Here is a 121,896-nt window from a genome sequence, read left to right on the forward strand (position 1 = left end):
ATAGCAAAAAAATCGCAGATGAAATTGCCTATGGTTATGGGTACACAACAAAATAATGCAATACAATTTACCACTGGCTTTGGATGCACAACATGTTTGCAAGTAAGAGCTACCAATAGGTTGTGGATGCACATCATAATTTTAGTTAAGGGAAAAACATTGTCAATGGTTGTGGATGTATAGCAAGTTTGCAAATAAATTGTCAAATTTCCTCTGTGCATATCGTCCCACCCAATGCAATGCAATATGACATACTTATAACAGATCAATATGGTAGGATTTTTTTTTTTTGAAACTAAATTCAGATTGAGCTTTATTAACTAAATTTAAGAATACATAACATGACCCAGACTAAAGGAAAAACAAATGCAAAAGGCCCTGAAGTAAAACTTTGACTCGGAAAAACAAAATAAAACAAATGCTAGAGTCCAAACCTTATAGCAAGAAATTAAAAAAGGCCCGAAACTGAAGCATCGGCCCTAAAAATCCAAAAACAGAGTAATAATAATCAGAAGACTCTAGATCCTACTTAATGACACCGAGATTTTGCCTAATCAGAAAAATGATATGTTCTCGTCTTGTCAAATCATCTGCCATTTCTACTATGGGACGTTTTCGGATTCCAATGAAGGCCGTTTCACCAAACCCATTGATTTCCACATTTTAGCCTCTCTATTCTTTCTCCTCCACTTCATCTACAATCTAGTTCTCTCGTCTTTTCTTTTTCCTTCAAATTCTCAGCATACTCAGCGACTCTTCCTACCAGGTAAATCTCGTCTTTCTTCTTTATTGTCTCTGTTGCTAATGTATGTGCCAGGCTATTAGCTGCTCTTGGAATGTACTCAAACCAATATTTTTTAGATTTATCCAGTAGCTGATGAATATCTTGGATATATGCTCTGACCATTGATTTATCATGACTTTTTATCTTACACTTCTTTATAATTGATAATGCATCGCCTTCAATGATGATATTTGACCATTGCATATCTATACCAATTTGAGTTGCTGTCGGGCAAGCAATTGCTTCAGTAGCAAAAGCTGATGCGACTTGGTGATGGATCTCTGTGAATGATAAGAGAACGCTTCCTTCACTATCCCTAGCCACAATCCCCACAGTCGATTGACACAGATTCCCATCATATGCTGCGTCAAAGTTAATCTTCACAAACTGACCAGGTGGGTGTTTCCACTTTCTGACTACTGTTAAAATCTTTGGTACTTTTTCTTCAATCCCATTAAGTTCAGAAATGTATCTCTTGATAAAATTTGCAATCTCTTTCCAAGATCTGTTGGCCTTCTCATGAACTCTCCTGTTCCTTTCTCCCCAGATTGCCCAAAGAGCGCAACAAAAGATCCAGCACTGAAAGGGGGTATTCTGTTCAAAAACCCAGGTGAGCCACTGTATAAATTCCATATTAGATACTTCTAATAACTCTGAGAATGATAACTCTTTCCATACTGATATTGCAACAGGACACTCGCAGAATAGATGATTCGTGGTTTCTATTGCTATTCCACACCTAGAACATATTATGTTGTTTAAAAGCCTTCTGTGCTGCAAGTTAACCCATGTTGGTAGATAATTCCATGATATTCTCCAAACTATAATTTTTAACTTAGAAGGTAGATTAAGGAGCCAAAGATTTCTGTAAAATTTTCTATACCCGTTTTGTAAAGCATAAGCTCTAGGATCAATTTCAATGCCCTACAATAGTTTATAGGCACTCCGCACCATGAATTATCCCGAGGGCTCCCCCTTCCAGGCCAGAAAATCATCGTGAGGCTTTTTTGCTAACAAAATGCGAAGAATCTTCTCAACTACCTCCACTGGAAAGGTAGAATCTACCAATTCTTTTTTTCATTTTCTGTTGCTATCATCAATTAGTTATGCAACTTTAAAGTCACGTAAATTATTAATATTAAGTGTTTCCACTTTTTGTATTAATAAGAAGTGGACAATGATCAGACATCGAATGAGTTAAGTGATGAATGTTGCCGGTTGGAAAAAGATTCCTCCATTTATCATTAGCAACTCCCCTATCCAGTCTTTCTCTGATATTTGTTTTTGGAAAATTTCTCCTTTCCCATGTAAACCAAACCCATGTATATCCTAAATCTTCTAATTGACATTCTTCTAGGGTCTCTCGAAATGCCTTCATCTGTCTTTCATCTCTTGGTAACCCTCCACTTTTCTCAAAAGAATACATAATTTCATTAAAATCCCCGCTTACAAACCATGGATGCCTCTGATCTTGTCTCAATTTCCGTAGCAGATTCCAATAAGCATTCTTATTATTGACATAAGGGGAGCGATAGTATCCTGTAAATCTCCACTCTTCATTACCATTCTCCTCCATAACCATTGCATCAATGTGATTCTTGGAGAAACTTCTTAAAGTAACTGTGATCTCTCCTTTCCATGCTAAACATAAACCACCTCAAGAACCTTCTACGTCAACATCAATCTCATTCTGAAAACCACAACTTCTTCTAACCTTTTCCATACATTGCTTATTTATTTTTGTCTCTATTAAGAAGACTATCTGGGGATTATGCTGCTTTAAAAAGTACCGCAGCCTTCTAACTGTCCGTAGACTCTCCAATCCACGAACGTTCCAACTAATGCTTTTCATTGCATTCGATCAGCTTGCCTCTTGGCAGCAGCCGATCCCATAAGTAGTTCAACATCACTCTACTCCATAGCATTAATCATCGCTTCTGATAACATTTCTTCATATACCTTTTCTCCATCTTTTTTTAGCCTTTTAGTTCTGTCTTCATATGCAGCTTCTACATTACAAATCTCAAATTCGTCTTTAGAAGCTTTCTTCTTCCTAGTACAGCTTTCATCCTTTCACTGAGTCGTCATTTGTACTGGAGCAATTCTTTTCCAACTTGCCTTCTTAGCTAAATTTAAATTATTAACCTATCTGCTCTTGGTTTCAACCATCTGTTCATCTTATGTGACTGCAGATACTTCCTCCTATTTCTAAATCATCTTCTCTTCACCACTCAATTGTAGTCTCCCGTTCATCATCCCCTTCAAACTATTCACTTCTCCTGTTATTTTATCTATGATCATCTCCACCTCAGAACCACATGTATAAGAGCATTGATCCCTAACCTTTTTTGAAAAATCATTAAATTTAATACTTTCCTTCCTGATTAAGTTAAATTCTGGTTTTAGTGCCATCATGTATGGTGGATCCTCTCTAATTTTAATTTTTTTCTACAGGATTCAACTCATTACAATCTGAAAGGCAATGCCCCACCCTTCCACATCCAAAGCAAAACATTGGTAATTTCTCATACTTAAAAGAAATCCACCATTTATTCCTATTATCCATTAAGACAAAAATACCTCGTCGAAGGGGTTTCTGCACATTAAGGTTTATTTTAAGGCGACACCATTCTCCACTAATTTCAGATCTAAGCACCCCTCCAAAAGTGACACCTATGGCCTGTAATAGATCTTTTTTATCAAATTCTGGTAAACATAGACCTATCTTTAACCAAAATGGTGATGAGTTAAGCCGAATCTGGGATCTTTCCACCGATTGAATTAACCTGTCAAATAAAATTAGACTTTTCTGGAATAGCCATGGTCTTCCCTCCATAATCAACTCCAAAACTTCTTCTAACTCAAACACGATCAAAAATAAATTTTGCCTTGCCATTTGAATCTCAAACTTCTTTTTTGGTTTTCCATATCCTCTTCATCTGTGCCCTAAAACTTTTCGGGTTGTAAAGCTTCTCTGTCCAAATTGTACAAATCAGAGTTGGTTTCTCACTCGGAACCACATTCGATCGTTTGACAGATAGTTGAATAAGTTCTTCTGTTAGGAGGGACATCTCATCCCTCTTCTCTCTACCGTCACCACCATTTTCCCCAATCCCAAGCTGCAGCAGTTACTGCCTTCTCTAGGACTCTTGGCAAATCAATACACTAGCAAAAGACATGCGTGTCATGTGTTCGGATTACAGATATCATGTGGCATGCAGAACAAACATTCACTAGTATAGATGCAATAGGCATATATTATTCACATGACATGCATATACAATAATAATTTGGTCAATCAGAACATGCAACCCAATACTCATATCATCAGAGATTGAATTGCAAGAAGTAATGCTCTAAAACAGTTCGAAAACTACCCAGGGACTAAATTGAACAAATTCTGGGTAAAACTATAAAATCTGAAAAATAGGGGTCGCACGGTCGTGTAGTCAGGCTGTTTGGGATGCTATAGACCGTGTGGAGGGTTTACACGATTGTGTGGTCAGGCCGTGTAACAGGCTGTGGCCTTGTGGAAATAGCAAAATTAAGCTACATGGGAGACGTGCCCGTGTATCAGCTCGTGTGGGAGGATATTCTCTATGTGAGATTCAAACTAGCTTAGGGTTTCAAAGGCACATAGACATGTGAGGGGCCGTGTGGTCCACACGTCTGCATGGCAAATCGTGTGGCCCTAATCCTAGGTATGGTTTGCCCCGATTCGATTGTAAAACACACCCCTTTCATCGGGAGCCCGAACGTCATTCCTCGCAATCAAATCTGGTTCGATTCACCTAAAGCAGATCCTTCAATCAATAATTTCACACAGGTTAATGTTTGATTTCCAAGATCCGTCAAGATTTTCGAAAGATTTGATTTTTAACCGTGAAAGATCGTTTAATCGATCACAACATTATCCTTAGATAGAATTTCTATAAGGATTCGAGATCAAACATCGAGATCAATTCATACTTACAGATTCTTGGAAAAGATTAAGGGTGTTACGAACGAAAATTACGAACCCGGTAGAAAATGTTTTCAAATGGAAATTAATTTTGATTTGGGAAAACAAAAATAATTCTCAATAATTAAATGAAAATTTGATGAAAAGAAAAGGGGAAGAAAAGAAAATGAATAAGATAAAGAGTGTTGTGGGAAAATTCTAATTGAATTGGAAAAGAAAACAAAATCCTTGGTGATTAGGAAAAGAATAACTAAATAGCTGGGGTTTTCAAATCTTTAGGGGCTACATGGTAATTTCCCCTACTACCAAAAATAAAATGAAAGGGACTTGGGAATAGGATGTCTTGAACTTGATTATGCAAGGGGAAGAAACAATTGTTTAACCATTAGACCTAAGGCCTATTTCTTGTTAAATTTTTACTCCTAATAATATATATATTCTAATGTGGTTTTTATCTTAGTTTGCTAAAATTAAAAAGGATAAAAATGGGAGAGGAATGGCTTGAACCTAGGATCTTTAAAGAGTGTACTATCTACTAATATATAAGACTAGATCATTTCTTAGTTAATTATTTCAATTAACCCCTTATATTTTGGGGCATGACATGGATTCATAATGACTAATTAATTTAATTCCATTTTGAACTTCAATCATTTAATTATAATTAATTAAATAATAATTTAAAAATCTTAAATTAATTCTCTAGTCATTTCTATACTTAGCGAGAAAACACATTCATTTGTGAATGCGACCAATTTCTCTAACTTTATCATTTCTAATCAATTCTATTTATTTTGATTCAAACACACAATTTATTTTTGATTTCAACGAGCTCGCAAAAGGATCGATTGGACATATGTAATTAGGGCTCAAATGATTTATAATTAAGTTAAGGCTTTTTGCCTATTACTTATAAACTCATTTACTTACAAATTCATTCCACAATATTATCGTGACTGGGTTCTCCCTAATTACATACTATTACGAAAGCTACTTAAAATGTACTCATTCAATGACCTTGTCATAAGTGTGTTACCCTCATAGGATATCCTTAATCTCTTAGGGATAAATTCGTTCTCCCAATATGATCCTATTTTATCTCATGGTAATCATTATATTTTTCTCTATGAAAAGTCAATTACTATAAAAAAGAAATTTAGTCACTTTTCACAAAGACAAACGACCAATGGCTACATTTACTTTTCATCTATCATGCAATGTCGATGAGAAGATATCATTTACCCATTAGTTGGAAAATGAATTTCACTATTGTGAATGATGTTACATATTGCAGAAGTGTATACTCAACGCTTTAGTTTTCGGCTCCTTATCTATTTGAACTCAAACATTTACTTACACCAATGTACAAGTCATAAATACATAGTTTATCATCCATGCAAAATTAAGGTATGTCACACTATGAACATCACAAGTGAATAAATCCATAAATAGATGTATTCTACTTGGGTCCTATATGATGTACTGTCAGTCCAGTCAGTCATATCTATGTCTCTATCTTCTAGGAGTCATCTACTCCAATGCTAAAGACAAAACATCTCCCCAATTGGACTTGATAGACGACATACTAGTTTTTCAATCGGTTTTCTCATTTCCAATTAGACTAAGGACATGTTTAGGTTCTTCTACGAATACAAGTTATATTTCCATATTACAAGCCGACCATGTAATACCACTTAATATTAGTTAAACGTTATATAACCAATGAACCAATATTTGCTTTCATTTTGCTCTGCGTGCAAAAACATTGAGGACAATATAAAAAGAGTATTAATGTAATTAAGGGTAGTATTACTGAACCAATTAGTTGAAAAAATACAAGTATACAAAATGAATATATTGCACTTAAAGCACCAGATCCAATAGTCTCTCACTTGACCTAGTGAAGTAGATGAGTTATATTTTGCATTCTCATGCTCTTTACATGTTTATCAAAACTCCTAGCTATTAGAGTTTTGGTAAACGGGTCTGCAAGGTTGCTCTCTGATGCGACTTTGACTATATCTATTATTTCGCCTGCTACTCCCTCCCTTATGATGTGATACTTTCTATTCATTTGCTTCATCCTTTTTTGGTTTTTGGTTTCTTTGGTATTAACTACAATCACACTGTTATCACAATAGAATGTGATAGTTTTTTTTCCCATACAAGAAACGAATTCAAGATTCATAAGAAAATTTCAACGCCATATTACTTCTTTTGTTGCTTTGCTTGACACTTCTCCACACTATGGACCCATCGCCTAGGGCAAAGGCATAACCCAAGTTCGATTTCCTTAAATCTCAACACATTTGGAAGTCAGAATCAGTATAGCTGATAGGAGTAAAATCTCCTCCGAAATACGTATACTTAATTGCTTGCAAGTGTCTTGGATCGAGCTTCACCTGATACCAACTCACCAACCCTATTGTGAAATAGATATCTAGACATGTACATTATTCGAAAAATAGCAGTTCAAAAATGGTTTTCTTGCACAGCGAAAAAATAAAAATTTTGAAAACTAAGTCAGTTTGTGATATTTAAAGCAATATAATTTTTCCCGAAATAGCACTTGTGCTTTGAATGTGATGGATCCTAGATGTTCCCAACTTTTAGCCGAATAGTCTTCTCCGCTATTCTCGTACTATGAACTACCTCGAGTGTGGGCTCAAACAATTCTGAATCAAATACAGAATCAAAACTAATTTTCTTACTTTTGGTAGGAAAATAAATCTCTCTCATATAGAAACCGATAGAATTTTTATTCCTGAAAATGATACGGGTGTGTGCAGAACACGATCGTAAAGTTTGTACAAGTCGAGGATTTGACCTAGGGCTTTAGACATTTGGAAAGAAACTTTAATTTTGACACAACCTAAAACACAATCGAATCCAAGTTAGATAAAAAAATTAAAATAAATAACTAAGATAAATAAAATAGAACAATAAATCAAAGATTAAAACAATCAAGAAGAAAATAAAAAAGATAAAAAGAAAAGATAGAACGTGGTGTGTAGAAGTCTTAAAAAGCCTTGGAAACAAGAAGAATCCACAACCTTTTCAAGCAGCTCTAATTTCCCCTCCAAAAAATAAAACTTGGCAAGAAAAATTTTGAAGATGATCCCCACAATCTGAAAATATTGTTCAACTCTTCTAAAATAAAACTCAAGAAAATTTATTGAAAAGAAAAACTCAAAGAGAATTTATTAACTCAAAGAGAAGTTAAATAATAATCAAATTTTCTTTGTGTAACATGTAAAGGTCTTTATATAGGCTAGCTAAATAAATCTAAACAAAACTCTTAAATATACTAGAACTCTAATTAACCTAAACAATACGTAGTTTTAAACTAAACTTTCATGTTGACATAAAACTCCTAAATAACTTAGAATAATTAATAATTATCAAAATTCAAAATAATAAATAATAAAATAATAAGAGTTGATAAATAGAATATTGGGCTCGTATATAAAAATTAAGCCTAAAACACAAACCCAATATGATTTAAACTCGAATTAAAAGCCCGAAACTCGTACTTTCTGTCATAATCCCGTCCAATAATTCTGCTCGCGCATTCATCACTAAAACAGTCACAACTTGAGCTCCCAAATTCAAAATCAAGTGATTCAAAGTGTGTTTCAAAGCTAAGAGATAGATTTTCGAATGTCATGAAGACATCTTAACCAAGAAAGTTTTGGATCCCATCCAAAAAATCGTCAAAATTTTGTTGATTCTCCAAACTTAAAAACTGGAAACTTTGGTGAATGGAATTTAATAAATTTCACCCATTTCGTGCATGTATCATTCCTCGTTTCCTCAAAAAGATTCATCTTCACATATTGTCTCTGATCGAATCTTGGCTTAATTTGCTTGGCATTTGATCTTATTGTTGGGCCTTAAGGTAGCATAAGCCCATCACATCCATGGTTTGAAATTGAGCCTTGAGACTCGCATCAAAAAAAATAGAATTTATACTTAGAAATAAATTCTGACTTATTTTCAAACATAATAACAATATCTCAAAGTCGTATATCTAGCCCTACCAGAGTCATCTATTTATAGGGAGAGATAGAGAAATCCTAGTTGAATTAGTAGAACACAAATAATATTTATTTAATAGAAAAGTCAATCATCTAGTTGAACTAGGAGAGAGGGTCGACTAACCCTAATTAATAATACTAGGATTTCCACCCCTCATACATAATATGAAGGGTTTTGGGCTTCTCCTATATCGGGTCCAATTATATATGCTTCATAGACTTTTAACCCTACATTTTATAATTTAATCTAACCCAATACATGTTTTTTTCAACATAAATATTAATTATTAATTTAAATAAATTAAATTTTTAATTAAATAATTTTCTCAACCCAATTTTAATTTCATTAAACTCATGGAAACTTGATTTAATTCTATTTTCAATATTCAATTATTTAATTAAATAATAATTTGAAAAACTTAAATTAATTTTCAAATCATTTCCATACTCAATGAGAAACGACATTCATTTTCAAATGTAACACATTTATCTTACTTTATCATTTCTATCAATTTCTATTTATTTGATTCAACATGCAATTTATTTTTGGTTTCAACGAGCTAGTAGAGGGACCGATTGGACATATGTATTTAGGGCTCAAATGATTTATAATTAAGTTCTAACTTTCAACCTATTAATTATAAAACTCATTTAGTCACAAAGTCATTTCACTATAATATCGTGACTGAGCTCTCCCACATTAGATATCATTACAAAATCTACTCAATCAACGCTCGTCCAATGACCTTGCCATAAGTGTGTTATCCTCATCAGATATCCTTAATTTCTTTGGGATAAATTTTCTCTCTTAATATGATCTTATTTTATCTCATGGTAATCATTAAATTTTCCTTCATGAAATGTCTGAAATAACCAAGCACTCATGCTTAAGCTCGGGTGAACACTCTTCTATGAAAATGATCAACTATGGGCACGAACACTCAAAATCGAGTATATTTTGAGTTCAAACAACTCCCTTTGTACTAGGAGTGTCTCTCCCACTTAGAGTGGCCTTAGACAGATAAATCTCTTATTTTAGAAAGGCCTAAGATGGGTTGTTAGGGATGGAAAATCGGTTTGATTTTGGACCGAAAATTGATTAGAGCTTGAAGCATCTAGGTAATTTGTCATGATACCGTTATTACTAGGTGAAGATGAAAAAACTTTCTAACAAGTTAGGGAAGAGTGTGATGGGATGAAACTTTATCCATGAAGCTTCCCAGGAGCAAACTTAATTTTTTCTTAAGTATCGCCATCTTGACTCATGCTTGAGACCGTAATGGTATATGATTGGTCAGCTCAAAGAATGGTATGTTCACCCTCTCTAGCACCTCTTATTTTAGAAAGGCCTAAGATGGGTTGTTGGGGCTTGATTGCTAGCACATATCATTCTTAGCACAATTTCCAAATTCCACTTCTTTTTCTGGCGATAACCCCGTTAATTCTGCTAGAAATACATCTGCAAATTCTCACACAGTTGAGACTTGCTTAATTTTTGTTCATGTTACTATTGTTTCCAGTATATAAGCTAAGTATGCTTCACATCCTTATCTAACCAACTTTTGAGTTGTTAAAGCTGTGATAATATTAGTAACATAATCTACTCACTCGGTTTCAACATTAAATAGTTCATCAATTTGACACCTCAACACAATCCGCTTCCATCTACAGTTGACAATGGCATCATGTACGGTCAACCAATCCATACTAAGGATGACATCAAACTCTTCAAACGGTAGTAACATCAAGTCCACAAGGAACTCATGACCCCGCATTCTCAATGGACACTTCCTACATATCTTATTAACTACTATGCACTAACCTAAAGGGTTTGATACTCCAACATTAAACTCAGTCAACTCTACTAGCATATATTTCCCAGTTACTAGTGCAGTGCATATATATGAATGTGTTTATCCAAGATTGGTTAAAGCATAAATAGTAATATCAAAAAGGGAAAAACCAACAGCAATCACATCAAGAGCAGTAGGTTCTTCTTTAGCCCGGATCGCATATACTCTGACCGGTGCTCAACCCTTACACTTCGCAACCACCACGTGTATGGTGCTATAGCTAATTTCTGCATTATTTCCAGATCCCTAATTTTTACCTCTCTACGGGCTGATTAATGGTTTAGCAGTGTACTCTGAGCTAATTTTCATCTTATATGGACAATCCTTCAGATAATGCTTTGCTAATCCTCACAGAAAACAGGATCCGCTCTTCAATCGACATTCACCAAAATGGTTTTTATCACAATACTCACATACTAGTTCATTCAAATTGCGGACACTACCCACACTGGCGATTGCTGTGGCCTGAGGTCTCAGATTAGAATGTCGTGATTGATCTCTCCCCGTATATCCAAAAGGAGGCATGAACCTATTTGGAACCTCTCTGGACCTTTTAGGTGGAGGAATGGGAAAATATCTAGATATACTCTGCTTTCCTGAATCCCAATATTTCATTTCAACTCGCTTCTTTGTGTTACATATATCTTCCATTTTTTATGCTCTATCCGCTAGAGTAAAAAATTCCTTAATTTCAAGAGCTCCAACCAATATTTGAATTTTTTCATTCAAACCCCACTCAAAGTGAGTGCACATTTCAGTTTCTGTGCAACTATTTCTCAACCCTATTTATTAAGTCTGACTCTCTCTCATACTCTACCACTGACATGTTTCTTTGTTTTAACTCAAGAAACTCTCTCTTCTTCTTTTCCAAATATCGCGAGCTAATATATCTCTTTCCAAATTTAGTTTGGCAAATTTCTCAATCTACTATTTCTTATAGAACCACTGTGATCAACATAGTCCACCATAGTTACATTTCTTCTTTTAATAAGGACATAACACACCTCAAATAGTCCCCTAACAAACATATCAACTCATTAAGACCCCGCTGTGTATTTTCTAGCCAATATTCAACTTTAATTGGACCGTCATCTCTTTTCCCTTGGAATTCCTCAGCCCCACATTTCCAGATTTTATCGATTAGGGGTCTATGAGCATTTATCGAGTTAAAATTTTGAGGACACGAAGGTGTTGGTGAAGGCACAGTAAAGGGTGATGTTCTGGAGCCACAGGGTGACTTCGCAGGAACTCTAAATAAATTCATTCATCATCTGGAAGAAAGAATCACGCGCCTCACTTCCAAGCCCTTAAGCTGCAGGCGCACTAAGAGCAACTCTTTGCTTAGCAGCTGGAACATTACTAACTACTTCATCGAGAGCAGCATGATTAAACTCAGCTGACATCTTTTATCTAAATGAAAACCAAAATCAGATCGGATCAAAAGATATCACACTATCACCGATTACCCTACACTTCGATAGGTCCCGCAAAACTTATAATGCAGAACATAACAGAACCTGAGTCCATTTTATTTAAACACATCAAGAGAGATTCCAAAGTAACCACCATAAAAAACTAACATACCTGTTTGCAAAATAACCAACTGCATATATACATGCCACTTAGACGAACCAAATCAAAATAAAAAGTCTACCACAATTCCTGGACGGATAGTGTGAACTTCTTATTGATCCAATTAACAAGTTTTGAATGCTCAAAATCTACAAGATAAAAACAACCTAGGTATAAGTATTAAGAATACTTGTAAGTTCATACAAGTTCAATAATTAACTTACCTCACATAATAATTATGTGATATTTTAATATGTGAACATAGTTTACCTATAAACCAACACAATTTTTCAACAAAGTAAGCATATGTACTTTATCAACATACAGTATATCTAGTACGCAACATGATATAGTAACACTTTTATACTCGATTCATTCCCATTCATTTTCAACATAATAAGTGCAGACACTATCAATCATACAGAATATCCAGTACGCCACATGGTATGGTAGCACTTGCATACCTTTTCCTCTCACTGGTGCGGACCCAAAATTTAACAATCAAAATCTTTCATTACCTCTTATTCCACAATTCGTCAATTTCACATCTCGCATGTTTTATGATACCCAAGGGAACATCGTAAAAAAAACTCAAAACACATGTACGCTTCACGTCAGAGGCTCGTCCGAGCTAGTCATGTACAGAGGTGTCATGTTACCCGTCCAAGCTAAAACTTTATCAACACAATAAAAGCCTGGCTAGGGCTATATATACATGTAATGTTACCAGTTCAGGCTAAACATTTAAAATGACATCAAATTACCAGTTCATGCAAAATATGTGTCACGTGTACCTTCGAGTCTACAACAAATGTTAGATCCCAGAATCATTAGGAAATAACATGTAACCATGCGTATAAGTCATTTACTAAGTTCATTGGGACACTTTCATTTGATAAACTCATTTACATTCCTTTGTATCATAATTCAATATATCCCTTCTATACTCAACAAACTAAATCTGACTTCCCAAATTTTTATTATACAATTAAAGAACAAAAGAAAGAAAAGTTAAACAATGTGTATATTGTATGAACTTACCTAGCAGAATGATAACACACCACGGTAGAGTCTACTCAACAACTTTCCTTTTCCCACAATCTTCTCTCGTTGGATTCAAATATTGATCTATAACATAATTTAATGTAATTTTATCAACCAATATCAATTATCAACTTATGAAGCATATAATTCAATTCAATTCAATTTAATCACTCGAAATTCCCTTAAAAACCTAACACATTATACAATCGAGCCTTTTTTCTATAACAAAGTTTATAGAAATCTTAAATTGGTTTCGAAATGTCTATACTTAACCCTAATATTCGAAAATGACAAATTTTCATTTTACCAAGTGATTATTTTCCATAACCTCTCTTGTAATATAATCATTTAATACCATAAATTCAAGCATTCAACAATGGAAATCTCATGAAACCTTTAACAGTTTTAGAAACGAACACCACTATTAGCTAGATTGAAGCACAATAATCTCAAAAACACAAAATTCATGAAAAACGGTATCGAATTAGCTTGCCAATCAAGAGCAAAAACTTGGCCGAACTTTCCTAGCTCAACAAAGAAGAAAGACGGTGATGGAGATTATGAAAGAAAGAAAATGACCTCCTTCTTTCCATCCATTATGTTACGGTATATATATCTAATCTAATTATTAATTAAAATTAACCTTCTTGTAGATAATACCAACACTTATCCGGCCACTACATAAAAAATGGCCAAATTGTCATTTTAGGCCTTAATCGATTAATGCATTATAATTAGTAAATAGAAATCCATAATAGTCAACTTTTACCACCTTTACGATTCCATCCCTATACTATGATAAATTCTCTAATCAATCAATTTTTCAAAACTAAAATTTCATATCACACTATATTAAACCAATTATTATTAATATTAATATTAATATTTATGGACTCGACCATCAGAGAATAGGGTTTCGAAACCACCATTTCTAGTACCACTGAAAACGAGCTGTTACTTTGAGGTTTTTGAACCTATAGACCAAAGACCTAAAAATGTAAACTCTGTGGGGTACAAATGAGTATTTGTATGAAAACTAAATGAGAAAAATGAAGTTGTTAGATATAAAGTATGACTTGTGGCACAAGGATTTTCACAAAGGCCCGGTATTGATTATAAAGTGACATATTCTCCTGTGGTGGATGTAATCATGTTTAAATATATTATAAGTATGACAATACATGAAAAACTTGATATGTGTCTAATAGATGTTGTTACAACCTATTTATATGGTTCTCTAGATAGTGAAATGTAACACCCCATACCCGACCCGATTATTAGGTTTGAGCTACAAGATGGCACATTCATTGTCAGAGTAACAATAGAAAATTTATATAATCACTAACATGATCATTTCATCATCATATTATAATATATAATTTGGTTTAAGGTTTATTTAAGCTTATGAAAGAAGACCATTGGAGGACTAAACTACAAGGGGTGCGATGTCGCGACCTCCAAAATAGAATGTTGGCTTCACAACTTGAGGAATAAAATGCAAAATTTACAAACTTCACTGAGCCGGCGTTGAGACATCAAATGGGAGAAGTCATGATGATGTAAGTTGGTGTCGCGACTTTGTAGGCAAAATTCAACAATTTCAATCCTCTTTAGTTTCAACCCGCCATTTATCAAAAATATGTATCATCCCAAGACTTAAAATGAAATCAACATTATATATACATGTTCAATTTCATGATTCAACCCAAATAGACCTTATTTGTGCATGAACTATTACATTATCATTCATTCATTACTCAACTATACAAACAATGGACCATTTGCAACATAATAAACATTTCAATCCTAGGTACATGTCATTAAATCAAAATGTAAGGAGCTATACAAACTTTTTTGAGTTGAAAGCTGCTTTAGATGTTGAATTCACCTCTTAGGGCCTCAAGATTCACCTATACATGCATATAGAATAAAAACATCGTACATTGTGCGATAAAGCTCATTGGTACTTCCATAATTCAAGTTAATAAAACACAACATTAACCAATTGCATACTATCATTTCAATATTAACCTTTAGCTATTTCACATAAATTTCTACCAAATACTTCCATTAACATGAAAACTAAACATACAACCATTTTGCACAACATTTCAATTGACATTAACATTCCAACTTGATATATTATAACACTCAACATTAGGAAACTAATACTTCCATTTTATAGCATAACAAATTGAAGCATAACCTAGTTAATAAATTTATGTAATTGTTTTATATCAGACTTTCTAATACTTACATAATCATTTTTCATTTATTTCACATCCTCCTTATTCATTTCCTACAATCATCTGTAATCATAAACTTATACATAGTTATTCATCATCTTGAATGCTCAATTTCATTATACCATTTCAGTCACTTTCGAGCTTGGTGGCTTGTTCATATTCAAATCGACCCCTAAGGCTTGATTCTAACCGGTTCATATAATCTTTTATATATTTTCTCTATCGTGAATTACATATTTGCACACATATAGTTCCATATCGTCAAATCATTTTATATGCTATTATAAATTCACAAGTTCATACCAATTCAATTCAAATCATAAATTATAATAACTTACCAAAATTTGATTTATTTCACTTTTCGATTTAAAGATTTTATTTCAATGTTTCGCTCAATAGTACCCTATTAAAACAGACTCGGATACACGAGTGAATTACACCACACCAATATAGCTCGAATGACATTAAACTATACCACACCAAGGCACCTAAGTGCAAAGCCCATAAGCATCAATGTTTGAACATTTTCAATTACATCCCTCCACCACACCAAAGTCTTCATAGAGACAAAGAATAGTCGATGATCCGCAATATATGCTGGATCCCAAAATTATCTATCATAATCTTCATATCATCAACTATCTTATACACAAGTGTGTGTATGACCCTATTGTCATGCAAGGCATCAACCATTCATATTTACATATTCTTACCTTGTAATCATTCATACTTTCATAGTCATGCCCTGTAATCATTCATATTTTCATATTCACACCTTGTAATCATTCATACTTTTATATACATACCCTGTAATCATTCATATTTTATATTCACACCATGCATTATCACATATCAATCATCAATTTCATTTCAATTCAATTCAATTCAATTCAACTCATATGCAATTTCACATTCAATTTCATAATCTCATTTCAATTCATCATAAAAACACAAATATCTCATATCATATAGCATGTTTCAATCCTTTCTCATACTACACATCATGTCCCTACTAATTCATATTACTTTCCATTCTATTCAATTCAATCCATTATCTCGATAGTCACCATCAATCATAGCAAATCAATTCATATGACCATCATTAACTCACCTCAATACTCTATCATGCAATATGACATGAATATGCAAATAAATAGATTTATTTCAAATCATAAAAGCACAAACCGAAATCTTGTGTCACTTAGGGGTGAGCATTCGATCGAATCGAATCGAATCGAATCAAAAATTTTCGAGTTAATCGAGTTTTCGAATCTCATTTTATCATCCTAACTTTATTTGAAGTTTTCTCGAATCGAGTCGAGTGAGATAGAATTCGAATCGAATCGAATCGAATATATTTGTTCGAGTTAAATTTTAAAAAATAATTTTGGGTCCTTGTAACCATTGTCACCCATCGTAATAAAATTTGTCCACCTTAATCAAATTTTTTATTAACTTTCATCACTTCATAATTTATTTATTAATTTTTTATATCTTGGTTAGCTTCTTTGCTTGCTTAGTTGTTTCAATTATCTTGATTCTTGTCACTATGTATTTTAGAATTAAAAATATATTAAATGTAAAAATATGATTTTTAATAAAAGTTATTTTAAAAATAAAATGTGAAATTGATACCAATATAAAATTTTAACACGAATATTTTATGGCATAATTAATAATTCAATTTTAATATAAATATTCAATATGACTAAACAATTTAATAATATAAATAATATAAAATGTGAAATTTAATTTAATAATATAAATAGTAGATATAAATAAAATTATTACTATTTATGTTTAGTGATTTTTTGGATAATTTTGATTTTTATTTGAGAGTAAAGAGTGAGAAGTAAAAAGTTTAGGGAAAAATAAAAAGTTTTGGGAATAAAAGTTTGAGGAAAGTAAATAGGGGAGTAAAATTTTGGAGGAAAATATTTAAAAAAATTGGAGGGGGGAGGGTTTGGGATAGATGAGAGGTGAGATGGGAAGGGAATAAAAGTTTTAGGGGAAAAGTGGGAGGGAGTAAAAATTTTGGGAGAAAATAAAAGGTTTTGAGGGGTTTTGGGAGTAAAATTTTGAGAAAAAAATAAATGGGAGAGTAAAATTTTGGTGGGAAATGGATTTTAGGTAGATTGGGGGTTGGGAGCGGAGGGGAGTAAAAGTTTTGGGGGGAAAGTGGGAAGGAGTAAAAGTTTTGGGGGGAAAAGTAAAAAGATTTGGGAGTTTGGGGTAAAAATGTAAAATATTATAGTTTGATATTCAAATTATTCGAATTATTCGAGTTATTCGAATTCGAAAACTCAACTCGATTCGAACTCGAAATTCAAAAAAAAATTCGAGTTGATTCGAATAACTCGATTAACTCGAATAACTCGATTCGTTTAACTCGAAATTCGAATTTTTTTCGATTTTTTCGAGTCGAATCGAGTTTTGCTCACCCTAGTGTCACTAGTCGACGACTCTCACTTTTCCTTTCCCTCTCGACAACTCGGCGTCGTCTTTAGCTACAATCAATAATTAATAAAGGAAAACTATCATAATTCATCCAATTCACATTCAAACATAAGATCAAGTATATTTTACATTTTATTAAATTTAATCCCTAAACTCAGGATAAGCATATCTTTCGATATTTAGCATCGGATCAAAATCTAATTTCACAGTCATTTGTGACTCTATACTTTCTAATCCTAGCATGATTTTATGATAGGTTTTCACTTTATTCAATTTGGTCCCTAATGTTACAAAGTTAACAACCAAGTTTATTAAACTTTATAATTTAGTCCTTATCATAATCTAAGCTTAATTTCTATTAAATTCAAGTCTAATTCATCAATTTCTCAACAATGACAACTTGTTAAAAATTCAATAATTGAACAAATTGATATATGGCTAACTAAATCAAACTTTTATGATAATAAAACTATAAAAATTACATGAAAAGGCTTAAAATTTCTATTAATGGCATTTTCTCTTCTCTTTTCTCTTAAACAGTGGAAAAAATAATGAAAATCATCTTTCTTTCCACTATAATACTATATATTATAATTAACCTTTAGTTAATCTTAATTAATAAATTAATTAAGGTTTTATTATATTATTTTAATTATTAATTCAAACTAAGTGGACATAATCATTATCATCCACTAACATATAAAAACAACGGTTTATTAACCATTTAGGCCCTTTGAATAATTACTATATGGCTCCCCAAGCCTTTTCTTAATTAAAACTTAATACCAATTGGATTTTTACAATTTAGCCATTAAGATTTAATTAACTATTTTTCAACTATATTACTTAATGTTAAACTAAGCCTTATTGGGTAATATGTTTTGATATAACAAATTAAAGTGTTTTTGAATAAAAGTAAAGTTGAGCAATTTCATAAAATCAAGTTGAAATGGTTTCAATTGAGTTAAACATTTTTAAATATGTTTTAACTATTTGCTAACTAGTTAGAATTGCTCCAGGATAAAAAAAATATCGATACTTTTTTGTCTAAGTATCGATAATTTACAAGATATCGGTACCCCTTTGATAATCGATACCAAATTGACATTCTACCACTTTCAAACCCTAGTAGGTATTCATCCAATATCGATACTTTTCTTAAGGTATCGATGTATTTCCTAAGATATCGATATTCCTGCTCCAACAGTCACTGAAATCAACATTAATTACAAAAAATATTGATACCCTTTTCGTAGGTATCGATACTCGTTTTTGCAGGTGAAGTTAATGACATGGTATTTCATCCTCAACGGCTACATTCACTTCTACAACAACCACAACGGTTGGAAATCAATTAGAAGGTATAAATATCATCTTCCAAAGGTTTAGCAAGAATAAAAGCAATGTAAAAAGCTTAAACATCAATCAAAACAACCTAGAGCTTAATTCTATCATACCTTTTCTTGTAAACACTTGTGAGCTTTCATTATATTCATTTAGCTCAAGTGTTCTTCTTTGTATTTGTGCTTTATTGGCAAACATCCTAATCTTGTAAGGATTATTTCTTTGCTTGCTTATTTGTGTCTCTTTGAAAGAGGGTTAATCCTTAAAGTTTGGGTAGAAACCTTAAGGGAGTTGTATCTTAAGATTTTGGAATATAAATCTTAAAAGAGATTGTAAGGTTAAACCTTGGCCTCAAAAGTTGCCAAATTAGTGAATTTGGGTAAATCCTTAGTTGCGATAAGCTAAGGTAGTGGAGTAGGCAATTGGGGTTGAATCATTATAAATCATTGTATTCTTTGTTGCATATTTTTAATTTCTTCCACCACAATTTCTCAAAGGCCAATTCAACCTCCCTATCGACGATCTCGAGTTGATCCTTCCAATCTAACACTAAACCAAACTTTAATATATTTTTATATCAACTCCATAAATATTCCTATTTTATATTTATTCACTCAGATTACGATAATAGGGTTTCAAAACCGTATTTCTTGACTCCAATAAATACTAGGTCGTTACATAAAATTTATATGAAAAGCTCTGGCAGATTAGTATTCCCGAAAGATACAAAGTTTCACATGAATATTACTCAATCAGATTAATAAAATCCTTATACAGATTAAAACAACCTGGACAAATGTGGTACAATCGTCTAAGTAAATATTTACTGAAAGAATGTTATAAAAATTATTCAATTTGCCTATGTGTTTTTATAAAAATATTTGGATCAAAATTTGTGATAATTGATAGTTTTGCTGATGATTTAAATATTATTGGAACTCTTGCATAGCTTCAAAATGCAGCAAATTATTTAAAGAAATAATTTGAAATGAAAGATCTTGGAAAAAAAAAAGCTTTATCTTGGCCTACAAATCGAGCATTAAATGATGAAATCCATGTCCTTTAGTAATCTTATACAAAAAATATCTTTAAAAAATTTTGCATGGATAAGGCTCATCCATTAAGTACCCCAATAGCTGTAAAATCATTGGACATGAATAAAGACCCCTTTTGTCCTTGTGATGATGATGAAGAGCTACTTGATCTTGAAGTACCATATCTTAATGTCATTGGAGCATTATTGTATCTGGCAAACAACACACAACTTGATATAACATTTGCAGTAAGTTTGTTAGGAAGATTTAGTTATTATCCAATGCATAGATATTGAAATGGAATTAAGCATTTATTTAGATATCTTAAAGGAACAATTGATTTTGGATCATTTTATTCAAATCATTTAAAGCTTCAATTAGTTGGTTATGCTATTGTTGGGTTCTTATCATATCCTCATAAAGGATGGTCTCAAAAAATTTATTTATTTACTGGTGGAGGTACAAAGATATCATGTCGTTTGACAAAACAAAAATTAGTTGCCACCTTTTCAAATCATGGAAAAATAATTGCAATGAATGAGACTAGTCGTGAATGTGTTTGACTAAGACTAATGACTCAACATATCATGAAGATATGTATTTTTCCTCTACAAGAAAAGGTGTCAACTATCTTATACGAAGCTAATGCAATATGAATAGTTGAATTAAAAAGGGGGATACATCAAAGGACAGAACAAAACATATTTCATCAAAATTATTCTTCACTCATGATCTTGAGAAGAATTTTTAATTTAACAGATTTATTTACCAAGCCATTACAAACTACAACATTTGAAAGTTTGGTATACAAAATTGGAATATGTCGACTTAAAGATGTCAAGTGACATTGATATCAGGGGGAGTCCAGGACATGTTGTACTCTTTTCCTTTAACCAAGGTTTTGTCCCATTGGGTCTTCCTAGTAATGGGGCAACTTACAATAGGAAATTGTGCACTCTTTTTCCTTAGTTAGGTTTTTATCCCACGGGGTTTTTTCTAATAAAGGTTTTAATGAGACACATTTTTCTCTAATTGACATTCAAAGAGGAGTGTTACAAATATATAAATGTCGTTGTCCATATTCTAACCCCTTCATTTATGAGATAAAACCCCCTCATTCATTATGAAAGTAAATATGCAAGTTGGTTAATGTATATGTTAATGAAGCACTTAAGTAAGCTTCATTTATTTGTATTGCATTGAATGATAAGGACTTACAAATAGAACCCTTGTGTGAGTGAAAATGAAATATAAGAAAATTCTTTGTTGATATTTTATCTGTTGTTTACTTTTTAGTGTTCTTTTATTTGATAATTTTATAACACTATCTAGTATGTTTGTTTATTTTATCAAATAGTAAGGTGTTTATTAATTGGGCACGTAATTTTGTTAATAATACAAATATTACATGTCAAGCAAAGAGACTCGCCATTTGTCACAATTTAATGTTCAGTGATTGTTTAATTTAATTCTTATGATAAAATTAAGCAAGTTATAAAAAAAGGTTCAAGGAAATGAACTTGTATAATGTAAAATTTTATAATAATGACAATTTAATAAAATTGAATTTTAGGTAATATTACACTCTATAAATTAAATACATGAATTTTACATTACTATTAAATGAATCAAATAAAATAATCTTACATTCTTTTAATCTTATTACGAAATGTAATCAAATACTCAACAAACTAAACACATCCTAAAACTAAATTATTAGTATAGAAGTAGTTATTATGCAATAATAATAAAAGTTATATTATTTAATTATTAATTAACATGATAATATATTAACTTGAAATTAATTAACTTACAAATATCTTTCAAAAGTTTTATCCAAAAATTAACCTCATATAAATAGATATTATTAATATAATTCAAATAAACAATCTAGAATTTTTAAAATTATACATTTTAATTAAATAATATAAATTTTATTTTATTTTAAATATGATAATGCTAAGAATACATTTTAGTTAAATAAATATAAATTTTATTTTATTTTAAATATGATCATGCTAAGAATAACACCGTAGTATAAATAACTTATTTTCTCAACGTAAAAGTAGATATAATTAATATTTTGATAGTATCTATAAAAGAAAATAAATATATTTTGTAATTAATATTTTATTGATAAATATTAAATAATCAATTTAATTCAATAAAATTCCAAGCTCGGGAAATAATTTGGCTGAGATCTATTTGAGAAATTAAAATGAAGAAAATTGATCAATTATAAATTAGTATTTATGTTAGTTATGTTTTTATTTTTAAAATTATAAAACCAATGAATATGATATAAAACTAAAATAATTATAAATTGTTTTATTAAAATATATTTATTATTAATCTTGAATATAAAAATAATCTATATATTTGTTTATATATACAATCTACCTCCTAATGCAGAAACTTTCATAATACCTTTATCGCAACTTCTTCAATTCATAAGTTTTCTCTCTTTATCTCTCTTTTTGCGTGGAGATTCTTGAGAATAATTTTAATGAAAACATAGCATTACATCGTTTAATGTAAAAGCTCCACTTTACAATGGTATAATCTTTTTCTTTTCATCGTCTTTTATTTGAAAACCGTAAACATGTGTATCCACATACAATGCACGTGAGGAAGAATACTAGTTTTTCCAAAATTTATGGCATTAATTTTTACATATTTCATCAATACATTAAAAGATGTAACATCTATAATATTAATGATATCTAAATAGATAGAAAGATATCATATGTATATATATATGTAAAGAAATTAAAATATAGTATAAATGTATGATTGGATAAAAGAGTTAATTTACTAATTGTATTCTTTAATGAATTTATATTAATAGAATTATACTCGTATTCTCATACATATACAAAAATGTTTTGTCCCATTACTTTTGTTAATATTTTTGTCCAAATACAACATTTAAAAAAAAGAAAAGAAATATGCCGGTTGAGTTTTAGTTCAATTGGTATCGGCATTGTTGTCAGTGTAGGAGGATGTGGGTTCTAGTGCTCTAAAGCGCATTATCCTCCTATTTAAGGGTTGGAGAGGAGCCATGGGTAATTCTAAGTATTGTATAAAATAAAATAAAAAAAAGAAACCTAATCAAATTTTGACACATGATAAATCATTATTTTAAAGAACAAATCAAAAAATTGAAATTAGTAAAAATGGTAGGAAAAAAAAAGTAATAGCTAAAAAGCTTGAAGTATTCAAATATAGTTGTTCCTAGGATTTTTTAGGTTTTGTGATAGACTATTCCTTTAAAGTATCAATGAAAATCCCCAAGAAAAGATCCAACAATAAAACCAAAGTGACAAGGGATGGGGAGGGAATACTTTTGCTTCATCGATCAGTCTTCAATGGAAACCAAGTGGGGGTAGCTTTAGTGAAAGCTCTTTATCAAGAGATTATTATGTGTCAACCCTTTCTACAAAAAGGCAAATAAGATTGATGTGTTTATTTACGGTTACAAGCTTTGGGCATGTGGATTTCAAAACAAAAATCGGGGCTTCACCCTCTAGGAAAAGATGGACACAACAAACTGTGGACAAGATGAAACCTAACCTAGCTTGAGAAGATGAAAACTAAAAAGAGAAGAGCTTTAAGGAATGGGTTTGTAAACCCTAGCCTTTTGGAGAAGAACTTTTTATAATGGGTAACTTGTTTTTTTAATATATTAAATATATAAATTTTAAGTTAAAATTTATTTACTTTTTGTTACTATTTTATTAATTCGCATTTAATTCTGTTAATTTTACAAAATACTTTTATTTTCTAATTCCAAGTGTACAGTACACGTGTTGATGATACATGCACGGATGTTGTGAAATTTATTAAATTTCATTCACTGAAGCTGTCAATTTTGAAGTTTGAAAAATTAATTGACTTGCAACAAGATTTTAGATGGGATTCAGGCATTTTTGGGTTGGCATGTCTTAGAGTGTTCGAAGATTTATCTCTTAGCTTTGAAACTAAAGTTAATTAGAATTTCAGTATACTTGATAGTCTTATTTGAATATTCTTAGTTAAACTATGTAAAGGCCTATTCATTGTACAGAATTCATCAATTCATTCATCAACTTCTCTCTCTGAGTTAATAAAAGTCTTTTTGAGTTTTTCTTTTTAAGAATTTCTCTTGAGTTTTCTTTTAGAAGAGTTTTAATAATCTTTTCAGATTGTGGGGATCATCTCTAAGCTTTTTCTCGCCAAGTTTCCTTTTTTGGAGGGAAAATTAGAGTCGTTTGAAGGAGATTGTGGATTCATCTGGGTTCTAAGGCTCCTTAAGACTTCTATATGTCACTTTTCATCTTTTCCATCTATCTTGTTTCATTTCTTTGTTGTTCTATTATGTTCTTGCTTAGTTGTTTCTAATATTTAATTTGGATTCCTTGTTCTTTTTCTATCTTTTATTACTTATTTTAATTATTGTGTCTTTTAATTCTTAGATCTGATTTGGTTTTATTTTCGTTTCAGGTTGTGTCAAACTCTAAATTCTCCTTCATCCGTTTAGAGCCTTAGGCCAAATTTGTGACTTTGAAAAACTTATTGTAACACCCCATACCTGACCCAGTCACTAGGTCTAGACTATAGGATGCTTTCAATATTATTATCCACAATAATAACAGAGTGAAGACAAAAACACAAGTGATACCGCTGCTAAGTAAATTCAAGATTTAAATGAATCTATGTCGTAAATAAAACTTTAAATGAATGTACAACAATTTCACCAAATAAATCTTACTTATTTAAAATGATCACTTAATATTTTGACTTCCTAGTTTCATTTACAACAAAGACCCTGAGATCCTGCCTCTGGGTCGCCTTGCTATATGCAAGTTACTACTAAGAAATAAACTTGCCGCTGCATGGCGAACTCTAACCTGGTCCCTTCTTAAACTCTCAGAATCCCCTACCTACCTGCAATACATACTAACACAACTAAGTTCTAATGAACTTAATGAGTTTTCAAATCTTACTATCACTAGGGGTGTGCAAAATTCGGGTAAAACCGAAAAAATTCGGCTAACCGACTGAATTTGGTTAATCGGTTGGTTAACCGAATTTTTTCAATCGAGGGTCGGTTAATTATTTTTTGATTTTTTGGTTAACGATTAATTCGGTTCAAAATCGGTCGGTTAACCGAAAAAATTAATAAATAAATTTATAATATATAAATAGGCCCACTATTCACCCAAACCCAATCCAAACCCAAGTATTCAACCCAACCTAATTACCCAACCCAATCATAAAAATTACAAATAATTTAATAAATAAAATTCTAAAACTAAAACTAAAACTAAAACTAAAGTCTAAAAGTCTAAAAATAATTTAATTATATAGTGATTCAATTCGGTTAATTCGGGTAATTTGGTTAATTCAGGTAATTCGGTTAATTCGGGTAATTAGGTTAAGTCGGTTAATTTTTAACCAAAAATAAAAAACATAAAATTTTCGGTTAATTCGGTTAACCGACCGAATTAATCGAAAAAATTTCGATTCGGTTAATTTTTTTGAAAAAAATTCGGTTTGATTAACGGTTAAAAATTTTGAAAGGTCGGTTAATTCGGTTAATGTTATTTCGGGTCGGTTAACCGAATGAACACCCCTAACTATCACAACGCTAAACGGATGCACCTCTTGGTTGGGGCTTCACGATTGCCTTGCCCGTATTAGGGCAGTACACCAGTCTCTTTGTCATTGTGGTTACATTATATATACTGATCTACTCAGGTTTGGCACATTTTCCCTTGGTGATACCATCGCTTATTCATTCATGCAAACTGAAGAATAATCCTAAACAATTCCCATAGCACGTCTCGCATCAATGACCACAGATATTCACATAAGACCATTCTTGGCGATTAGTCCCTGTTGCGGACTATTATTAACGGTTTAATATAGAACTTATATTCATATCAATCAAGTAGATAGTTCAAATGGTACATCTCATCCCTCCTCTGTTCCACAATTAGAGGATCATTCTTGGCGGTTATCTCTTTGAAACATATAACTTGTAGGTGGATTCTTAACAGCAAATCTCCTTTCAGCGGAATCATGTATATGAGATAGTCTTGGCGGACTATTACATCTTTTTATACGGTCTCGCATAAACAGATAGCTCACACATAGTAATAGATTTCAAAAAAATGCACCCATACTTGGCGGTATTATAAAGTCATATATGAATCCTCAAACAAGCCCGCAAGCTCTCACAGAGTGAGTTTCCATATCCATTAAGAATGCAAGCTGTAAGATAAGTAGGCAGATCATCATAACTTGTATCCGTCTTAATTTATCTACTAGCACGAGCAAAAGGGACCTCTCATAGTAATAGATCACCTTATTGTGGTCTCAAACAACCAGACGTAGTGTGGTTTCATATTTACAAGGTAGTTCTAGTGAACTTTCCTCACAACGATAGTCCTGGCAAACTTTACTCGTATGAGATAGTCCTTGTGGACTTTCCACATTTAAGATTGTCCTGATAGACTTCTATATTTACGGTGCTCTCATACGTCCCCCAAGGGGATCTCAAACGTCCCATGAAGGGATCTTATACGTCCCACACAAGGGGCTCTCATATACAGGTGCAGATAAAGTCTCCGTATCATTTAATCTCTTTTTCTGTTTCAATCCAATTGAACCTCCTTTAAAGCCACATAAATATAATACATATGCAATCATATGTATGACCATCCGAACCTCGTCAAAGCCATATACATATAATGCATACAAATACAAACATTCTGCCAACATATATCGTCAATCACCCAACATATAATACATGAATCATACCACTATGCAACATAATCATATTTACTACCAGTTATTCATATCAATTCAAAACGCAATAATGTATCACGCCAAGCCTTTCATTTACTTGACATAAATAACTCACAACCATACAATTGCATCCCGTTACGCAACATATACCACGCCAATATTTCATCTATTCACAATGATCAGACTCATAACCAGCAGTATTTGCATGTCAACATTACATGCACACCCAAGACACTAACACTTCGCCACAAGTTGATTCAACATGGTAAAGCACTAGTTCATCATATTTAGTATATGAATGACACAAAATACATCCATTTGAAATCTGAGTCCAATAATTCACCTGGGAGTTGTCTCCAAATCCATCTTCTGAGCCTTTTTCCCTTACTACATGAGCCTCCTTAATCAATACAACAACCATTTCAAGATCCGATTGAAACCATTCATCATCATAAAAAAAAATCTTATTCTTTTGCATGTAAAGACCATTTAAATGATCATTTGTCTCTTCACCCAAAATAGAACAGAATTTATAGTCAACTGAAATCATTAACTTTCTTCTTTTTCTTAAATCCTCTAATGCAGAGGGATTAGAAAACTTACCAACAAGCAAGATTTCCAATTTCTAAAACTTAAACCTCAGTCTCTCCCCTTTATGCATAAGCGCTCCTTAATCTTTCTCTCTTCCAAAGCAAATTAGAGGAAAGAAGAAGAACAGAAAAATGAAGAACCATCCCGAAAAAAAAACACCTCTGCTATATATATAATCCTTTTGCATGTCCTTCATCAACACCAATTCAACAGCCACCTAGAATAATACTAATCATTATGTCCCCCACTAAGAACTATCTAGTTCTTAAGAAACCAGACTAAATTTGAAATTCAACTTTTTCTCAACTAGCCCACCAAAAATGCTTTTTTACAAAATGGACTTGCTAGAAAAGAAAAATTTTCAATTAAGTCCAAATTAGAAAAAAGAAACAATGAAACAAGAACAAAACATAATAACAAAGAAATGAAACAAAATAGATGGAAAATGTGGAAAGTGGCGTGTATAAGTCCTAAAGAGCCTTGGAAACTAGATGAATCCACAACCCTTTTCAAACGGCTCTAATTTCCCTTTCAAGAAAGAAAAATTGGAAAAAAAATCTTGAATATGATTTAACTCGAATTAAAATTTTGAAACTCGTAATTTTCGTAATAATCTCGTCCTAAAATTCTACTTGCGTAGACTTCACTAAAATAGTCAAAACTTGAGCTCCGGTACTCAAAGTCGAGTGATTCAAAGTTTATTTCAAAGCTAAGAGATAACTCTTCGAACGCTCTAAAGACATCTTAACCCAAAAATGCCTAGATCTCATTCAAAAAGTTGTCACAAGTCGGTTGATTTTCCAAACTTGAAAATTGACAGCTTCAGTAAATAAAATTTAATAAATTTCATTCTATATGTGCATGTATCGGTCAAATTCGGATTGGCTCCTTTTAAAAAGAAAAAAGGCGTCATTCAATTAGACCAAATAGTTAACAATTTTAAAGTTAGGTACCTATATGTGACAATGTATGAGAAAACATATATAATTTGGGGCTAAAACACGAATAAAGCCTTTATTAAATATTTGTATAATCTCGAGAATAAATTAAACTTTGGTTTAAAGGTTCACTAGCCAATGCAAGAATAAATTAGGAATTAACTCTTTTTAAGAATTTATTAGAGAACGAATTGGCTAAGAATTGGATTTTGTGTAGATTAAGATAGTTAGGAATGTATATTATATTATGATAGAGGTTTAATTTAGTTAAGATAATTAAGATTTTAAATTGATAGGTTAGATAATAATTTAGATTTTAATTAAGATAATTAGGAGTTTAAATAAATTAGGATAATTAGATTTTTAATTTAGATAAGATAATTAGGAACTTCATTAATAGATTAGATAATAATTTAGATTTTAGTTAAGATAATTAGAAGTTTAAATTAAATTAGGATAATTAAAGTTCTAATCTATTTAAGATCATTATTAATTTAAATTAATAGGTTAGATAATAATTTTAGATTTTAGTTAAGATCATTAGAATTTTAAATTATATTAGGAAAATTAGAGTTTTAATTTATTTAAAATAATTAATAATTTAAATTAATAGGTTAGATAATAATTTAGATTTTAATTAAAATAATTAAGAGTTTAGGGTTCCTAGATCGCGAGTTGATTATTAGTTGAGTTGCTTAAACCGGGTCATATGTTTCTCAGATCAAACTTGACCCACCTGGGTTTCTTCTAGACCCTACCAATTTTACGTCAAATAATTTTAATTTAAATTTGTCTCCAACTTAAAATATATTTTAAATTTTAAATTTATTACATACATTTTAAATTTATTTATCTTGTGTATTAAAAAAAAAAGTTAACCCGGCACATTCCTAATAAACAAAGTCGATTTTTATTTTATTTTGTGTATGCTAAGTTGGATATGCATTCATTTTCGTATTTTAAATTTATTTATTTTGGATATGAGACCTTATAATATATATGATTTTAGTATAAAATATAAAATAATTATAATTATTTTATTAATAATTCTTATTATTAGTGTTATAGTTATTATCACTTAATTAAACTTTGAATTTATATAAAATTACATATTTTTTGGATTAATTATTACTTAATTAATAAAAATTTATATATCAATTAAAACTAAGCTTTAGCCCTAGATGTACTAGCAAAACATTTTCATTCGAATAGCATATCAAAAAAAAATTTTTAAATATCACCTTTTAGTATTGTATTATAGTTTTTGTTTTTATCACTAAAATATATGAATTTTTATTTAATATTAGATCTATTTTGTTTTGTTTTTATTTTTGATATTTGATACTTTTATTACTATTCAATTTTAATATGCTCACTTGCTCCATTGTGATTTTCTTTATCACGGTGTTTCAAAATATTATGTCTAATAAGTTGAAGTATCAAAATTTTGAAGTATTTGTTTTTTCTTTTGTAAGATGTTACTGGTTTGGTTATTAATGTCAAATATATTTTTTGAAATTTATTTAATCATTTAATATTTTACTATTGGTTGCTTCTTTTTCCTTTTTTGCTCTCCATTTTTAATATTTTGTTTTATTTTTAAATTATTTTTAAAATTAATCAACACTTATTATAAATTAAAGGCATAATATTAAATTTAACTCTCAATGTTTACATCTTTTATCAAATTGACCATTATTTTTTTAGTTAAATTTGACCTCGACCTTTCAAAAAGAGACATTGTTTTTTAACGAAAATGCTAACTATAAAATTAATTTTTAATGGTATTAGCATGATAATTCACATATATGCTACGCCAACAAATAATTTAAATTTTGTAAAAAAATAAAAATGGAGTACATGTGAATTGTTATGCAGTGTCATGTTTAAAATTTTAATGTTTTAGTTAGTATTTTCGTTAAAAAATAATAATTCTACTCTTCCTAAAGGTTAATGGTCAAATTCGATTCTTTTTAAAGGTTAATAATCAAATTCGACTTTCTAAAATTGGATGTGTTTAATTAAGTAGATTGATGCTAGCAATTATTTTAAAAACAATTTGCTGTAAATGTAATAATAACAAGGAATGGAATACAATTTGTTTATTCCACAAGCCTCAAGTCAAATTCATGAACATCCTCCAACATTATTTTTAGTTTTCTAAATGTAACAAAAAAAAGAAAAAAGAAGCAGGCTATAATAAAAATCTTAATTCAGTTAGTATAAATATTATTGTTAATGTAGGAAGAAGAAATATAATCAGAATTTATAATAAAATTAATTTTAAAAAACCTTCTATTTGAAGTAAGATATATGATAAAATGAAGTTTTTATTTGTAAGTAGGTGGATTAAATTTGAACATTGTTAGCCCAAAAGTTGAATTGGTCAAGCCCAAACTATCTTTGTTTTCTAAAAGAAGAAAGGAATAAACTAATAAGGAATATACTAGCAAGAAATTCCAAAGAGGCAAATCAAGCAAGCAGGAGCTTTTACAGAAGCAAGGCAACCCCGTCCCCTTCCCTGAAAAAAGGTGGAAATTTCATCTGCAGCTGATGATTGTAGATGGTTCTTCGCCACTACCTTTAAAGAGGAGGAGATTCACTAATATTGATTCCATGGAATCTGCATCAGCTAAAGTCGGTCCTTGATTTAATTTTTGTTCTTGCTGTTCTATATGTTGTTTTGAAGAATTGAGTTGATTCTGGTTTTTAATTTGATTATCGATTCCTATGATGGGTCTGCATCCTCTTGTTTATGCAACTGGGTTTGTTTCTCTTTCTTTATTTTTAGATAATGAAAGAAAGATTTACGTCGGTGAATCATTATATATCTAGTTGAGCTCAAATTTTTTAACATGGAAGATAACTGAACTTAGCTTAACTTTGATGGAATTAAGCTTCATCTTGGTTTCCTTTTGCTATCTTTATCAAGAATAGTGGTTCATTCATGCAAGTTGGTCAGTAGCTTCTCTTTTGGTTTTTAGGTGAAATTGCTGTTAAAAAGTTTATACGAAGGTAAATTCCGGGGGTAGTTCTTTCCCCTCTTTGTTTACTTCTTTTAGTAGCTTTTTTGTAGTAATCGTCTATAAGGAATGTCATGCATATGAAGTTGTTGAATCCCGGTTGGATTTGGACATAACCGTCTCGAAGGAACGCCGACAGCTTTTTACATTAGTCATATGGTTGTCATAACTGTCAAGACAGATTTTGCTTTCCTTTATGTAATTATATTTGATGGAACTATACATTAGGACCTCTAATTCAAGACTCGTTAACTCGCATGATATGTTGTATGCAGGCTGCTGTTACGCAATTTATTTATGCTTTTTTTAATTATTTCATTTCAATGATTATAGGCTAAGCTTGCTGCTGCAAAAGAGAAATTTGGACGAGAAATTCATGTCTTTGAAACTGAAGGACCATCGCCAATACAAAATGAAGTGCCCAGCACTGGTGCGAGCAACCCGGCAAAACATATTTTCAGACTTTTAACTTTCCTATTGACTAGAAGTGACTGTTCATTTCGTAAACTGATAAAATGCACTTATTTATTTTTTGGCAGAGGAGTCGGATGACTTCTACGAGTTCACAGCGGAAGATTATCATCAAGTAATGGCAACTAAAAAGGAAGGTATTTTGCCAATGAACACAACTCATTTATCAATTTTATCCTCTAGCTTCATTTAGATATTTTTACCAGTTGATTTTGGGATTCATTTACGTTAAAATGATTCTGGCATGCTATGGCACACTTTTTTGTTAGATATATATTTACACTATTTTAAGTGGATAAAATTTTGAAACAGATAACTACTTGAAGACACGAAAAACTCGGGAAGCAGAGGAGGCAGCCCGCAGATCAAGAGTAACAAAGGTACTTGCTAATTGCTACTTGCCACTCTTTTTGTGGATCTTTTAGTTGTCTTGCCTTTGATAAGTTTCGATCTTCATGTGCAGGCTGTGATAAGGGTCCGCTTTCCTGATAACCACACATTAGAGGTCACATTTCATTCATCAGAAACAATTCAGTGCTTGTATGACCTTATCATGAAAGTGATTTCTCGACCAGATCTACCGTTCTATTTATGTAAGCTTATTTAAGTTGTAAAATACTAACTGTGATGTTGGTTGTGAAGCCAATGCATTGAATGCCTATCGTCCAATCATGTTTCAGATACTACTCCTCCCAAGAAGCAAATAAAGGACATGACACAAGATATTTTCTCTGCTGGTTTCATTCCGGGTGCAATTGTGTATTTTTCATATGATCTCCCAAAAGGTTAGTTATCTGACTTTTTCGTATGATCCCCCTCTTAGTTCCATAGGTTGGAAGTTATCTGATTCCTCAAAATATGATTCACTCCGGTTAATGACACTTTGAAATGTTTAGGTGACGATGCCACAGCTGCCGATTCAGCAGCCTTCCTTCTAGACGAAGTCATGTCTTTGAAAGGTTTGGAGGTCATAGCTAATGCTGAGCAGGCAGAGGCAGTTCAATCTGCCCCAGAACCTGGTGTTGGTGTCAGTACAGTACCCTTCCCTATTGCCCAAACCAGCAAGCCGAGCGAGAAAAAACCTGGGAGGCCAAAGTGGTTTAAAATGTGAATCAAGTTTATTATTACAATTTCATATATCTCCATAGTGATACTGATTCTTGGCCACACTGAGTCGATCAAAATGCCAGATGACTATATAAGAAAAGGAGAAAGTTGTTAAATGGTGTTGAGCAGGTGATTCTTTTAAAGTCAAGGGTGTTAAAATTTGCAAAAGAACATCAAATGTGAATACTTGTTACAACTTCATTCATAATCTGATCCCTTCCCTCTGTTTCATTCTTATTCCTTCCAACTTCCAAGTGTTGGTAAGTTTCTTGAACCACAGGATGCTGCTTCATCATTTTGCTTTTGGAGTCTCAGTTGGCCTTGGAGTGAAATTTTGAATGTTCAAGAGTTGGTTTTGTTTGATAGCAATTATTTTCTCAAAACGCATGCATTATCCCCTTCTTTTTTATGCTCATAAACCAACAATAAAATATTTTTATTCATATTCAATGATTTTAATAGATATGTTCATGGGTTGGATTATTTTCCCAGGCCAAAAGGTCTGCTCGAAATTTGAGAGAGTTTGGACAAAAATGTTAGGCCTGAAAAATGGGTTTGAAAAAGAATTAGGCCCGTTTAAAATATAAGTTGGGCTCGAGCTTGAACACTTAAGGCTCAAGCTCGACTCGGCTTGACTAGTTTTAAGTTTATAATATTTTATATTATGTTATTTTTATATATTATGTAATTTAGAACATATTAAAAAAAAACTTATACTAAATATATAATACTACTTAAATGTAAATATTAAAATAATGTTAAAGATGATTATATAAAGAATGTATAAAATTATTAAATATTAAAATAATATAATATAAATTTTTAAAAAATAATATGGACAGACTTAAAATGAGTTTGGGTTTGTCTTTTGTAAATATGGACGGGTTTGGACAAACCTTTAAGTCTAGATTTTTGGTCGGGTCAAGCTTAGACAAGTATAAAGTATGTTAATATCATGTTTAGACCTGTCTCAACTCGATTTATGAACACTACTAAATTTTAGTGGCTTTAATTACCTTGATTTAATATTTTTAGAAGAGTTTGATTAAATTGAATTATATGGGTTTTTTCTAAATAATAAAAAAGCACTCATTGAAAAGTCAAAAATAAATGGTAAGTATAGAATTGCAAGATTTTTTATTCTAAATCTAAAGTTATAAGATTCTTTTAAGTTTTTTCATACACTTTAAACTGAAAAAAAAAATAATGTTTTGAAATCTTAATTGGACTCACCTAATCAGAACCGTTCATTGCTCTTTTTCATCACGTCCGCTGATATTATTTGGATCTTGAAACACCTGATTTCATTTTTATTTTATTCAAGCGACGGTTAGAAAGTGCGAGAACCGTTTTTTACGGTCCTCTCCTTCGTATATTATTGTATTTGCAATGTACACCCTTTGACTCTTCCATTTTAATGTTTAAGCTTATCCTTATTGGATTTCAAGCTCTTCCTATTTTAGTTTTTGTTTTTAATTGCCATTTGAAAATTATACACAATTTCAATTTTTTTTTATTCTTGCATTTTAAATATGAGTTTGGTTAACTGAAGTTCCATAAAACGAAAAGGGAGCAAACTATTTTCATAATTCAAAATGTAATAGCCTCTCAATTATTTTTTATTTTATTTTTTTGAAAATGGCTTCCATTGAAAAAGAGAAAAAAAATCACAGGGGCGAGGCCTAAGTTCAAAGATAAAAGCAACAGAATACAACAGGACCCCAAAGCAACCCGAAAAACACAAAAAGGAAAAGCAAAGGACATAAGGAGAAAAACTCCTAAAAGCTACCCTAAAATCAGCAAAAGGAAGCCAAAATCCCTAAAGCTAAAACTATTGAACCTGCAAGCATGACAATGGAGAAAAAAAAAACAAAGCAAGGTCAAACAGAGAAAAGCAGCAGCTTCAGCCCATGGCACGTGACAAAATTAAGGTGAAAGAGGAGTCGAATCATTCTTCTCGGCCTTCGCTCATTCCACCTGAAACGAAACCTCTCGACCCAAAAACGATCCGATGTCGAACTAAATCCCAATGTCGCTAGCTGATGGGAAACCCGATTCTGCTATCTGTAGCAATGGTAGATTGTAGCTGCTTTAAAAAATGTAAGTAATCGCATCTTCCCCTCTGTAATCAATACCTAGATCTTTGACCTGTCTTCTTGTGTGTTATTGAGTTTGTGTATCACATGTAAAGATTCCCTTTCGAACACTACCCAAGATAATCCCAAGTCCTGAGCAAAATCCATCACCAACAAGAAAGCCAACGTTTCTACAACAAAAGCCGACGAGACCTGACCATGGGTCCTAGTACAAACACCAAGCACCTAACTCTGGGTATCCCGCACCACCACCCCCGAGCAAGATGAGTGTGTTCTCCCTCTGTACGCAGCATCGAAGTTGGCCTTGACCAGAAGCGTAGCCGCAGGTCGCCAGCGTGTAGTACACAAGACCATAAGGGCCTCTTCTAGCAAGTCCAACACCGATAGCCTACCCAGGTAGGAACGAATGAAAGAAACCAACTCATGAGACGTTGAACCAAGGCCTCCATGATAAAATCTATTATGTGACCACCATAGCGCCCAAATCGTGGTAAGGATGAGTGCTAAATTGTCCCCAGTATATGCTTGACATAGATAACCCAACCATCTCACCAGACCCGAATCATTGTAGGTACCAACCTAGGAGATGAGCAACTGATTCCAAATCGAAATGGCAAATGGACAACTCGAAGCACGTGAATAAACGTCACAAGTAAATTTAGGCATCTAGGGCAGAATTGAGTAAAATAGATGGAACGGTTGAAGAGGTTGTGTAATGTGGGTGCATAGTTGCAAAGGAATCTCCAAACTATAATGTGAACTTTAGGAGGGACCCGACCCTTCCAAAACTTTGCAAACAATTCATGTGAACTCAGTAGGTGGAAGGGACTAGAGCGTATAAGGGACTATTGCATAGGCCAATGAAACAATTTATAAACATTACGAATAGAGTAATAACCTATCAGGTCGCTTTTCCAAAATACCACATCGTCACCGGCTGAACAAGAGAGAGGAATGCTAAGAATGTGATCAGCCTCAGCAGCCGAAAACAACTTGTGGACCAAGGTATGATTCCATTGAGCTGAATCCTGTAATATCAAATCGCTCACCCAAGTAACATTAGTAATAACAAGTGTGTGTACTATACGACAAGGAACGTTACCTGAGAGCCAATTGTCATTCCAAATGGAGATGGATTTTCCATTGCCCACCCACCAACCAAGGCCCATTTCCAACAAACCCTGAGAGCACCAGATACTACGCTAGGTATAAGAAGGGCGAGACCTTAAACCCGCTTTAAAAAAATCAACAGTAGGAAAGCAGCGCGCTTTAAATACCCGACTCATAAGACAATCCAGATCTGTTAATAAACATCAACCCTGCTTAGCTAGTAATGTAACATTAAATTGAGCCAAATCACGAAAGCCCATACCCTCATCACACTTAGATGCGCATAACGAATACCAAGAACACCAATAATTCTGCTATGACTCCCCGATTTCTACCACCAAAATCGATTCATAATATATTCAAGTGCTCGACAAAGGAAAGAAGGAAATAAAAAATATTGCATTGCAAACAGTGGGATTACTTGCAAAACATAATGTATAAAAACACCCTTACCTCCTTGAGATAAGTAACATAAGTTCCAACTATCAACATAGTGACGAAATTGATTCTTGTAATGTTGGAAAGTCTCTCGTTTACTCCTTCCAACCTTTGGGGGAAGTTTCAAATACTTATCCATATAATAGACAATGCGCACACCCAAGACTGACCTGATACTAGATTTGGTAGAATGCTCTACATTCGAACTAAAAGAAATAATCGATTTATCAAAATTCATCTCCTGTCCAGTGTATCGCCCATATTCCTGCAAAATAGAATGGATCGTGGCAACACTCACAATAGATGTTGGACTGAAAATCATACAGTCGCCTGCAAAAAGAAGATGTGTCAGACAAGGGCTTGTACGTCCAACACATACACCCTCAAAAGTATCTTCCCTTATGGCCAACTGAAACAAAGAAGAGTGTCCCTCTCCGCACAAAAGAAAGACGAAAGGACTTAGGGGATCTCCCTAGCGGAGTCCTCGTGTCAGCTGAAAAAGTTCTCCCCAATGTCCATTAAGAACAACCGAATAAGAAACCGTACTAATACAATCCATAATCAAAGAAACCCAATCTGAACAAAATCTCATACAAATATGAGAACCTTCAGAAAAGTCCACTTAACCCGGTCGTAAGCCTTGCTCATGTCAAGCTTGAGAGCAAAAGAGTCGGCTCCCGTATTTCTCTTATGTTTAAAGGAATGAAGCACCTCATAAGCGATAAGGAAATTGTCAATGATAAAACGGCCAGGGACAAACACGCTTTGCACCTTGTCAATACAGACATGCAAAATCCTTTTAAAGATGTTCACCAGAACTGTAGAGATAATCTTGTAGAGAATAGTACAGAGACTAATCGGACTGAATTGTGACATTTGCCTAGGGTTACGCACCTTAGTGAAGAGAATGAAATTCGTGACATTTATATCAGAAAGAGGGAGCTCCCTCCGAAGCACCTATAAACAGTAATCTATGACATTAGCACCAATAATATGCCAGTATTTCTGATAAAACAAAGACGAGAACCCATCCCTGCTCGGGGCCTTCAAATGAAACATACCGTCAATGGCTGACTGAATCTCCTGAGATGAAAAATCAGAGAGCAATTCATTGAGAGAGTAACACACACCTCTGTGCCTACTAACAAATGATCAAAATTCCCCGGCCTGGAAGAAGTAAACAGGCCTTGAAAGTATCTAGCAGTGTAACACCCCTAACTCGTATCCGTCGCCGAATTAGGGTTACGAGGCATTACCAAATATCAAAATCTCATGCTTAACAAAATTGACCAAATACCATAGGTGAATATAAATATGCATCATGTGTATATATATATATGTATATCCTAATTTATCTCACCTAATGATCAAAACAATTTTCATCATTTACAAAAACAACTTACAAAGTAATTTATACATCAAAACATAGGTCACTAACAAGCCACATCATATGTCAATCATGTTTTACTAATTAAATTACATTTTCAATTCATGCTTCGAAATTCAACCCTTTCATTACCATTTACCTATTCAAATTTCATGTCATTCAAATACTTAAAATATTTGCAAACATATAACAACACATTTCATATCTTTGAACCTATGCCAAAACATCCATTTGTATTCATTTATTTCATTAACAAATTACTAATTATGTAAAATAAGACAAAACATAGGTAACCTACCCTATTTTAGACAGCAAATATATTCCAATTGAATAAGCATTTACACTAAATAATCATAGGAAACATGTCCTATTTTGGATAGCTTTGAATTACAATATTCAAACATCATTAATTCATAATTATTCGAATAACAATAATAACATTCTGACAGCATTGATTTGTACAAAAAAGAACAGCATTTAAGCACCAATTTGGACAACATTAAATGGACAGCATTTAAGCAACATTCAGACAACATTTAACCAACATTCGAACGACATTTAACCATCATTCGGACAACATTAGTATGCTCAATTAAGGACAGCATTTAAACAATATTCAGACAACATTTAACCAACATTCAGACAGCATTAGTATGCTTAATTATGGAAAGCTTTTAAACAATATTTGGATAACATTTAACCAACATTCGGACAGCATTAGTATGCTTAATTATGGACAGCATTTAACCAACATTCGGATAGCATTTAACCAACATTCAGACAGTATTAGTTTGCTCAAATATGAACTACATTTAAATAACATTCGGACAGCACCTCGCCATCACATAAACCGAATTGCCACCATCCAACACACAAGATATATCATATAACATACTTCCAAAATGAGCTAGATACATGGCCTAATATTCACAAACATTAGCATTATTATCAAGCCATTTTCGCATGGATATATATATATATATATATATATATATATATATATATATATATTGATCAAAACAAACCATATCGAAACTAGCCTATACATGCCATATGTCAAAACTACAAACTTTTAAAGTACCAAAATAGAGATCGATAGTGTGATGATGTTCCTGGATGATCCCCGGACTCAAGCTAGCTCTCAAAGTCTATGAAACAATGAAAAGACACAGAAAGTAAGCTTTGAAAGCTTAGTAAGTCATAAGCAATTATTTCATTACGAGAACATATATAATTTGATTTGTAATAGGCCAAAAATTTAACTAAACTCATACACTTATCCAATCATTTATATCACATAATCCAAATTACCATATTAAGTAGCTTCACTTACCTTATTTTTCAATGAACATATAAACCACATACGTACCTGAGTCATTTAGCTCAAATTCGCATTTGTACTCGTTTTGTCATTGCCCGTTGAACCATTCAGAATCATTAAGGATACTCGAAAACACATATATCACATACAATATCATATCCCATATATGGTCTTACATGTTATCACATATCGATGCCACTGTCCCAGACAGGGTCTTACACATAATCTCATATCGATGCCAATGTCCCAGACATGGTCTTACACGAAATCATTCCTCAGAAATCCTAATGTCATGATGTACGTATCCTAAACTATTCCTATGGTTCGTACGGGGCTTTCGAACATCATAATTCAATTGATTCAAGCTCGAAACAGGTCATTCCATGTTTAATTAAATTCGGCGATATATATACATATCAATACATACAACTCAATTCGGCTACATATAATATATATACATACATTTAAATTTAAAACATTTAATTACTCATGAACTTACCTTGTTTTCGGGATAAACGGAATGGATCGACTATTCGATAACATTTGATTTTCTCCGATCTAAATCCGATTTCTTTCGTTCTTGATCTATATGCATTCAAAATTAACTCATTTATTCATCAAATCATTCAATTCAGTCCACAAACACATTTGGGCATTTTTACACTTTAGCCCCTAAAGTTCCACATTTATTCAATTTAGTCCCTATTTCACAAAATCACAAATTACACAAAATTTCAATACACCCATGCTTAGCCGAATTTACTAGAGGTCCCTAGTAGCCCAAAACATGTATTTATTTCACATTCCAACCACTCAATTTACACATTTCACAATTTAATTCTTAATAAGCATTTTTTTTATCAAAAATCACTTAATAAAACATGATAATCTAACATCAAATATTTAGTTTTCATCATCAAACAAAAAAAAAGATTGAATATTCATCAATGGAATTTCACAAAATCATCATCAAATTCAAAAATTAAAGCATGGGCTAGTTAGAATACAAATCACTCAAAAACAGAAATAAAATGCATACCTAATTGAGTAATCAAAGTGGTCGAATGTAGCTTCAACAAAAAATGGCTTTCTTCTCTTCACAATCAGGTTGAAGAAAGAAGAAAAGATGATACTTGTCTTTTATTTTAATTAATTTTAACTTTAATTACTTATTTACTTAATTAACCTTTAAATACTTTAAAATTACACAATATGCCAAGTCATTATCATCCACTAACATACTAATGGTCTAATTACCATATAAAAATCTCACATTTAATTAATCATAGCAAATAAACACTTTAAACAATTAGTATGCCACTTTTGCATTTTACGCGATTTAGTTATTTTATCAAATTAAACATCCAAACGATAAAATTAAATCACAAAATTTTCACACATACATGCTATCATGCTGTAAACACATAAAATAATATTAAAATAATTTTACGACTTCAGATTTTTGGTTTCGAAACTACTATTCTGATTTAACGAAAATCGGGCTGTTACAAGTGGCAACCCCAAACATAGCATCCATGTCTGTACAAGTACAACCATTAGCATCCACAAGGAAGTTGTCGTATTCATATGTTTCTGAGAAGTGGTAAACTTGTGGTAAAACAATGTGTTGTGATCACCATAGCGCATCCAATTCACTCGTACCCGTTAGCCCCAAAACAATTCCTCTCTATCAGCTTCCAGATTGAGAGTCAATTTTACCTCGATGATCTCAGCCAAGATGTCATCGAAAGGTTTGGCCTGATGCAATCGAGCCGTAGCCTCTTGAACTAGTCGGCGCTTATATCTATGAAGTGTTCAACCCCAAGTAGACAAAGTAACCTCCAACAAAAGAGTAACAACACAACGATCCAAACGTTCTTGAATGTTAGTGTCCAAAAACTGACCCCATTCCCAAGTGACCAATTCCCCTCAAAACCCAGATCATGAAGCTTACAATTGACCAAAATTGAACGGAAGGCCTCCATCTGTCGATCAAAGCGAAGACGACCCCCTCGCTTTTCAAAAGCATATGCTATCTCGTTGAAATCACCAAGCCACCATCCATGGCAAAGTAGAATTACTCCCTAAATCTTGAAGAAAATGTCATGAGCCAGCGCTTGCTTGTTCTACCGAAGACCCATAAAACCTTATGAATCTCCAACTCATCCCAGTAACATCATCAACAACAACCACATCAATATGGTAACCCGAATAAATCAGATGCAAATGAACCTAATATCCCAATTTCCAACCCAACGAAATGCCACCCTACTACCAAAAGCTGAAATATTTATACCACAAAAAAGCCAAACTGGCGACGCATTTGATCCATCCCCTGAGCGTCAATTTTTGTCTCTATAAGAAAAAGCATCTGGGGATTGTATTTACGCAACATATGCTACACATGTCGAACATTCAGTGGATTCTCCAAACCATGGACATTCCAACTAAATAGATTCATTTAGAAAATATAAAATTATATGCTCCCATTCTTAACTAATTATTTTGTTCACTTAGAAAACAATTATTTTGTAAAAAATATAAAAACCCAAATAATAGACATACTTCAAAAATTATCTAACATATCTTTTATTAACATTTCAAAATATTTATCTTTTATTATAATTATAAATTAAAATCAACTAGTACAATGTAAAATAAAATTACAATTACAATCAATACATTCAGTAAACAAAGGAAAAAAGATGATGGTTAAACAGAGAAGGGAGTGAAAATTGAGAAGTGGTTTCAGTTTGAGAGAGTTAGGAGATTATGATGGAGTGTCTACATGAGACTGTGTGAGTTATTTATATGACCCTTTTATAATAGGAATAAACTTAGTTACATGATGGCAATGACAGTAATGTAAAGTCTTAAGATGAGACATGTTAGGGCGATTAGCGATCAATTACGTTAAACCTCCACGTGATTTTCATATAACCTTAGTAAATGTGCATAGTTTATCTGGCTGAGGTTCGCGGACTAACTATGGGTTCACGGTGTTATTGATTCTATTTGAAGATATGTGTTAAGCTCTTTACAAGTAGTCTATGAGATGAGATTCGCATATTATACTGTAAGGTCCGCTATACCAGGTATAACACATTCTTATAACTACAACTAAAATCAATCATTAGTACAAACAAACCTAAAATAGAATAAACTTAAAATTAGCGTGGAATTAACAAAAATACGGTGAAATAAATGTGCTAAGTGTGACAAAGAACATAAAATATCTTATAAACTTGGGTGGCTAAGATCAGAGGCAGATAAGACTGTTGGTAGAACAATTACTGCTTTAAAACCAGAAATTTGCTTCCCCACAATTTGAAACATATACTCTACATCAAGCCAAACTCTCTCTATCTTCAAACCCCAGGTTTCAGTTTTATCTGAATTGTGCAGTAAGGTTTGTTTTACTTGGTTTATATGATCCGGGGTCTTGATTCTTGCTTTCAAGAAAGTGTTTTTATTGAGTTTCTTTTGATTGGTCGTTTCATTTCATTTCAACTCTGTGTTGGGTAGTGAGTTTTTTTCAAGCATTAACTCAAACAACAAAACCGAACTCGACTCTGTCTTTGTTCTTGCCTTTCAGAAAGTGTTTTTCTTTACTTCTTTTTGATTGGTTGTTTCATTTGATTTGAATTCTGCGTTGGGTTTTGAGTTTTTCATGGAAAGTTTGTTTCTTTCTGGGTGGGGATCCGTGCTATAAAAGTTTGCATTTTTTTATAAGTTTCTTTTGCATGTTTTTGGTATATCCAAGAGAAGCTAAAGGAATCTTAATTTCTTGCTTTTATAAGCATTATAACTTGAGAATTGAATATTAGTGTTGAGATCCTGGGCAAGCTAAAAAACTGATTACCTGTAGTTCTTTCCAGTTCTGGAAAATTAAACCAAATCATGATATATATATATATATATATATATAAAAGGCAAATTCACTATCTTTTTTTGTATATAGATGACATTTCTTTGAATACAGATCATACAAAGCTTAGAGGATGGGATCGAGTGAATGGAGTCATAGGAGTGACTCGTTTTGGAGCAATGATAATGTGGCAGAAACAGGGTGCCTCTCAATCATTGTTCTTGGTGCCTCTGGTGATCTCGCCAAGAAGAAGACTTTCCCTGCTCTCTTTCATCTTTATTGCCAGGTCAAGTGCTATATATTCATTCATATTTTTCATTAAAACTGAAATGAAATTGATCTACGTCTCACTTCCTATGGAGTTGTCGGTTGGCTTTGCCGAAAGGTCGAACATGATGCAATTGGATGCTAACCGCGACAGGGGCTGTGTATATGCAGGGCTTTCTACCACCTAATGAGGTGCACATTTTTGGCTATGCAAGGACTAAGATTTCAGATGATGAATTGAGAAACCGCATCCGCGGGTGAGACATGGATCCTCTCCTTCAAAAAGAATAAATCTACGTCTACAGTTCACTCTTTGGTCCATAAATGTCGCTCATTGTTGTTTTACTTTATGATGAATGATACAAAATCACAAATGATAGGTTTGACTGACATTTTAATTGAACCCGCAGATATCTTCTCGGTGAGAGAAGCAGTTCACCCTCTGAAGATGTGTCAGAGTTTTTGAAGCTTGTCAGTACAGCGCTCTAGCCATATGTTTACCACACTTCAATCCTATATTTGCATGTTAGTTTTATCAAGCAATTGCAATTATATGTAGGTTAAATATGTAAGTGGGTCATATGATTCTGCTGAGGGCTTTCAACTGTTAGACAAGGAAATTGCAATGCATGAAATCTCGAAAAGTAGTCAAGAAGTGTCATGTCGGAGACTCTTTTATCTCGCACTTCCACCATCGGTATATCCATCGGTTTGCAGGATGATCAGGAAATATTGCATGAACAAATGTACGTACTTCTGTTCCAAGACCAACAGTGCTTGAATGCATCATTATAGATTATTTCTTGGGACTATGAATGTTGTTCTCACTTGCTTCACATTTGTTTCATATTTCAATGGATTTGATTACAAGATATAAGATATTTTCCAGCTGATCTTGGTGGATGGACTCGGGTGGTTGTTGAAAAACCATTTGGAAAAGATTTGGACTCTGCCGAGCTACTGAGTTCCCAGATCGGAGAGTTGTTTGATGAACCTCAAATTTACCGTATCGATCACTATTTGGGAAAGGAATTGGTCCAGAATCTGGTAATAAACATGTAAATAGGTGCTTGTATTTCTTGATTTCTTTAGCAGCTCTGCTCATATCTGGCTTTATGGCACTTGCAGTTGGTGCTTCGTTTTGCTAATCGCTTCTTCTTGCCCCTTTGGAATCGTGACAACATTGATAATGTACAGGTGAGGATCCTCCTTTGTGGATGTTTAAACATTCGAAGATGCTATGGCGAAGGTTTGATTGGTTTAGGATATGCTTCTTAGGCAACAAGTTTCATCAGTATATGCTGATTTTCACTTTAAAAAGGGAAAATTGTTAAAAGCCATGCTAAGCTGAAAGAGCTTTGCTAATTGTCAAGTTATAATATTGCTTTGATATTAATCCCTATGTTCTTTGTTTCTTTTGGCAGATTGTGTTCAGGGAGGATTTTGGAACTGAAGGTCGTGGTGGATATTTTGATGAATACGGGTATGCTTCATAGCACTTATTTCAGATCCTTATGGTATTAGAAAATGCATGAAGAACCATGCACCTCAGCTAGGCGTATCTGCACTCTTAGTTCTTTTTCCTTTTGTGCTCTTTCTGCAGAATCATCCGTGATATTATCCAAAACCATCTGTTGCAGGTAAGGTCATTACTAACCTCAACTAGATATCATATGGTTAAAATGAAGCCTAACAAGTTGGCAAGAACATGCTATGCACCATTAGCCTACTTCCCTTATTAATCGAGTTCATAACGACTACAGGTTTTTTGTCTTGTGGCTATGGAGAAGCCTGTCTCTCTCAAACCCGAGCACATTCGTGATGAGAAAGTGAAGGTGCACTTTTTTCCCCTCTCTCCAGACTTTAGGAATTGCCATATACTTAACAGACCGATGTTTTGAGAATCCATTAAAAAATATATGGTTGAGATTCTCGAAACTTCGAGTTTAGGTACTCTTAAGTCAGTGCTTTCTTTATCATAGATGCTTATTATCATATAAAATCCAGGTTCTTCAATCCGTACTCCCAATTAAAGATGAAGAGGTTGTACTCGGACAATATGAAGGTTACCGAGATGATCCAACAGTTCCTGACCAATCAAATACCCCAACATTTGCTACTGTTATCCTCCGTATACACAATGAAAGATGGGAAGGTAGCATAATTACATCTTTTCATTACTGTTGTTTGTTTTACGTGCTTCTTCATTGAGTTGCTAATTTCACTCATTGATGTGTTTCAGGTGTTCCATTTATACTAAAGGCAGGGAAAGCATTGAATTCAAGAAAGGCAGAGATACGTGTTCAATTTAAGGATGTTCCTGGTGATATATTCAAATGTATGACAATTGGCATATAAGATTCTTTATAATTCCACTTATGGATTACTTGTTTATCATTGGCCTCCAACCCTTTTCTTTATTAACTCTTTTCAAGTATTCTGACATTTTAACAAGCTTGTTGCTGGAATTGACTTCTTTATTTAGGTGAAAAGCAAGGGAGAAATGAGTTTGTCATACGGCTGCAACCTTCTGAAGCGATGTACATGAAGCTAACAGTGAGTTGGCTAATCTTATTGTCTCCATCTGAAAGGCTATGATCAGAGCTATAGTTTCTATGAATGTTGTTTTCACGCTTGTAGACTTTCCTTCATGCTTCAACATGTATAGTTCCAGATTATTTTCCATTTAAGCTTGAAAACCGGTTGCAACATCTTTGCGCCTTAAAACTGATTTGCATTTTCTCTATAATGCAGGTGAAGCAGCCTGGTCTGGAGATGTCAACAGTGCAAAGTGAACTAGACTTGTCATACAAGCAACGCTATCAAGGTGTTATGATCCCAGAGGCTTATGAACGTCTTATTCTTGACACGTATGGTCCTTGCCCTTCCTGATTCTTGAAATATTATTATTCGGGATCCTTTAATCTTTCTGCTTTCAAATGAAGTGCTTCAATTTTCATTCGAGCTTTAAAGGCTAGTAGGTTTAGGATTAGAAACCATGATAACCAGTTAAATACACTTGAGAATTAAGAATACAGTGTTAAGGTTCCCATGTAATGAACAATGGATCTACGTTTTGTTATACAGGATCCGATGCGATCAGCAGCATTTTGTTCGCAGAGATGAATTAAAGGTAAGAACTTGTGCACACTCCTTGCAGAAATTCAAACCGATATTCATATTGCTTCAATTTGACAGGCGGCATGGGAGATATTCACACCTCTTCTACACCGAATTGACAATGGTGAAATGAAGCCGACTCCATACCAACAAGGCAGCCGTGGTCCTACAGAAGCAGATGAGCTTTCGGCTAAAGCCGGTTATGTTCAAACACATGGATACATTTGGGCCCTCCCACCTTATAGAAACTTGCTATAACTTGGTATTTCATCACCATTCCCATATAAGTCGAGGTATTGGTTTGTAACACATCCAATAAAAACGCAGCCATGTAACCCTATCTCAGCCAAGCCTAGGAACCTTTTGCCCTGCCTATTTGAAGTATTTTGTGTATAGAATAGGATTCTATATCCCTTTTTGAATCCTATTTGGAACATTTTATGAAGGGTGTTTCCTTGTGATGGGGGGAAATAATGTGCGTCTCATTTTAGGGTATGGCATCAGGTTGGCTTGACCATAGAAATGTACAACTGTTCCAAACCTGTTTACTTGAGCCACCCTTTGTCGTTTGCAAGAAATCAATAGCTCCACATTCAAACAACTTTTATCCTTAAAGAGTTTTTCACCTTGGAAAAATATAGGGGAGAAAGGTAGGATGGGCAAGGCAAAGAAAACCTAGAAAGGCAGGTAAACAAGATGTGGAGCCATAAGTGTGTGTGTTGAAAGCTTTCTTTTATTAGCCACACATCTCTCCCAAATTCCCTCAAATTGAACCTCTTTTCACTTTACTTGTGCCACCCAATATACCAAAACTACATTTATACACTAACCCCACTTTTTGTTCATGTAAACATCAAAAATACCATTTCCATAAATCATGATTGATGACCAAAATGGATTTTATATCCCAACACATTAGTTGGGCATGGGATTATGAAAATAATTAAAACCAAAAAAAGGAAAAAAAAAAACACGATTTGATGGCTGCTGAAACCATGGTTCAACATAATACTAATTAGGATGTATATTGGATGTAAATATAAAAATATTTTTTTAAATTTAGAAAACAATTAAACATACTCATATCAAATAAATATATTTATGTAATCATTTCATCTTATTTGTTTTTTATTTTAATTTTGGACATAATATTCTTCGAATTTCGTGAACAGAGTGGATTAGATAAAATGTCGATGTCATGCTAATTTATATGTCAACTTTGTGTACCTTTCTCGTTTTCCTTTACCTTTTTAAAAAAAATTCAAATAAAGGAAATTTGTGAAATGAAAATAGTATTTTTAATTATAATTAAAAACAAGTTAGAGAAGGAATATTCAAACTTGACATTGGAAACATTATTTATTTACACTAACTATGCATACAATTTTTAAATAATAACTTCTCATAAAACTAAAATTGGCCATCCCAATCCCTTTTTTCTTTTCAAACCAACGAGGCTTTTTTAACACTTCAATTTTATTAAAAATTTATTTTAATCATTCATTTAAATTTTCTTTTGTTTTTTAAACCTTAAATTTTATTTTATTTTTATCAAATCATCCAAAATAAATGAAAAAAATCAACAAATATTGACTTTGTTGATGTATTTTAAAGGAAATAATGAAAAGTGTACAACATAGATAGTCTTATGATTTCATTCAAGCCATTTTCTATTTAAATTTTAAATTCGAAGCCGAGTTGTAACAAACAAAGGCGCGAGTGATATACTGATATCCATACGGGTATGCACTTTGAGTGAGAGCAACGCAGATTTCTAGTAACTAGGAATCCTTTCGTTATTGCCAAATAAATCGATCAATAATCAATTTGAAAATGAAGACTCTTTTTTGTTTACTTTACTCTTTTTCTTTTCATTAAACTTCCTATTTAATGATCCTAATATGAATCTAGAGCGTTATCAATGTCATAATTTATGGAAGCAACTAAATAACGTGAATTGCCACATGGATGTCACACTAATAATTAATTGAACTTTTTAAAAATTCAAAAATTTAAAAATATAGAAAGTTATTAAATTTATTTACTTTTTGTAAAAATATTAAAAGTAATTAATTCTTGATGTGACAATTCACATCAACAAAGTTAACATTTGTTAACTCTTTTATCCATTTGTGCATGGGCGAAGCCAAAATTTTTGAGGATCAAAATTAAATTATAAAATTTTTAATAGATTAAAATATGATTTTACCATGTATTAATTTATAATTTTAATATTTTAAAGACATTAAATAGAATTTTTCTTCTTATTTAGGAGGTTAAAATATAATTTTACCGTATATTAATTTATACTTTTATTAATTTTAAAGGGTTAGAAGTGAAATTTTTATTTTAGGAATCAAACTCAAAGCGCCAAAAAAATCATAAATCATTGTACTTTTTTTAACTGCAACAAGGTTTGTCTTACTAATTAATAAACGCAAATTTTAATTTTCTCATTATCTAACAATTCATTAAAATTGTATAAAAAATCCAATTCACTAAAAAAATTATATACACTTTAAAAAAAAAGAATTTGAAAGTCACCACCTAAATAAACCCCTCCAATTGGCCTGGAATCTTGTTTCCCATTCCTTCTTGCTCTCCTTTTTCCCCTATTTTTGGCCAACTCTGTTTTTTTTCCTCTGTTCTTTGCCCTTTTAACTTTTCTTCTCCATTCTCTTTCTTTCTGCATTGCTCTTTGCATGAACCAAAAAAATTAAGTTTGGTCAAAAACCTTTCGATTCTTTTATCTCCTCAGTTAGATTCTTTCATATTAAGATATTTTTTTCCCTTTGAAGTACCTTGTCCTTCTTTACTTTGCCATTCTTTCAAAGTTTCAACTTTTGCCTCCAAATTCACAAAACAAGGTAAAAAAATATCTTTTTTGAGCTTAATTTGGCTCCTTTCATTTTTTTTTTACAAGAAACTCTATAGAATTTCTGGTGTATTTTACTTTTTTTAGGTCTGGTTTGACACCTGAAATAATGGGTTATCTAATTTGTCCTTGTTTAACTTTTATATATATATATATATATATTTAGTTTGGTTTAGAATCATGTTATTTGTTTCAATTGTTGGCTGAGTTTAGGGTTCTTTCTTCTTCTTTTTTCCTTAGATGTGTTGGTGATTGAAGACAATAAAAAATGGCATTGAAGTGGGATGATATTGGGAACTCGTTGAGTTATTGGAGTTGCAATTGGGATATGGAAAATGATCATTTTAGTGGAAGTGAATCAAAAGGCTTTTCTGAGGCTGTTAATGATGATATTGTTGATAGACTGCCTGCAGATCCATTTGGGATGGAAATAAGGTCTACTTTTGCTGCAGCAATCACAGGTTGGATTCATGATGTTGAGAATGAATTGGGGTCAGATTTATGTGTGTTTGGCATGCAAGATGGTGATGAAAATAAGATTACTGATCATCACCGTTTGTTCAAGGGTCTAAATTCGGTTTGGAATGGGACCGTGAGTTTCCAACAGGAAGAAGGCAATTCAAGTTTTTCTGGATTTGGTTCAGAAGATGATGATAAAAACATTGATGATGATCAATCATCTTTCTTTAAAGGTAATCATCGAGTTCGAAATGGAACCCTGAGTTTCCAACAGGAGGAAGGTACCTTTCAAGTCGATGAAATATCAATCCCAAATGAATTTATTGATGGATTTGGGATTGGTAATGGACTTCCCGATGGAGGTTTTGTATTCAATGATGAAGGTAATAAGTTGGAGGGCTGCAATGGAGTTTCTTGTGATGATAGTGAAGGAGATGCTCCAAATAATGCTTTGTTTTTCACCCTTGGTTATCTTGGTGTTAAGGATCTCCTTGTAATGGAAAGGGTCTGTATATCTTTAAGGGATGCTGTTAGAAATGATCCTCTCCTTTGGAGGAACATTCATATTGAAGATTCATTGAGTAAGAGAATTACCGATGATGCTCTTTTAAAATTAACTAGCAGGGCTCAAGGCACTATTGAATGCTTGAGTCTGGTGGGGTGCAAAATGATCACTGATGATGGTTTGAAACGCGTGCTTGAAAGCAATTCCAAGCTCAGTAAGGTTAGTATTGCAGTGCAAGTTGCTGTTATTAAGTCAATATGGTTTAACTTTTCATATACATTAGTCAATTTGTTATATAATTCGTATGTATACATATATCTTAAGGAAGGCCACTGACACTTTTTTTTTTAAATTTAATTGATTTAGTATTGTTTTGACTCTTTTGGTATGTGCTAATGATGTTTGTATTTAAGGTTATAAAGTCTATTTTCACTTTGGTTAGAATTGTTGGCAAAATTACTCTATTATATGTTGTGTGTTTAGATAGTGAGTTAAGATTGTTAGCATGTAAAGCAGTTGATGGATTCTAGTACGTGGAATTTTTGTTTTGTGTTTAGGTAGCGCGATAAGGTTGTTAGCATGTAAAGAAGTTGATGAAACATGTGGGTTGCATGTTGTCTGTTTAGATAGCAAGTTAAGATTGTTAGCATGTAAAGCAGTTGATGAATTCTAACACGTGGATTGTATGTTGTGGTTTAGATAGCGAGTTAAGATTGTTAGCATGTAAAGCAGTTGATGAATTCTAACACGTGGATTGTATGTTGTGGTTTAGATAGCGAGTTAAGATTGTTAGCATGTAAAGCAGTTGATGGATTCTAACACGTGGATTGTATGTTGTGTGTTTAGATAGCGCGCTAAGGTTGTTAGCCTGTAAAGCAGTTGATGATTTCTAACACATGGATTGTATGTTGTGTGTTTAGATAGCAAGTTATGATTGCTAGCATGTTAAGCAGTTGATGAATTCTAACACGTGGGTTGTATGTTGTGTGTTTAGATAGCGCGTTAAGGTTGTTAGCATGTAAAGCAGTTGATGATTTCTAACACGTGGATTGTATGTTGTGTGCTTAGATAGCGAGTTCTGATTGTTAGCATGTAAAGCAGTTGATGAATTCTAACACGTGGATTGTATGTTGTGTGTTTAGATAGCGCGTTAAGATTGTTAGCATGTAAAGCAGTTGATGATTTCTAACATGTGGATTGTATGTTGTGTGTTTAGATAGCGAGTTAAGATTGTTAGCATGTAAAGCAGTTGATGAATTCTAACACGTGGGTTGTATGTTGTGTGTTTAGATAGCGCGTTAAGGTTGTTAGCATGTAAAGCAGTTGATGATTTCTAACACGTGGATTGTATGTTGTGTGCTTAGATAGCGAGTTTTGATTGTTAGCATGTAAAGCAGTTGATGAATTCTAACACGTGGATTGTATGTTGTGTGTTTAGATAGCGCGTTAAGATTGTTAGCATGTAAAGCAGTTGATGATTTCTAACATGTGGATTGTATGTTGTGTGTTTAGATAGCGAGTTAAGATTGTTAGCATGTAAAGCAGTTGATGAATTCTAACACATGGATTGTTGCCTTTGTTTTTTATGACATTGATAATATAAGTATTTTTTGGAATTGTCTTCTGGATGCTCTAGGATTTCAACGATGATAGTAGTCCGATTATTTTATTGATGTCTCTTATTGCCATTAAAACTTAGAATTGACTTATTTGCTACTCTTGCTCTGATGAAACTTTCTATATTAGTTTCGGTTCTTGCTCCGTGGCCCTTTATTGACATTGATTGTTTTAAGAAAATGTCATATTTTAATGTACTTGAAGGTTTGGTGAAGTTAGATTTGACACAATTTATGTTCCCTATGAGGTCACCAAGTTGATCAATTTTCATGCAGTTAAGTGTGCCAGAATGTACGAGACTTAATGTCGAGGGCATTTTGTTGAATTTAAGAGCTTTCAAGTCTGCTGGGTTCCCAGGAATAAAACATTTAAGAATAGGTGGAAGTTTTAGCGTAACAGAAGAGCAATTCAAAGAGTTGAAGTTATTACTAGGGATAAATAATTCAATGCAACTGCAAGAGCAAAAACCACAGTTTTTCCGACAGGGGCAATCACAGCTCATGTCTGATGATGATAGGGCAATCGACATTGAAGTTTGTCCTAGATGTCAGAAATTGAAACTAGTTTATGATTGCCCATCTGGGAGTTGCAGAAGAACATATCATGCTGCTCAGTTGTGTAGGGCTTGCATTCTCTGCATTGCACGTTGTATTCATTGTGGTTGCTGCTTTAAGGACTGCGATTATGAGGAAACATTTACCCTCGATTTGCTTTGTTTCAATTGTTGGAAGCAAATAGGTGGCCCTTCTTCTAAGCACATGTTGCACGAGACGAGGAATCAGTTATGCTTTCATGGATAGCTCAGAAGATGTGATATAATATTCCCTTTGGATACAGATTGTGGACAAGACACTTGTTGTTGCACAATGGCAAAACTTAGAAAGTGGTAAGAGATGCCTAGCATCTTAAGCCTAGTCTAATGGCTGCCATGATGAGTACTCCTGCTTTGTTGGATGGGAACATTGAGGTCGGTTGGTTGGCAGGAATGAGATATGGAGGTAAATCTTATAAAAGATCCTTCCATTGATTGTGTTGATGAAAGCATTGGTGATTTGTTCCATCATTGGGAAGAAGGAAGAATGGCGTGGAGCGAGGATGGTGGATGACCAGGACTTTCTTTCATAGGGAGCTTTGTTGTTGGGATAACTGTAATTTAATCCATGGGCCTTGACTGAAATTCATTTGTTTTAAATACGAAAGCTGAATATAGTTAGTCAATTTCCTACTTGGACTTGGATGATCCCTTACAGAGTTTTTTTTTGGCATTCTAAAAATATAATCAACGTCCGCCTAAAATTTTAATTAACAACTTTTATTAGGTTTTGTGAATGCTCATCAAGAAAATGGAGAGAGGTTTCGGCCCTCCCTGAATTTTATATATGGATGGGCCTCTCCCAATTAGATTTGTAATTTGGGGGGCTGACTTTTATTCTAGAAACATCTGAAGTTCAGATGGAACCCCAATTATTTCTTCACTTTTATTCTAGAAGCTTTACACAGCCTCATTTTTTAGGTGGTGGTTTCAATTTTCAAACCTTTCCCAATTAAACCAAATCAATGGGTGGGTTTGAGGGGTGGTCCATTTATTTGTGGATATGGTTTTAAATTGATTATTTAGATATTTTTGTAAAAGGAGATGCAAATTTTAGTTAGTGTTGTTGCAAGTTTGGATTAAAATCAAAAGTCCTGCTAAGACAATAACAAATTGCAAAAGTAGGGGTACCATTCATGGGAAACGCCTGCTTTTTCACTCAACAGAAAATGAAGCGCTCCTACACGATGTTATTAGCATGGTTAAGAGAGAGAGAAATTGATATCCTTGGATGAATAACAGGTAATCAACTCACTCATCAGTAGGCTTTTCTTTTCTGTCTTTTTTAATAGATATTATGTGTTTGTGAACCACATTTACCTCAACATCTTACTCCAATTAAGTGGTGGGTTGGTGGTCCCTTATGCAGATGTTTTTCTTTTTGTTAGATGTAACATCTCATTTCTTCATATGCCCATACTAATGAACACGTTGACTTCCGTTTTTGTGGTTAAGAATGATCTTTATTACTTTTTTGTCCACCATTTTTTAATACCATTTTAAGTAAAGAATGAGATTTTAATCCCATTTCCTATGAACATTTTTATCCCTTTTATTATTGATTTACCATTTTTTTCAATATAAAATCATTCATCCCATCAAAAAGTCAAAAGGCATACACACAAAAGTTTCATAGAGGACAAAAATGTGTCTCATTTTTACCATTAATAAAATAGCCACTTGTTGAAACAACAATTCAAGAGGACAGGGTGATAAAGTGCTATCTTTGTATGGTTTCAGCAAAGTATCAACCTAAGAAGGAGAGAGTTTTGCCTTGAGGGTGTAAGAGAAGGTATTTATAGGTAAAAAGGTCTTTAGCCTTATGCTATGACACATGCCTACCATGGTAAAATCTTGGTACGCCTCTTAGGGCAGGATAGGCCTCTTAGTTAAGCAACAATTAGATTGATGAGTTTGGTGACCAAGCGACCATTGGTCTTGAATGACTTGGCAAAGCCCTACGTGTTGTCCATGTTTAAAGGAGCTCGACACCTATATTTAAAGGGAAAGGTTCCATGAGTTGGACATGTTATGCTCCAATAAAGTCTATAATTTGGTAAGGTAGCCATTAGGCAAGGAAGGTTTAGGCGCGAGTGGCAAGGCAGGTATAATAATTGTCCCACTCGAAGGGAAGGTTATTAAGTGACCTTCTTTGAGGCGTAGTTTTGACGATTTGCATTCTTCAACTAAGATGTGGATCATCTGCATAACTTATACACATGAATATTATGTGTAGAGGGGAAACATTGTGTTTTGTGTACATGTCTCGTATGTGTAGGGCTTTTTATTTTGGCACTGGGGAACGACTTTTGAATTTTTCTTAATTGATAAGGGTGTGGCATGTCTACTTGTGATAGGTTATAAGATAGTGCTTTCTCGCGGAAAGTAAAGCAAACATCTAAATTGGTAACTTTCTCGCGGATACTTAAAATGGCAGATTGTTCCGCGAATACCCCACATTATGGCAGGTCTCGCGAAACTTAAAACGCGGAACATAATAGAACTGAATTCATTTATTTATTCACATACATCACAAAAGTCCACAATAATCACCTTTTAAAATTAGCATGTTTGTTTACAAATGACCAAATGACTATATACATGCCACTTAGATCGACTTAAATAAAATCAAGAGTCTACCACAACTTCGATAGATACTGTGAACTTCTTGCTGGTCCAATTGTCACGCTCTGAACGTTTAAAATCTACAAGATAAAAGCAATCTAGGCATAAGTATTAAGAATACTTAGTAAGCTCATACGAATTCTATAGTTAACTTACCTCACATAATAATTATATGATAATTTAATACACAAACACAGATTACCTATCAGCTAACACAATTCGCCAACAAAGTAAGTGTGTATACTTCATCACATATAATATATCGAGTACACAATATGATACAATTACACTCATCATACCAAATTCATTCTAATACCTTTCACTAGTACGGACTCCAATTATAATGGTCAATTCTTTCATTTCTCTTCATTCCTTAACTTGCAAATTTCACATTTTACATGTCTTATATTACCCAATAAACATTGTAAAAGAACTTAAAACACAGGTACGCTTCACATCAGAGGCTTTTCTGAGCTACTCACGTACAGAGGTGTAAGGTTTCCCGTCCAAGCTAAACCTTTATGGACATAATGAAAGTCTGGCCAGGGTTGTATATACATGTAAGGTTACCAGTCTAGGCTAAATCTGTGTCACATGTATCTTCGAGTCCACAACAAATGCTGAATCTCGGAATCATCAGGAAATAACATGTAACCATGTGTATGAATCTTTTACTAAATTCATCGAGAAATTTTTATTTTATACTCTTATTCTCATTTCCTTGGTGTGATAGTTCAATATTTCCCTTCTATACCCAACAAACCAAATCAGACTTACCGAGCCTTTAACTATACAAATAAAGAACAAAGAAAATAAAGTTAAACAATGTTTATATTGTATAAACTTACCTGGTGGTGTAACACCCTTTACATGACCCAATCGCCAAGTCCGAGTATTGTATGCCACAACTATCCGAATAATTTAACACTTTCCTATTTCGAATTTAATATATATACTTAGATAACTTAAACATTCAAACTTTTTCCTGACATTTATACACTCATCGTATTAGTTTTACTTTCTTACAACCCGAAAAATTTAATGATTCAATTATTGTTTACAATTTACAATATGACTCCGAGTAGACTTAGTCAACTTCAACCCGGAGCCATGGCCTCCGAGTATTTATCTATCTTGCATTCAAACAATAATTTATTAAGTTTGGAAGAACTTAGTAAGATCTATAAATAAAATTCATGAACGACCACAAAAATCTTTAAGAAAATGAGATTTCTGGTTCAGAATTAAATTCCTTGAATTTCATAGGAGAATTCACGAACTTGGTTGGCAAGGTCTATGCCTTAAGCTCTTTGAGTCATTATTGGCGAACATAAACCCTAGTCTGGTCATACCCATGTTCTCTTATAAGTCTCATCCTATTTATCGTTGTTCCACATCCTTGATATTTGTATGATTACTTCTGGCTAGCGACAGTTGGAGTTTTTCCAAAATAATTACCGATACAACGGTCTTTGTAGAATATGATCATTTTCTAGTATCCCCTTTCTCTTTGAAGAATTTAGGCCCACAAAGTATTCAGTCCATTCCTTTAAGATGCCTCGCTAGACATGTGATTCCCAGGTATTATCTCCTCCTTAAGTATTTCGTAAAGGTATCTATCTTATATAGGTCCACATAATCTTTTGTCATGTTTTATGGTCTTGGTAGACTTCCACTTCTCGTTATTCTCTAGTGGACTTTATTCACCATTCAGTGTAGAGCTGACGTTCCTTCGATGCTGACTCTTGTTGGTATTCCCATTAAGATCTATTCTATTGCGCTCTATTCCTCAACTACTTAACACCTAAAGGATCCGTAACTTCTTTGGCAGACTCTTGTTGGTAAACACCCAATTTACCATCTCGTTTGATGAGTCACTTCTCCTTTTACACATGGTTGAGTTATGATGCGCTCTAGGCTCCAACCATCATTCCCCTTGATGAATCTCCTAGTTATCCCATTTGATCCGTCTCTCAAATGCACAAAGTTCTTCCTATCTAGTGACTGGACGCTCAATCATCACGTATCTTCTTCTTTATACCTTGGTGGGTCTTCTGGTTTTCTAAATTGCAAACTTCACATGCCGCCCTTGCCAAGCTAGGGCCTTACACATGTAACCCCATGTTTTTCATCTCGGAGGACTCTCTATGTTTCATAGTCGAGCTATGGTCTTACACATGTAACCCCATGTTTAATATCCTGGTGAACTACTGTTGGATCGCCGGCACCCCTATGGCGCAGCGAAAAAATAATAATTCTGTGATCCCAACTAGGAATCCATGTGTAAGAAACGAATCGGGGTGAAAAGGTTGCGAAATTACCTCATGTTCATTCAGAGTAGACAGCAACACCTCAACAATGAGTAGTCTGATCTGTTGTCGAACCAAGCCGCAATCTATCGTGATCCCGGCCTCTACGTAATCCACCCAGTTGACTACGAACGAAAGAAATCCCCAAAACAGTTTTGAAAGTGATTTTTCTTTGACGGCTGCTAGACCCAAGCAAAGGAAAAACAGGATCCTTAAAAATTTTTATTTTTAGGGTTTTTAGGAATTAAATAAATATAATAATATTTTAAACCGAAAATTATAATTACATTAATTATAATATAATTTCGGTAAACCATATATTTATTTGAATTCATATGCTAACCAAATTCATGTCCTCATTATGCGTACAACAACCTTGTACATAATGTGTTGGAAATTTGATTACCGAATTAAATTAAATTAAATTAATTCTAATTAATTTAATTCAAGTAACCCCCAACAAAATACCAACTATGGCTTATTCCGTTCATTACAACTATAGGGTGTGACCTTGTAGGTTCTTGTAACGTTAGCAATAATACTAGAACGATTCCAATGTTACAAACAATGAGTGGCATCTAGCAATGCATCATTGCTACCTAAGTCACAAGAGATCATGATTCGACATAACCTTTTTATGATTAACCTTTTATGCAATAATCCTTAAGTCCTTTATCTCTGGATTGGACAAAAGTCATGGAATAGTCACACTTGCATAGTCCATTCCATGTTCCTTGATATCTTAAGCAGACTACGATATACAAATAAGTATGACATCTCATATCAACTTATTTGAGCATGGCCATGCATTTCTAGTCTCACTTAATGAAGTTGCCTAGGATATTACTCCCATTATGTAGGAGGAACTTATTCTATATCGACCAACCATATCCCTCTACATCGATTGTGGTATATCCAACATCAACCTTTATAGAACAACCAGTTACGGTGTACATTTGATTGCATGAGTAATGTCGTGAAAATTACATAATAATCCAAGAAACATACTCATAATGGGTCAGTCCAATATATTGTTCTCTAACACACATATTCATGCATCGATTCTGACATTCCATATCAATGACAACTCTTTATCATCAATCAACTACATGTTAGTCTTAATGCATTATCGTTGTCCTATCCAACAATAATACTTGACTAAGGATCTTTTAAGAATAATCATATTATTCTAAGGACGTTATTGTAAAACAGTTTATTTATACACATAGAAAAGAAACTGAAATAATAATGGTAACATCTTATATTAATAAACATGATAAATCAAGTATATTATTACAACCATCTCATGATTGATCTTTGGGCATACTCTAACAACTACCCCATGTTTAATGTCCCAACGGACTCTCTATGCTATCATAGTTGAGTTATGGTCGTACACATGTAACCACATGTTTAATGTTCTAGCGGACTACCCCGTGTTTAATGTCTCGACAGACTCTCTATGTTGTTATAACCGAGCTATGGTCTTACACATGTAACCCCACGTTTAATGTTCTAGCAGACTACCCCATGTTTAATGTCTCGACAGACTCTTTATGTTGTTATAGCCGAGTCAAATAAAATAAAGAATTAAGATAAATAAATAGAAAAATAAATCAAATATTGAAACAATAAAGAAGAAAAATAAAGAAGATAGATGGAAAAGATAGAACGTGATATGTAGAATTCCTAAGAAGCATTGGAAACATGAAGAACCCACAACCCTATTCAAGCAACTCTAATTTCCCCTCCAAGATAGTAAACTTGGCAAGAAAAGGTTTGAAGATGATCCCCACAATCTGAATAGATTGTTAAACTACTCTTTAAAACAAAACTTAAGAAAAATTCTTGAAAGAAAAACTCAAATAGAATTTATTAATTCAAAAGAGAAGTTGAATAATAATGAATTGTTTGATTTGTGTACAATGAAAAGGCCTATATATAACCTAGCTAAATAAAACTTTTAAATATACTAGAACTCTAATTAATCTAAACAAAAGTAGTTTTAAACTAAACTTTCCTATTGACAAAAAACTCTAAATAACTTAAACTACTTAATAATTATTAAAAATTTGGAATAATAAATTAATAAAATAATAAGAGCTGATAAATACAATATTGGACTCATATATTATAAAAATTAAGCCCAAAACTCGAACCCAATATAATTTAAACTCGAATTACAAGCCCAAAACTCATAATTCCCGTCATAATCCCGTCCAAAAATTATGTTCGAGTAATATTCACTAAAATGGTCATAACTTGAGCTCCCGAACTCAAAATCAAGTGATTTAAATTGCGTTTCGAAGCTAAAAGATAGATCTTCAAATTCCATGAAGACATATCAACCCAAATCTTCATATCAACCCAAAAATGTCTGGATCACATCCAAAAAGTCATTGCAAGTATACTAATTTCTCAAACTTGAAAATTGGCAGCTTCGATGAATGGAATTTAATGAATTTCACCCCATCCGTGTATGTATCATTCTCTATTTCCTCAAAAAGATTCATCCTCGAATCTTGTCTTTGATCGAATCTTGGTTTGATTTGCTTGGGCTCTTAAGGTACTGTGAGCCCATCACATCCATGGGTCTAAAATTGGGCCTTGAGACTCGCATCACATACTATGACACTAAATACCCACACACGGTACATCACATACTGAAACAACAAGATGTATTCTAAACAAACAAAAATCTTTCTTACAACATTCATACACTTCTACCAGTCTACGCACTCATAGCATACCCATTCATCACTATTCATAACTAATCAAATTCTAGGCAAAATACATATTAGTCATAAAGGTGTTCCAATAAAGAGACAGAATACCATAGAGAACCCAAAGATAGGTTATAGATTCTCACATTGCTTCCTTTGTCCTTAACAGTTTAGCTTGTCCAAACGCTAGAGCCTCCTTTGTCATAGCAGCTAAGCATGACAACTATTTATCGGTTAAACTAAAGGTGTTCAACCCTTAAAAGCCATAATCTTAAATTATACAAAAGCTTTGAGAGCCCTTATTCCACTCTTTCCTTTAATCCATGAGTCGAGAGAGGTAAGAAAGCTTACCGTTTCCTTGATTTCTCTACAACCATACTTTGATTCGTACGACTACTACGACATGCTGAGCTTCTTTCAGCCACATCCTTTTCTTCTTCAGAGCAATTGAAGAAGATGATGTTATGGAGAGAAAAAATTATAAATAGAATTGAGAAAGTTATGTCTCCACACATACTTATATATATAATCCTTAGGCACGGTCCTCACTGACCATCTCAACCATCCATCCTTAATTATTGTCTCCCACTATGGAACCAGTCGATTCTAATCTAACTAAACCAAATTTGAAATCTAATTAATCACAATTCAACCACCAAAATTTTTGAATTTCCCAGTAGAGTTTGATAATTTTCTAACTCTTTCAATTTAATCCTATCTTTTCTTAAATTTTGGGTCAATAAAGATAGGCAGGTGTTACAGGCGAAATGATAACTTCCCACAATAAAGTCTACTCAATAACCTTTCCTTTCCCGCGATCTATTCTTGGCGGATTCAAATCTTGATCTATTACATAATTTAAACCAAATTTTATCAACCAACCTCATTCATTAGCTTATAAAGCATATAAGTCAGTTCAGTTCTATCACTCAAAATTTTCTTAAGCCTAACACGTTATATAGTTGAGCCCTTTTATAAAAAAAGTTTATAGAAATCTCAAACTAGTTTCAAAATGTCTATACTTAAGCCCTGATATCCAAAACTAAAAAATTTTCATTTTTATAAAGTGATCCTTTTTCACAATTCCACTTCTAACCTAATCATTTAACATTGAAATTTCAAGCATTCAACAATGGTAATCTCATGACATCTTTAATAGTTAGAAATGAACACCAACGTTAGCTAGATTAAAACACAACAATATCAAAAACATAAAATTCGTGCACAACAAGTTCGATTTAGATTACCATTCAAAATCACAAAGCTTGATCGACTTTCCTAGCTCAACAAAGAAGAAAAATGATGATGGAGAGGATGAAGGAAAGAAAAATGAACTGCCTCTTACCACCCACCATGATACAATATATATATGTCTAATCTAATTATTAATTAATATTAGCATCATAATAAGTAATACCAATACCTGTTCGGCCACTATGTATAAAAATGGCTAAATTATCATTTTAGACCCTAATAAATCAACTTATTATCATTAGCAAAAGAAATCTATAATGGTCACTTTTACCACCTTTACGATTTCATCCCTATACCATGATCAACTTTTTAATCTTTCAAATTACCAAACCAGGTTTTCATTTAACAACATAATAGACTAATAATTATTAAATATTAAAACTTATGGACTCAATTACCGATAAACAGAGTTCTAAAATAATCATTTTTGGCACCACTAAAAACGAGCTGTTACAAGGGTTACCAATATAGGGAGGAGCCTTGCAATATGATGAAAGATGCTTATCAAAAGAGGGATTATTCTCATAGAAGCTAAGAGTTTTCTAGATTTAGAAGCTCTCAATCACTTTAAAATGTTTTTGAGAGAATGGGAAGTGATAGTGTTGTTGGTGTAGAAGGGGCTATACATAAAGCACCATTAGAAGTGGGAATATGTATGCATCCACAACTATTTCAAGTGCTTATTTTGCATTTGTTATTTCATCTAATGTAGGGAGCGAGGTTGGGGGTCGACTCATAAATGCCTTAAACTGGAAGTCCCTGTAATATTCAAGTTCACATTTTAAGAAGGCAATGATTCACTCAGGACGTTAAAAATCCATCATATCATTATTTTCCCTAGAGGTATAAGATTACAATTGGGGAGTTCCTTTGTACTTCCATCAAGGTGTTCCCCAACTAGGACATGAGCTTACTCTGGGTAGCTAGCAAAACCATATTTCCTTTTGGGGTAGCTAATATGAAAGGTCCATTGGTGATGTTGTACACTGAAAAGGACCTAGTAGTTCATAGTTTGCAGATAATAACATACGAGGAAAATGTTGCTCCAAATTAGACTAAGTAAGAATATGAGGGTTTGAATATCTTTTATGATTTGCTAAAAAAATAAATATATTTATATGGAAAAGAGAGCATCCTTATAAAAAAAGGCTTTAAATGGCACTACTCGAGAGATGGATGCAAAAACTCAACTTGACCTAGAGTCTAGACTTTCCACGGTCATTATAATTTTGTCTATCACATTTACTCTTGACCTAGCCATCAATAAGTCTTGAGGTTGACTTCCATTGCCCTTACCTGATCACTTTAAATAGCTTAGGTGAATGGTTTGGTAAGTTAAGTATAAGGAAGCAATATGACATTGTCTAGTTGTTTGTTGGTTGGATTCTATGTAGCTAGTCCTTATGGGAGTAGGAAACTTTAGCTTCATACAGAAAGTTGCAATAACCCTCCTAGCCATTCTCATTATGGGTTAAAGAAACAAGGCATGGTATACTGATGGTTGATTAACAACCATGGACTTCACACACTCGATCATGATGTGTCCATCTTTTATGGTGACTGGTAGTGTTATAAAAACCTTTACATCGATGAGTTGATTGGCAACTAAAAAATCAGGCACGCCCTCTTCCACACATTTTCTTTGAGACTCATTTGCTTAAAGGCCTACCAATGTAATACTTCCATTACGCTTCCATTATCAACCAAATTTCTTTTTACCTTATAACTAGCAAAGGTCACTATAACTATCAATAGATCAACAACATTCCTATCTAATATTGTATCTTAATCCACTTTAGTATATTCAATTTCCATTTATCAGTAGAGTAAATCCTTTTCATCAAAAGGCGATATGATACTTTTCAAATGTGTTTTGCTCTTCATGTTTGAAGTAGCTAGTTCTTCGTTGTTTACACCTATGTTTACCATTAAGGAAGGGAGAGTGATGTTTTCCCCTATTTTTACATATAGTTTAGGATATGACCCATGATTTTCTGTATTGGTCAATCAACCTTGATTAGGGTGATCCGATCTTTAGTGATACGAACCAAAATACCTAAAATTAGTCTCTACATAAAAAAATTCATCGCCTCCAACATAGGCTTTATCATATATATATTGGACAGGTGTTGTGTTTATTCTTTGTTAAAGCTTACTTCAGATGGTTGTTGTGTTTATTCTTTGTTAAAGCTTACTTCAGTTGGTTATGATTTACACGAGTTATGAAAGCTTCAACAACCTACTGGTCCATTAAATCTTTCATTTATATAGTCATTGTATTAAACCACTTAATATAGTATCGTAAGAGTTCATCTCTCTACCTAATTATCAAAAGACTAGTAGGTGTATTTAATACTGTCTTATAAGAGTGAAAGTTCTAAAAAAATTAGCGACTCAATTGGCCAAAATTATTAATAGAACTTTCTAGAAGAGACAAATACCAATTTTTAACACTTCTTTTCAAGGTCATGAGAAAGACCTTACATTAAAGGGCATCAGAATACCTCAATACATCCATATAATTAATATATTGCATCAAATTTTTGAATGGATCTTTATCCCCTTCATATATATCCTTGAAAAACTTGAGATTTTGTGGCAAATCTACAAGCACTATCTGAAGAGCTCATGGCCTATTAGAACAAAAGACCTAGAATATATCCTCAACATCATATGTTAAGGCTTAGATATCCCTTTTGAAAGCCTCCATCTTATCATGTCAAGACTAAGGTTGGTGTTGCGGTTGATATTCTAGTTGCTTGTTGTGTTCTTATCATTGTCTATGTACATTAAGTGATGAGGCAACTTCATTGTGTTGTCTTCAATATTAGGGGTTTTGATTTGATCTAAGCGTTCTGATGATTTTTGTATTTCGGTGGAACTATTCCTAATATTTCTAGTTGTGCATGAGTTATTGTTGTACCATTTGATCCATTGCTGCTTTAGTTTTTTCTTTTGTAGTTCCAAAAGTTGTTAGGAGGTGGAATTGAGGTTGGGATTAAAATTATAGGTTGTTTGGTCTTTTAAAGTAAGTCCTAAGTGTATATTAGAGGATGGTGGAAATAATGATTGGTTTGCATAAGGATTAAAATATCCACTCGGTTGTGATTGATACTGATAATATATGTTCTCACTTGGATCACTATATAGGTTATATGGACAAAAATTTGATTAAGAGTTGAAATTTTGGCCAGTGTAGAAACTCTAAGTAGAAGGGTTTGTGGTCGTATTAGGGTTTTTAGGGATATTCTCATTAGGGTGAGCCATTTCGTCCACACTTACCACACCAAATTGTCGAGGGAAAATCTAAGTAAGATGAGAGGGTGACGGTTCACATGACAGAGGTAAGTTAGTTGTGTGAAGAGCTATCTTTGGAGGATTTTAATAGAGTTTCATCTTAGGAAGAGGAGTCTTGCCTTGATGGTGGAGGAGAAGGTATCTATAGGCAAAAGTTCCTTCAACCTTTTCCTAAGCCGTGAAATATGTCTATAGTGGTCAAATCTTAGTAAGTCTCTTAGGTAGTAGGATATAACTGTAAAAATCCAAAATTCGGTGGTTGTAGAAATTATGAATTCAGGATCGTTTCTATAAAATGAGTTTGTAAATATTAAATATTTATAATATATTGTTATATTAAATTTTGATCCGATAATTTCTACCGAATTAATAGTTAATTAGGGCTCATGGACTAAATTGTAAAATTCTAATCGTTCTGAGATCTTTAATTAGGAAATGGTAAATGGACTTAAATTGTAATTAGCCAAAACCTAAAACATTAATTAAAATCTTTAAATTTTAAATATAGTGGATGATAATAATAATATCCACTAAGTATTGATTAAGGTTAAGTTAATTAAATTAAGTTTATGTTAATTAAACCAATTTGATTAAGCTTTAAAGCTATATATGGTTTTTTTTTAAAAACTAAGCTATATATAGTTTAAAATAGTAGGAAAATTTCATCATTATTTTTCACTCATCTTATTGCCGTCCAAAAGAAGAAAAAAAACCTAGGAAATTTCTTTGATATTCGACTATCAATTGGTAAGCAAATTCAAGTCATTTTCTTGTAATTTTTATAGATTTGAGGTCATGAGAGCTTGACTTAGCTAGCCCATGTACCAATTTGAAAAATATTCAATAATGATGCACTATGTGCTGGAAAACAATCCGGTTTGAAAATGGTTTTCTAGCACAACAGAAAATTAAAATTTTAAAAATCGAGCCAGTTTGTGATATTTATACCAATAAACCCTAAACTGAATTCACACTTATGTTGTTAGATAGTTGGATCCTTGTCGCTCCCGACTTTCAATCAAAAGATCTTTTCTGCTATTCTCGTACCACAAACTACTTCGAGTGTAAGCTTAAACGATTCAAATCAAAACACAAAACTAGAAATAGCATTCTTTATTTAAGTGTGAAAACGAAAAATCTCTTCTCAAATAGAAACCGACAAAAGTATTATTCCAGAAAATAGATTCAATAGCTGAGAACTAATTCTCTCTATTTTCGGGTAGAGTAACAATATTTTAAAGTTGTGTGTATAGTACAACCGGTGCCATCTATTTTTAGGGAGAGGAGGTAGAACTCTTGTTGAATTGTAGAAGTTTATTTCAATTAGAAAAATGAACTCCTAATCTATGTAGGAGTATATGGGGCGGTAACCCTAGTTAATAATATTAGGGTTTGTCATCCCCCTCATTAACATGAGGGACTTTTGGGCCTCTCCTATATTGGGTCCAATTACAAATATTTCCTAGACTTTTAACCCAATACTTTATAATTTGATCCAACTCAATATTTGATTTCTATTTCCTAAATAAACATCTTAATATTTTTTCAATTAAATAATCTTATCAACCCAATTCTAATATAAGAAAATATATTTAATATTTTTGCATTCAACAGTTCACTATAACCAAATGGTTTATTTCCATTTTGAACTTCATTTAATTGAAAAACATAAATTCATTTTCAATTCATTTTCATTTTAGATAAAACCTTATTCATTTTCAAATGATTTCATTTTTCCATTTTCATTTTCATTTTCATTTTCATTTTGGAGAAAATCACATTCATTTTAAAATAATTCCATTTCTCCATTTTGTTTTTCATTTTAGAGAAAATCATTATCATTTCTATATGTTACTCATTTCTTTATTTTCACCATTTCTATTCATTTGATTCAACATGCAATTCATTTATGGTTTTAACGAGCTAGTAGAGGGATCGATTGGGCATATGCAATTAAGGCTCAAATGATTTATAATTAAATTCCAGTTTTTTGCCTATTAATTATAAATTCATGTGGTCACGAAGTCATTCGACTATAGTATCATGATTGAGATCTCCCCAGCGACAAACCATTACGAAAGTAACTCAATCAGTACTCGTCCAACGACCTTGTCATAAGTGTGTTACCCTCATAGGATATTCTTAATCTCTTTGGGATAATATTCATTTTCCTAATATAATCATATTTTATCTCATGGTAATTATTACATCTTCCTTCTTGAAAATTTAATTACTATCAAATAGTAATCAAGTTATTCATCACAAAAGCAAACGACCCATGGCCACATTTGTAACACCCCCTCACTCGTCATTGCCACTAGATTAGGGTTCAGGGATGCTACGACAATTAACAAGACAAGAATTTACAATTCCAAAAAAATTTCCATTTAAACAATCATTATCAAGAAATCAATTAATAAACATTCCATTCAATCAAAATCGGGGCTTAAAATCGAGCCTAAGAAACTCTAAAAGCAATTCAAAAATAATCAGGGACCAATTTAGAACAAATCATAAAATCAAGGAAAAAATAGGAAATAGGGGCAACACAGCCGTGTGATCAGACCCTGTGACAGGCTAAGACCGTGTGAAAAAAATTATTATCAAAATCCAACAGAGCACACAATTGTGCCATATACTCGTGTGAGGCACACGACCATGTGTCAAACCGTGTGGTAGCTCGTGTGTGCCTAAAGGTACCTTTAAGTGAAAAATTATCAATTCATGCTTACTTAAACTATAAGTAACCAATTAAACCAACTTTCAACCTGTTCAATTTGCTTCAAAAACATTGTAAAACATGTTATTTTCCTAATTCTAACAAATATGCCATAAGACACCATCACAAACAAAAATCAAATTTAATGATCAATTTCATTTGCTATCAAATTCACACTTAACCAAACTTGTCTATCATAAGAAAAAAATAGGCACAAATCATTTTATACCATCCAAATCAAACTCCAACCACTGTTTACCTATTCATGTATTCCCTATCACAATATAACACACCTATATGCATTTCATGCCATCAAGTTCAATCCATCACATATCAATTTCAATATCACATTCAAATCTCTAAATAAAGTTATGATCAACCACATTATTAGCCATAAACAATCAACTTATAAACAAGTAAAAAATATGCCACTCATAATGAACACTTATATACAAATTACAAGATACTCTTATTACATGCCACATATCCCAAAGTAAACATTTTTAAAGTCTACCGAAGATAGCTGGATAGTGTGATCTTCCACTTGATCCGATTTCCTGGTTCCGCAAAACGAGATCTACAAGAAAATAGGGAAACATCACGGATAAGCTTTTACGAGCTTAGTAAGTTCACAGGTTGAAACATTATAACTTACTGTATAATCACATTTTAGTAATTAACAAAATCACTAGCTAATATTAACCCTGTCAACCACAACAATTTATCAGGTGAGTTTTGTAAATACGAGTCATTTAATCATCACATTTATATAGTTTCAACCATTATAAAGTCACAAGATATTATCGGAAACCATGAACACTTATACAATTCACAATTGAAGCATCATAACCTAGAATCAAATACATATCAATATCATGTCACTTAATCATAAATATTTTCAGCCCGATGAACGGCATAAATAGATATGGATACGCGGTTATACATTCAGAACACACCATGACGCTCAAACGAGCCAAACCAACTGAGAACACACCTGGGCACCAAATGCCTGGCCCGTAGGCTATCATCCCTCCAGAAAGACACCTGGGCACCAAATTCCAAGTCCGTAGGCTAACATCCGCCCTTAATAACACACCAAAATCGTTGTAAATATAATACGATAGTCCGTAACAAATGTAGGACATCAATATATTCAATGGAAAGAAACAAATCAAAAGCCATCATCTCATCACAAGTCAATCTTGTACCACGTGCAATATAACCTTTTGGCATGCTAATTGTATCCTATCATGTGTTCATTCGGGCTCAATACAGGTACTCGTATAACATTTTATAATTCAATTCATTTTCTCACCTTGTAACAATTTGTAACAATTCAAATACATATATTTTTATTAACATACCACAATTCAAAAATCAATATAATATTACAAATTACACCTAATTAAACCATATGAACTTACCAGAGATAAACAGCAAAGATGACAATATTAGAGACTAATCGGTAGAATTTCTCTTTTCCACAATTATCTATCGATTCTTGATCTATACATAATTTTATTTCAACTATTAGTCCCAAATACATTATAAAATCTAATTTAATGCATATGACTTCTTTATTGACATTTTCATAATTTCCTAAATTTTACAATTTTTCAATTTAGTCCCTAAAATCGAAGGAAGTTTATTTTTAACAATTAATCCCTATAACCATTAAGCTGAATTCATTTACATTCCAAAATAGTCCTCTAATTCTGAAATTTTACAAGAAAACCATGCCAAATTTAACAATTTAATAATTTAACCCCTAAACTCAAAACTAAACAAAATTACTTTACAATTTAGTTCAAATCCATCATCAAGCTTCAAAATCTTCCATTTAATATCAAGAACATCCAAAAATCATCAATGGTAATTTTAACAAACTTTAACATTTTTGAAAACGGAGATACGAGTTAGCTGAACCTAGTTGCAACGATCTCAAAAACATAAAAATTACGAGAAACAGGCTTGAAAAACTTATCCTGCATAAGAAATGAAGCTTGGCCAATTCTTCTATTGTTTCAAATATGTTGTTTCCGTTGAGAATGAAAAGAAATGAGAAAGATGATACATGTTTCTTTTGTTTTATTATTTTATTTTACTTTATCATTTTATAAATTATCAAATTGTCATTAATTTACATATTTTTAAACTAAAGTATATATACGTACCACCAACATTTTAAGTATAGTTAAATTACCATATAAATCCATTCAAGTATGTTTTTATAGTCAATTAGTCCATTTAAACTAATAATAACCGAGTTTTGAAACTTTTATGATTTAGCCTTTTTTGTAATTAATTAGCCAAACATCAAAATTTCTTAAACAAATTTCAATACACCTATATAATCACTCCGTAAATATTTAATAAAAATATTTTTGGGCTCAGTTTATAGGAATGAGGTCCCGATACCTCGTTTTCTAAAACCATTTGACTTTAGGGACAAATCACTTGAACTTAACAATTCATTTCAAATAACAAAAATTATCAAATCAATATTTAATATAATACTTTATTTGACTATAAATATTAATAAATAATAGTTACGGACACACTTGTTGTGGTTCCAAAACCACTGTTTCTGACACCACTAGAAAACGGACTGTTACAACATTTACTTTTCATCAACCATGTAATGCCAATGAGAGGATATCATTTACCCATGTCTCGAGCTATGAATTCCACTGTTGTGAATGATGCTACATACTGCAAAATTTGTATATTGACTGCCTATAAACGCACTATCATTTATAGAATAAATATAACACCAAAAATATAAAATTAAGAACGGCGATGTCCACAAGTGCACAGGTCAAATTGTAATATAGTTGTACAATGAAATACTAGAAGTATTCCAAGGATCGTAACCAAGGGAGGATGGAATAAATAATGAAAATAGTTTTTACAATATCAAGTCTAAGTAGTAGTAATTATTTCCTATATTACGATCAACCATAAAATAGATTAATTAGAATAAAATAAATAAATAAATAACGAGAAATAAACAAATGAACTAAATCGATAAACCAATCAAGAAGATTAACTTATTTCAGGGTTTGTAACTAATTTCAAATTAGGGTTTTAGAGTGGATTAGTAATATATTAACTAACTATTACCTCTCAGTCTCTAATGAACTAATCAATTGATTGATGCACGCTTATCTCCTGACCTCACTTTCTCAACCCTGATAAATTATGATTTACTCGGTTCAACTTATCTTCCAACCTTTTCTAGCCTATGATAACTTATTAGGGTTGTCAAGCCTAACAGTTCAAGAACACGTAATTTATACTAAAAAATCCTTCTCGAGAAACCCCATATCCTATGTTAATCACATCTTCATCCACTCGTTAATCTCCCCTAAGGGAGTTAGCCACTCATATTATTCATAATCTTAACTTTAATTGAATAGACCATGTCAGAAACACGACCGATTCGGAAAAGAAAAGTGATTTGAATAATTGTAGATTAAATATTGAATAGGGAGTGTAGTAACAAATCTCTCAATTGGAATAACGAAATAAAATGAATGCAAAGTAAAATATAAACTGAATTCTTTAATTAAATAAACAAACTCTTGAATCAAAATTGATTTCAAGAGGAAAATAAGAAAGTATTTAAAAAGCCGAAAAGAAAAGAAAATAAACTAAAACTAATTCTAAACTACAAGGGTTTTGAAGGCTTCTAGCACAACCTGATTACATTCAACCCCTAATGTCTTATTTATTAAGGTGTTAACAGCCCAAATTAAGACTTCCGCAGATATTAGGTTTTCGTATAAGTTTGATTGTGTGGACGAAAGTAACCCCAAAACACTTAGGCAGCACGTTGGCCTCATGTTGCGCTACACCTCTTGTGTGGCGTGACACGACACCCTTATACAGCCTTGTGTCATTTCTTTGGTGTTTTGACGTCCCAAAAAGCTTGCCTGTCACTCAACCTTTGCTTCCACATCAATTGGGCCTTTATATATTCATCCTACACACTCAATTAAGCCAATTAGAACAACCTAAGGCCTGTGTCGGCCTATTAGGTCAGAACACCTACAAAATGTGTTAAAAATAATTATTTTTAATAAATTTTATTCCTAATGCCTAATTACTGAAAATGTAAATTAAAAACCTAAATTGCTTAGAAATCAAGCTTTTTAAGTGCGAAATTAACCCGAATTGACTACTACATTTGACGACAGGTCAAATACCCAATGCACCAGCTTTCGGTTCCTTATCTATTTGAACCCAGACTTTTACTTACATCAAAGTATACGAGTCACACATACATAGTCTGTCATTCACTCAGGATTTAAGTATGCCACACTATGACAGTTACAAGTGAATAAATCCATAAATGGATTCATGATCTATTTTTCTTGGGTTTTGTCTAATGTATTGTCAGTCCAGTCAATCACATCTATGTCTCTATATTTTGGGAGTCATCTACTCCGATACCTAATACAAAGCATCTCCCCAATTAGACTTGATAGACAACATATTCGTCTTTCAATCGGTTTACTCGTTTTCGATTAGACTAAGGACATGTTTAGGTTCGTCTACTAATTTAAGTTATCTTTCCGTATAACGATCTGAACACGTAATATCACAAGTATTAGTTTAAACATTAGACAACTAGTAAGCAACATTTTCTTCTATTTCTCTTCGCATTCAAAAACCACATAAGGACAATTGTACAAAGTATATACAAGTTTACAAACAAATATACCACACTCAGGGCACCAGATCCAACACTATGTGTGCGAGTATAATTGCTTCGATTTGTCCGATGATGCACCTCGTGTGCCAATATAATTGCTTCGGCTTGCTCGATGGTACACCTTGTGTGCCAATATAATTGCTTCGACTTACTCAATGATGCAATATCTAGGCCAGTATGCTGGAAAAAAATGGGTTTTAGAAATGCAGCAGAAAATATATTTAGGGAAAAACTAGAGTTTTAAATTTTTTTCCAAAACAAGATCTTAGTTGTGATATCTAAAGTAATAAACACTTAATCAAAAATTGTACCTTTTTGATTCGTCTAGGATGAGTGCTTCGACTGAATAGTCTCCTCTGCTATCCTCAAGCTCACATCTGCCGAGTGTAGACTCGCTTCGAATAAGAAAAAAATTTCACAAAAATTACCAGTATGGTAACTTTGCAATTTCTCTAAACTTTTGGGTCAAGTTGTAAATTAGAAAAATATCTTTAGAAATTTTTTGAAATAATCTCTTCAGAGAATTTCCTTTTTACAACTTTCTTTTAAATTCAAGTGTATGTCAAATAATGACCCAAGGCTCTCTTAATATAGGAGAGTTTAGAGAATTCAACTATAATTAAACTTAATCATTTTAATATTAAATTAACATAATATTTATTAAGATAAATATTAGATTAAATTTAATATTAAATCTTATTAAAATAATAGAATGTTTATCTACAAGATAAACATTACATTAAATTTAATATTAAGATTATCATTTTAATATTAAATTAATAAAATACTATTAAGATAAGTATTTAATTTAATTTAATTTAATATTAAACTATTATAAATAATATTATTTTTGGAATAGTTAATCTGAAATCAAATTCTCTGGTAGAGTCTCAGTAGAAATGTAACTCTTCCACTGCTCAACCACCGAAGACCAACTGCTGCCGATCACCGGAACACCGCTGTCGCAGCCATTGACACCGCCGTGTCTGGTGATGCAGGAGCGACAACCTTATGACACCCAGAGCTGATTTGGTCTGGGTCAATGACGATCGACTAGTCTGGTCTAGCCACCGGTTGGACCGTCAGCCCAGTTTCATATATCGGGTTTGGTTTGACCAGTTTTTGGCTATTGGTCTTGGTTTTGGGCTCTCATGCCTAATTTACGATCTGAAATTCAATTTTCAAGTTCAATTACCCATTGGGCCAATTGTCTGACTTGAAAATTAATTTCGAAAAATATATTATTAATTTTAATTAATTTTATTAATTTAATTTTACTTAACCAAAATTAATCTTTCCAAAAATCACTTAGATTTTCCAAATTAATTTTTCAAGAAAATTCTTTAATCAAATTCTCTAGTTGAACAATTCTCACAACTACCTAATTTAATTCCACATTGAATAAATTGCCTCAATTAAATTATTTCCAAAGCCGTAGAGGTTTCTTCTGATTCAAATGTCGTCTGATCGAGTTTTTATTGAGCTAGCGGAGGAACCAATCAGACATATACAATTAGGCTCTAGTGATTGCAATTATGTCCAAAAGCATCGTTCTAATAATTCGCAATTACTTAATCATGGAGTCAATCCACAAGAAGTATCATATTTGAAAACTCCTTATTGTATACTCTTTACAAAAACAATTCATCCAACTGTTTTGTCCAATGACCTCATCATGTGTGTGTTACCCTTATTTGATATCCTTGATTCCTTTTAGTTAAATTTGGTCACTCAATACAATCCTATTTTATCTCATTGTCACAATTGTGTCTTCTTAATAATTAATATAATCACTATCAACAAATGACTATAATGAATTGCTCGTTCGAGAACGAGCAACCTGTGGCCATATTCCATATTTATCAATTCACAAAATGCTAATGAAAGGATATCATTAACTCTTTAATTGAGCTATGGATTCCATTGTTGCTAGTAAAACCATGCCATACACAATTCATGTACCCAACATACCGGCTATAGGCTCGATTATCTTTAAATTATAAGCCTCCACTTATATCCAATCACATGAGTTACATACGCATGGTCACTAACTAACTCAGGATTTAGGTAAACCACACCATGAATGCCATAAGTGAATTAATTCACAAATAGATTTAGAATTAATTCATCTTGGGTCCAGTCCAATGTATCATTCCACTAATGAATACATCTATGTCTCTACTCGTGGAGTCAACTGCTTCGGTAGCCAAGACTAGTCATTTCCCCAATTAGAGTTGTAGATGACATAATAATCTTTCTCAGTATTTGAATCAAATGCTCACTTTGATTCTTTTGCGTATTACAAGCTCATTTAGATTATCTACTGAAGTAAGTTGTCTTTCTCGCAATGTAAATATTCTTACAATGCCACTTATCTTCAGTTTGAACTTAGACAATTAATGAGCTAATATTTACTTGTCACAATTTCGCTATGCATGCAAAATATAAAAGAAAAAAATACAAAAGACATAATAGTGAAATGTGAAATTAACTTTATTTATTTATTCATCATTCAAATAAATAGAAAATAGTTATATGTTTACCTGATGATGCACTGTAGTGCCAAATTGGGATGCAGGTTGACTAATCTCTATATCCATCTTGAAATTCGGGTTAGGTTAATAGGGTTATATAAATATGATTTGGCTATATGGTTGATTTAAATGAATTGTGATATTCTATAGCACGTGAAAGATCTTACGAAATAACTAAAAACGTGCCCCGGAAGCTGATTTTATTAAATGAGCTCATAAGCTCAAAAATTATAGAAATGTGATATGAAATGTTGATAATAGTAAATGAAAAAGCATATGTGCCTATAGATGATTATGTGAATTGTTTAGGTTGTATAAAATATAAACAAAAATGAGATTAAACATCATATTGGTACATAAATATATATATGTAAGTAATTGAATTAGATATGTTACATCTTTGTTAATAGAATGGATGATATAAATGTTAGTTTGATTATCAAATGGAACATTGTAGAAGAATGAAATTATTATATTGAATATGCCTATTTTGTGACTTGAAATATGGAAACTACCACTGAACATTATTGCTCAGCGTACGATTTGTTTTCTCCGTGCGCAGGTATAGTAGATTCTAAATAGTTCGAGCAATTGGTCCAGTGTCCAGCAAGCGATCTTAGACTCAGCAAAGTTTGTAAATTCCATTTTGTTTTTAAGTATGGCATGTTCCTCGGTTGAGTCAATGATCTATTGTAATTTGATATGTCAAATTAGGCTCTCCATGACACTTAAAGAGCTTATTCTTGAGCAATTTAGGTGTCTTTTTTGTGTTTTTGTTGAGTTTTAGCTTTTCTCGTTAATAAGTGTTTTTTTTTTCATTTTTTTCCCTTTTGAGACAAGTTGGCCAAATGCGTCATGAGGAACCTAATGATTTGATTGAGTGGTATAGAGAGTCGATAATGGCTTGAACTTGGAGAAAACACCATTCACAAGGAAGGTATCATGATAATGAAGCATGGAAATTGTGATACCCCTAACGGTGCTAAAGTGAAGAGAATTGAGGTCAACTCCAATGATATCATGATGCCAAGAAGTGGGTATCGCAATACCGAGACCCTCAAGACTCCTTATTTTAAGACTGCCTTGGATATCACGATACTAGAGCCTGTGCATCAGATGCCACTGCCGAACGAAGAAAAAAATAACTACAAGGGTAACTCTTGTCCAACCTCAACCCCAATCAAAATTAGACGTTTAAGGATATTTTGGTCACAAATTTGGGTTTGTAATTAGATGTTAAAGCCACTTTTTGGCTAAGAACAAAGTGGATTAACTTTTTACACTTTTTTTTCATCTTTTAATGCTTTAATTGTCTTCTTCATTTTTTAGGGTTTTAGACTTAGGCTTTTTATAATTTCAAGTTAGTTAAGAGTTAGTTCTTACTGTAGCTAGGTTTTATTTGCAGTTTAGTACCTGAACTCTACTTGTACTTTCAGTTTAATCTTTAGTCATTAATACAACTTAGCTTCATTTTTTTTGGCAAAAATCTGAACTTTAACATTATTTGTTACCTTCATTGTTGCCAACTTCATTCTCTTCAAGCATCCATCAAGAAAACACAAAACTTTCTTTAACCTTATTCTTGTGCTTAATCTAATGCATGCTTAAATGTTTATTGGGTTGTTTTTCATATTAGGATGATTATGAGTAGCTAAATCTTTGGTGGTTGGTTGATGGAAGTGTTGTTTAGTTAGTTTTTATATAGGGACTAAATTGTAAAAATTAGACTAAATTGAATAAACTTCAAAACCTAGGCTTGATGCCCCTAAAGGAAAATTTAGATAAGTGAGATTGAGAGGAAAATTCTATAGTCCAAGGTTAGTTTGGTGAGGTCGAGAGATAAACCGAATTAATTTGTCTAACTTGGTAAAGTGGAGATCGAGAGGTAAAATTAAACCAAATTAGGAGTTAAGTGATTTAGATCCCTAATCCAAAGATTGATTAGCAACATAGGAGTCAACCACTCGTTGTTTGTTATCAAATTTGTTAATTGCATAATTTTTCTTATTTTACAATTTAGTCCTTTTTAGCGTTCAATAGTTAATTAGCTTAATTGATCTTGATCATGACTTGTCGTACTATGAAATTTAGTGATTAGTTAGCTAGCCTTCTTAATTGCATGTTTGCCGCTTAGGAATCACCTAGTCTTGGAACTCTCTTGGGTTCGATCCTTGGAATACTCGAAGTGTTCCATTGTACACTTATAGATATTACAACTGACTTGTCATACTTACAGCATACCACATTAGTATTTACTGTTTTAGTGTTGATTCTCAGTCCCGATGCACGTACGTCGAGGTGCAGTCAATCAATTTTTGGTATAGTATGATACTTATAAAACTTAGGAGTTGGGATTGTTATTTTGAAAGTGAACATATGTTTGATTTGTGCAAATTAAGTTGTCATAATATTTGCTAGGGTAAAAAGTGTGAGATGTTGTTAGTGTATATAGTAATGTATGTATATATATATATGCGTGTATACTTATTTCAAGTAGATTACTGGTTAGCTAATGAAGTTTCTTAGGTTTTTGGATGAAAATGATGAAATGAATGGAATATATACATGTATGAAAGGTATTATGATTAAAAATTGAACTCATTGGGGATGTATGTTTGGCTAAAAAATGTGCTTTGGTATGTGTATTGGTTGTTTGAAAATTGCAACTTAATATTTCATTTAGAAATTTGTAGAAACAGTATGTCACGTTGCAAAGTTGTACGTTTGTTGTCATGACGAGACCAAGTTGTCATACCACGGTGCAACGTTGAATATTAAACGTTGCGATGAGGTCTATGATCTGCCGTAATTTGATACGTCAAATTAGGCTCTCTATTACACTTAAAGAGCTTATTCTCAAGCAATTTAAATTTATTTTTCATAGTTTTTGCTTTATTTTAGTTCTTTCATTTTAATAAGTATTTAATCATTTTGTACTTATTTTGAGATCCAAATTAGCCAAATGCACCATTTGGAACCTAATGATCGATTTACACTTAAAGAGCTTATTTTCAAGCGTTTTAAATTTATTTTCATAGTTTTTGCTTTATTTTAGTTCTTTCATTTTAATAAGTATTTAATCATTTTGTACTCATTTTGAGATCCAAATTAGCCAAATGCACCATTTGAAAGCTAATGATCGATTAATTGTTGTAGGAACTCAATAGTGACCCAATTTTGAGCAAAAACATCACCAAATAGTGGGGGTATCGCGATACTGAAACATGGAAATCACGATACCCTCGATAGTCTTGAAATGGAGACCACCTACGATGGTATTGCAATATCCTCCTTAGGTATCGCGATACCCAACCTTCAAGGAAACTCCCCATCTTGAGACTGTCGTCAATATCACAATGTCCAGGCCATGGATATCGCGATATCACTGTTGTGATGAGACAAAATTTGACATCAAGGGTAGCCCTTGTCCAACCGAAGCACCAATGAAAAAGAAATATTGAGGGGAATTTTGGTCAAGAAAAAAGGGGTCAAGAGAGAGAGAGGAATTAGACACAATTTTTAGTTATCTTCTTAGTTTTTCTTTCATTTCTAGGGTTTTAATACTCTCTCTCCATGGCTATAGGTTTAATTTTCTGCTAGTTTATTTGTGTTTCTTTGCATTCTTAGTGTTAGTTAAGTTAGTTACTGTTGTAGCTTAGGCTTATTTGCATGTTTAGTGCCTTAAACTTGGTTGTAATCATATTTTAATCTTTTGTTTAATGTTATTTCAGTTGTTTTCTTTTCCTCTGCCAAAAATCTTAACTTATATGTTCTTGGTTATTTATTTTGCTTCTAGTTGTTTGCTTTCATCTCTTTCAAAGTGAAAACCCAAGTTTTCATCTTTTTATTGAGTTTTATATCAATGGCTTTCATGGTTGCTTCTTTGATTTTTTTGTTTAAATACGACCATGGGTAACTAAACCTTGTGGGGTTTGGTTGATGGAGATGTGGGTAAATTAATTTATGGAATTAGGGACTAAATTGTAATAAATTAGACTAAACTGAATAAAACTCAAAACTTAGTATTGACGCCCCTAATGGAAAATCAAGATAAGTGAGACCGAGAGGTAATTTTATTGGCCACCGATTCATTAGTTCCAGGTTAGTCGGGTGAGATCGAGAGATAAACTAGACTATTTATTTAATTTGGTAAAATTGAGACTAAGAGGTAAAATGGAGCCACTTAGGAGTTTAAGCATTTTAGTTTCCTACTTCGATGATTAACTAACCACATTGCGTCAACCAACCACAGTTTGTTATTGCTTGAATAGTTTCCTAGATTTGCATGCTTTACGATTTAGTCATTTTGTTAATTAGCTAATAAATTAGTTTAAATACTCTCAATTTCATGGTCTGTTGTACTATGTTATCTAGTGAGTAGTTGTTTATACTCTTTAATTACTTGTTATTAGCTAGGATTCACTTAATCGTTGACTCATGTGGGTTCGATCATCGGAGTACTCTTGTACCCTATTGTACAAATTATATTACAATTGACCTGTTACACTTGCAGACATCGCACGTTGTTATTCTGATTTGATTATCGTATTAGTGTTGATTCTTAGTCCTGGTGCAAGCACGTTGAGGGGCGTGGTCAGTTTACACAGTATGTTGCGTCACGACGAGGAACCTCCTAACATCGCGACGTCAACCCGATGTTTTGTGATCTTTATTATTTGGTTCTAATTCGACCTCGTATTAGCTTTAGAGCTTTTGTAAGCTCGTATAAGACCTGAAAATAATTACATATTATTTTATATACTTGTTTTACTTATAATTAAATGTTTAATGTTGTGAATCGGATTGTGATTTGATCGCAGTTGCTCTAGCAACGAATTTGTCATCTTGTAGCTTTGACCCGATGATTGGGTCGGATATGGGGTGTTACAATGCCTCTTAGCCAATAGATAATTAGATTGATGGTACTAGAAAGTAGACGATGATTGGAGTTGATAAAGTCCTATGTGATATCCATACGTAAAAGGGCTCAACATCTGTTTCGGTGAGATTAGAGGGAAAAGCTTCACATGATAGCCACGCCATGCACCAACAATGTCTATAATATGGTGAGGTTGGTCTAGGTGTGGATGGTGAGGCTCTTTTGAGCAAGGCATGTATACACAAATCAAAACAAAAACGAAGGGAATGAAACATTAAGCACAACACAAAAAAAAAAGAGATAAAGATGGGGAATACCATAAATCCTAACCATGCTCCTAACACTTACAATCATGAAGTTTTAAAATAGATGACTACTAAGCAACATAAATCCCTGGTTTAACCACCACTACAGCTACCTAAATGGGTCACCAAACCACCATCAAGCCGTGAGAAAAACTTGAATAATACTATGAGTAAGGTTCAACTAGAGATAACAAGAAAGGGAGGAAAATATGAAAGAGAAAAGGGAGAAAGATCAAGGGACAGTTAGTCGTTGCCAACTAATCAGCCAACTGTTCAACAACGAATGCAAGGATAGATTTGGTGCTAAAAAGGAGAAAAATAGTGTTTCTTTTACCATTGATTTACCTGCCATTTCACTTTGTAAGAATGAGGTTTTTAAGCATTCTTTAGTTTTTAACAACATAAAAAACGGATTAAAAGTCAAATTGGTCAACTTTTCAATTTTTGTTTCAATTAGTAGAATTGATGGATTTAATGTAAATATTTGCGTATTAAAAAAATAAATTTAATGTTAAATAAATATTAAAAACAATTAATACATAACAAAAATTCTCAAATCAACAAAATAAATGGTATAAACCACCTATTTATCATTGAATTGGTCTTATTTTCTAAATATTGGGTTTTAAAGACGCATGCAAGATCCCTTCTTATTTGTCATTGAATGGGTTTTAATTTTATAACGCATGCGAACAACTTTGGTGGTAGGGTAATGAAACTCATGATGTAGCACCTTGCATAAAAGCATATTCTCTAGGGTTGTTGGTATATTCCTCGATTAGTCATAACAAAAAAAAGTTAGGTAATAAGGAAATTTTATAACTAGTTATTAAAAAAAATTCACAACTTTGGTGTTATATTAGTGTTAACTGTAAAGAAATAAATATAATAGAAATTATTTTATTTATATATATTTATTGAGACGGGAGAAAATTGATAATTATATTGAAAAACAAAGAAATTTCTAGAATAACATAATATAGAGATAAAAAGGGGAAGAAAAATCACATTGGAAATCTATGCTATGACCAGATAATAAGATTTTCCTATCCATAAGTGGACCCATTTTACTTTCGACTCATATAATGACCAGTATCGTAATTTCACTTGAAATTTTCAAATTTCAAATTCCTTCAATCACGTGCCAACATTGAAATCAACGGCTACCATTCTCCCATCTTTTTCTCCTAGAAATTTCCGTCATCTACCCCCTCTCTAGGTCACGGACACTACGCTTATATATAAATGCTGTTCGCTTTTCATTTCTCATTCATCACTGTTCTAGCCTTGCTCCGCCATCTTCAATAATTTCTTCCGTTGATCTTTGTTAGAGATTAGCTTTTTAATTTTTCATTATGGGAAAGATCAAGATCGGAATCAATGGTAACACTTTTTTATTTTTTTTTGTATTTTTATTTTTTTAGTTATTGATTTAATTGTCGATTTGATGAAGGATTTGGAAGGATCGGGCGTTTGGTTGCGAGAGTTGCTCTCCAAAGCGATGATATTGAGCTCGTTGCTGTTAACGATCCTTTCATCACCACTGAATACATGGTTTGTATGCTTACATGCTTATTTACCTTCGTATTTGCTCGATCCTTTAGATTTAATCTCGAGTAGAAAAAGAATCCTCTGAGATGATCGATGATTTTATTTATTTTTCCTGATCTGAATCAAACACTTTCTCACTTTCCAAAGTGAGCATGATTTATGAAAATGCAATGATAACAGATCTGTTGAAATGTAGATCTAGTAGAGATTTATGAAAATGAACTGTTTTACTTGTTTTTAGTTTGAAAACCCGAATATAAGTGTTTATGCTGTTTACGTTAATTATTGATGTGATTTTGTAATTTTATGTGTGTAGACCTACATGTTTAAGTACGACAGTGTTCACGGTCAATGGAAGCATCATGAGCTTAAGGTGAAGGACTCAAAGACCCTTCTCTTTGGTGAAAAGCCTGTCACAGTTTTCGGTATCAGGTAGTATTTTGTTCTCTTTTGAAGATCTTATAGACTTTTTGAGGATCATAGAGAGTTTAATTATGTAATGAGTTTTTATTGATTGATTGGCTCTGTGTTAATGTTAGAAACCCTGAGGAAATCCCATGGGCTGAGGCTGGAGCTGAGTATGTTGTTGAGTCTACTGGTGTTTTTACTGACAAGGACAAGGCTGCTGCTCACTTGAAGGTTTGTGATAATAATTTCAGCTTATGGTCATATAAGAAGAAAATTTTATCAGAATTAACATGCCACATGTTTTTCAAGAGGCATTAAAAGTTTATTGGAACCTAATTTGATTTTCTTGAATGGATTATGTTTTTTTGCTTTTCAGGGTGGCGCGAAGAAGGTTATCATTTCTGCTCCCAGTAAGGATGCTCCCATGTTTGTTGTGGGTGTCAATGAGAAGGAATATAAGCCTGACCTTAACATTGTCTCCAATGCTAGTTGCACCACCAACTGTCTTGCCCCATTGGCTAAGGTAATAATAATTCCTTGTTTATTTCTTTGTGCATCGGGCTGATACTTTTATCTTTGAGGAAATAACAGACTTCTAACTTGGTGATGGTAGGTGATCAACGATAAATTTGGCATTGTTGAGGGTCTTATGACCACTGTCCATTCTATTACTGGTAAGTACTCGTGCTGCCATATTACTTATTGTTGCAAACCATGTCTGTATTGTTGACTAATATTTTCTTTTTTAATTCAGCTACGCAAAAGACTGTTGATGGTCCTTCCATGAAGGACTGGAGAGGTGGTAGAGCTGCTTCCTTCAATATCATTCCTAGCAGCACTGGAGCTGCCAAAGTATGTTTTATGTTGATTGTTAGATTCTCAAATGCTATTACATGTATTTTTACATCAAATAAACTATTAAGTTGTTGCTGTATTTATTATTGTTAAGTTATATCTGGAATTGAAGCTTGATTGTTGATAGTGGTGGTTATCATGTAATCATGTAGGCTGTCGGCAAAGTTTTGCCAGCACTGAATGGCAAGCTGACTGGAATGGCTTTCCGTGTTCCCACTGTTGATGTCTCTGTGGTTGACCTCACTGTGAGACTTGAGAAGAAGGCTACATATGATGAAATTAAGGCTGCTATCAAGTAAGCATTAGAATATGTTTTAAGCATTAGAATATGTTTATCTTATTATGGTATCTTAAGTTGTCCTTAGGATAATTCACTTATAATTCTGTTCTGTTGTTTGTCTGTGCATAGGGCGGAATCTGAAGGCAACTTGAAGGGAATTCTTGGTTATGTAGACGAAGATTTAGTCTCAACTGACTTCATCGGAGACAACAGGTATTATGTCATTGTTAATACCTTTTTAAATTGTCAATTTCTAACTTGTCTGTCTTATTTATGTCATATACTCCAAAAAGCTATGTTGCTATGGTTATTTTAAAGTACCTGTGCCCAACACTAATATGTGGACATTGGCGTGGTGAAGATATGGCATTTAAAGCATCTTCCATATGCATGAGAAAAGTTAACAAAAAACCTATCACTTGCAAGAACTTATATTCTGCGTTATTTGACACTATCAGGTCAAGCATTTTTGATGCCAAGGCTGGAATTGCTTTGAATGACAACTTTGTTAAGCTTGTGACTTGGTATGACAACGAATGGGGTTACAGGTAAATTACATTGATGCTAAATTTCATAGCTCCACAGTATTATTCCTTTAATCAAATATTATGTAGCATCTCCTTGATGGTCTTTTTCTTCTGTTGCAGTTCCCGTGTTATCGACTTGATCCGACACATGTCTAAGGCTTAAGTGTGAGTGATTGTGCTTGGTGTATCCAAGCTTTAGCAATTTTAATTTAGAAGAGATGTTATGAGAGAATAAACGAATTGTACGGAGCATATTTTTGTGTGAAGAAGGGTTGTTTCAGTTTTATTACCCAAGTGCTTGAATGTTTCAAGTTTCATTGCAGTTGTTTCTCTACTTTAATGCATACGTGGTGATTATGGTTTCTCTACTTAAATTGATATCTTGTGATTATGTTATATTTGTGTGTTCGTGGAAAGAATATTTACAAGTTTATGTGTGGTGTTCATCTAGGTAATTTTTTTTTGTCGTCAAGATTGGATATGTGTAATTTAGTTGTAGGCCCAATGCCTGAAAAAGATTACAACAACTTGCTCTGAGTGGCATATGTGCTTTCAATGCCATGCCAATGTCGGCAATCGTTGTGATGGCATCAACGACCAGTGAAAATGAGAGGGACAAAGAAAGTAAAACAACCAAAGCATTGAGTTATTATATCGACCATTGGAAGAGCATTCACCGATAAACGGAACCAAAGCTAACTCAAGGGGTGTTAGGGTGTGAGATAAAAAGAAAACATATACCTATTGCTTAGTTTGTCATGTTGTTTGAATGTGTCTACTTTTTATAAGTTAGTTTTGGGTTAACCTATACCTATTGCTCTTTGAGTTTGTCCTCTTATCTAGTTGGTGGTAGTTTACACTTTAACTAGTATTTAAATTTGGATTTGGCTATACTTCACTTTTGCAGAGTAATTATGTGGCATTGATAGTGAATGTCATGATAATATGTGCATGGTACTTATAAACAAAAGGATGTTTAAAAATATATAAAATAATAAATAAATAAAATCACAAATGGTTGTCCAAATTTGAATATCATTCATGTCATATGCGTTCTTTTTAGTAATTTATTTTTAGTTTTACAAAATATCAAGTTTTTATATTTTTTAAATTAATATATATATATATATACAAATTAATTTTTTATAAAAATTTAAAACATAAATTAATAAAAAATACAATTTTTCATATCATGAATAAACTTGGAGAAACGGTTGTCTAAATTTAGAAGAACTTAGACAATTATTTTCTAGATTCTTCTAGACGTGCTTTTTTTGTGTGTAAATTTATTTATTTTACAAATTTAAAAGTTATAATTTCTTGTAATCTATATCTTATAATTTTTTTACGTACTTACAAAATAATAATATAAAATACAGATTTTATAAAAATATATAAAATTATTAAAAGCATGTTTGAAATGAATAGACAAATTGGTGTCCAGGTTTATTATTTAAATCTAGACAATGGTTCATTCTTCTGTTGAAAATTATAGTTTTCAATTAATTTCAAAATAGGAATATAAAAATTGATATTTTATAAAATGTAAAATATATAAAATTATTGAAAAAAAATATCTTAAATGATTTGAATAAATGGTTTTCCAGATTGACAACTATTTGCTTAGGTCCACTCTTTACATGAAATAAATTATACCTTTCTATTAATCTATATATTTTAAAGATTTTATGTTCATTTTTATTTATGTTTGCCATGTGTTGTAATGAAAGGTTGTTAGTTCCCCGACATCAATTTCTAACAGTGTTACTGTAGTGGTACCAAAGTGTATGACGACTATATTTTATTTGAATCGAGGGATTAAACTCCCCTTAGTCGTTTCACTGATGTGTAGGGATGAAAAATGTTACAAATTAAATGCTTCCAACAACTATTTTTCATCCTCATTAACCATAAATTTTCAAAAACTTGTTCCTTTGCATAAATACTCATCAACAGCACTTTAAGACTCAAAAGACGCATCCAAGCTTCAAAATCAAGAGAATCAAGTTTATTTATTCATTTTATTTAATTCTCTTGTAAACAATCTCTAATAGCTTATTGTTAAATTTTTTGTTATGCTTATTCCATTTCTTGGAGAGCTTAAATTTTTGTAAATATTATACTTTGTTTTTAAAAAGTAATAATTTTTAGATTAAACTGGGATATTCATATTTGAGGTATATCAAAGTGGTGGAAGTAAGTAATAAGACCGAAACCCTATAAATTTATTGTGTTTGAACTATTTTCTCTTTCTCGTATAATTTAGTGTTAGATTTCAAATATTTGTTATATATTTATAAATAATCAATTGTAATATTTAAAAAATCATTTATGGCAAACACAAAATTCTTAATTTTGAAATTTAAAAATAATAAAAGATTGAAAGCATGAGGAAAGCAACCCCCATTTTTTATACGATTTAAGTATGATTTATAACTATTTTTTCTTGTTTTGTTCGGGCTAGGAGTTACGCTTCAATTAAATTTTATGGTCTCGACAATGCATTGGTAAGGGAGTAGTATTGTCCATTAGTAACAATGTTTCGGTTGGAGGGATATTTAGAGATGCCAATGTGAAATGATTGTGATGGTTGTCGATTCCATTAATATAATCCTACACCTAATTTGTAAACTTGAGCAATATAGGGAGTAGGGTCGATCCCTCAGAGACTGGGTTCACGTAAAATTGTTGCTCTTTCTCGACCAGGTCGTGTTTGGGCAGTTGTCGTGCCCAAAAAATTTGGGGGAGGATAAAAATTGAAAACCTGAAATAAACAGAAAAAAAATACGTAAAAAGTAAAGCTGAAAACAATTAAATAAAAAAACAGTTAAATAAATCTGAAGGAAAATCAATTAAACTTAGCTCAGCTTCAGGCACGGGTTTTTCCTCGTCTTTGAACCGATTCTCGAAATTAGATGAACTTTTTTTTTCCAATAAGCTAGTTATAGCTATCAAGGACGCCTCGAACACCAACTCTTCTTTGTGTAAATTAGTTATGGAACGTCCTATAACTAACCCTTACCGATCGAGCAACCAATGAAACGTTCGTGGTTTAGAACTCCGACAACTTTGCGTTCTAGAAGAGCCTAGCTCGAACCAATGTCCTCAACTGCGTGAGACATTTAAATCCGGTTATTACTTCCCTTGACGGAACCAAACAGTAATCCCCACTTGGCACGCCAATGTGTTCACGGAAAACCGATTAAACAATCGATCCTTTCGGAATTCCAACTGTACGTCTAACCACACTAACTCAAACGACATCTTTTTTGACTTAGTGTTGATTCGACTTTGTGAGTTGATGAAGTCATATTCTTAATTCGGAGAAGTAATAAATACTGAAAATTAGGAATTGAATTGCTTGGGTTCGTAACTCACGGATCTTGACGAAGCTAACACCGAGCTGAAGCTGAAATGGGTTTAGTTAACTAAGGTTTGAGGCATATTGGGGTTGGTCATATCTTGAGTAGGTTGGATGGAAAAAAATGTTGAAATGGTAAAAAGTGGGTGGCTTAATATGTGGAATAGTTTTAGGTTACACGGAATGAGAAAAAAGGTTTGGAAAACAAAAATGTAAGTAGTGTAGGTTGGTGACAAGCTAGAAATTAATAAATTGAAAGTAAAGAAACCAAAGACAACAAATAATTTTGAGAAAGAAGGAGAGATTATATTCAAAGGATGAAAGCTTGATTGAAAACTTGATGATTAAATGAACAAAGTAGCCTCCTATTTATACTAGTGGTTTGCTAAATTAAGAGCCACTAGCCATAGAAAATCAAGGAAATAAAATATGAAACCGTTGCCGGAGTCGAGCACGAGGCATTACTTAACTTATTTTACTAATTCGGAGCATAAAAATTTACTTTGCAAATTAATTTCATTATTTACAGCAAAGCTGTCCAATCGCGTAGCAGTTACTAAATTAAGTATAACTCGAGCTACGGAACTCAAAATTTAATTCCGTAAATTTTTCCTGAAACTAGACTCATATTTCTACTTACCATAAAATTTTTGTAATTTTTTCTTCAGCCAATTAGTACAGTTTATTAGTTAAAGTCTCCCCTGTTTCACCACCTGACAGTCCTGACCTCTTGTCACTAAAAATAAGTTTTCTCACTGTAGAATTTTCATATGAAGTTCTTACTTGTTTCTACAGAAAATACACTCAATAAAGAATCTAGACATATAAACTATAACTCATAACCATTTTTGTACAATTTTTAATTATTTTTTAAACTCAGAACAGGGGACTCCAAAAATAGTTCTGACCCTATCTTACTAAAATTCACATATCTTAAAATGGTTGAGTATGGAAGTGTTTGTTGTTATAAAAGTTTAGGTGATAAACTATGCATGGAAATCATAAAAGGGTAAAATTTTGCAAAGAAACAGAATTCAGACAGCACTGTGATGTGACTTTGAAAAATCACCTAGGATGGTATAAAATGAATTAGAGGATGAATGATATATGTAATTAAATCTTGTTGAGTCTATTTTCATGGAAAAATGACAGTGTAGCAAAAGGAAATTTATATTTTAAGATATGTGAATTTTAGTAAGATAGGGTCAGAACTGTTTTTGGAGTCCCCTGTTCTGAGTTTAGAAAATAATTAAAAATTGTAAAAAAATGGTTATGAGTTATAGTTTATATGTATAGATTCTTTATTGAGTCTATTTTCTGTAGAAACAAGTAAGAACTTCATATGAAAATTATACAGTGAGAAAACTTATTTTTAGTGACAAGAGGTCAGGACTGCCAGGTGGTGAAACAGGGGAGACTTTAACTAATAAACTGTACTAATTGGCTGAAGAAAAAATTACAAAAATTTTTTGGTAAGTAGAAATATGAGTCTAGTTTCAGGAAAAATTTACGGAATTAAATTTTGAGTTCCGTAGCTCGAGTTATACTTAATTTAGTAACTGCTGCGCGATTGGACAGCTTTGCTGTAAATAATGAAATTAATTTGCAAAGTAAATTTTTATGCTCCGAATTAGTAAAATAAGTTAAGTAATGCCTCGTGCTCGACTCCGGCAACGGTTTCGGGTACTGGGTGTTACATTTTTTGGTATCAGAGCAGGTTTAGTCAGTTCTCGGAAATACGCAGTATAAATAAGAGTCTACCTATACATGCCATACTTATATATTTTGATAGTGTGACGACTCCTGACGATTTTAAAATGTTTTCTTTTATAGTTATGGATCCTGAACGAGCTGGTACAGATGAAGTAGAAAGTAATGCGCTTGCTTCATGAAGGGACTGGCGCCTCTAGATGTTAATGTTAGTGAAAGACACGCATCGCTTAGGACAGGAGGAGGAGCTAGAGAAGCCTTCTTCCAAGCCATGAATGATTGGTTTGTTGAGTTCATTCGACGAATCCGGTCAGAAGACCTCCACCCCTCAGATTCACAAGTTCCCATGTAGCTTCCCAATTTGCAGTATAGTTATCGGGAGAGACCACTGTTGATAAGATTAGGAAGCAAGGGGTGAAGAATTTGAGCTACCAAAGATGATGATGCGAAAAAGCGGAATTCGGCTTGAGAATACAATCGTGGTTTTGAAGAATTATCTTGTACACGGAAGAATGTATGAAGTGTGTTGTTTTACTTCTTGAGATTCACTTACCATTGGTGGAAGACCCTCGTGTCGATGAGTACCGAGTGAGAGGGTTACACAGGATTTCTTTCGGGAGGAGTTTGAAAGAAGTACATCAGCCAGAGATTTATAGATCAGAAAAGGAAGGAGTTTCTTGAGCTAAAACAAGGTAAAATGTCTGTGACTGAATATGAACGCGAATTTGTCAGACTTAGTAAGTATGCACGGGAATTTGTGTCCACTGAAGCTAACATGTGTAAGAGATTTGAAGAAGGACTTAATGATGATATTCGATTATCCGTGGGTGTCTTGGAAATTAGAGAGTTTGTTGTTTTGGTTGAGAGAGCTTGTAAAGCAGAAGATTTGCTAAAAGAAAAAGAGAAAGGCAAAACTGGAGCTGAAGCGCAGGATACAAAGAAGAGGCAGATGAGTAAATCATTTCAGTCTACATCTAAGAGGCCTAGGGAGCTCTCTAGCGGATCATATTTTCCAGCTAGATATCCCGGCAAGCAAAGCGAAGATTTGAGGTTCTAGAGCTCAAACCACTACTGATTGCAATCTTGGCAAGATTTCGACCTCCTAGGCCGGAATGTCCTCAATGTGGGAGACGCCACCCGGAGAGTGTAGAGCGGTGAAAATGTTTGTTTGAGATGTGGAGCGTCCGATCACTTTATTCGGGATTGTCCTGAAACAGCTAAAAGATAAGAGATAACAAGTGTGAGATCAGGAAATACTCCTACCAGAGGTAGACCGCAGAGAAACCCAGGAGTGGGAGCGAGTAATAGGAGTGCATCCAGAGATTTAGCAGCGAGATCAGATGTTAGAGCACCCGCGAGAACATATGCTATTCGTGCTCGTGAAGAGGCGTCCTCTCCTAATATAATTACGGGTACATTTTCTCTTTATGACACTAATGTTATTGCATTAATTGATCCTGGCTCTACACATTCATATATATGTACGAAATTAGTATTTGTTAAAAATTTGTCTGTTGAACCTACTGAATTTGTGGTTAAAGTCTCGAACCCCCTGGGCCAGTTTGTGATGGTGGATAAAGTTTGTAAAAATTGTCCACTAATGATAAAAGGTATTTGTTTCCCGGTTGACTTGATGTTATTTCTTTTTGATGAGTTTGATGTGATATTGGGCATGAATTGGTTAACTCAGCATGATGCAGTAGTAAACTGTAGACAAAAATATGTTGTGTTGAAATGCCAGAATGGAGAATTACTTCGGGTTAAATCTGATCAGACAGAAGGATTATCTGATATGATTTCAGTTATGACAGCTCGGAGGTGCGTCAGAAAAGGGTATAATGTTTATTTGGCGTATGTGTTGGATACTAAGGTATCTGAGTCAAAGATACAGACAGTGCCAGTTGTATGTGAATTTTCTGATGTGTTTCCGGAGGAGTTACCAAGGTTGCCACCAGAAAGAGAAGTGGAATTTTCTATAGATTTGATTCAGGGAACTACCCTAATTTCCATAGCTCCGTATCTTATGGCTCCTACAGAATTAAAAGAGTTAAAGGCACAGTTACAGGAACTTGTTGACAGAGGTTTTGTTCGTCCGAGTCATTCACCTTGGGGTGCTCCAGTTCTGTTTGTGAAAAAGAAAGACGGGTATTTGAGATTGTGTATTGACTATCGGCAGCTTAATAAGGCAACTATAAAGAATAAGTACCCGTTGCCTCGAATTGATGACTTATTTGATCAACTGAAAGGTGCCACAGTATTTTCAAAGATTGATCTCCGATCGGGTTATTACCGATTCACGGGTAAAAGAGCCGGATGTGCCAAAGACGACTTTCGAACCGTGTATGGGCATTATGAGTTTCGGTTATGCCGTTTGGGTTGACTAATGCACCTGCAGTATTCATGGATTTGATGAACCGGATATTCAGACCGTATCTAGATAGGTTTGTAGTAGTTTTCATTGATGACATTTTAGTCTATTCTCGGGATGAAACTGAGCATGCAGAACATTTGAGAATAGTGTTGCAAATTCTGCGTGAAAAGAAACTTTATGCTAAATTCAGTAAATGTGAATTTTGGCTTCAAGAAGTAGGTTTTCTCAGACATATTGTATCTGCAGAAGGCATCAGGGTAGATCCGAGTAAAATTTCAGCCATTGTTAATTGGAGCCCACCGAAGAATGTATCTGAAGTTAGAAGTTTCTTGGGTTTAGCTGGTTATTATCGGAGATTTGTACAAGGGTTTTCTATGATAGCTTCTCCAATGACCCGTTTATTACAGAAAGATGTTAAATTTGAATGGACAGAAAAATGCAAGCAAAGTTTCGACCGATTGAATGAGTTGTTGACGAAAGCACCTGTGTTGGTACAGCCTGAATCGGGTAAGGAATTTATTATTTTTAGTGATGCATCATTAAATGGTTTAGGTTGTGTCTTGATGCAAGAAGATAAAGTAATAGCCTATGCTTCAAGACAACTTAAGCCACATGAAAGAAACTACCCGATACATGATCTCGAATTAGCTGCTATTGTATTTGCATTGAAAATATGGCGGCATTATTTGTATGGTGAGAAATGTCATACTTATACTGATCACAAAAGCTTGAAATATTTGATGACACAGAAAGATTTGAATTTGAGACAACGCAGGTGGCTTGAATTGATAAAGGATTATGATTTGGTTATTGATTACCATCTGGGTAAGGCTAATGTGGTAGCTGATGCTTTGAGACGAAAATCTTTGTTTGCTTTATGAACTATGAATACTGGTTGTCACTGGCCAATGATGGTTCAATCATAGCTGAAATAAGAGCTAAATCGATACTCCGTCAACAAATTTGTGAAGCTCGGAAAAATGATGAGAAGTTACAAAGCTAAACGGGCACATTATGAGTCCCAGAATGATTCAAAATTTCAAATTGGGATGATGGTTGTTTATTATTGAGGAGGCGAGTATGTATACCAAAGGATTAGAGCTTATCTGTAAGATTCTACACGAGGCCTATAAGCGGTACTATGTCTGTACATCCGGGGAGTAATAAAATGTATAATGATTTGAAAAAGATGTATTGGTGGCCGGGTATGAAACATGATATCTCTGAGTTTGTATCAAGATGTTTAGTATGTCGTGAGTTAAAGTGAACATCGGTACCTTCGGGGTTCCTTCAGCCAATCACTATACCGGAATGGAAATGGGAAAGAATCACTATGGATTTTGTATCTGGGTTACCGTTATCTCCAAGGAAGAAAGATGCCATTTGGGTAAATTTTCGACCGATTGACAAAGTCCGCGCACTTTATTCCAGTATGTATGGATTATTCTTTAGATAAATTGGCTGAATTGTACATATCTGAGATTGTTAGACTACATGGAGTGCCTGTCTCCATTATATCAGATAGAGATCCCAGATTTACGTCTCGTTTCTGGGACAAATTGCAAGAAGCTTTGGGTACTCAGTTGTATTTCAGTACTGCATTTCATCTTCAGACAGATGGCCAATTTGAGCGTATAATTCAGGTATTGGAAGATATGCTCCGATGTTGTGTATTAGAGTTTCAAGGTAATTGGGAAAGGTATCTACCTTTGATTGAATTTTCTTACAATAACAATTATCAGTCCAGTATTAAAATGGCTCCGTATGAAGCTTTATATGGTAGAAAATGTAGAACACCGTTATATTGGACAGCGCTCAGTGAAAAGAAGATACATGGGGTTGATTTGATCCGGGAAACAGAAGAAAAAGTAAGGCTGATTCGGGATAGTTTAAAAGTAGCTTCCGATCGTCAGAGGTCATATGATGATCTTAAACGAAAAGAGATTGAATTTCAGACGGGTGATAAATTATTCTTAAAAGTGTCTCCTTGGAAGAAAGTTCTTCGGTTCGGTCGAAAGGGTAAATTGAGTCCAAGATTTATCGGACCATATGAAATCATAGAAAGAATTGGACCGGTTGCTTACCGGTTGGCTTTACCACCGGAACTCGACAGAATTCATAATGTTTTTCATGTATCTATGCTACGACGATATCGATCAGATCCTTCACATGTTATTACTCCAACAGAAGTAGAAATTCATCCGGATATGACTTATAATAAAGAACCGGTTAAAATATTAGCACGAGAAACAAAGGAGCTTAGAAACAAAAAAGGTAAATCTGGTGAAAGTGTTATGGCAAAAGCACGGGATTGAGGAAGCAACATGGGCACCGGAAGAGGCAATGAGGAAACAATGCCCAAACCTCTTTACTGGTAAGATTTTCGAGGACGAAAATCCTAAAAGGGGGGAGAGTTGTAATGGCCCAAATTAAAGGTTATCGGAACAGTGGTTTCGGGACCACAAATCCGATGAGAAAAATTTTATTTTTATTATATTTTTATGGTCTATTATTTCACAAAATGATTTCATGAAAATTTCGTTCGAAAATTTTGACGTTTGGGCACTCAATTTAGTCAAAAGGACTAAATTGTAAAAAGTGCAAAAGTTGAGTTCTACATGTTAGAGGTGTCCAATTGTTATGAAACTTTAAATTGGAGGTCCTTATATGGTAATTAGACCATAGGTAACTTGGTAGACAAAAATGGACATGAGATAAGTGAAATAGAAAATTTTTAAGTTATGGGCAATTTGGTAATCTAGTAATAAAAATAATTAAAAGGGAAAAAGATGGCAAAAATCATCATCTTCTTCATTAGGACGAAATCAGCAAGGGGGGAAGCCATAGATAGGGTTTTCAAGCTTCCAAGCTCCATAGTAAGTGATCCCAAGCCCCGTTTTTAATGTTCTTTACGTTTTTGAGATCCCGGTAGCTTAATTTAGCTTATTCTAGCAATAATTTAACCTAGGGTTTATATTTGGAAAAATACCCATAAGTGAAAAGTGTTTATTTTGATGTTTTATGATAGAATATGAAGCTAGAAATTATGTTAAACAACTTTTGCTAAGCGATTTTAAGTGAAAACGAGTAAAACGACATAATCGGTAAAAATACCTAATGTTCATAAGTACATGTTAGAGTGGGAATTTGATGTTTCCATAGAAGGAAAAATGTTCAGAATGTTATAAAACATAAGAATAAGAGATGAAGTTTAATTTCCGAGCCTTGGGGCAAAAATGTAATTATGTAAAAGTTTAGGGCAAAATTGTAATTTTGAAAAGTTAGAGTCGAGGGCTGTTTTGATGAATGTGATTATTAAATAAGTTAAATTTACTATTTTAGATCAAGAAGTACTGAAACTCGAGGTTAGACAAAGGAAGAATAAAGTTGAAGACTAAGTTGGTGAATTTGGCTATAATTGGTACCGAGGTAAGTTTACTGTAAATAAATGCAATATTTCAATATTTATTATTAATTCTGTTAATTTCCAGAAATTATGAATTTATTTTATGAATTTATTTGATGATGATCCAAGCATGAAATGATAGAGAATTAAAATTAAAAGTCCGTTGATACATAAGGATGGTAATTGGATACGAATGTCATGACATTTGGGTAAAGAGGTCCCATGTAAGACCATGTCGGAACATGGCGTTGGCACCGAGATGAGAGGTCCCATGTAAGACCATGTCGGGACATGGCGTTGTACCGAGATGAGAGGTCCATGTAAGACCATGTCAGGACATGGCATTGGGACCGAGACGAGAGGTCCCCCGTAAGACCATGTCTGGGACATGGCATGGGCACCGACATGAGTACATCCCATGTAAGACCATGTCTAGGACATGGCTTTGGCATGTTATTATCAGAAGAGACCCGAGTATCCTTATTGTTCCAATGTAGCTCAACGGGCTAATAAGCGAATCATATTCATGAAAGTTCAGTTTAAAGCATAAGTGGCAAACTCAGGTAAGTTATAAGAGTTAAGAACTTATTATACTATCAATTGATGTTCAACGATGCAGCAAGAGATGAGTAAGTTATGCACACAAGTATTCTAAGTAAATAAGCAAGAGAACTAGAATGAGATTAACTAAAGAGTAAACTAGAGATATAGTCACTTGAGTTTAATTATTTGTGTTTAATGTTGTTATTTATTTGCTAGTAAACTTACTAAGCTTTATGCTTACTTCTTTTATTTCTCTTTCTCTTATAGTATTGCAAAGCTACTTCAAGGATCCTAAAGAAGTCGGAGATCGTCCACACTATCAACCACAACTGCTCGGTATTTTATGATAAAATACGTTTGAGTTATGGCATGTATAGGGATTTAGTTATTCTAAATGTTTGTATTTATGATCTTGCTAAAGAATGATGTGTAAGTATTTGATGATGAATGGTTGCTAAAATGGTTGAGTATGGAAGTGTTTGTTGTTATAAAAGTTTAGGTGATAAACTATGAATGGAAATCATAAAAGGGTAAAATTTTGCAAAGAAACAGAATTCAGACAGCACTGTGACGTGACTTTGAAAAATCACCTAGGATGGTATAAAATGAATTAGAGGATGAATGATATATGTAATTAAATCTTGTTGAGTCTATTTTCATGGAAAAATAACAGTGTAGCAAAAGGAAATTTATATTTTAAGATATGTGAATTTTAGTAAGATAGGGTCAGAACTATTTTTGGAGTCCCCTGTTCTGAGTTTAGAAAATAATTAAAATTGTACAAAATGGTTATGAGTTATAGTTTATATGTCTAGATTCTTTATTGAGTCTATTTTTTGTAGAAACAAGTAAGAACTTCATATAAAAATTCTACAGTGAGAAAACTTATTTTTAGTGACAAGAGGTCAGGACTGTCAGGTGGTGAAATAGGGGAGATTTTAACTAATAAAATGTACTAATTGGCTGAAGAAAAAATTACAAAAATTTTATGGTAAGTAGAAATATGAGTCTAGTTTCAGGAAAAATTTATGGAATTAAATTTTGAGTTCCGTAGCTCAAGTTATACTTAATTTAGTAACTGCTGCGCGATTGGACAGCTTTGCTGTAAATAATGAAATTAATTTGCAAAGTAATTTTTTATGCTCCGAATTAGTAAAATAAGTTAAGTAATGCCTCGTGCTCGACTTCGGCAACGGTTTCTGGTACTGGGTGTTACATTTTTTTACCGGGACCACAAATTCGATGAGAAAAATTTTATTTTTCTTATATTTTTATGGTCTATTATTTCATGCTTGGATCATCATCAAATAAATTCATAAAATAAATTCATAATTGCTGGAAATTAACAGCATTAATAATAAATATTGAAATATTGCATTTATTTACCGTAAACTTACCTCGGTACCAATTATAGCCAAATTCACCAACTTAGTCTTCAACTTTATTCTTCCCTTTGTCTAACCTCGAGTTTCGTACTTCTTGATTATGGAGCTTGGAAGCTTGAAAACCCTAACTATGGCTTCCCCCCTTGCTGATTTCGTTCATATGAAGAAGATGAGCATAATTTGCCATCTTTTTCCCTTTTAATTCATTTTAATTACTAGATTACCAAATTGCCCCTAACTTAAAAATTTTCTATTTCACTTATCCCGTGTCCATTTTTGTCTACCAAGTTACCAATGGTATAATTACCATATAAGGACCTCCAATTTAAAGTTTCATAACAATTGGACACCTCTAACATGTAGAACTCAACTTTTGCACTTTTTACAATTTAGTCCTTTTGACTAAATTGAGTGCCCAAACGTCAAAATTTTCGAACGAAATTTTCATGAAATCATTTTGTGAAATCATCATCTTCTTCATTAGGACGAAATCAGCAAGGGGGGAAGCCATAGTTAGGGTTTTCAAGCTTCCAAGCTCCATAGTAAGTGATCCCAAGCCCCGTTTTTAATGTTCTTTACGTTTTTGAGATCCCGGTAGCTTAATTTAGCTTATTCTAGCAATAATTTAACCTAGGGTTTATATTTGGAAAAATACCCATAGGTGAAAAGTGTTTATTTTGATGTTTTATGATAGAATATGAAGTTAGAAATTATGTTAAACAACTTTTGCTAAGCGATTTTAAGTGAAAACGAGTAAAACGACATAATCGGTAAAAATACCTAATGTTCATAAGTACATGTTAGAGTGGGAATTTGATGTTGCCATAGAAGGGAAAAATGTTCAGAATGTTATAAAAAAATAAGAATAAGAGATGAAGTTTAATTTCCGAGCCTTGGGGCAAAAATGTAATTATGTAAAAGTTTAGGGGCAAAATTGTAATTTTGAAAAAGTTAGAGTCGAGGGCTATTTTGATGAATGTGATTATTAAATAAGTTAAATTTATTATTTTAGATCAAGAAGTACGAAACTCGAGGTTAGACAAAGGGAAGAATAAAGTTGAAGACTAAGTTGGCGAATTTGGCTATAATTGGTACCGAGGTAAGTTTACGGTAAATAAATGCAATATTTTAATATTTATTATTAATGCTGTTAATTTCCAGAAATTATGAATTTATTTTATGAATTTATTTGATGATGATCCAAGCATGAAATGATAGAGAATTAAAATTAAAAAGTCCCGTTGATACATAAGGATGGTCTTTGGATACGAATGTCATGACATTTGGGTAAAGAGATCCCATGTAAGACCATGTCGGGACATGGCATTGGCATCCTTAAGATCATGAGAGGTCTCTGTAAGACCATGTCAGGACATGGCATGGGCACCTTAGACGAGAGGTCCCATGTAAGACCATGTCAGGACATGGCGTTGCACAGAGATGAGAGGTCCCTATAAGACCATGTCAGGACATGGCATGGGCACTAACATGAGAACATCCATGTAAGACCATGTGCAGGACATGGCTTTGGCATGTTATTATCGAAGAGACCCAGTATCCTTATTATTCCAATGTAGCTCAACGGGCTTGTAAGCGAATCATGTTCATGAAAGTTCGGTTTAAAGCATAAATGACAAGCTCGGGTAAGTTGTAAGACTTAAGAACTTATTATACTATCAATTGATGTTCAACGATGCAGCAAGAGTTGAGTAAGTTATGCACACAAGTATTCTAAGTAAACAAGTAAGAGAACTAGTATGAGATTAACTAAAGAGTAAACTAGAGATATAGACATTGAGTTTAATTATTTAAGTTAAATATTGTTATTTATTTGCTAGTAAACTTACTAAGCTTTATGCTTACGTCTTTTATTTCTCTTTCTCTTATAGTATTACAAGGCTACTTCAAGGATCCTAAAGAAGTCGGAGATCGTCCACACTATCAACCACAACTGCTCGGTATTTTATGTCGAAACACGTTTGAGTTATGGCATGTATAGGGATTTAGTTATTCTAAATATTTGTATTTATGATCTTGCTAAAGAATGATGTGTAAGTATTTGATGATGAATGGTTGCTAAAATGGTTGAGTATGGAAGTGTTTGTTGTTATAAAAGTTTAGGTGATAAACTATGAATGGAAATAATAAAAGGGTAAAATTTTGCAAAGAAACAGAATTCAGACAGCACTGTGACGTGACTTTGAAAAATCACCTAGGAAGGTATAAAATGAATTAGAGGATGAATGATATATGTAATTAAATCTTGTTGAGTCTATTTTCATGGAAAAATAACAGTGTAGCAAAAGGAAATTTATATTTTAAGATATGTGAATTTTAGTAAGATAGGGTCAGAACTGTTTTTGGAGTCCCCTGTTTTGAGTTTAGAAAATAATTAAAAATTGTAAAAAAATGGTTATGAGTTGAAATTTACATGCTTAGATTCCTTAATGAGTCTATTTTCTGTAGGAACAAGTGGGAATAGCATATGAAAATCCTATAATGAGAAAAGTTATTTTTAGTAACAAGAGGTCAGAATAGTCGAATGGTGAAACAGGGGAGACTTTAACTAATAAAATGTACTAATTGGCTGAACCGAAAATTCTAAAAATTTTATGGTAGGAAGATATATGAGTCTAGTTTCAAGGAAAATTTACGGAGTTAAATTTTTAGATCCGTAGCTCAAGTTATAATTAATTTAGTGACTGCTGCGCAATTGGACAGCTTTACTGTAAATAGTGAAAATAATTTGCAAAAGTAAACTTTTATGCTCCGAATTAGTAAGATAAGTTAAGTAATGCCTCGTGCTCGACTCCGGCAACGGTCTCGGGTAAGGGGTGTTACAATCTCCCACTAAGTCAAAATAAAATTTCAGCTAATTACAACTTGGGAAAATTCTATTTTGGCCCGCCTTTTTTGCTCCTTTCTTCAATCTAGCCCAATTGCTTCTCCTTTTTCCCTTTTGACCCCAAATTGCACTTCTGTATAAAATTTAATATAAAAGGGAGAAAATCAGTGGTGCATTCTCGTAAATTGACCAATTAAATTACATAAAACATGTATTTTTAGCATTTAATCAGATTGTATAGATTTTCAATGATGGTGGGTAAGGAAACAAATTTTCGAATTGAAGCAAGAGCCATGCTTGAAAGTCTGCGCGTAGCATGGAAATAATATTACAGGCAGCTAGAATTAGAATGCAGGGGGCTGGCAGGGGCCTCGGCCTTGGCCCCCCCTAAAATGGAAAATTTACCATTTTGGCCTTTTAAGTTTTTTAAAATTTTAAATTAGTAAAGATAAAATTGCACGCCCCCTAAAAATGATAAAAAAATAATTTAATCCTTTAAAAATAATAAAATATAGACAATTTAATTTCAACCCCTCTAAATTTTTTTCCTGGCTTCGCCCTTGCTAGAATGTGATAATGCGCTTCTAGTGGTGTCTCTACTAGAGGGTGGAAGATTGGAAGGCTAGAATTCATCATATACCGAGAGCTCAGAATGCGGTTGCTGATCGAATTGCCAAGTGCATGAATAGAGGTCCCTCGATTTTGATGTTGTTTGAAGAACCCCCTTCTCTAGTACAAGGGGTTTTACTTTTTGATAGTGATACCTTTACATAGGTTTGACTAATTTTTAATGTAATCACTTACTGCTTTTTTTTTTACAAAAATAAAATGACTAAAGAATCTTAAAGATGATATAAAATGACCATTTAACTTGCTTCACACACGCTTTGTATTAGTTGATTATTATTTAATTAATTTATAGAGTAAAAATTAAAAGTTGCAACAGGGTTAGAGTAATATTTGTAATTTAATCTTTGTATTCATATTTTTAAGAATTTAATTCTTTTACTTTTTGAATTTGTTAACATCGTTAAAATTCCTATGTTAAATTCCTTAGTATGATATTTTGAAATTAAAAAAAAAGAAATACTCACCCATGTAACAAAATGACATTCAATGGACCTAAATTTAATGGAAAATTTTAACGGTGTTAATAATTCTTAAAAATTACATAAGTATTTTAATTAGATTAAAGTACAATATTATAAAATTGAGATACCAAATTATATCAAAATTAAAGTAAATTGTTGTGTAAAAGGAATAGAGCCAGAAAAAGGGAGCAACTGGACCTTATGGCCTTCCTTCGTATAGATACCATTCAAATGTATAAATAAAGGACTCAGCCAGAGCTTTGACAGCGGCCCATTCGGGGTCTCATTTGGACTGGCCCATCCTTATATATAAGCTCAAAATGGGTGAACCCAAATAAACTCCCAGTCTCACGGTCCAGTCCAATAAGCAAACCAGAATTCTTCTTCGTCTTCAAGCTCTCATTTTAGCTTCGTCTCAGAAACCCTAAATCCCTTAATTTCATTCCGGAAAAGGGCGGCTCAAGAGTTCATCTTTACAACTTCTAGAGAAAGGTAACTTATTCTCATTTTCTATTGCACTTTTTGGTTACTACTAAATAGCTGAAACTGAGATTAAAAAAAGAAAAAACTGGGAAATCTTTGCCATTCTTTTTCCAAAATTGATTTCTTAGAAACCAAAAAGATAATTCTTCTTCTTATTCCAAACCTAATTCTTTTCTTTTACTGGGATTGAGTTGATATTCTGTTGAATAGATGCTTGGTCGATTTAGTTCTGTAAAGTTTTTAGCGTTTATTTAATTTGATAGTTGCGAATTGTTTTAAGAAGCTTAAATCTTGTTTCCATGGTATTTAGAGTTTGGACTTGAATGATGATTTGATACATGATCAATGCTGGTCCTATTAGAATTTGTAAGTTAGAAGCATTTTCCATTAGTATGAATTTTCTGGTGTGAACTTTTGAGTCCACTTGCATTCTTTCTCCTTGATATTTGCTCATCGCTTAAAGTTAAGATGTTGGATGAAGATATGATACTTCTTCAACATTGAAGTTATTGTTTACCTTGAGCACTGCGTAGGCCCAGTGTCATGCTATGAATGAGCTGTGATAGGGATTGGATATATTATAAATGGAGATTTACATGTCTTAGTGTCTCTTTGGAAAGCAAAGTAGGATGCCGATATTTCTTGAATATTTATGACTCGTTCATGCCTGTTTTTTTTTTTTTTAAAACTTCTTCAGCTTCAGCGAATGTGATAAGAACCTCTTTCCAGGCACTCTTTGGTTCTTATCTACTAAAGGAATAGCCAATCTTGAGAACCTTCCTCTATTTTTTTTCTTAATTTCGTCATCTAGTAGCTTTGATTTCATGAATGAGCATCTTTGATTTCATGAATTAGCATACAAACTTTTTTGAGAAACTTCATTCCTCAAAATGTTGAAGTGACAACTACAATGTCCTCTGTGGATCCTATCTGTCCCTGTTTCTAAACCAGGTTGATGTATCAAACACATTTCCACATCCAACTTGTGTACAGTGTTTATAAGTTTACCTCCTCTCTTTTTGGAGGGTCCAAGAATCATAACCATGTCTGTTTGAGGTGTCTGCTATGTCTCAAACTTGGGTATGGGCAAGAGTGAATAGTTGGAGTAAAACTGGATCCTATGAAGTGTTTAACCATTGTGGTTGTGATTAGATTCTCTAAGAACTCACTATTAGAGGATACAATTTACTTTTACCATAATCGTAGGGTGAATTAAAAAGGAGTTTATGTATTTCCCCTTCTATTATCAAAAAAAAAAAAAAAAAAGAAAAAAGGAGAAGGAACAAATGCTCATTGACTTGTGATTACTGTATATGACTTATGATTGATTGACTCCTCTGTTGATGTTGTTTAGTTTTTATTAATGATTTTGCTTCACCCATATAATGAAATAAATCAAAAGATGCGTTTCTTCATTTTTTTAAAGATATTTCTGCAATTATTGACATAAATTTTTACAGGGATTAAAATCATGGCATTAAATCAGATGAGATCATTAAAAAGTGTCATCATTGCCAAGAATGCAGTTGGCGTGGGACAACGAACATTTGCTGCTGGGGCTGGCAAAGCCAAGAAGGGCTCTAAAGGTGCAGCCAGTGATGCACCAAAAGGATCAACACTCAGCAAAGAAGTCAAATCCACAACAGTGGTTGGTGCAAATATACTCAAGGATGGAGCAGATCCAAAGATATTCCTGGATTCTGAGTACCCTGATTGGCTGTGGCATCTGCTGGATAAACGTCCAGCATTGAGTGAGCTAAGGAGGAAAGACATTGAAACACTCCCATATGAAGATCTTAAACGATTTGTCAAGTTGGACAACCGAGCTCGGATAAAAGAAAACAATTCTGTCAAGGCCAAAAACTGATAGTAGTATAGAAACACTTTCTATTAAGCATTAGTTCTTTGGCAAGAATGATTCATCTGTTCTTCTGGGATTCCCTTTGTTGATTGATTTACATTGTGTAATGATGGAACGGGAATGAAGTAAAGAAGCACGGAGGATTTTGAGGATTTATTTATCTCCAAATAAAGCTTTGTAACTTTGTTTGGCTTTCCCTTTTTGTGTTCTTTTTCCCCTTTAAACCTTTAAGATTTATGTTTAGCATAAATAATCTACCATTTCCAAATGCAATAGAAATGTTCATTGCATCATTAGATTGGACCCCCCAAGTCATAGACATTGCCATCGTAAGTTATTAAGTGGAAGCCACCTCTTGCTGCCCACTTCCCCAACTTAAAAAAAAAAAGTGGTGGGGGGGTTCAGAGTCTATCCTTCTTTAGGAGATTCACTGTGATAGGTATATGCTTTTTTCCCTTTTTCTTCCCTTATGTCAAGGACTTTGGTGGTCCATCTGTTCCCTTGAATAGACCATTGGTTCCTCTTTGGTGCAATATTGCCCTAATGAATCACAGTACCTTTTTCTCCTTTCCATGAACTGTAAAATGATTGTAGGCAGATAACTTGGTTAAGTCATTGTTGATAGCTGCAATTTTTCTTGTTTCCATTTTGTGTCTCCCATAGGTTCTTCAACCCACCCTTTTTTTACCCTCTTTTTATCCATCAATGAGTTACTGCTCTAACAATTCAACAAAATCAAGGTGTTTTACCGAGCAGGTTGGTCCAAGTATCTTGGTGAATCTTGTGCAGGCACCCTTTAGATTACCGATATATATATATGTACGTACCTACCTATAAAAGATGGAGACTGGAGAGGAAATGGTTGGTTTTCACTATTCTGATCATGTGAAGATGAGCTTCATAACTCCCATTAAAGGTGCGAAAGAGACCTATTAGAACACAACTTAAGAAAGATAAAAAGGTGGGAAACAAGGGTACTGGAATTGGACATGACATGCATTATTGTTGATAAAGCATCAAACCCACCTTTTATTTTCAGCCTTTTTCAATTGTGCTAGTAGTAGTCATATAAAAGTTAAAGCTGCTTCTCACATGCTCTTCTTTTGCTTTTAGAGCTGTGCGATCTAAGTTAGTGTATAGTTGGATTTCGGAGGTTATCACTCACCAAACATTCTTGATACCACAGCTCACCATATCTTCGTTCTTATCCTTGCAATCGTACTCTATACCTAGCTATCATGCTTCAATTCTTAATTTTTTAAAACAAAAACTCGTGCCCACTACATTTTTAGACATGTGTAATTAAAATATACTTATCTTGAGCATATACCCGTATATGATATTTACACGTAAAATAAGTCCAAACTAAATAAAGTGTACTTCTGGACTTTTCTTCTCTACATGCTCCTGAAACCTAGCACATGCCATGTATGACATGAGCATAAGAAGCAATGAACAATATAAACAGCTCAGTTTCAAGCTACAATCATGAGTTTGATCTTCCATCATGTTCCATGATGTTTTTGAGTAGGCAAGTGGTCAAAGTTTTTCTTTTAATTATAACCTTCTCTCAATATATGAAAAAAAGTCCATATTCGATAAGTGTCGATCTTCAATAATCATATCTGAATTTGAGTTACCTATCAAATGAATAACAATGAAATGGGAGATGGAGCTGTGAACCAAGTGTTATCCAAGTTTTTGTAGCTCGATCCTTGTTATAGGATTGAGGAGGCCGGTGGCACACTTTAAAAGACTTTGACATGCCTATATTTAACACAAAGGCCGGTGGATCGACAACAATAGCCGGTGGACTTTTACCAAATAAAAAGATTTTAGGGTCAGAAAGGTGAGATTGTTGAAGCCTTCCACTCTTCCAAATCTAGAAATTTAGAATTAAGTTCCTCAAGTTATTTAAACTTACCTGTCATTATCATAGCAGAAAAAAAGCACTAAAATATTGGAAGGGGCTGCTAAGCTTGACTAGAGTTAACAATTTTTGGTTTTGATTAACTAAATTAACTATCAAAGGACCAATTAATCAATAACTAAAGGGACCATTAAACAGTTGAAAATAACATAACACTTCATAAAGCATAATTAACTTGTTCCACAATTAACTCAAACATCTGTCTGTATCCACAGTAAAAAGTAAAATCACCACTTTTCATGCAAAAAAAGGGCAGTAAAACCTCACATGGTTTGATCATCATTAACACCACAGTTAAAAAGGAATCTTACCTAATTCTAATATTATTTTATTCTAATTTTTTTACTAATATATTTGGTCTCCACTTTGAATAACCCAAGAATCTGTGGAAAACCAATATGCTCTTTTTTTCCATGTACTGTTATCTTCTTGGAACAGTTCTGATTCTGGCCTTTTAACTATTTTATTCCAAACAAACCCTTTTTCTTCAAGTGCATGCCTTCTTTCCTGTCTTCAACTTTTGTGAGAGTTATGATTACTAATTTCCCTTTCTTATATCATTAAATCTCACCTCTTTGGCTATCAAAAAACTTGGAAGAAAATTATTTATTTCCTTCACATGTTTTGATATTCTTCATTCTCTCTTCAGGGTTGGTTGTTCTTCTGGTTTTCTTTTTGTGCTTTTAGTTTTTGATGCAGGTAGTTCAACTGCTTCAATTAATAAAGACTTAAACCCTTCTCTGTGTGCCTTTCTAGGTAGGCTTTTAATGATTCTCTTTATTTAAGCTTTACTTTCATAGTTGTTATTAGTTTAACCTTTCTTTTTTTGATTTCAGTAGGGCCTTCCTCTTGTCTGTGCTTACCTATAGAATTTGTTCATCTTTGTAGGTAAAACTTCATTACTCTCTCTTCAAAATGCCTCCTACATATTTGCCTCTTCGTTGGGAAAGCACTGGGGATCAATGGTGGTATGCATCTCCCATAGATTGGGCGGCAGCTAATGGCCACTTTGATTTGGTCCGAGAGCTTCTTAGGATAGATGGCAATCACCTCATCAAGCTAACCTCTTTGAGGAGGATCCGCCGCCTTGAAACGGTATGGGATGATGAGGAACAATTTGATGATGTTGCTAAATGTCGTTCCCAAGTTGCTAGGAAACTTTTTCTTGAATGTGAATCAAAGAAATCAAAGAATTCCCTTATCAGAGCAGGCTATGGTGGATGGCTTATATACACGGCTGCCTCAGCAGGAGACTTGGGTTTTGTTCAACAACTGCTTCAAAGAAACCCTCTACTGGTTTTTGGAGAAGGGGAGTATGGTGTTACTGATGTACTTTATGCAGCTGCAAGGGGTAAAAATTCTGAGGTTTTCAGGCTTATATATGATTTTGCAGTCTCACCAAGGTTTTTGGCAGCCAAAGGGGACGGATTTGAGGAGCACATTGGGGAAATTCCTTCTGTTTATAAATGGGAAATTACAAACAGAGCTGTTCATGCTGCTGCTAGAGGAGGAAATTTGAAGGTTTTGAAGGATCTTCTTAGTGATTGCACTGATATTTTGGGTTACAGAGATAAGCGTGGCTCAACTATATTGCATGCTGCTGCTGGCAAAGGCCAAGTTGAGGTTAGGCTCAAACTATTCTACCATATGTTATAACTTGTTTACCTTACTAATGAAAACGTTGTTTCATTTCTATAGGTTGTCAAATATCTGGTTGCCTCTTTTGATATCATGGACTCAACAGATGAACAAGGCAACACAGCTCTGCATATTGCTGCTTACAGGGGTCAATCAGCTGTTGTTGAGGCTTTGATTCTTGCATCCCCTTCATTGATCTCTGTAACAAACAAGGCTGGGGAAACGTTTTTGCATTTGGCGGTGTCTGGTTTCCAAACACCGGCTTTTCGAAGAGTGGACCGACAGGTTAATCTTATGAAACGACTGGTACATGCAAAAAATTTCAGCATGGAAGACATTGTTAATGCTAAAAACAATGATGGAAGGACTGCTCTCCACATGGCCATCATTGGGAATGTTCATACTGATCTAGTTGAACTCCTGATGTCTGCAAAATCAATCAATGTGAACATTCGTGATGCGGATGGAATGACTCCACTAGATCTTCTGAAACAAAGGCCTCATTCAGCTTCATCGGATATACTTATTCGACACTTGATTTCAGCAGGTGGGATGTTTGGTTGTCAGGATTACACTGCAAGAAGAGCAATAGCTTCACACATAAAGATGCAAGGCCACGGGAGCAGTCCTGGAACTTCTTTCAGGATATCCGACACCCAAATCTTCTTGTACACCGGCGTTGAGACAACATCGGATGCTAGCGATCTCGGCAGTGGAGGAAAGAGTCGTTCATCGTCAACTGATTTCGATTCAGCTGATGAAAACAGGAAGTCATCAGTAGATAAAAAGCCCGCAGGTTCTTCTATGAACAATGCAGCACAGAGATTGAAAAGTGTTCTCCATTGGCCTCGAATGAAGGATCAAAAGCCGAAAAGAATGAATGGAAATTACTCAGAAGAAACTCCAATCCCTCTCAGGCAGAGGTTTTCAAAGCCTTCGTCACTCCCAAACAACAAGAGAACACTTTCGGTGAGGAGTGGTCAATCCAGTCCAATTGCAAAGAAGAAACTTGCTTCAGGGATAATCCATGGCGTTATGCAAGCCATGCCACAGATAACCATTCCTCGAAGGTCTCGTTCGAGTTCGTTTTCCAAGTCATCTGTATCTTCTCCGAGCTCAATGGATAAACAAAAAGGGATATTCATTGAAGGTGATATAACTGGACCATCTTGTTCCAATCCAAGCCTTGATGATGAAAAACCAGATACAATGAAGCAAAGGCCCATGAAAAAGGGGTTAAGGAGTCAGTATTTCTGCTTTGGAGGTTCAGGGCTGGCTGTTAAAAACCCAGTGAGCAGGCAAAGGCAAAGCCAGACAAGTGCTGCCAATCCTGCCATGGTCTCAATGGCTTGATTGGTTTAGGTCCTGAAATGTTGTGATGACCAACCACCTGAATCTATGTAAAAGGCAACTTACTGACAAAGATGAAAGATTTAGCAGGATGTGTAACTTGCTGCCTAGGTTCTGTACTTGTTAGATTAAACACAAAAATGTATGCCTGAATTCTGAAACATACTTTTCATGTCTCAGTGTAAGTGAAGTGAAGTAGCCCAAAAACTAATTTAATGTTCTAATAAGCAATTTGCTTCTTTGTGTATGTACAATGCCCAATATCATGCTCAGAATCTGTTTGATGTATGCATATGTAGATACTTGAATTCATACTTTGAAACTGAAAAACGTTGGGATTAAAGCAGATAATAAGCTCACAAGTTGGATGCAGTATCTATCGCTATGATGAACTCTGAACTTGTAGACAAAGAAAAACAATCTTAAATTGCAGGTGTAAGCATTTAATCTTAGCAAACAAGGGTTTAAAATTGTCATCATTCGACTACCAAAAAAACAATCTTTATGGATGTACAAATCACTCTTGCCTCAAGTTGTTTGGATATTTAATAATGTGTTAAATTGTTCTATTATTTGAAGCGAACCCAACATCTCTTAAAACTAATCATCAACTTTTGTAGAAGCTCATACAAATTAGCAGTTTGAAGCTCAATTTGACATTCGTTGGTCAACTAAGACTAAAAAGTCCAAAATATCATTTATACAATATATTTAAATAAGATCTCCAATTTGTGCGATAAATGGTTATAGAGTTGTTTTGATTTTTGAAGTTCAATGATACGAGTAATTAACCAAATTAATTTTCAACTGCTCCATTTCAACCATCATTAATCATTTAAGTCTAAAATATGCAAGTCCAAAAGACAATTTATACTAAACATTAAAAGAAATAATCTCCATATGATATTTTTCCAGTTATTTTATATGGTTTCACAAATATCCATTTTTCTTAAGATTTGATGAAAAATTCATTAATTCCGTAAAATTTTAAATAGAAGAATAATTTTACATTTATTAATTAATTATTATTTTATTTATTTATTTATTATGTAATCTTTACATTTAATTATTTTCAATTTGTCGATTGAGTCTTAGCTCGATTGACATTGACATTGTTGCCATTGCAGGAGGACGTGCGTTCAAGTACGTTGAAGCATATTATCCTCTCATTTAAGGGTTGGGGATAGACTATGAGTAGTTCTAAACATTCTGTCAAAAAAAAATATCGGAAGTAATGTTAAAAAATTCAATTAGAAATAAAAAAAATATAATTAGTAATAAAAACATTTTAATTATTATTAAATTAAATTATAAATTACATTATATCGTAATATAACCATTTGTTAAACAAAATGTATTACCCACAATTGTAATTACAGAGAATACATATGAATAACGATAATTGAAATTAATTATTATAAAATACAATCAAACTGATAAATAGAATATATCTATATTTATAAAGAATAAATCTCGTATATAATAAAACACATGGTTAAAAAAATGTTACTTTTAGCAAATTGAAGCTAAGCTTGAACAAACAATTGGCATAGCAATGGGTTTAAGAAAGAAATGGCCAGTAACATTGAATTCTTATGTGCAAAATAAAGGGGAGGAAAAGAATTGTTGAAATATTTTCAAATATTTATAGTGTGAGATTTCATTTGGAAAATATATTAAAAAGTTCTTAAAAAAGTTCTTTCTATCATTCTTTTATCTTCTACAATTATTAGATTGTTCTATAAAGAATTATTGTAGAAATTCTTTATAGAAATTGATTTTCTTGTTATATTCTACTCATTGCTTAGTGAACTATTCTCGTCAGTGCAAAATGCAAATAGTCACCTGACTTCATTATGTTCTCAAGGTTCATTTGCTTGAAACTCATTTGCACACTGAGTATAGGTGGGGAACCTTAAAGATAGTGGCTTGATACACGCCTTGGAGCCTTACCCTATTGTTTCGTTTTTCTGTTCGAGTTGTTGTTCGTATGTTAGAGGTTTTTCTCATCAAAGTTTTGAATTAACAATATAGGCATAAGTTGTACCGTTTAATTTAAACAAAAATAGAATACTCACAACTGTTTTGATTTTTTTTTTTTTGCAAGGAAGCGAGGGTGAGTTAGAATCAGAATTGCATGCTTATTGATGGATCGTAATCAGGAATTAGTGTTCTCTTTCAGTAGCATAGTGGAATTTGAAGACATGCAACAAGCGGCATTGTTTGTGGTTCGTGAAGCACTACTTCATGCAGAAAGGAGAGGCCCTACTGTGGGAATTTTCAAGGAGAACATTAAAATCTTGGGACAAGTACTAGAAGGCAAGACAAACATTATCAATTGGAAAATCAATACATTGGTAGAGGATATCAGGAGACTTGGCAATGTAAGCATAATCGACGACAGAATGGGACCAATGAAACATGCATACATAGAGGTGTCAAGATGGGCGTCAATGGCCTCTAATGTTAAATATATGTTCTTATTTTCTTAAAGACAGCTTGATTGGGTAGCAACAAAAAAGAATGCACACATGGTTACAAAGGAGGAGACGATGTTAAAATTTATAGGGCCTTGATATTTTGAAAAAAAATTATTTTCTGCAAATATATGTTAAATATTTAAATTTAATATTAATTTTGAGTTGAGTTTTTTTCAGTTTTATATTTTAATCAATTTCTTTTCATCACAACTTTTTAAATAATAGTAGTTAATTAGTTTTATATAAAAATAATTTAAAGAATTTATCTAAATGTTAATATATAACTAAGTTAAATGCTGGAGAGCGGCAATAAAGAAGCAACGGAACTCGTCATGGCGAATGGTGTTGTGGATAATGGCTGTAGCTTGCTTCGTCGTATTCGGGCTATGTTAAAGCTTCAATGGGAGATGTATATTAGACACATTACTAGGGAGAGCAACAAAGCAGCTGACTTTGTTGCTAAGGCATTTCGCAAGAGGGGTGTCGCCCTTCGGTGCTAGTTGATCCGGAGCCAAGGGGCTGGCCGCTGCTTGCTCGTGATGTAGTAGCAGAGGGTAGCAAGCGTGAGAGCGTACTAGACCTGTCCATGGGCCGGGCGGCCCGGCCCGACAGCCCGCCCGAAATATGGGAGGGTTTGGGTAAAAATATAGGCCCGAAATATGGACTTGGGTAAAATTTTAGGCCCGTTTAAAAAATGAGCCGGGCCTCGGCAAGATTTTTTTGGCCCGGGCCTGACCCGGCCCGAAAAATATTAAATATATATATATTTTTATTTTTAAAATATAATAGTTTTTTTATTTTAAGTTTATTTACTTTCATTTCCTTGACTAGTGTTACAAAATAATAATAATAAAACATCAAGTTTGTTTTACTAATCAAATGTTAGATTTTGTTACAACAATTAATACAATTAATACAATTAATAATTTGATAAATTTACTAATCAAATGTTAGATTTTATTACAACAATTAATACAATTAATAATTTGATAAATTTACTAATCAAATGTTAGATTTTATTACAAGAATTAATACAATTAACAATTAACAATTTGATAATTTTACTAACAATTAATTTTAATAACAATTAGTTTTAATTTTATTAAAAAATAATTTTAATTTTAATTTTAATTAAAAGCGGGCGGGCAGGCTCGGGCCCCATATTTTTCTTGGGCGGGCTGGGCAAAATCTCAGGCCCATATTTGAGCGGGCCAAGCCGAGCCTAGTAAACAGGCTGAAATTTTTGTGGGCCCGGCCTGAACCCGGCCCGGCCCATGGACAGGTCTAGAGCGTACCTTGAGTTGATGTGTTTTGTTAAATTATTATATATATACACATACATATAAATTAAAAAAAGTAATACAAAAGATTTTAATTTTAATTGAAGTCAAAATTTTATTATATTTTAACAGTTCAATATAATATGTAATTTGTTATGAATATCTTATTATTAGGTGAATGTCCATTAAGATTACGATACATTTGATTTATTTTAAAACTTTAATATTGATTAGAAGTAGAGATTTATTTAAAAAATTTTGTTCTAGAAAAATCTTTTGAGATCAATAAAGAAAAACACTTCTATTCCAACAAAATAAACAAAAATGAGAATATTACTTTAAAAATTATAATAATAAAAAGAAAGTATTCTTCAAGAATATTATGAATTCATGAATACTAATAAAATTCATATAAAATTCTTTGAATGGTTTGAAAAATATTACTTAGAATCTATTAATATAATAAAAATAATACTAGATGACAAACCAATAGAGGGGAAGTTGAATCTTAACATCCCCTTTAATGGAAGTTCAACATCTTCATAAAAATACCAGAATAAAAGCAAGTCCTTTAAGAATGAGAGCTCCTGATGCAGGAGAACAAATCTCATCAAAAAAATATTAAAACGATAGTAGGACAAAACAATTATACAAGTATAAGTCTTCATACAATAGGGAAACAATTGGATTATATTGAAAATTTGGTAGAAAACCACTCAGTAAAGAAAGAATTGGTAAAAGAAATAACTGAAAAAAGTTCTAAAGAACCAATATTTCACTTTATGAAATCCCAAAACATTTCCAAACAACTCAAATGATTTCTTAACAGAAATCCAAAATAGACTTGAAGTTTTGGAAAGTTAAAAATTTGAATTAGTTGCTCCGGATACCCCAATGCAAGCCTAACACTTAGTAAATACGTTACACCAATCCTCCCAATCTGACTTTGAATAGTCAGAAGAACAAAAAATTAACAAAATGACTTGGAAAGAATAAAAAAGATTATATTATCTAAAAATCACCGCACCTGATCTTAATATTGAAGAAAAACCTGTTTTCCAAATAAATACAATGCTAACACAATTTATGAGTGGAATATAGACATAATGTCTAAATATAATATAATTTTCAGTTTATTACAAAAATGAAAATGGTTTCAAATATTTATAAAACTCAAAACCAAAAGCAGTTAATTAGTGATCATGCAATAACCAATCTTTTAGTTGTTGGATTTACTGGCCAATTAAAAGGATAGTGGGACCATGCACTCACTAAAACATAACAAGAAGAAATCCTAAAAATAATAAAAAAAAGATGATCAATGAAGAATTATTTTAGATGACCAATGAAGAGAAATCTAAGATGCAGTTGCAACTTTAATTTTCTTAATTTTTAAACATTTATAGGAGACTCTTCTCATCTTAAAGATATGAATTCAAAATTATTATCAAATTTAAAATGAAAAAAAGTAATAGACTTTAAATGGTATAAAGATGTCTTGTAACAGCCTACCCGACGGATATTATGTCAAGTTATTGTTTGACGTGTAAATTGGTTTAGTCAAGGGTAGAAATGAGTGAGTTAGAGAATTATTTGTTTACGACTGTATGGAGTATTTTGTACGATTCTCCATCTGAAGAAATTTAAGGTTTGGCGGGCTCTTTTATTAAGTTATCTGCCAACCTTAGATGTTTTGGGCGAACTCATTAGTTCGCAGCTCGATAAGTTTGTTTTCATAGTTAGTATATGTTACAATGACGTGGTAAGTGATGTTTGAGTTTAGTTGAGACCTATTTAGAACTGAACTAGGATACTGTAGATGATTTGATACTTAATTAATTCTTCTAGAATTTCTAGAGCGATTGTAGGATCCTCTAACTTCCCACTAAGTTTTGTTGTGGTTGTCTCTTTTATATAAGGATATCAGACTGGCATATTTGCATGTTTTGCTTTTGCTTCTCCTTCTTGCATTTTTGCTGAAGTTTTAGAAATTTTAAGTTAGAATTAGTAGTGAGGAGTTCTAATATTTAGCTGACACCATTGTTAACACCAGGTTATTATTAATTTCTATACACCCTTAGGTCACTATCGAAGGAATTTACGTGTTTACATTAATGCATGCGTAGGTTTTAGAATATGTTCTTGATGAAGGAAATTTCTTGATTCTAGGTTGCATGCTATCGATTGATGCATGCATGTCAAGTTTCAATAGTTTGATGATCTGATAGATGTATTTCTCTTCATTTTAGCTTAAGAAACAACAAGGGCAAAGGACCTGCTGAGTAGATTATTGTATTAGACTTTCTGGTGAGTTCTTTCTTACTCAATGTGTTGTAAATACTATTGTTGTATGAACTGTATAAGGTAAATATTCTTTCTCAACAACGTAAGTGTGGTGATTGGTCTTGTGGTGTTCAACCAGTATTATCAGTGTGGATATGGTCTGTCTATGTTTCGATATAAAACACCTTCTTTACCGCACGAGCCAGTACCACCAATATGTGATATGTGATATGTGATGATAAAGAAGGGGAATATTTTTGTGATGCCTCTGGTAGGGCAACTATATTGCAAATCGGACTGGTAGACCATGAGAAAACATATAAAATTGAACAAAAATTATATGAGGAGTTAATGGGGTGTGCATATGAATACAACTGATCGATAAAATTCTAACTTTGAATTCTGGATATGAGGCTGACATAAGGATGGGTTGTGTACAAGTTATAGTTAAGGTGGCAGATTGTAAACGTCCATGTGCCATGTTAAGTATTATGATTATTACGTTTGAACCTCTCTGGAATGTTAAGTATTTTTATGGTATTAAAGCTTGTTCATCAGTAGTATCACTGTGCATTAAAAGTTCATTTGAACTTACTCTATTATCCTTTCCTTTTCAAGTTTGCTGATAGAAGGAAGAGATTTTGTTGAAGGGACTACGCTAGAGAATTATTGATTGTGAGCCATTTTTTTAATTTTGTATCATGCATGACCTTTCGGGGGTGGCGTGTAGATCTACTTTGTAACCAACTTGTATAACGATTTAGCACTTTTGTCAAGATATGGTTTTATGAGAATCTTTACAAACTTTTAATGTATCTGTTTAATCTACCATATCTTGTTCTATGAGATTGTCTCATTGGCATATACACCAAATAGTTTTTGAATGCTGTTTTAACTACCAATAATGCACTTGAAACTATTGTATGGTAATAACCCATCTTATGTTTTATATAAACCTGTAAACTTTTGTAAGGCTTCCACCATGTGTTTTGTCTAAAAATGTTTTACCTGGAGTATCATTAATTTGATTATTTCGTATAGTTATTCTGAGGTTCACACTCAAATCTCAAACCTTTTATAAATTTCAAATATTATTTGTTAAATTTGTATGGTTTAAGTTGTGACACTCTCTATTCAGATTCGGTGATCGGGTCGGGTAGGAAGTGTTACAAGTTTTGGTATTAGAGTCAAGGTTGAGCAAGTTTTTGAAAAACCGAAGGCTATGTTATGGCCCACCATGCATGATACATTTCTGGCTTAGTCCCTATATTTTAAGCTAATCTAATTTTTATTATAGTTGTTAAAGAAAATGTCTAAAGGATCAAGAGAAGCAACTAGTGAGGAGATTGAAAGCCATATACCTCCTGCTCAGGAGCAAACTCCTACACCTAACCTAGATGCTACTGGGATGTCTTTCGAGATGTCTTCATCATCATGATGACTTAGATGTTTGATCAGTTCATGGGGACAACTCAAACACCCCTAAACTCAACAAAATCAGTAACCACAATCAGAAATAGTACGACTTGTCCTCCTGCACCTCTAGTACCAATTGCAATCCAATCTAAGGGTGATCCGGTAAGAGAAATAAGAAAAAGAGGCGCTAAAGAATTTATGGGAGACAAAGGTGGTGACCCCATAGTGGTTATCACGCGTTTGCAGAGTATTGAAGGAGTTAAAGTGACGTCGGCGGACAACTTCATGTGTGTAGTCTCATTACTTGAAGGGGAAGCGTATCAATGGTGGGAAACACTGACTAGTGTGACCTCTGAAGAACTGATTGACTAGGAATTGTTCCTGGAGAAATTCTAAGAAAGGTATGTGAACCAAATATATGTCGAGCAGATGAAGAAGGAGTTCTTGTATCTCAAGCAAGAATGGATGTCAGTAATGGAATATGAACATGAGTTTATTCAACTCAGCCGTTATGCAAAAGATATGTTCCAGAATGAGAAATCCTTATGAGATAAGTTCAAATGGAGTTTAAAGGATGAAATTTGAGCCATGGTGGCGACATATTAATGCCATAGTTTAGCAGCCATGACGACTAAGACTCATAAGATGGAGATGAAGTGTGGATTTTCTGGTCTACCACCCTTATTGAATTTCAAGTGGCTGAAAGATCGAATCTTCTCGGTATTAATGATGGATTCATAGCTTGTGAGTTTCAGGCGAGATGGAGGTGGTCAACAAGCTACCTTGATGGCAAGTATGGGCGGATCCAGAGTAATGAGAAATTTAATTTGGGAGCACTATAACACCCCAAAATAGGGCCTAGGAGTTTTAGGGGTATTTTAAGAATTTTAGCCTTAGAGTGTTCAGAATTTTGTGACATGATTTATCAGTAATGTTTTTAATTATGGTTTTTAGAAAATTAAATCAATTTCTGAAAATGAGTTCTAAATACCTTTAATTTTGCAAAAAAGACTGATTTGTAAAAGAGTAAACACTTAGAGTTTTTAAGAGACAATTAAACAAAACTTCAAAAATCAACCTATTTTCCTCTTCATCTTTATAAAACCTACGATAGTTCCCCCAACCCTTTATGTTTTGTCATCCCTTGCTCCTCTACACCCTAATCAGTTAATTTTGATTCCCAGCCTTCATTCTATTGATTTCTTTCATTCCTATAACATTAAACCTTTATAGAATTTCAAGAAAACACCCAAAAACACCATAGTTTTCTCCATTGTCAAGCTTTCAAATTTTTTGAGTTTTTGATCAAACGCTCGATTTTTCGTCAACTAAGGTAATGATTCAATTTATAATTATTTTTAAATGTTATTTAGTCTTTAAAATCAAGTTTTTAGTTGTTAAATCGCATGTTTTAAATAAAACCCAAAACTTGGGTCATTAATGGTGAAATTCGGGATTTTGTATAAAAATGATGTTTCAAAGTGTTTTTCAATTAGTTTTAATATGATTAGAAGGTTTCTAAACTTACTTCGAAGTTTCGTTAAAGATTTCTTGAGTTTTAATGAATTTTTAGAAAATAACCATAAAACATGTTGAAAAAGTCGATATCATGAATTGAGTTTTGTGTAGTTTAAAGGTTGAGAATTAGTCATAGGTGAATTATAAGATGAAAAAAATTGGTTTTAGGTGAAAAGATTAAGTATAGACCGAGATATTCAGATTTAAAGTTTGCTATGTTAAATGTTTTAGTTATATGGGAACATAGCTTAGGCTTATATTTTTTATTGCTTGTGGTAAGTTCTTAGCTGATTATTGAATGCATTGTTGTGTGAATTGTTGTGTTGAAGTTCTAGATTCGATAGAACCTTCTACAAGTAGAGATAAAGGCAAGGGAAAGCTAGTTTGAGCTTTCGGCTTTTTGGCAAAAGCGTAATTGGTGAGTGTTTGGAATAATTGCTTGTGAACATGATTCAATGCGTTATTTGAGAATTTAGTAGTAGCCTAAACCTTAATCTAAATTCTAAGTGTAAGTTTTCTCATACGTATGTTATCTTATAAATAAAGTGCTTATGTGTTTGTGAACATGTGAATTGAGATGAGATGTTATAACATGTGATGTGTGGTTATGATAACCGTTGTGAAAGTGCAAATGTGTACATGTTATGTATATGTTAAATGTTAGTTATAATATTTTGCTAAATATGCAAAAATGTAGTGACTGTGCACGGATAACCAGTAAGTGATATGTGTTTGATTTCATATATTTTGGCCTTGTTATTAGTGAAACCATTGGATATAGTTGACATGCTATAGGATTGCGAGTACTAACCTATATATATAGGGATTGTGGGTGTTGAGGCCTTGGGACATGTTGGAGAGAGAAGAGAATGTGAGTTAAGCTCCATTCAACGGGACATGTGAGGGGAAATAAGGAGAGTGTTAGCTAAGTACGGCTTGGCTTCAGCTCGTGGGACTGGTTCTCTAGAAAAAGTCCCAAACCCCACATCCTGCAGTCCGCCTGGATTCGATTCGCTTTTAGTAATTATATTACATTATATATATAAGTAATTAGAAGCTAAAGAGAAATTCAATATTACCATATTCTACCGCTCAACTAACGCTATGTGATCCGGTCAAGATGAATCGATCGAATTTCACAGCTGAGGAGGCAAAGGGAGGCAAAGCGAGAGGTTCTGAAAGAAAAGACTTTATAGAACCTTACTCACACGATACGGGGATGGGCCTACACAAGCAGAAGGAAGAGCTATTAGCTTGTCGGCGTAACGAATGCTTCACTTTTGGGACATGTTTGACTCTATGAGCTTATGTTTGGTGTGTTGAAGATCCGTGTATCCGATGAGTGATGGTAGAGCTCACTTTTATATTCCATAGCTCAAGTGCCAAATTATCTTAACTTATAAATATCTATGTATTATGATATGTGTTTATATTATATGTGACCATTATGCAATTTACCTATAAAGATGTTTTAGAGTATTGTGGTATATGCTTGAATGTTATGTGATTTTACAAGTATTATGAAATATGCTTAAACGTCATGAGATTATATGAGTATTGTGATATATGCTTGTATGTTAGGTGACTATATGTTAAATATGATATATGCTTAAAAGTGAATATGTTTACCATGTAAAGGAACTAGAAAATAATGCACGAGTAAGTATACCATGACACTGAAGTTGAAAGTGTTAAGGTTGTGCTATATGATTGTTTCATTAATGCCTGATGAACTGTTCGCATGGTAGTTGTACTAGGCATTCACTGAGCTTGTTAAGCTCTTCCACTCCCTTATTTAACCATTGCAGATTAGTTTTGTGTCGATGTGAGCGGTGTGGTTTCGAAGGTGGTTTTGGGGCTTGTTGGTTAAACCCTTGGGTTTGGTTGGGTCTATGCTGCATTTGATTGTTGTTCGGTCCATTTTCGTAATTACTCTAGGAAAAGTTTGGATGATTCTGCCACGATGGATTATAGAAGTTAGACTGTTGTCCTTGTCCATTCTTTTTTTGGTACTGGTTCCCAACGTAGTACACTGATTCAAGATTTGAAGGGCAATTCTTAAAAGAATGACCATCCCCACAGTATACACAGGAAACTACCTTATACTGACTTGGTGATTGAGCTGTAAAATTATTTAAACCATTAGTGGTAAATTATTTTAACATAGAGGAAATAAAAAGCACCTGGTGAGAAAGTGAAGTTAGTGCGTCCGCTTCATGCACTCCGGCTACACATCTTTCTAAAACTGCTCGATTTGTTGACCATTGGCAGTTATTCCTTGCAATCCTTTCGATGATCTCATAAGCCTCATTATAAGACTTGGACAAAATCGCACCATTTGCAAAAGCGTTTACCATTAATCTTGTATGTGTGTTGAGACCGTTATAAAATGTCTCCAGTTGGATATAGTGAGGAATCCCATGATAAGGACACTTACGAAGTAATTCCTTAAATTTTTCCCAAGCCTAGTATAAAGACTCGTCATCCGATTGTTGGAAAATTGTTATCTCATTATGCAATTTTGCTTTCTTACTCAGTGGAAAATATTTAACCATAAACCTTTTTGCTAATTTTTTCCAAGTAGATATTGAACTTGGTGGCAATGAATTCAGCCATGCTCATGCTCGATCTTGCAATGAGTACGAAAACAATTTCAACCTCAGTGTGTCTTCAGTCACACCAACTAACTTAAATGAATAACTAACCTCCATGAATAATCGAAGGTGTAAATGTGGATCTTCTGTGGGCATACCACTGAACTGGCCCACCATTTGGAGCATTTGAAACATCACTGGTTTCAATTTGAATTAGGGTGCCTCGATATCTGGCCTCCTAATTCCCGAATTTAACTCAATGAAGAGTGACACAGCTTATTGTCTGATGGCACAATCCCTATCATCAGCTATAATGATTGGGTTGTGCACTTGATTGACTCCATTACCTTGTCCATCGTTTTGATTTCCAAGGTCCATCTCGACTTGTCTTTGAGCAGATCTCTCACGTCTTCTTTGTTTAAAAGTCTGGTCGATTTTAGGGTCCACATGTAATAGATCAATGATTCGATCTATGCTCATAAAACACTTGTGAATAAATCAAAATAAAATAAAGAATAAATTAGTAGTGTTAGGAATTAAATAAAATAAATAAAAACAAAATTGTAAAAATAATTTCTCAAATAATGATTAAGGCAACAGTCCCTGGCAACGGTGCCAAAAACTTGTAACAAATTGTAACATGTTTACACAAGTGTACGTAGTCGTTCAAGTAATAAGTAAGTAAAAATAAGTTATCGTCTCCACAGGGACTGTATAAGTTTAAACAATTAATTAAAAAATTATAATTAATAATTTGATGTAAAAACTCAATAAATTTGGATAGTGATGATTAGATTAATTAAATGCAAGAGTGATCCCTTAATGCAATTTTTAATCTAAATGCAATTTACCTAAGTGTATGAATGAAGGTTTTAGCAACAAAAACAATCAACATTAAATGGGCTAGAATAATTATATTAATCAATTCAATTTACTTTCATCATGCTAACCTGTTTTACTTCCATGACAACTCGATCTCTTATTGGTTTGGAAACCAAATTAAGTCCTCTGAGATCTTTTACTTAGTTAAATATGCATGATACTGATCATATTAAACTAAAGGTTTCTTAGTATTTCTGCAAGGTCATAGGGACATTTACATTTGCAACGGTTTAATTACATAAATATAAAAACCATGCAAGATAATAGAGCTAACTAAAGATATTATAAACCTTAACTTAGTCGGTTTTAGTGACCTAAATTAACCATTGCACTTTTCAATTATGTGTCTACTAGCCGTTGTCTGGTTAGGATCGCTTAGCTAATCTGAGTACACCCAATCATGTATGAATGAAATGCATCATAATATTAATTGAAAACATAATTGACTGAGGCACAAAACAAGTTAACATGAATTAAATAAATCTCATTAACTTAATATGATAATCCTAGCAGATAGGAATTAGAACTTCATAGTTGATGTCAAAATATAAAACTCAAAGCAAACATGTTAAAATAAATAATTAAGAGAAAATAGTAGACTCAGTTCAACAACCTTTTGGATCTATTCTGACTGAAGCGCTCATCCATTCTAATTGAAGCTTCTTTTGTTAAGGGTTTAGAAGGTAGCCTGTTAGAGAGTGCTTTTGACAAAGCTTTTGAGGCTAAAGATGAGAGAAGGTATGAGTGGATGTTCAAGGGAAAAAGAGTAAAATGAATTGAGAAAAAAAACTAGAGTGAGTGAGAGAGGAATGTTGAGTGATGAGGGATGATTGAAAATTGAGGAATGGAAAGGTATTTATAGGTGAAGTGGCTGGTCATGCTTCAAGGAAAAGGGATGACCAAGGCTTCTCAATTTGACTTTGAATTTCAAGCTAAAAATAGCTATGTAGTGGACGGTTTCAACAGGGAAGTTGTTCGGCCGAATTTTGATTATTTTCCAACTGCAGGGACCTTCAACTGAATATCCCAAAACACATTTTGAGCAACCAACATCAAGTGCCGAAATTGGGCTTTTAATTCTCCTTGTTGCACGATTTTTTCAGTCCAATAACTTAACAGACATGTCCATCTTTTATCACATTTCTTTATTGGGCTAAGTAGTCACCCCAGTCTCAAAATTGCATGGTCTTGTAGCCCACATGGACAATTTGTGCATGACTATCTTTTATTTATTTAAATCATGTCTCCAACGGATCTCCTACGTAGTGAAAAATACATACATTAATAAATTAACATGGATTAATATAAAATATGCATGGAAACCATTTAATTAAGCATAATTTTACATACATTCTAAATTCATGTCTAAAATTACTAGTTAAGTAAAATTAACTCATTTTAATAATAATTATTTAAGATAAACACAATAATTAAGTAAAAAGGTGGTAAAAATATATAAAAAAATCCTATATAGTTTCGAGTTTACAATAATTTACCTTCGTATACCTGAAAGAGTGTGTGAGTGACAAGGGGCCTTTCGAAGAACGGGTTATGCTGGAGAGTGGGCTTAGGTGAGA

General features: G+C 33.2%; 6 protein-coding genes and 1 non-coding gene across 10 annotated transcripts; all 7 read left to right on the top strand.

Moving 5' to 3' along the window:
- The first annotated feature begins 31,097 nt into the window (after nt 1–31,097).
- LOC105780645 (plant UBX domain-containing protein 1) lies at nt 31,098–33,491 on the top strand. Its single transcript, XM_012605084.2, has 7 exons — nt 31,098–31,290; nt 32,010–32,106; nt 32,216–32,284; nt 32,460–32,527; nt 32,611–32,740; nt 32,828–32,932; nt 33,044–33,491. The coding sequence occupies exons 1-7, from the start codon at nt 31,207–31,209 to the stop codon at nt 33,256–33,258; spliced, it is 768 nt and encodes a 255-aa protein (XP_012460538.1). The 5' UTR covers nt 31,098–31,206; the 3' UTR covers nt 33,259–33,491.
- Nucleotides 33,492–42,847: 9,356 nt separating this feature from the next.
- Nucleotides 42,848–47,462, top strand: LOC105780574 (glucose-6-phosphate 1-dehydrogenase, cytoplasmic isoform). Of its 4 annotated transcripts, none has more exons than XM_012604970.2 (16): nt 42,849–43,015; nt 43,589–43,760; nt 43,913–43,998; nt 44,152–44,212; nt 44,301–44,487; nt 44,613–44,788; nt 44,870–44,938; nt 45,166–45,224; nt 45,345–45,381; nt 45,505–45,576; nt 45,749–45,896; nt 45,984–46,079; nt 46,227–46,297; nt 46,496–46,611; nt 46,829–46,874; nt 46,940–47,462. In XM_012604970.2, exons 2-16 carry the CDS (start codon nt 43,608–43,610, stop codon nt 47,117–47,119), a joined length of 1,557 nt encoding a protein of 518 aa, XP_012460424.1. In that variant the 5' UTR covers nt 42,849–43,015; nt 43,589–43,607; the 3' UTR covers nt 47,120–47,462. The 4 variants fall into 4 exon arrangements, 3 of the variants coding, with proteins under 3 accessions (XP_012460424.1, XP_012460426.1, XP_052485507.1); XM_012604972.2 differs by having other exon boundaries at nt 44,631–44,788; XM_052629547.1 differs by having other exon boundaries at nt 42,873–42,985.
- Nucleotides 47,463–49,419: 1,957 nt separating this feature from the next.
- LOC105780743 (F-box protein SKIP14) lies at nt 49,420–53,542 on the top strand. The gene is made up of 3 exons (XM_012605231.2): nt 49,420–49,728; nt 49,977–50,919; nt 52,593–53,542. The coding sequence occupies exons 2-3, from the start codon at nt 50,005–50,007 to the stop codon at nt 53,115–53,117; spliced, it is 1,440 nt and encodes a 479-aa protein (XP_012460685.1). The 5' UTR covers nt 49,420–49,728; nt 49,977–50,004; the 3' UTR covers nt 53,118–53,542.
- Nucleotides 53,543–81,487: 27,945 nt separating this feature from the next.
- Nucleotides 81,488–84,266, top strand: LOC105779478 (glyceraldehyde-3-phosphate dehydrogenase 2, cytosolic). The gene is made up of 11 exons (XM_012603244.2): nt 81,488–81,654; nt 81,725–81,825; nt 82,139–82,254; nt 82,362–82,461; nt 82,607–82,753; nt 82,844–82,904; nt 82,985–83,082; nt 83,238–83,380; nt 83,495–83,578; nt 83,824–83,913; nt 84,013–84,266. The coding sequence occupies exons 1-11, from the start codon at nt 81,627–81,629 to the stop codon at nt 84,053–84,055; spliced, it is 1,011 nt and encodes a 336-aa protein (XP_012458698.1). The 5' UTR covers nt 81,488–81,626; the 3' UTR covers nt 84,056–84,266.
- Nucleotides 84,267–100,929: 16,663 nt separating this feature from the next.
- Nucleotides 100,930–103,144, top strand: LOC105779479 (54S ribosomal protein L37, mitochondrial). Its single transcript, XM_012603246.2, has 2 exons — nt 100,930–101,096; nt 102,548–103,144. Exon 2 carries the CDS (start codon nt 102,559–102,561, stop codon nt 102,952–102,954), a length of 396 nt encoding a protein of 131 aa, XP_012458700.1. The 5' UTR covers nt 100,930–101,096; nt 102,548–102,558; the 3' UTR covers nt 102,955–103,144.
- Nucleotides 103,145–105,272: 2,128 nt separating this feature from the next.
- LOC105779476 (uncharacterized) lies at nt 105,273–108,113 on the top strand. The gene is made up of 3 exons (XM_012603243.2): nt 105,273–105,634; nt 105,767–106,501; nt 106,577–108,113. The coding sequence occupies exons 2-3, from the start codon at nt 105,794–105,796 to the stop codon at nt 107,867–107,869; spliced, it is 2,001 nt and encodes a 666-aa protein (XP_012458697.1). The 5' UTR covers nt 105,273–105,634; nt 105,767–105,793; the 3' UTR covers nt 107,870–108,113.
- Nucleotides 108,114–119,258: 11,145 nt separating this feature from the next.
- LOC128040836 (small nucleolar RNA R71) lies at nt 119,259–119,364 on the top strand. Its single transcript, XR_008195642.1, has one exon. It is a non-coding gene; the product is annotated as a small nucleolar RNA R71 (small nucleolar RNA).
- The last annotated feature ends 2,532 nt before the right edge of the window (nt 119,365–121,896 follow it).

Source organism: Gossypium raimondii, chromosome 4 (assembly GCF_025698545.1).
Source record: "Gossypium raimondii isolate GPD5lz chromosome 4, ASM2569854v1, whole genome shotgun sequence".
NCBI lineage: Eukaryota > Viridiplantae > Streptophyta > Magnoliopsida > Malvales > Malvaceae > Gossypium > Gossypium raimondii.

Excerpts from the sequence above, each read along its gene's own strand:
- LOC105779478 (XM_012603244.2), top strand. The coding sequence starts at position 81,627 with ATGGGAAAGATCAAGATCGGAATCAATG. Across the intron at positions 82,255-82,361 it reads GTCACAGTTTTCGGTATCAG|AAACCCTGAGGAAATCCCAT; the intron begins GTAGTATTTTGT and ends TGTTAATGTTAG. Across the intron at positions 83,579-83,823 it reads GACTTCATCGGAGACAACAG|GTCAAGCATTTTTGATGCCA; the intron begins GTATTATGTCAT and ends TGACACTATCAG.
- LOC105779476 (XM_012603243.2), top strand. The coding sequence starts at position 105,794 with ATGCCTCCTACATATTTGCCTCTTCGTTGGGAAAGCACTGGGGATCAA. Across the intron at positions 106,502-106,576 it reads CTGGCAAAGGCCAAGTTGAG|GTTGTCAAATATCTGGTTGC; the intron begins GTTAGGCTCAAA and ends TCATTTCTATAG.
- LOC105780574 (XM_012604970.2), top strand. The coding sequence starts at position 43,608 with ATGGGATCGAGTGAATGGAGTCATAGGAGTGACTCGTTTTGGAGCAAT. Across the intron at positions 45,382-45,504 it reads TCCAAAACCATCTGTTGCAG|GTTTTTTGTCTTGTGGCTAT; the intron begins GTAAGGTCATTA and ends TAACGACTACAG. Across the intron at positions 46,080-46,226 it reads TCCTGGTGATATATTCAAAT|GTGAAAAGCAAGGGAGAAAT; the intron begins GTATGACAATTG and ends TTCTTTATTTAG.
- LOC105780645 (XM_012605084.2), top strand. The coding sequence starts at position 31,207 with ATGATTGTAGATGGTTCTTCGCCACTACCTTTAAAGAGGAGGAGATTC. Across the intron at positions 32,107-32,215 it reads AAATGAAGTGCCCAGCACTG|AGGAGTCGGATGACTTCTAC; the intron begins GTGCGAGCAACC and ends ATTTTTTGGCAG. Across the intron at positions 32,285-32,459 it reads AATGGCAACTAAAAAGGAAG|ATAACTACTTGAAGACACGA; the intron begins GTATTTTGCCAA and ends ATTTTGAAACAG.
- LOC105779479 (XM_012603246.2), top strand. The coding sequence starts at position 102,559 with ATGGCATTAAATCAGATGAGATCATTAAAAAGTGTCATCATTGCCAAG.
- LOC105780743 (XM_012605231.2), top strand. The coding sequence starts at position 50,005 with ATGGCATTGAAGTGGGATGATATTGGGAACTCGTTGAGTTATTGGAGT. Across the intron at positions 50,920-52,592 it reads GCAATTCCAAGCTCAGTAAG|TTAAGTGTGCCAGAATGTAC; the intron begins GTTAGTATTGCA and ends ATTTTCATGCAG.